Source organism: Mastacembelus armatus, chromosome 20, assembly GCF_900324485.2.
Source record: "Mastacembelus armatus chromosome 20, fMasArm1.2, whole genome shotgun sequence".
Classification (NCBI taxonomy): domain Eukaryota; kingdom Metazoa; phylum Chordata; class Actinopteri; order Synbranchiformes; family Mastacembelidae; genus Mastacembelus; species Mastacembelus armatus.
Window position 1 is genome coordinate 13,343,096 of NC_046652.1, and position 144,179 is coordinate 13,487,274.

The 144,179-nt window shown below is 38.3% G+C and overlaps 4 protein-coding genes across 6 annotated transcripts; all 4 read left to right on the forward strand.

The window, feature by feature from the left end:
• The first annotated feature begins 6,462 nt into the window (after positions 1-6,462).
• On the forward strand, positions 6,463-23,066 carry mbtps2 (membrane-bound transcription factor peptidase, site 2). The gene is made up of 11 exons (XM_026291921.1): positions 6,463-6,754; positions 9,008-9,156; positions 12,363-12,501; positions 13,349-13,452; positions 15,130-15,257; positions 17,592-17,710; positions 18,796-18,976; positions 20,147-20,253; positions 20,782-20,977; positions 21,437-21,512; positions 21,807-23,066. The coding sequence occupies exons 1-11, from the start codon at positions 6,680-6,682 to the stop codon at positions 22,027-22,029; spliced, it is 1,497 nt and encodes a 498-aa protein (XP_026147706.1). The 5' UTR covers positions 6,463-6,679; the 3' UTR covers positions 22,030-23,066.
• On the forward strand, positions 22,653-47,973 carry phex (phosphate regulating endopeptidase homolog, X-linked). 2 transcript variants are annotated; one of them, XM_026291920.1, is made up of 23 exons: positions 22,653-22,790; positions 26,238-26,372; positions 31,079-31,135; positions 31,276-31,437; positions 31,833-31,916; positions 32,672-32,898; positions 33,428-33,496; positions 34,609-34,725; positions 34,940-35,023; positions 35,458-35,600; positions 35,991-36,084; positions 38,575-38,703; positions 39,245-39,346; positions 40,530-40,607; positions 40,824-40,927; positions 41,283-41,341; positions 41,704-41,758; positions 42,665-42,732; positions 42,833-42,963; positions 43,329-43,394; positions 43,657-43,761; positions 45,231-45,307; positions 45,388-47,973. In XM_026291920.1, exons 2-23 carry the CDS (start codon positions 26,249-26,251, stop codon positions 45,488-45,490), a joined length of 2,238 nt encoding a protein of 745 aa, XP_026147705.1. In that variant the 5' UTR covers positions 22,653-22,790; positions 26,238-26,248; the 3' UTR covers positions 45,491-47,973. The 2 variants fall into 2 exon arrangements, with proteins under 2 accessions (XP_026147705.1, XP_026147704.1); XM_026291919.1 differs by lacking the exon at positions 22,653-22,790 and adding an exon at positions 24,255-24,361.
• A 10,318-nt stretch (positions 47,974-58,291) lies between these two features.
• On the forward strand, positions 58,292-69,383 carry ptchd1 (patched domain containing 1). Of its 2 annotated transcripts, XM_026291735.1 has the most exons (5): positions 58,292-58,664; positions 58,855-59,433; positions 62,244-62,958; positions 66,993-67,711; positions 67,845-69,383. In XM_026291735.1, exons 2-5 carry the CDS (start codon positions 59,020-59,022, stop codon positions 68,943-68,945), a joined length of 2,949 nt encoding a protein of 982 aa, XP_026147520.1. In that variant the 5' UTR covers positions 58,292-58,664; positions 58,855-59,019; the 3' UTR covers positions 68,946-69,383. The 2 variants fall into 2 exon arrangements, with proteins under 2 accessions (XP_026147520.1, XP_026147519.1); XM_026291734.1 differs by having other exon boundaries at positions 58,292-59,433.
• Positions 69,384-77,820: 8,437 nt separating this feature from the next.
• On the forward strand, positions 77,821-101,305 carry adgrg2a (adhesion G protein-coupled receptor G2a). Its single transcript, XM_026291742.1, has 36 exons — positions 77,821-78,112; positions 80,595-80,683; positions 82,230-82,555; positions 84,133-84,391; positions 85,285-85,326; positions 85,638-85,679; positions 85,768-85,848; positions 86,801-86,848; positions 86,929-87,002; positions 87,811-87,876; positions 87,990-88,027; positions 88,113-88,246; positions 88,682-88,793; positions 88,888-88,946; positions 89,034-89,081; positions 89,676-89,743; positions 89,871-89,914; positions 90,109-90,151; positions 90,268-90,302; positions 90,469-90,596; positions 90,687-90,804; positions 92,092-93,560; positions 93,892-93,995; positions 94,687-94,823; positions 94,914-95,070; positions 95,241-95,396; positions 95,650-95,772; positions 95,934-95,979; positions 96,069-96,172; positions 96,290-96,414; positions 96,654-96,922; positions 97,069-97,168; positions 98,813-99,099; positions 99,247-99,348; positions 100,020-100,136; positions 100,235-101,305. Exons 1-36 carry the CDS (start codon positions 78,093-78,095, stop codon positions 100,333-100,335), a joined length of 5,271 nt encoding a protein of 1,756 aa, XP_026147527.1. The 5' UTR covers positions 77,821-78,092; the 3' UTR covers positions 100,336-101,305.
• Positions 101,306-144,179: the final 42,874 nt, after the last annotated feature.

Genomic DNA, 144,179 nt, shown 5'->3' on the forward strand with positions numbered 1-144,179 from the left:
GCTTAGCACTTTTTAAGCAGCAGGTAAACTAACCCGCCAGTGAGCAGCAGCGAGCAATTTCTACATCCACAGTGCAATTCAATGCAATATGTTAACAGAAAGTAGGTCTAATTTAGGAAGAATAAAAATATTAAAATATCCAGGTTTTAAATCTCCCCAGTCTGTGAGGTTTCCATTTTGATATAACATGTTGTTTGTAATAAACATGTAATTAAGAACCACATGAATTAATATGAATCATTTCTTGCTAAATGAACCCTTCTACAATAAATAACTGGTGGCCCTAAGGTGTAATACAAAACATTTCACAGGACACATTTTACAAAAACACAAAAGGAAACAAATATTACAGATTATGGTAAGATATGTACAACCTCTGTGTTCTCACTACCTGGTCTCAGCCTCACGGTGGACAAGTTTAATCTCTTTCTTGCTCAGTATGCAGTAACTATGCCACACAGCTAATATTTAAGACTTATATTGATCATTGGGGCAGTAGTCATCCGATATAAAGTGCATCTAGCTCAAGTGAGTGAGAGAGTTTATACCTGAATTTCCCTGTAGGGTTAATACACTTTACCTCATGTTAATTCCATCCATCCATCATCTATACCCTCTTAGTCCTTAACCAGGGTCACGGGGATCAGCTGGAGCCTATCCCAGCTCTCTTTGGGTGAAAGGCAGGGGTCCACCCTGGACAGGTCCCCAGTCCATCACAGGGCCACATAGAGACCAACAACCTCACACACTCACACTCACTCCTATGGGCAATTTAGAGTCACCAATCAACCTGACATACATGTTTTTGGACTGTGGGAGGAAACCAGAGTACCTGGAGAAAACCCACACAAGCACAGGGAGAACATGAAGACTACACACAGAAAGGTCCCTGATGGGTTTTGAACCAGGAACCATCTTACTGTGAGGCAACAGTGCTAACCACCAAGGCACTGTGCTGCCCTCAGCTCATCATTATACCTAAACACCCCAAAATAATGTAAGGATGTGAATCAACATAAAAGCAAAGGTAGGACAAGATGATTTCAGCCCATGGAGAAGATTCAACTTTGGCATTTATTTTTATCATATAGGCTACATTTACTGATTCACATTTATATACCACATTTATTTAACAGCAATTATTCTGTCTGAGAGTCAGAATAAGTGTCTAAATGAAATGAAAAATACTGCATGCAAAAGTTTACCAGTCTGTGACACTGATTTTCAGGAGGCAGGTGATACTGAAAGAAAGAAAGAAAGAAAGAAAGAAAGAAAGAAAGAAAGAAAGAAAGAAAGAAAGAAAGAAAGAAAGAAAGAAAGAAAGAAAGAAAAAGAAAGAAAGAAAGAAAGAAGATTTTTCTCGAAACAGGTTCAAGAGGCTGAACTATACAGAGCCAAAAATAATATTATTGCTTTTAGGAACTAACTTGACATTTAGTAACTAACTAAATGAGAATTTCTTGAGGAAAATGTGTGTGTGATTGATGTAAGGATTGTTAGAGACTGTGCTATATCATTAATCAGTGTGTGAAAAAGAACATTCAGGCCCAAAAGAGTCTGTTTTCATCACCTGGCAGATTTTTAAGTGTGGATATAGCCGTTAGCTTTTGAATGACTGAATGTCTTTATTGTCATTACACAGCGTAACGATTAAAAAATGCCACACCTGACCAGAGTTAATCAACAGTCACACATATACTCTTATGTCCAATAAAAAAATTGCTCAGCACCAATAAATTGAAAATTTAAATAGCAACTTTTAACTTGTGCCTAACATGGCCATAGTGCTTTCATGCAGTATTGCTACATGTTTTCACATTGTCACATTGTTATTAAGCAAAATGTGCAGATGTTTGTACAGGGATATAAAGTGTTTTGACTTTATTGGATAAAGTTCATGTTTACATTTTGAGAGTTAATAAATAAGTCAGTTCATAGGGTGATAAATAGGTTAAAACATTAATGATAAGGTGAAGGTTATAAAAACATTATATTTCATGGAGCTATTTGATTTATTAAGAAGTAAATGCTTATTCAGGGCATTAGATGGTGTTTTAATGTTTTCTGTTGTGTTATTTTGAAGAACTTCATTTCCCAGAATGCCTAAAAATCTCATATGCAGAGACATGCTTTTTAATGGCATGCAGTTGTTAGAAAAAGAAGCTGCTAAGTAAATCTAAACCTTTTGTTCACTAAAGACAAAGCTTAAATATAAATTTGAGTCTCACCTATTCACTTTTGACGTGGTTACACAGAGCTACAAAATAAAGTCAATGTTTCAGACATCACAGTATTCCAGACACTTGACCTATTCATGTATATATCATTTCTTCTCGTTCATTTTCTCTTCTGATCGTCAGAGGGATTTACTACATTCGTTTGAAAGAAACTGGACGTGCGCTGCTGGAGATACGACCATGGAGGTTGGGGATGATTCAGTGACACGACAATCCATGGTGGAAAGGGACATATGGAAAATGTTATTTTAAGGATTCCTTTGATCACAATCTGCTTAAGTACATAACCCCTTGTCTATACCACAAGTCTTTCAGCTGCATTTTGGATACACATATTGGCTTCATAATAATAATAATAATTGTTCATTCAACTGTAATGTTAATGCACATAGAAACGTTCTTTCTTTCTTTCTTTATCTATTTTTAGGGAAGAATGTAGAAAACAAAAGAAAAAAAACAAGGAGACTCACAGAAAGTCAAGTCAAGGGGCAGCCTGATGTACATTATAAAATCAACCCCGTCAGATCAAGCCCAAATATGAATTCCATTTAAACAGGCCTCTCACCTATGAGGAAGAGCCATTAGTTGATGACATTGTCTGGATGGGACATCATAGATCATACAGCATGACAAGTCTAGACTCTGAGATTATAGAAAGTGGTAAAACTGGTCAATTTAACAAAGGGCCTCAGTGACAACTGGTGGGCCTGCTTCAGACATCGCTACTCTAAACTCACCAGATGGACATCCTGGGGCATTAGACTTTTTCTTTTCAGGTTGTATGAAAACATTAACAGACACAGTGTCCAAGACAAGTCTCACCTCATCTGGAAATGTGAAGAGACCAGATTTGGTGACAAACCCAAAAGTCCATCAGCAGACAGCTGTGAGATAGCACATCATCACCTCCCTGCTTTCTTAGTGTGTCATGTGGCCTGGATGATCCACCAGGTAGCCTCTGTGGATATTCAAAAGGGCTATGTGACCGAAGATCTTCTTCTGCACCATTTAATTAAACACGCCCCCACAGTATGACCTCTACTTTTAATTACAGATCAGCATGAAACTCACTGACACTTCCAGGTCATCAGTGCCCGCAGCACCAGCCAAATCGAGATCCTGCTGCTTTCTTCACACACAGCTAACATCCTCTAACACGACATTTACACGATCAGCCAACCGAAGTCTGTGTTGGAAACCTTTGGCTGTATAGAGACACTAGAAGAAAGAGGACCGTTGCCTCATCAGGGACAGGGGCAGAGGTATGTGAGTGGGTCTGGTATGAGTGTGCTTGAAACCACGTGTGCTTTCACCTTATCTGTGTCAACCCCACTGATGTTGGAATGGAGAATGGCTGTGCCACACACGTTGAGTGACTATGCAAGGAGAAGCAATGACACAGAAAACTGTAAACTGTACATAGTTTATAAAAATAGATCCTTCATGCCCACTGCCATCAGGCTCCACAACACCTTAGCCAGTGGCAGATGACCAACCAACACGAACTGGACTGTTGCTGACCACTTTTATTACTTAATATGTATTACTTTCATTATGAGAATTTCCCTTCACGGATGAGTAACGTTTATCTCATCTCATCTCATTTGGTCAGTTTTTATAGGATATAATCAGATTAGATAAGACAACAATTAAATGATTCCCTGCGTGGGTGTACCCCCCTCCTTCCAACTTTTCAGGTCCTAAAACTCTTTTTTTAAAATCACCATAATGTCTATAAGATCTTCAAACCACTGAAACATACAAGAAAGTGACAGAAGGTCAGTGATATTAATACACAATATCTCGGGTCCAAAAACATCACAGTAGCTCTGTGCCAAACAGGCACAGCAGCAGGCTGCTGCAGAGGAGAGGAGGACTGAGCTGCTGCAGTGTCTGAAGGTGAAGTCTGAGCTCTGTGGCAATTTTAACTATCACAGCAATTTAACTCACACCAGGTTGCTTTAGAAATGAATGTAATGTATGCAGCAATAGCAGCATGTTTGTTAAATTGCTTTCTAAATCCTCATCGTGCATTTTGCTGATATTCAATTTAAGTAAATAGCAAAAATCTGTTCTTGTGCATTTCTGGTTTACACTGTTTACACTTTTTATTTATATTCGAGTCCGTAACACTTAGAGAGTGGCTTGTGGGCACAGCAGTCTCATGAATATACTTTCAGACAATTTTATTTTTGCTTTGATAATTGAATAATATTTTCGGTAAAGCTAGATCAGACTGAGTCAGTCTATCAGTAAATCCTCCCTCATGAAGGTTCATCATGTTTAGTTTGTGTTCAGACTGTTTCAAAGCTGTTGGTTCACCTGTGTAATCATTTTGATGGCTGCAGTTACAGTCTGTTGGACTGTACTCTGTGAAACAGATCTTACATACAGATCTTTCTAAAATGTAGAACACATTGGAGGCTGGAGTTTGTGCTGTTGTGTGCTGTGTTACATGGATAGGGGTTAGACACATTAGCAGCTACAGTTCAAGACTGGATTTAGTTTTAGTTTTAGTACCAAGCTAACAACATAGAGTACTCTTTATTCTAAACATAGTACAGCACAGATCAGAGTCTGCACACAAACAAACTACATCATTGGCTGTCAGACTTTAAACATACTGTATTTCCATGATGACATGAAATATATAGATATCACTGTGTTAAATCTGTAAAAAATTGTAACTTATGAACCACATCCTCCTACAGTGTTCACATCATGACTACTGGACTAGTCTATAGGTGGACAGGATTTATTAATTTGACTCTGAGAAGTCAATTTCCACTTCCAAACCAAAAATCCAATTTTTATTGAAGGCACAGCAGATGAATTGTTCAACCGTATAAAGATTAGTGTGGTGCATCATCCGTGATAGCCATGGTTGGGTGTGTAAAACTGCACTCTGCCTTATGAAGGTGTGATAAACTCGCACACAGAGGAAAATGGGTGAGATGCATGCTATTCCCACATACCCCTTACATACTTACTCACAGACGACTTTGCCCAGCTGGCTGGCCTGTTGTTTCAGGAGGGCAGCAGCCGGACAATTTTCAAAATCCAGATAACTATATGCATCAGTGCTGCCTTAGTGTGATGAAAAATATTGGACAGAAACTCTAAGGGCAAGGAAGACATTTATTCCTGATTTCTCTCGCTTTTTTTTTTTTGAGAAAACCCATGGGGTCTAGAGGCCCTTGATTGATGGAATGCAACTGAATTTTGTCAGTTTTGCAGCTTTGTACGATTGGAAACCTGTGCATTTCGGTCTACCCAACACTGGTCAAGACACATTGAATATGCTCACTAATCCTCCATACATTTTTATTTATATCAAGCCTTCTCTGGCCTCATTCTGCTATTAACACCTCCATTAGTCCCAGCTCATCTTCTGCTTTCCAGTTTTTACCATGTCAACTTGTGGACCAAGAGGTGGCATTTGAACACACTTGTGCACAGACAACAGTCGACAAATATGTACCTTTAGTGCCTGCATGAAAGGACACAATGCTCTATGAACAGTAGCTCACCACCAGGTGGTGGTAGTCTGTATTCATCATTCAAAGAGGTAAAACAGAAAACATGTACTGTGGATTTAAACAGATGAAATAAAGCAGGTTACCATTTACGCACAGGTGGTTTAAAGCCACTTCAAATGCAGAATATGATTTATAAGAAGTTGCAAATAGCACTGGCATTCTCAGCCTTTGATCTTTTGGTTGTGGAAGAAGAAAGGAAGAGGTGGAGGCAGACTTTAACCTTCCCAAAGAAAGTAAAAATAACAGCTGGTTAAAGATGTGACTTGCAGATAGCTAAGAAGTGATTTGGTAGAAAGGCACAGAAAACAGCAGAAAATATCCCATGTTGAGGAAGAATCACGTTGCGTGATTATTACTATATATATTACGAGATTATTACTATATTTTAATTGTATTATAAATTGATGAGTTATTTTGTTCTTAAGCTGGATACCCCTGTCAATTGTTTACATTTATAACATTGCTTTTATAATGTTTTAATTGCTGTAGTTTTAAAATTATATATATATAAAAAAGTGAAATTGTTCCAATTTTAATAAACTCGATACTGAAAATATGTTTTGATTTTATTTTCTCTCCTCGTCTTTGCCAACATCCAGATGAAGTTCTTCATGTCGACGCTTGGTGGCGGTAGTGCTCCATGTGGCTGCAGCTGTTTGCCGCTTAAAGAGAAAAAGAAGAAGAAGCCCACCAGGAAGAGTCTGCAGCGCTGACGAGTCTGTCCGTACAGAGTACCCTGGACAATAAACATCCTTTCTGTCTTTACATCGAATATACGATATTGACGCTTTAACGTAGTATTAAGCATGTGTGTCCGCGGATAGTTGCTTGAGACCGAGTGGACAGAGTGATGGGACATCGCATTTGGGCTCATTTTGTCTGTGGAGAGTCCCGTGATGCACCATGATCCCTGTGTCTCTGCTGGTGTGTGTGATGGCAGGCTGGTGTGCTGTCTATCTGGCCGACACGCTGCTGAGGGTGAGTATTGGTTCTTGTTCATGTTGGTTATTTGTTTGTACGTGCAGGGGTGATAGTCGCAGCTGGCCCGTTGTGTTGACAGACTCTTTATCTTTCCTTTTGTTTGCTGCACAGTTCAGTGTCGCTGCTGTTTGTTGCTGTTCATTGCATTGTATTAGTTGTTTTTCGGGTTTTAACTCTGCACGTTTCTATCTGCTGAGTAGCCATCAGTGTCTGTGACAGCAGAATTAAACATTGGAAACGTTTATTTTCTGCGGATCATTCGAAAACAAATGACTGTTTGTACTGAACTCACTATGAATGTGGTCCTCGACCTGTTTCAAGCCTTTTAAACATCAGGTCAGCAGGATTCACGTTTAAGTCCATTGAAGATATCTGTAATTCAACATTTGACCAGTCAGAATGTAATTGTATATATCTTAAATTACAATTATGACTAGTCACAAATACATTACAGATATCTTAAACGTGAATCCTATTGACCTGATGTATTAAGAAAAGAAAACAAGTCTGGTGCTGCATAAACGTTTCCAATGTTTAATTCTGCTGTCACAGACACTGATGGCTACTCAGCAGATAGAAACGTGCAGAGTTAAAACCCGAAACACAACTAATACAATGCAATGAACAGCAACAAATAACAGCGACTGTCATACAAAAAGGAGAACAGATCAGTTAAAATGTCATATTAGATATCTTGAATTAAAATTGTGACTTTAGAAATCCAAAATGCAGTTATGTATATTTGAGTGAAATCTATTCATTGTTAAAATGGCTTGCCATATGGACCTGCTTTGGTCCTCTTCTGTGTTGTCTGCTGCACAATTATCTTTCTGACCAGATCTTTCTGATACACTGGCACAGTTCACATCAAACTCTTTTGGTGCTGAATACACACAGTAATTAATATGCATAGGGGCACAATTCAGTGCTAAAGCAGCCCACCACCAGCTATGAGACCAAATTGACCAGAGTTTTACTGGGCTTTAAACAGTCTACAGATCCAGTCATTTGAAATTTAGGCCTCAAAATGTCTTTGGGATGATCTTAATAGATCATTTTGTATGTTGAGCTGATTATATGATATGTTTTTGGGAAAATATCACTATAATAATAATATCACTTGGTAATAAATGACATTGTTCTGTATTAATATCGGGCATGCCAACAAGGCTCAGCCTCAGTTTGACCCACTATGAACCAACTCCTGCAGCACCAGCGAGAGACTTCAGGACAGTGTTTGGATCTACACCCACATTAAAAACTAAGGTGTTGCTGAGTCCAAGAATTACTTGCAAAGGAATTTAAACTGGCATCCCTCAGTGTTTTTGCCAATATGTGCAATGAGTAGGTCTTAAATTACATTTGAAGTGAGCTAACAAAGGTCTTAAAACATCTTAAATTTAACGTGATGACAAATTCAGAAATCTTTTCTAGTTAGTGAAGGGTGACAGAGGTGAGGACATAGACCCACAGTGGCATGTTCACCTTGCTTAGCATGCATTAAGATGACAGACTCTATTCACTGATTTACTTTTGCATAATTATTATAATGTTGTCACCACTGAATATTAAATGTATGCATTAAAATATGGGACAAATAAAATTCCCTATTAATAGTACAAGACAAAACATTTTATGGATCAAAATTGGACAATTCTATATTACTAGAGGTGGCAATTCTCATCTGCCTTTGTGGACTAATAACATTAGGTACAATTAGACCTTTGGTACAGGTGAAGGCAGGAAGATGTTGTGAAGCTCACTGAGTATTTCTGATTTGATTTAAAAACCTGTACGTTTACCTAAGTAATGAGATATTTTGTTAAAGGACTTCACAGTTTTATAGCTGTTCTGTTTTTAGACATTAATCATGTCCACGTGTACATTGGAAGAAGTTTTTCATGCTGTAGTCATTCCTACTTTTTCTGCTGGCCATTTAGAGCTCCTTTCCCTTTTCCCTCCTCCCACTTTATGTGCACAGAGACAAAAGAATTCACAGTCGTCTTTTCATGCAAAGATGTAATGAAATTGTTCATCTTCACTGTGATTTACATTGGGATTAATTTTAGTAGGTGTGTTTTAATTGCTAGTAGGAGGAATAATTAGAGTTTAATGTTTTAACCTAGTTTTAAAGCTTATGAGAGGATGGAGACAGCAAATTAGCTATAGCTTGATACCATACATCTGTTGTATTGCTTATCCTTATTTAACAATGTCCACTTTTCCATCGGCTCTGTTTTTGTTCCACAGTCAACGGTGACACACCGGATCAACTATGAGTCATGGCTAGCAAGTCGAGGGCTGATGTTGTCTCCTTTTCATGTGAGATGGCAGACCACGATGTTTAACCGGCTGTTTGCATACTGTGCTCGCATCAACCCGCGAGCCCTTTACCTGTGGTGAGGATTTCTTTTTCTTCCTGAGGTTTCTTTTTTTTCCCCAGTAAATTGTTTTTGCCCAGTTTCACTGTCTAAAGACAGAGAGTGTAATGGTGTACAAACTGTAAAGCCCCTTGAGACAAATTTTTGATTTGTGATGTTGGCCTATATATGTAAATAAAATTTGACTTGACACTCTGATCATAGATAAGCATCAACATCTTGAAACTGCAGTTTGATGTACTGGGATCAAAGACATTAGGGTGTACAACAGCTTGGTCAGAGTTTCTGCCTGTTGAAATATTATATCAACTATCACTATGTGGTAGTGGTGTTGAATGGCGAGTAGAAAGGCCGCCTATCTCTATGTGTGGAGGATATCTGGTCCCAGTTTCGGGTGAGGACGTGGTCTGAATTTGGACTGAATGATCTGTTATTTGGCAATGAGGAAAGGTAGATACACATTTCTGCAGTGATCCTCTGAGCCCAAATAGACTACAAACTTAAAGGTTAACTCTGTAGAATCACAAAACATACATACTTCTCCTACCATCCCAGGTTGGCAAACCCGAGAAGGTGTGTGTAGCATCTGGACAGTTTTATGTCTGAGAATTGCTAAGACCTCCTCACCCAGGTCATCCACTGCTGCAGTAGATCTAAAGGTAACATGGCATTCACTCCAACCTTAATGCTTGCCAAAGAGTCAGCACCTGCATTTACATGGACTCTAATATTCCACTTATAATCAAAATAATCAAGTCAGCATCAATGTAAACAGTTAAGATGGAATCTCTAATCAGAATGATTTCCATCACATTTAAGAAATATTGTCAGTGGATCCCAATTTATGCGTAAATTCTGATCTTGTTAAAGAAAGGGTGAAAATAAGTGGGTCATACTGACTAGCCATCGTTTAATGTATGTTTTTCGAAGCGGTCTCTTTGTAGTTGATGGATCTTCTAATGACAAACCGCGAAGAAGAGCTGTGAAAGATGACACTCCTCTAGTGGAGTGTGCACGGCTGCCAGCCGGCGGCCTCCTACTCAGCGCAGAGTAAGCCTGCGCAATAGTGTCTCATACCCAAGGAAACAGATATTCCACGGAGAGGGGGGAGCCCAGCGAACACTCTGCAGTGAACAAAAAGGTGATCTGAGCAGCTTAGCTCCATCATGCGATCCACATAATATGCCAGGGCGCATCTATGGACACATGAGGAGGAGGAGGAGGAAAGAAACCCCCCAGTGTGATCACTTTATGCGATCACACTTTATGTGATCTGAACAAACTAGTGACGCATTTAGGCATGTCTGCAGGGTTGAGCATCTAATCTGAAGACAAGCTGGAAATACTGAGAGAGCTGACAGATTGTTTAGCGTCTTTGCGGAGGATAACGCCAGCAGAAGCGCAGTCTTTCTCAACAGAAAATGGAGAGGGACCTGCAGTAACAGTTCGAACGGAGTGGCCATGAGCGCACGTAAGATCACAGAGAGGCCCGTGGGCACGTGCAATAGGGGCCTGCACACTCCCCACAGAAAACACTATGGTGAAATAGTGAATAGTAGTCACATACACTATGGTCTGAGTGGGCTGGAGGGAAATCTTTTTCTAGTTTATCGCAAAATATAAAATGCTCAAATTAGCCACTAGAATTTCCTGTGTTGAGACATAAGAAATAAGTGTCTTCTGAGCTATGGACCCCACTGGTCCCTTGAACCAGCTGACGAAAAAGACTGGTTTTTAGGGAAGAGCTCGTCCAACCTGCCGTTTATGTCTGAGAGTGATTGAGACGGTTTGGGTGAGGGACCCACACCAGGTGGGCAAAGACGAATTTCTCTTCGGTGCGCAGGCCCAAAAAAAGGATATGACCCATTAGCGATAGCACAGAGGGCTGCGACTCTGGGTTACAGTAAAAAAACAGTGTTCTGCTTCAGCATGTGTTAAGTTATGAACCAGCTCTCTTTGCTTTGGGAGGCAACGTCAGGTTGCAGTTTGGCTTCTGTACCAGAGGTTTCCAATTTATGTCTTTCCAGTGTAAGAACATTTTCTAGATCTTTGGTGAGCTGTTACTCCATGCTGATGCATCTAGCCTGTCCATGCAATAAGTGTCCCCAGAGACATCCCCCATACGCTTTAGAACAGTTTTTCCAGTGGTTTGCTGATAACAAACTTGTCCAGCAGTGGGTTTGGTATGAAAGCCTTTGCCTTCTGTTGTTTTCACTTGTTTCAACTCCTCCAGTACAGCCACCTGCAACACCCATATTCTTTTTTTCCTTCAATTGAATGAGACAAAGGAAGCATGGATCCAGGTAACTAGCTTTGTTCAGCTGCCCGTTTCATCCTTTCACAGATCAGTGGTTACAAATAGCTTTATTGGCTGTAATGGTATGTTGAACATATTAGGTATTTCATTCTGGTACATCTGCTCTTAATGTGTGTAGGCAGAAACAAAATCAATTTGACTGAGTATACAAAGCAAGTTTAGCATATGTTTATATAAATATACAGGTGCTCATCAGTTCACATGCCTCTGGCACTATATGAGAAATACTGGCCAAGATAAATGATCATGTTGTCATTGTGATTTTTAAGGTCTTGGTTGTGGTTTGTCTGGTGTTTGTTTGCTCGTTTGTTGTCAGTCGACAGTGGTTCTGTTCCCACTGCGAACTTGGAGTACAAAACTAAATATCTGTGGGAGGACGCTCGATGAAGGGGCAATGACAAGTCCTTCATTTAAATATTTATCTACTGTGCATCGTGTTACAGGTAGAATTTTTTTTTTTTGATAACCTGAATTTTCCTTCAGGGATGAATAAAGTTCATCTTATCAGCTTGAGAAAGACAAGTGTTCTGTCTTAGTGTACCACTAGTGTTATGCTTATTCTGTGACCTGTAGCAATGCAACAGTGAGTTTTTAATGCTAGGTGCACAGTTTATGCAGATCAGTGATTTATTTAAATGAGGGAGGACAGGGTTAATGAATATCACTGAGCAGTGGTGAAATATGTTGTGATTTTCAAAAATCTTCATATGTCTTTGATATAGTTTTTAGTCTTAGCTTTCATAATGTAATTGTGTGCAGTTTCTCTGTTTTTAGTTGTTGTTTTTTTTTTTACACTTCTATGACAGCTTTTATTTTGTTTTTAAGACAAATGTATCACATTTTGGATGAGAAAATTGCATTATTTGAAATTCATCCTCTGTTGTTTTATTTTTTTAATCTCTCCCAGGTTCAACAGTGGTCTGGTGTTTGGTATAGCAGCCATGCTGGGATCAGTGGTGCTGCTGATAAAAACGCTGCAGCAGACACTCGCTCAGATGACAACAAGCAACCCTCGGATAGGAGGTCAGCAGGCGCTACAGGTGGTGGTATGTATATATGCGACTGGACATTTAAAAACTTTCACAAATAATTAATACCAGATGAATGAAAATTTAAATAAACAAATTAGAGGATTCTTTATTTATATTTTGCAGTGTCATTCACGAAGTGCAATTTGAAAAATGTTTCAGACTTTACTGGTTGTAAAACATAAAGATGGACAAGAAAGTCAAAATATTATTTCAGTCGACTAGATTTTATATTTCTTAAGCAGCATAAATAGCATTACTGCATACAAGGTCAGAGACCAAGTAGTGTTCAGAGTGTAACCATCCTTCAAAGTTCATATAAAGCCTGTAAAATTCAAATGAGTGGGTGAAAAAAGCCTGCAATTATGACGAGGGCTCTTATTTAGCATTTTCCTACTGTTCACTTTTTATTCTTTGAGGTGTCAATAGCCGTATGGTAATGTGAGCACTATTCCCAATGGCCTGCTGTAGGTGATGCATGGGAAGCTATTAAAAGTCCATTTACAACCAGGTATTCAGCCTGTGGTGGCAAAAATTGCAACATACAGCCAGTGGTGAAGGAAAATGCAGACCATACAGAAAAATCAACAAAATGTTAAAACAATTATTTTGATGAAGAAATACTAAAAGGGACTGGGTAGGAAGAGCGAAACACATCTTAGTGATATAAATGTTGCATGTATTTGCCAAATGTGCAGTGCAGATTTCCACCTAAATTAAATGATTGAAATGCCCATAAAATTTATATCTAAGAGGCAGTAAAAATATCCCTATTACAGGATGAGGATGTCTGTTTATGTTGTGTTTCTGTATCAGTCACATTTGTCTCTCTCTCTCCTGTTTTTGGTTGTGGGTATGTCTTCAGGTCCCTGGTGTCAATCTGCCCACCAGTCAGCTGGCCTACTTCTTTATTGCCCTGCTGCTTAGTGGAGTTATACATGAGCTGGGCCATGCTGTGGCAGCACTGAGGTAATATACTCACACACACATTTACATAACAGTGTGTGTTGCCACGACAACCAGCAGAGTAAAGAGCATCCACTGGACATTATGAGGAAAAAATAGGATAGACCTGACCAAAACCAACAAACCCAAAATGGTGGTAAAAAGTGTTATTTTGTGAATTTGCTACAACATTTAAGCTCATCTCACCTCTCTTATGCATTTGGGCTTTATAGGCCTATAATAGGGACACATTAGTTTTTGTGTTTGTCAGTAACAACATGCGTCATTATGTGAACCACATGTGACTTGGATTAAAAAATTGTCCTCTTGGTCTTCCTCCTCCTGCATCTACGACTGTTCCACGATTGCAAATGTTATCTGGCCCTGAAAATACATTATGACTTGGCAAAATATATACAGTATACTGTAAGACACACAGAGGAAAGACAGGTCCTAACAAAATATATGCTTAGTGATCCCCAGCTGGCAGTCAAAAACGGAAGACCTAAAAAGATCATGGCAGTCAAAAGAAAAAAGGATATGTGGTCGCTGCTCCAAAGGTTAATTTAGGACAGCGATACACTTCCTCCTACAAGATAAAACTTTTAATTTAAAAAGGAGGAAAAAAAATTATTTTAAAAATTTCAGTGCTTTAATGACAGTTTTTATAGAGCCTAATGACCTTTCAAAATTAAAACTACTCCTAAAGAGAGGAGAGACGGGGTCTAATTACTGCCCGAGGTGTATCAGTATGTCACAGTGTGAGGCAGAGTAACTGACAGACACTCACACACAATATACTGTACATGTATAGCTAAAAACATATACACTACCAGTCAAAAGTTTGGACACACTTTACCATTGGATTGAATGAGAAAGTGTGTGTAGCCCTCCTGGCTACCTGCAGGTTCCTGTTGTGCAGCACCACTTAACCACACAGACACTGTTGGTGAAGATTTCAATCTTTAATGTATTTTGTCAAATACTCTGGTGCTCCAGCTCTCCTTGTGGCTGGCTCTCGCTCTCCTCCCGTCTTCTTCTCCTCCTCCTATGACAAGAGGAGTTGGTGATTGTTCATCCCCTACACCTGTCCCTAATTCAGCCGCTGATCCTCTGGCCTCTGCCCCACCACTCCCCCTGCAGCCGTAATCACGCCCCGCCACCACAGTGTGTCCAAACTTTTGACCGGTACTGCATCTTAATGTTGTTATTGTATATTGTCCATAAATTAAGTATTTCTAAACAATAAATTGCAACTGATGCTTTGGCAACATTACTTTGTTGAAGCTTTCACACCAGTTATGCCCCTTTGAAATGAATTAAGATCAACAAATTTGTGAAAATGACACAAAACAATAACAATTATTATACTAATTCAGTTACATTTAAACCATCAACATCGCCGAGAATTTTATTTTTCATTGATGAGTCTCAATTTTTAAACTTCTCGGGTCGATGGTCATACATGGCATACAGGCTGGACCAGAGCACTAGCAGTTAAATTATTTTAGTTATGGTCATCAAGAAATCAAATACCTGCTGATATATCATTATTAGTCTCAAAAATCAGTCATGGAGGGATTGAGGGATGAATTGACCTCTGTCTTTGAGCATGTGATCAATAATGTATGCACTTTGGTGTCTAGGTTAAAATGATTGGGCCTTTTTTTTGAGTGTATAACATCTTTTTGTCTCCCACAGGGAGCAAGTGCGGGTTAATGGCTTCGGCATGTTTGTGTTTGTGATGTATCCCGGTGCATTTGTGGACCTATTCACCACACACCTCAACCTCATATCACCCACTCAGCAGCTTCGCATCTTCTGCGCTGGTAAGACTTTTTATTTGTGGTCTAGTCATCAGAGATCTTACGGCTGAGCTGGTAATCCTGATTATTTTGCCGGCTAATGTAATCACAGCTATAAATCACAAATATTAGAGGCATTTTGTTAAATACTCTTCAGTTTTTCCAGAGAAGGTCACTCTGACTTTTTTTTTTTTTTTTCGGAGCACCAGACAGCTGTGTCACATCAAATTATTTTACGCTGCAATTAAGAAAATTAGATTTTAATGAACTGATTGGTGGAGCTGCTAGTTATACATGCATGAATGTGACTGATGTCTTATACGGGCCATCATAGGTGATTAGTGTGTGCCAGCAAATGGATGATTATTTCAGTGCAGTCTGGTGTAAAAAATAGGACCATTTTTGATTAAAAAAGCAGTGAAATAAAAATACTTATATGATGGTATTCACTTCATGTATAACAGGATATCTGCACATCTTGAAGTATTAAGTTTTAAATGTAGTTAAAACTGTATTGAAAACATGCTACAAAGACATTAGATTAGAACAAGATTGTACACACTGAACATTACATTTTAGTAGCGATTATATATATGGAAAAAAAAAATCACTTGCAACAGAGTATTTCTACTGCAGTAGATAAGTAAGATAAGTAAGTAAATACTACATGTCCTCTGTCTAAGTCTATATAAGCATCAGTGAATTTTCTTTGCTTTCATGGGCCGTAAGAGGGCAGTGAAGAGTTGTCTTAAAACTGTGGCTTTAATAATCCACTGTAGGCTTTTCTTCTACTTATTGTGGTGAGAAAATAAGTTGGGTGTTGCCCACAGGCATCAAAGATGTTTGTCAGATGACAAAAGAGAAAGAGAAATATGCTATTCTCATAAGGGGAGTGGTGACCTAAGGACATGCTGTGTTTATTTATGTGACTGTTTCTTTTTGTCTGCAGCAGACGTTGCTCTGTAGGCAGGGGGTTCTCTCGCATAACATGTTTATTATGTATTTCTGTAGAGATAGGTAAACAACGATGCATAAAACTAATTTTATGGTTTGTTTACTTTATCAAGTCAATGTCAGAAACATATCTAGCCTTTTTTGCTATAAGGCCTGAAGAAGAAGCCTTTTAGTCTGGTTCTGGGATTTTGTTTCACTTTTAGGATGTAGTAACCAGCATTGTCTACTTTTACAGACTTTAAAAACATTTTATTTTCCCAAGGTTTGCCTCAAAAATACTTTCTTACATGTTGTGTACTGTAAATTTTTCCCTGGCCTGTTGCTTGATTCAGCTGTCATCACATTTGAATGCTGGCTTTGCATCAGATACTGTGTATTTTTCTTTGTGCAAATGGCAGTGGCTTCTTGCATAATTTCTATAGTATAGACTGTATTTTTAGTGCACAGTGGTTACTGTCTTACCACGATATCTGACAGCAAAACATCTGTTAAAACAGTATACATAGAGCACTCTACTACTCATTCTGGCACTTATAGCCTTATTGCCTTTTGTTTGCTTCATTTTAAGAGGGTTGTGGAGGACAGAATCATAATAATATTTTCAATATTCGGGAATATAATTTAACTGTGGGGTCTTTGGAATAGAGCTGCAAAGATGAGTTGATCATGACCTGTTCAAAAAACTTTTGTGCCAAATATTTTGGTAGCTCTCAGTCGCTCAGTCATTGTCCAAGCAAAAATGCCAAAAATGCCAAATGTGAACATTTGCTGCTTGTCCTGGTCAAACAATATGATAAATTTAAGATTAAATTTACAGTTGCACTAGGTTAATAATGTCAACTGGTGCTAAGCATTTTTTGGGGGGGGTCTTATTTACTTACCAAGTTATTGATGAATCAATAATTGTTAGATTTTTTTTTTTTAATATATGGACTTGAAATTATGGTCAGAAACAGAAAAGTTAGTTAAATTTGTAAGCAAAAATGGAAAAAAAGAACTAGCCTAATGTTTTGAAATGTTACGTTTTCCTGAGTTTTTATTCTTCTGATGATGGTAAATTGAATATTAAAACTACAATGAGGGTTTAATGCTATTTGTTGTCTAGTATCATGTTTATATAAGCTTCTGGATATCTGTGGCTTTTGGACTATTGATTGATTTAAAGAAGACATGTTAATAGACCTCCTTTTTTTCTCTTTTTTTTCTGATGTCTAATGGGCCAAATAATTAACTGGAACACTTATCAATGTTACTTGTAGCTCTGTTATATTATTATTATATTATATTATTATTAAGTAAATTATTACTTCATTACTGACAACATCAATAAAAAGATTTAATAAATGCTCCACTGAAAATGTGAAAATTTAAAAATATGTTTTTGTTTGTTTTTCTTTTTTATAGGCGTGTGGCACAACTTTGTTCTGTGTGTCTGTGCATTAGCCTTCCTCTTCCTGTTGCCCGTCGTTCTGTTTCCCATGTACTCTACTGGAGCTGGGGCGCTGGTCACAGAGGTTGTGCAGGTCAGTGCAGCAGGTGTTTGTGTGGGAACCAGCTGTTCATGTACCACCGTTTAGGTAGCAGTTTTTAAGGTTTAATTGAATCATCGGACATTTTGATAAATACAATATCCTATCCCTGTGCAAAGTTTAACAATTATTGGTGCAGATTATGAGAGAAAAAAAAAAAAAAGATTGTTTTGCTTCTCATTCAAAAACTATTTCTTTCTCATATTTCTTTTAGTTAGTGAGTCACATAGTCACTGAGCATCTCATTATCAACTTGGGTGTCGTATAACACATCTCTTTGAAAAAATTAAAAATGCATCCCCTGAATTAGCATGATCATTTGTCATTTAAGCCATTGCTGCTATTTTCCTCCATTGCAGTAATTTATAAGCTTAGCTGACGAAGCATAAGTGATCTTTAACATGATTCTCCCTACATATCCATAAGCTCTTCACATTTTGAGCTGCAATAATGACAAAAATGATAAACATTTCTACAGCACTTTTCAAAACAGAGCAGCAAAATGGTTGAATGAGGATGAAGACATTTCATGGCTGCAGCGACGCAACTTAAGATCATTTAGTTAGGAATCATACATAAGATGGAATAAACAATATAAAATGAAACAATAACAAAACACATGAGGCAGGTTGGAATAAAATAGTGTTGCCACGTTCAGTTGCTGATGTTAAGGCTGTTGCTCAATCACACATTAATTACACACCCCTAACTAACCAGCTCAGTCCACATTCTCCAGTAAGCCAATTTCTTAACTATGTTAATGAGGAACATTGTTCCTGTAGTGACACTAGGAGATTTGTTTTGCACCATGAGGAGGAGCATAGAGCTCTGCTGACCTGTCTTTCTCTCACTCTGCCTAGTGCAAAAATGGCAAAAAAATGGGAGGAAACGCATGTAACCAGATTTTTTTTCTAAGGAATCTGTTTTTTTTTATGTGAATGGAAACACAATGGGCAGCAGTTGGCAAAGCAGCATTTATTAGTTAAGCTGTTTGTAATCTATTGAAACCATCTTGCTTTTGCCATCTTATGACCAGTTTTAAACCGATTTTAACATCCCACTGCATGCCTTCCAACCAGGGCTCTGCAGCAGACGGGCCCAGGGGCCTGTCAGTCGGGGACATTGTCACTGGGCTTGAGGACTGTCCGGTCAGGGCAGTAGAGGATTGGAGCAGCTGCCTGTCTCACCTCTCTCACACCCCACAGACTGGATACTGTGTCCCTGTCACCAGCCTGCAGCCCAGCTGGGCTCATGGACGAGGTGTGTGTGCTGCTTGTGTAGTAAAAGCAACACTGACCCTGTCAAAAATATTGCCAAAAGATATTTTTAGATATTTACTATTATTAATTCCTATTGAAATTCAACAGAATACATCTGCTGTGGCTGAGTTTTTCAACCAGTCCCTTTAACTTCACTATTTTTAACAACTTAGAACTCATGATTGATATGCATTAATTCATGTATTCAGGCACACACGAGACACTGTTCACTTTTGTGTAAGCCCAGTAATTCATCAGGCATTATGTGCCTGAATTCATATTTTTTCATGCATGAATATAGGGTAATTCATGTACCCTTACCATAAAGTTTATTTTATATATATATATATATATATATATATATATATATATATATATATATATATTTTTTTTTTTTTTTTTTTTTTCAAAAAGCTATTCATTAAAAACTCCCTGGTAAAAGGTGTCCAATTAAAGCTCCTGAGACTTCTTAGTTCTCTGTAATTATCTGGGTGGCAGACTGCATCCTTTGTAATTTAGTGAGTGCAAAAGTGTTTCTTTATTGAATGACTATAATTTCATAAAAAGCCACAAGCATCAACAGAAAATTAATTGGTAGCTGTTTTCGTAACTTTTGTTCTCTCCATCGTGGTTTCCAACTGTGTCTTTGTCTTATGTGGAGCAGAAGTTTGAACATCTGTATGTTGTGTTACAACATTTTCATGTAGTTTTCATCTTTAACAGTTTTATTTATTAAAAAAAAAAAAAAAAACTGACAAGAATGAAGATGAATCACATAATAATGAGAATAAATTTCAGCTCAGGCAGCCCCAATTTCAGTTGACCTTAAAGGTTAATTAATTAATGAATTAAACACAGCACTTCCCATCTTTTCTCCACTAACCTGTTATGTAAAACATCTTCAAAGGAAATAATGATCCTTTTCAACAAAAGTGTGAAATGTATATACTTCTGTGGTTATCTTCAACATCTAGGTGTTCAAATGGGATGTGTTGCTGTTTTTTTTTATTATAAGAAACTGAATATTTTGGGATTTTGATGTGTCGGTCAGATAAAACAAGACAATGTCACTTTGGGCTTTAGGCAAGTTTAACAGCCATTTTCAGTATTTTTGTCTGATCTATGAATTTAATCAGTCTTCTCTGTCTACTTTTTTTTCCTTCTCTTGTAGCGTTCAAGCGTTTGGATGGAACAATGGACTGCTGCAGCAACAACAGCCTAACAGACCTTTGTTTCTCTTACGTTAAACCTCAAGGCAGGAATAGCAGAGAGAAGGAGGTGACACTCACATGCAGGCTGGGGATTTTTGTGATTCAGCAACACTTTTAGAAAACCAAACATATTTTTAATACTTCCTCTATGGAGTTCTTTTTGTTCCCACTGTGGGTTAAATGGTTTGCAACTCCATTATTTAGTTTAATGGCCACAAATAATAATAATAATAAAAAACCTTTTATGTTGATTTCTAAATGTCAGACATTTTGTGTGACAGCGTACTTTAAAAGCAGGTCATGGTCATGGAGAAAGATAGCCAGCAGCTATCAGGATAAGCACAGGGATTGACAGAAAAGTAATTGGTGAGATCAAGTGCAACTGCTAAAAAAAAAAAAAAACACACTATCTTAAGGCTACTCTGATAAAAAAGGAAACACGACAAAGGGACAAAGACACAAGTACAAGACAAAAAAGAAAAAGCAAGAGATGCAACACCAGGACAAATAAAAAAATAAAAAATGAACTATCCTCACTGACTTATGTTTCTTTTTTTTTTTTTTTTTGCTTTTTCCTGCAATCCGGTGGCTGCAGTACGCCTGCATGCCCGTGCGTAAGATGGTGACAGGGTCACAAGTGTGTCGTACTGATGACGACTGCGCAGCCTTCCACTCTGCCAGCATATGTGTCACTCCCTCACTGGAAAACCAGACTCGCTTCATCCGTGTCACACACCCACCCAACACACACATGCTGTTTGTGGGGTATCCACCGCACCTTCAGTATGCCGGTATGTATGTGTTTATGGTGATTGATGTTACCTCGTTTCCTTTTTTTTTTTTTAAATGATTATTTCATCATTTAAATTGTAAGTTTGAAATCTTAGGAAATCATTTACAATAGTAAAGGTAGCCTGCAATAAACATTTTGTGGTTGGTTGGAGTCATAACATCACAAATGTATGATAAAAGTTTCCATTTATTATTTACAAGTGAAGTAAAAATATTGTTTGCAGTTTCACAGGTGCAATTTCATTGCTTTTATTATGGTTAGAGTCTTGAGCACTTGTACTGCTGACATTGACATAATTGCTGGTTTCAGTATAGCTGTTGAGTTGACTGTCTTTCTTTTTTTTTTGTTTTGTTTTTGAGGACAGTGAGAGATTTTCTATTATGTTTAATGTATCTAAGGTTATATGTCAACTCCAGCAGGGTGACACTAAAAGCTCCATTTGTTTGCTTTGTCTTAGTGAGTCTGACCAACTTTGTTCCCCGCTTTGGATTCCTTTACTTGGATCTGCCAGTCTTTTTGGAGACCTTTTGCAAGTATCCTTTGATGTCACTACTGTTCACATATTTGAAATTTAAACAAATTATCTTACATTTTTAGGTAGGGTGATTCTTGATTGACAAAATGTGCTCTATACTGTCTCAGTAATGTTCCTCTGTTTACTTGTGTTTTGAAAATCAGCACAGTTCAACACAAATGAGCCAGTGACTGTAGCATCAGGTAGAATGTGTGTTTCCTGCTCGCTGGCTAAACTCATCAAAGTGCCACTTTCCAGAAATGAGTGTATATGAATTTGTGTGTGTATATTCCTTAGCACCCCTGTCTCTCAGATATGTGGTATCCCTCTCTGGTGCGTTAGCAGTAGTCAACTCGGTGCCGTGCTTTGCTCTCGACGGTCAGTGGATGCTGAACGCTTTGCTCGAGGCCACACTGGTTACTGTGGTAACGGACCGTCAAAAACGTGAGCTGATTGGTTTCTTCCTGCTGCTGGCGGGCAGTGCCCTGCTGGCAGCCAATGTGGCACTAGGCCTGTGGATGGTCACAGCACGGTAGCCACAGCAGTTGACCTTCCTGAAAAGACAGAAATGAAATGAATAAAGCCTCATGTGGACTGAAAATGTGCTCTCAGGATGTGCCCGAGACATGCGGACCATTAAACTGTGAACATGCAGGGGGCAGATTGCATTACCCAGTATTTCTGCCCCTAGAGACTGCTGAGCAGGACATTATTCTGCCTTTTAAGCCCTTACAGGACTATGAGGGAAAACAAACGCCTGACATCCTTCACCTTGTTGCCGCCATATACACAAAAGCACATAAACAAATAAATAATGCACTTGCTCTAAAGCACTGTCATATGAGACTCCTTACAAAGACTTGCACTATCTTTCCAAATTTTACTATCTGTAATGTGCTTCTGTTTACAGTTTGGGGGGAAAAAAGTTGGTTTTTCTAGTCTTTGCTTCCAAAGGCCATAGTGTGTATATATATGTTTGTACAGACATCCATAATCTACCGTTTATCCATCCAGGGTCACAGGGTGGGTGGAGCCAATCCCAGCTGACATTGGGGGAGAGGCACAGTACACCCTTGACAGATCATCAGTTTATCACAGGCCTGACAGATAGAGACAGACAAACACTCACATTCACACTTATGGGAAATTTAGAGTCATCAATCACCCTAACTGCAAACTGCATGTCGTTGGACTGTGGGGAGAAGCTGGAGCATCCAGACAAAACCAGTCAGGCACAGTGAGAACATCCAACTCCATACAAGAAAAGCCTCAGGGTTGAACCCAGAACCTTCGTGTTGTGAGTAACCCTTATGCTGCCCATGTTTCTACATTTATTAATGAACTGATGAAAGCGATAACCTAGCACCCTAATGTGTCATAACACCCAAAAATGTGGTTATTTCGATGAAATAGATTTACTCCCTGAAGTTTATTTTGCCTTGTTGCATACGGCAGTGGCAAAATAGTTTTCACTGTGAAGGTTTTTCCTTCTTTTGTATGTTTCAGTTTTTAGTCTCTATCCATTGTAAAAGTTAATCTGTGAAACTGAAATAAAATGATTTCATTTGTGTTATCTTGCAGTTCCAGCTCTCTTAACCTGCATTTTCATGAACCGTAGAAAGACGTTTCTTATAGATTTCTAATATTTCATTGTAACTTGATGTCACATACCATAGATGGAAGCTTAGACACCACTGAATACATTACACCCTAAGATGAATGTCCCTGTTTAATAAGGAAGCCTTATTGATATATTGATGAGAGAAGCTCTGATCCTAGGAGGTGCTGCTTTCCCCGGATATAAAACAGACTAAATCAGATTTGTTTAATAACATGTTAGTGTAGTTTATTACATAACCAAAGTGAAAGCCTTAGAGCTGGAGCACGTATAAAATTACCTGTCTCAATATAACAACACCTTAATCAGTAACTCTTTGTAATGTAGATTTAAGTTCATAGAAATCTTTATGTATTTGCCAACAAATTTTAAATATATGTTTTTATCTGAGACCTTCTAAATGCTGAGAAATGTTTCATTTATAACTACTTAAAAATGTCATATCTTCCTATATATACACAACACTGTGTGGAAGAGCATTTTTTGGAGCTGTTCACACTACAAATATTCCTTTTGTCTTGTCATATTTCAAATATTGCTCACTAATAGTTTATATTGTGTTTAACAAGTAACATGAACCACAAAATAGGATGATTTTCTCTTTTGACAAATGCAGATTATCAGACGTTCCTCTTTCTATTTTCTACCCTCCATATTCCCCACTGGCACACATTATTCTTACTCAGACACTAACAAAAGTATACGGTCTGCACTTTTAGTAACAGCTCCAGACCACAGTGTGGTGTTTTCAGAGAGTCTTGCAATGGTTACCTTTCCTGAGTGTGTGAGAGAGACAGATGACACTTGTAATTTGGAAGGGTGTTTCCCACAGATATAATTACTCAATAGCCTTAAGCTTACCCACAGGGGTGTGTTTATCAAAGACGTCAGCAGGTTCAGAATTGTGGCCTTTTTAGAGGTTTTATTATTGAAGAATTAGGGTAAGAATGTGAGAGGATCAGTTCATGTTGCATGAGGAAATTCTAGCAGTTATCTTTTCGTGCGTTTGTGTTCAGATAAGGCATTTAGAAAGTCAAAAAAATTACTTTGACCTTGCGTGTGCGTTTCTGCTGCTTATCTTGTGCTAATGACAGCCTGAAGGGATGTTTATGTAAACAGACATGGGTGGAGTGGAGGGGAGGGGCAAGAGGAGGCTCTAAATGTCTGGTTCATGTTAAGAGATGGCTTCTTGATTTTCGCTCTGAAATCTCCTACATGCGAGCAGGACTAAGGTGCAGTGGTGCTTTCAGGTAAATGCCCTCAGCATCCTAATGTTACCTTGTTTATGTTTAGCTGGTTTGAACTATAGCTAAGGCTCATGGAAATGTATTTGTGGAAGTATTTGATCATAAAGCAAAGTATTTTCACCTGATGTAAAACTGGGTTAATACAATTCATCCATGTTGGACAATATACAAAATTATATGGTGATTATGTAACACTAGTTAGTTTTCTATTTTCACTAAAACATACACACACTAAACAGAAATGTGAGGGGAAAGCAAGTAGGATTTTTTCCTCTGGGGATATTGATTATCTGCACACACTTTCATGGCAATTTATCTTAAAGTTGTGCAGACTGCTGGTAGCCCAAGAGGAAAGATGTGTGATCGGACGTTTGAATCGCACTTTAATAATACAAATCGAAAATACTTTAATAAAAAATAACCTCAGATTACAAAATGTTATGCCAGTAATGGTTTTATAAATCAATAAGTAACACCAGATAGCTTAACAGAATTGAAGATGATCTACTCATTGGACCAAAAGACAAGAGGACCTCTGTTGTTATGGTTACAGTAACAAATGTACTTCAGGTTATGTTGTGGTCATAATTAAACAACATTGTCCAAGTGTTTAAGTTCAACTCATCCATCCACCCTGACCTCCTCAATCCAATCCAATCCAAGTGGCAATTGCTGCTGCCACTGTTTTTTCACCTGAACGTACATGTTCTTTTTGGGGCATTTCCAAAAGGTTTTCCAGGAATCGAGGAATCCAGGAAAAACTACGACTCCTGGATGTCACTTAACAATAAAACTTACATATAGCGACCCATGGGGACATTTTGTATCAGAAGACAGATTCAAGCTGGTTAGTACTAGAATCTAAGGAGGGATTATAGATTCAAATGTTTGAATGGACTGACTAGCAGGCACAACACAATTCATCTCTCAGCTGCTGACGTTGCTGAAATTTTGAGGCTAAATAAGGTTCAGAGGATCCCAGTTAAGATTTCTAACATTAAGAATAAAAACAGGAAAGAAGTGATAAGGAGTCACATTGGAGAACAATAGCATTGTGGTTGATGTGTCTGCTTGATGAATGGGTGTTTTTAGGAGGACAGGAAGTCAAGTCTATATAAGAACTTTGTGGTCAATGCCCCAAACCCTAATGAGCACGTGCAGAAAGAGTTCCCACCACAGTGAGGGGGGAGGTGGACGACCAATCAGTAGCTGCGGTGTCATTATCCTCAGCATCTCTGTGTATTCAAAGAAATTCGATGCACTGTGATGAAAACACGTCACCATCATCATCATCAGATCAATCAGTTACAATCAGTGTCCTGTGTGTGATTGTAATTTTGTTCTAGTGTGTACTGTCTGACCTGATTAATGTTTTGAGCAGAACAAACTGTTGTTTTGTAAATGAGATTAGATACATACACACCAGACACACATTTTACATGTATGCTTGAGGCACTAACAAGGTCTGCAGGTGATAATGCGCGCACGCACACGAGCACGCACACACACACATAAAGTGTTCTGGTTTTAGTCAATTATTTTAATACATCATATCTGTTCATGGCACTGGAAACTCTGTTCACTTGTTTCCTAGAGGGAGGGAAGGGAGGAGAAGAGTGCTAGGGGAGGAGTGATAATGAAGGGAGGGAGGAACAGTTGGAAGAGATATAGTGAATTTAGAGTAGCAGCAGATAGACAGATAGCAGGAGCAGAGAGAAACACTGGGAAAGTTACAGAAGTTTTTATTTTTTTTTTTTTTTTAATTTCAGGAAGATGACGTTATAACTTTGTGTTATTTTTTATTACTTTTGATTTGCTCAGTGCTTTTCTGCCAGAGAGTTATAACAGTGTGTGTGTGTGTGTGTGTGTGTGTGTGTAGTATAGTGAGTCATGGAGCTGGAGCATTTAGGCGGTGGTGGGGTTAAACCTGAGAGGCACAGCAGCCGTCTCTACAGGATAGCTCTGGTCATGTGTGTGTGTCTCTCTGCTGCTCTGCTGCTGGCCCTCATACTGGGTAAGTCAACACGCAAACATACTCACACGCACATCCATGCAGGTTTTTCACGCTGTATAATTTGTAAGGAGTTCTGTGGAAATGCATAGTACATTACACACGCTGCCCTTGGAATACAGCACATGTAGACTGGAAATAACACACAAACATGCTGGGTGGACGTTTAACTTGTGTCAGACTATTTTTGGTTCATATAAAGTTTCACCAGGCCCCTTCACATTCAGATATTGACGCTTTGTCCGGTACCTTTTGGGTCGGGTATACAGGAAGGATTTTGGATTGTTCCTCTGTGCGTAAATGTAACCACATAGCGTTAATATATTGAGCGTGGGGTGTTTGCTTTTTCCTTATTTGTTTATGTGGAAAGCAGGCCAGAATTTCATAAATGTAAAGATAGATGTACCAGGGTGAGATACATTGCACCTGTTGTGCAGATGAAAGTAATAAGAACACTGCCCCAGTAAAAAGAAAATAATAAGTAATAAAAATGAAACATAACTTGATGAATGGAAGACAAGCTGACACAGTTGAACATTGCAAGAGAAAAAGGGCAGACGTTCACAATAAAAGAAAATAAGAAATGGAATTAAACAATGTAGAAATGATAAAATTGTACTGATTTAACTATACTTTCAGCTAGGTTTTAAACGTGCTGTATGCAGCACTGTTTCTTATTCCCATATAAGTTTAATTTTACAGTATCTGAATAAAACAATGCAGTGAATTGGATCAGGTTCTCAAAAGCTAAGAAAGAGCAAAATAATCCACCAAACGATTTCAAATTCTCCATATTCTGTGTAAACAGAGATTTTATGCAAATAATTGTACTGGACACTTTCAAGCTTTGACAGAGCAAATAATTTTAATAGGTTTTTGAACTTTTTAAATGTTTCAGTGAAGTTTTAATCCTAAATAAAATCGTGGTTCTTGAAATTATTAGATTTCTCCATTTGATAAAATGTTAGATGATAAATAAATGTCGCTCAACATTTTGGGAATTGCACTACTTATCTTTCCTGTGGAGAACTTGGGGAGAAGATTGATCATCTAAATGCTAAATATGATGCTGGGGACAGGAGATGGGTAGCTTGGCTTCAGCCTACTTGCAGCTGGAAAAACAAGTCTGACAAAATCACTTTGTGTAGCCAAGAACATGATCAGAACAACATAGGAAAGACACAAAGCTTCTTCTTTCAACAGACAGAGGTGAGTCGTATCAATCTTCTAATTTTTAGTAGCCTAGGTAAGAAGAGTATTTCTTAAATAGTCAGACTACTCCTTTAAGAGTCAGTCCTCATGTAGGCAGCTTCAGTGCTGCATGGTTGAGAGGATGGTCATGGTTGGGATGTATGTGTTTTTTTTGTCATGGACGGAGCCAACATTTTTGTGGTGGCATTGAAATTAAATTGTTGTGTGCCTCTCTATGCAATACCACATACACCCACTCTAATGGAAACCCTCCCTTAGTCTCCAGCTATGCGAATGACCGGACACCAGAATGCCAAGTGGTTGCTTTGATTTCTTCACTTGTACATTTTTAATGAGTTTAGGGCCCACGTGTGTTAAATGGGTGTATGTGGACATGGGTTTTGTGTCAGTGGTCTGTTTTTTATCTTTGTAATGAACATGAGGTTGGTATTAGCAGTGACACAAGAACCTCTGACGAAGTGTGTGTCTGTTTAAACGTGTGCGTGTGTTTTTAAAGGAGCGGTCAGAGGGAGTTGTTGATGTTGTTCCAGGCCCTGCAGGTTGTGCATGGTTGACGTTTTGATTGTGTGCAAATGTACTATAAGTGAGCACATCATCAAGTCACAAAGCAACTCTAACTAGACAACCAGTCAACCTCAGAAGTCAGACTTTACGATTTAGCTCCACAACACTCCACTCATCCGTTCACAATGGGGATTTGGCTTCTAAATCTGTCACTTCACTTCATGGGCCTGTGCTGCCTTTGTTTGCCCTCAGATTCACATTCCATATTGTGGTTTCTGCCAAAAGGTTAGAGGGTTTTTGTTCACCTTCTAAAGAAGGAAGTGAACGTATGATAACACTTTTTGCAGTATCCTGATCATGCTTATTTTGTCTGTGTATGTGTGTGTGAAACAATTTTAACTGCCTGTCAGCTCAACAATGTAGAAAGAAGTCAATATCTGTGCCTTGATAAATCAAAACTATTCACACAGCTAAAGGTTATGTGGCAAGTGTAGGTTGTGACCATCCTTTGTAAAGACGAGCATGAGGTTAAAAACATGAATCCACTGTTTACTTTATCTTAGGGGGCTCCAGCTGTATCAACTGCACTTTGCTCTGTATCTGTCACATTGTGATAAATATTGGATTGTGGGAATGTCCCTTATTACAACTAGCAGGCACTTTCAGTTCTATGTGCTTCCTTTATTTATGTGCGTAGTTAGTTATGTTAGTGGCCACTAGAGCACAGGTGGCAAGCTCTGGTCCTCAAGGGCTGCCGCTGCACTTGTTTTCCAACTATTAGATGCTGGAATAGCTCTAAAGGGTCTAATGAGGCTCAAAACAAAAATCACACCAAAAACCAGTTCTTTGCCCCTGCCATCACATCATGGTCCTGGTTCATAAACTGTGGAGGCAGATGCCTGGTTGGAACAAAGTGCTCAATAGGCACTTTCAAAGCAGGTGTTAGCAGATTAATATGCATCCCAGTTCTACAGCATCGTTACAGCAGCATAATGTCAATTGATGCGGTTGATAGTTTATTGATATATGATATACACAATTGAATCCTTTGGCTGGTTCTAATACTCTCATCTCAAAAAGTCAATCAATGTTTTTGCTCCTTCTTGGCTCCACTCTGTGAACAAAGAATGCAGCCTCTTCGGTCTGGCAGGCCAGGCTTCAGCCACAGTCTGACTTCTGGTCACCTAGAGCTCATTCTTTGCTGGCTGTTTGAAATGACTACTTGCAGTTAAAAAAAAAAACCCTTTGCTAGGTGCAACTAATTTAAGGACCATATTTTGGGGAGAGAAGGGAAGCTGGAATAACAACAGAAGGGGTGTGAGCAACAGATTGTAATGGAGTGGGGTAGCACAGCTGAGAGACACCAGATCCTGTCCTAGTTTCACTTGATTTATCATGTGAGGTGAAGTAAGTTGCTTGGCGTTGCTGAAGGGTGGGAGGCTGGCTGGAGCAGTGAGGATCATGGCTGAGGCAGTGTTAGGGTCTGATTCAGCATCCCTATCTGCAGACTGGGCAGATTGGTTAGAGACAGTGCATGTGCTCAGAACTAGCAACCATTAGGAGTCAGGCAAACTAAATGTTACCAAGAGGGAGCGGGCTGAGGACTTGGCTAAGGCAGGTTAGCTGAATAAGCAATGTCATCATTGCAGGCAGGTTCAGGTTTAGGCATGCATAGATCAGGGTGAGCTACTGGTGAGGAGAAGTCAGGAGAGAATAAAGGGGACATCAGAGTCTTTGTCAGGGACAAGTGGGTTCAGGTTCAAGCAGGCATGAATGAATTTGTGCAAGTACTGGTGGCTGGAGACCTCAAGGCGATGGCGAAGGATGAGCTGGCACTGATAAGACAGTAACTGGGGTTTTTGTAGCAGAAGTGAGCAAGCTAACAAGACACAGGCGGAACTAACCATAGGGGATAATGACTGCTTAAAGACAGACACAATAAGCAAGAGACTAAGGGGCATGAAGTACTACACAGTAAAAGCATAAGGCAGGAAGAGAACAGCAATCATGACTGTCTGTGTGTATCAGCTGTTTGATAGACTGGTAACTTGGTCAGGGTGAATCCCACCTCTTCCCCAGCACCAGCTGGGACTGGCTTTAGCACAGGAACAATCCTCTGTAAGATAAGCACCATAGCTGATGGATGAATGTGGAGATTTTACATAGTAATGGAACACAGTGCATTACACTAAATATGTGTTTGCTTGCTACGTCATCTTTTATGAATTGTTTTGTTATACTTGGGCTTATTTTTAAAAAAAATCTCATGAATATTATGACATCCATCCATCTATCCATCCATCCATCCATCCATCCATCCATCCATCCATGCATCCATCCATCCATCCATCCATCCATCCATCCATCCATCCATCCATCCATCCATCCATCCATCCATTATCTATACCTGTGTATTCCTAACCAGGGTCCCAGGGATCTGCTGGAGCCTATCCCAGCTCTCTTTGGGTGAAAGGCAGGGGTACACCCTGGACAGGTCCCCAGTCCATCACAGGAATATCATATTGATTTCAAATATCATGCACCCTAATTGATGCAATACAATGTAAGCAGCATTTTAATATTTAGTAGTGAAACTCAGCTATACCTGCTAGGATATTTTGAAGATCTTCTGGATTTTGGTAGCTACACCTTTAGTAACATCAGACTATCCAACCAGCTTGAAATGAAGAAGTGCTGTGTCTCTAAATTAAGCTAATGCTTCACAGCTAAGGCTGTGTGGTAGCACAGATGTGTAACATCTCCATACTAAGTCCATCTGTTAAATAACATAGAGGTGCCAAAAATACAATAGTAAAAGTATACGATACTATAAATAGAAATGCTCATGTAAATCACAGAAAGTTCCTTCACCTTGTGCAGAAGTACAGCGCTTGAGTGAATGTACTGTGTTACTTGTGTTACTGTCTCAGTCACAGTATAATTTCATATTTTTGTTGTCATTCTTCATCCTTAACTCTTATCATCTCCCTCAGTCTCTCAAAAATCCAGTCAGGAGGAGTTCTGTTTGAGCCCAGAATGCATTGAAGCAGGTGAGGAGTGATGCAAACAGTTGTTTTGTTTATAATAGAGCTTCCACTTTTGTTTGTATGGTTTTCGACTAAGCATGAGATAGTTCAGTTGTGTGGGTTATTATTGTGTGAGCGTATTGTTTTGTCTTTCTCTCCTATAGCTGGATCTATTATAACTAAACTGGATCGGTCCATTAATCCCTGCGAGGACTTCTATAGATACGCCTGTGGAGGTTGGCTGAAGGAGAACCCAATCCCTGAAGATTCCTCTTCGTATGGCATCTACCCCTGGCTGCGGCAGCATGTTGACATCCGACTCAAAGGTGTTTTTACCCACAGATTTCAATGTGGGTCATAGATCAATGTCTGTCTTCATCTACATTGATGAAAACTGATGTAAACTTAAAAGACTGAAAATATATCAAACGACATAAAAGATCTCTAAGATGCAAAAGAGATTTTCAGTTGAAGACAAAAACAAATGAGGCAATTTGTCATATCTCTTACAACCTTTGGAGGGAGATCTCTTTTGTGTAGGAACCACTGGAAGTGAGAACTATAATCATTCTTAGGCTTTTTTGGTTAACTTTTTTTAACCCCTACTTTATTAGTACAATAGGAGCTATAAGTAAATACATTTTATGTAGTTATGTCTTAAGATTTATTCAGGCAGAATTAATTATTATAGCTGTTATGACGCACACTTTTTTCTTGTCAGAGTTACTGGAGGCTCCATCGGACCCTAATGAGCTGGAGGCAGTGTCCAAGGCTAAAATCCTCTACCGCTCCTGTATGGATGAGAGTAAGTCTAACGTAAAAATGTAGTTTTGCATTGGTCTACATTCAAAATGAAAGTTCACCACAGTGACCCTAACTATACCCTTAACCTAACCCCAACCCCTAATAGGAATTGGCAATTAAGTGCCAAAATGGCAGTTTAATCTGCATAATCTGACTGTTTGAATGTGACTATGGATCAAGCCATGTATTTCTGCCTGAACCCAACCTGAGCCCAAGAATGTAGTGGCCAAACTCAACATGAACTTGACACAGATGAGTTTGTGGGATGTTTTAAATGGCACTTTGACTTTGACTAAAGAAGCTGCTCAGATTTATAATCCATTTTGTAGTTAAAAACATTTACAAGGGGAATTATTTCTATTCAGCCTAAAATTTGATTTATCCAATTCAAATCAATTCAATTTATTTGTATAGCACCAAATCACAATACAAATCATCGCAAGGCAGTTTACAAAAACAAAAAAACCCAACAAATCCCTTATGAGCAAGCACTTGGCGACCTAACCTAACATAAGTCTAAACCTGTAAGTCTACCCTTAAGCCTGAAATCCTTCATAATATCTTTAAAAGGCTCTTACTGAGGACCAGCCTAAGAAAAAGCAGTAAGATACATCAGGTGAATAAAAGCAAATAGCGCTCTGATCACAACAGGATAATAAAACAACATTAAACTTAATAGTAGAAACCAATAAAATACTGTAGATTTTCAAAACAATGATTAAGTCCTAATCATTCTTCGTCTCTCTCTCTACATAGCGATGCTGGAGCAGGTGGATGCTAAACCGATGCTGAAAACACTTACACAGCCAGAGTTTCGATGGCCTGTTGTGGGGGATGAGCTCGGTGGCAGCTATCAGTGGTCGGCTGGCCAATGGAGCCTCTTGCGTACTCTTGCAGAGATGAGGAACCAGCACAGTAAGAGTGTCCTTATTCGCCTCTATGTCTCCCCTGATGACAAAAACTCTTCATACTACATCATCAAGGTCAGATATCTGCAGTTTGCTTTTATTTAGGCTTATGTATGGATGCATGTTTTTTGTTTCACAATAAATATTAGGTTTGACATTTTAGGTTTTTTTAAGTTAGTCAGGCTACAACTAACATTTAATCATTTAATCACTCATAATTAGAATATGACTATTTTGTCAATCAATTTGTTGTTGTGTCTGTAAAACAAATCATAATGTACTAGAGCTCCAAGTTATAACTTTGTCAAAAAGGCAAAGGCTGACACATAACCTCCCCAGTAAACCACAAACTGTTATTTTTAAACTTCGTACAATTAGTTATGATGTAACTAATGTAAAATGTAAACTGTGTCATTAGGAACTGAATCAGATTTACAGTGTGATCAGAAAAATAAACGCACTTGTAGAATTTGCATGACTACCTGAATTAGCAGTGAGGCTTTTTCATCACAATAGCACTCAAATAGTTTGTTGTATGTGCTGTGTGAGGTTCAGTGCTGCAAAAAGCAGCTGACTTTAACTTGTGCTCTTTGTCTTTATGTAGCTTGATCAAGCGTCCTTGTCTCTGCCCTCCAGGGAAGACTACATCACCAACACTTCCTCTGCTCTGGCGGTGAGTTTGTCTTTCAGCTCCTTTGCCTGTCATCTAAAAACGCCTCTTTTTGCAGGAGCTATTTCCTTTCTGCTTAGGTGACAAATTATTACAGGAAAGGATTTCAACTATGTAAAGAATCAGTAGTTAATATTGTTTTTTTTATATCTGACTATTCACTTCTTTCCAGACATAACATTTTCATAAACGCCAGACAGCCATAATTCAAAGAAACAAATTGTAACCCAGGATACCACGTTCTTCACTAACAGACACTTCATTAGGCCTGAATTAAAAAAGACAATGTGGAAAAACTCTCACAATCAGTATTGTTCTCTGCATCTACCCGCATACTGCACTGACATGATTTAGAAAACCCTCTACTTTCTATTGAGAAGCTAACAATATATACTGTAATCTGTGTTCAAACCTGTGTTGTCTAAATATTAGTTCATCTTTTCTTAACCATTTGTAAACTTCCTAATGATCTCTTTTTTTTTTTCATTTTACTCGTGGTACTTTTATAACAATAACTATTTTAGAAAAATTACTAACACAACTAAGTAAAAATTAAAGAGAAATCATTTTTGATAAGTGAACATGTGAGATTTTATCCATGATGACCTTTTTCCTGTAAATTCTTCGTGTTGTGTAATTTTATATGTATTTTGATATCAGATTTACCTGCAGAGAATACTTCCTTTGGGTATAAACATTTGAGCCTAGCTTATTTTTTTCTGCTACATATCTGTCCCTTGAACATATATTAATAAATTAATAAATATTTACTATATATTTATTGCTGCATAATAGATTTTGCATTTCATTTGACATATTTTCTCATTATCATTGGATACAAAATTCTCCTTGATCATTGGATCCTACAAGAAACTTTCTATGTTGAACAAAAAATGTATGTATTAAAATAGTGTCGTTACAGCGGCAGTCATATAGTGGTTATTGTAATGTAATATATTGATATTGGAACGAAATAGTATCTGAGGATGGATGTATTTAAGGCATGAATTTAAGTCAGATAACCACTGATGTTCAGTAGTTCTGTAGCTTACAGCAGTAAAAGTATAAATGACATTTGCCTTCTTGCCTTTTTCTGCCCATCTTGCTCTCTTTAGTATCGTGCAGCCTTGCTGAGTTTGATGGTCGATACAGCCGTCATGCTGGGCGCTCCACATAAAGCAGCACTGGCTCAGATGGAAAAGGCTCTCGCCTTCGAGACCAAACTGGCTCAGGTAAAGACATCACATCTGATAAATTTAATCCCACTTAATATATTGAAATGATTCGATCTGGTTTCCATGGCTCTGGACCTAATTACAACCTCACAAACTGTATTAGCCATGAAATATTACATTGATTTATGTGTCATGAATATTAAGGGAGATTTTTTTATGTATACATTTAAGATCAGTCTTGACAGTGTAACATTGCTCATTGTGTCTGCAGATCCTGATTCCCTATGAAAACCGTACAAGTGAGAACATGTACAACAAATACACACTCTCTCGCCTACAGCGCACAATACCACAGGTATTTTAAATATATACAGACACACAAACAACAATCTAAATACCACAAAAACTTGTTTAGAACAAAATGGTCACATATAAGTCTCACTGCTTTATTTCAAAGATAAGACTGGTGATTTTGTAGTGTTTCTGTTATTTCTCACAATTGTCATACAGATACATAAAAAATGATTGGCCTTATTTTTTAAATAAATGATCTGAGTACTTCTACAGTACAGAATTTTAAGCTTATTTGTTCCTCCTGTTGTAATTATCAACACTGTTTCAACTTTCTTCTCGACTGATGAGAATAATGCGATTTATTTGAGAATTTCAGTGTTTCAGCACAAATAATAACTGTTTTCCATCATCAGTCAACAAAAATAGATTTCTGTCTTACTTGTTTTTTGTTTTTGTTTTTATATGTTATTTATGTAACCCACATGTCTCCATAAGTTTGACTGGTTGGGTTTTGTAAGAGCTGTGGTGGAGTCTAAGACCGACCCAGCTAGGTCCATCTCCTCTGCTGAGCCTGTCATCGTCCGAGCACCGCAATACTTTAAGGACCTTTTCAAGCTCATTGATGCCACAGATCCCAGGTACACACACTGATACATTTGTACAGCTATCTTTGTGAGGACACTCACTGACTGATAAAACCTTCCCTAGGCCTTTAATTTAACCATAACGATCACAACTTAATACCTAACCCAAACAAAATTAATTCTAACTTTAAACCTGAAGCCGACTTTTAATATTAAAACAGCCCTTTAGATTGTGAGAATCAGTTCAAAGGTCCTCTCTTTTATAAAATGTCCACATTCGCTTTGTATTTACTGTACCGCAAACTTGTCCTCACAGTGTATAGCCATATAAGTACACACACACACATACTGTAGATGAGGCCCAGCGGGGCTTCTGTCTGTCATTGTAATTATATTTATTATTTAACATGTAGACATTTCATTAATGTCCGTCTCTCTCTCTAGGACTGTGGCTAACTATGTACAATGGAGAACAGTTTTTTCCAGGATTACCACTCTGAGCCGCCGTTTTCTTTACAGATACCTCGACTATGCTCAGGTTGGTACAGAAAGCATGCTACAAAACTCATGCCTATGTTTGTTTAAGTTTTCATAGAGTCAGGAGTTTAGTTTGTATTAGACTATGTATCTCTAATATAAACAGAAAGAATTGGCTTTAGTTCATTTGACTACATTCCATGCTTACTCTAATTCTCAGTGCAATGGTATATTCTTCTTGCACTCTAGATGAAAAACTTTCAAGTTTTACAATCCAGGGACCTGTCCAGAGTGTACCTCTACCTTTCACCCAAAGAGAGCTGGGATAGACTCTAGTAAGAGGGTATAGATGATGGGTGGGTGGATGGATGACAATCCAGGGTTAGTTTGGTACATATTTTAGAATTCTAATATTTCTAATAATTATATATTTCGTTTAAATTTTAAATAATGAAGAGTTAGTTATTTTTCTTCCTGATTTCTCTTCCTGGCATTGTAAATGGAGCTGAAACAGCATTTAGAGGTTTCTGATGGGAAATGCAAATATACTTTTTATACAACTGAATAATTAAATTAAATAAAAAAAATGAAAAGAGGAAAATTTCGTGATGGGAAAAATGTTTTTAGGTTGGAGAGAAGTGGAATTTTGGCATTAAACTGTGTTCATATACAGCAGCTCTTTTCAAAACTAGTGTTACAGATTGCTTGAAAAAAAGCTCCTCCTGCCACATCCTGCTTCCTAGTGATATCCTATGGATGCCTGGTTGGGACAATCTGTCCAAAAGGCAGTCTTGGCTCAAAGCTAGTCTTAGCTGAAATCTTAACAGTTTTGTGTCATTGGTGTGCAACCTGCTGGCCTATCACTATGGGTCCTAACATGTCCTCACACTAGCCCACTGAAGGGAAAATTTGGAGTCACTTACCACTCTGGCACAAGAAACCAAGTAGGTGCTCAAGCTATTGGATGATCCCACCTTCAGCTGTCTCCTCCTCACTCTCTTCCCGCTGGGGAGCTGGAGCAGTGGCTGGCTGCTGTTAGCATGTTGTGTGATTTACTGAAGGAATTACCTGAGTTTGACCGCTACAGCTCGAAGCACTGTGTGCCAGTCTGGCCCTGTTTACCCAACACCACCTATCTTTTGGCTGCAAGAGGAGAGGCTACCAGGCTGAAGGCTCCAGTCTCCACCTCCTCCTCGGTCAACCAGGTGCCAAACTTGATGGTTGGGGAATTCACCACTGTCCCCCCACTGAAACAGAACCTGCCTTTGCTATTAGGAGCAGAGGGCATCCTACAGATGGGGCAGACCCCTGACTGCGCAGAAGAGGGAGAGCAAGATGGCTGGGTCGATTCTTGTTCTCTGCACTCTTATTGCGGTGGGTGTGTCCTGCATCCCCACTTGACAGTCCATGGCTCATCTGGACACCTGGCTGCACCTCTTCCCATTCTGATTCAGTGAGGAGGGATCTGCTAAAAAAAACAAAAAAAAAACATACATGCCTAAAAAAGACTGTATGTTCAGGCCAATATTAATGCTAGGGCACCTGAACATATATTTGAAGGCCACCCCATGTCAGGTGACGTGGAGCGACGTTGTTCTGCAGGCAGCCAGTCAGACAGACTGGTTCACCTCAATAGATCTTAGAGATGAGTACTGTTTCATGTTTCTATTCTCCCGGAATACAGGAAGTCTCTGTGCTTTTTCTTTCATATGCAGACATATCGGTTTGCTGTCCCCCTGTTCAGGCTCTCTGGCCCCATGCGTTTTCACCAGATGTGTATCTTTGTGGCTGGACAACTGGCTTATTTGTGCCCCTTCATTCCAGGAAGAAGATCTTTGGGTGTTCAAAGTCATTACTCACACTTCTTGCTGTATAACCATAATGAGCTACCCTCATAGCTGTGCTTTTTGGTGGTACGCCATAAACTTGAGCACAATTGTTCTTAATACATTCATGGCACAGTGCCTGCGTGACTGTTGACAGTTTGAGTCCAGCTGCTGACATGTGTTACAGGGCTGCCCCCTCTGTCTGTCTCTCTGTAAACCATAAGAAAAAATGAAAACATCCAGAAAGAATAAATAAAGAATGTGTAGCTAATGGATCTTTAAACAATAAGAAAGGAAGGAATAATAGAACTTCTATAAAAATAGATATAAATGAGGTTTATAAATGAGCTTCACCTAGCATTATACATACAGATTTCAATAATACATCTTCCATAAGTATAGCTTAAAATCTCTCAAAATGAAAACTCAAATAAAAACTTTTTCCAAACTCCATTTTTAGGTCAAAACGTTTTATGACAGTAATTAGAGTGCTAGGAAACTTATGATTTTGACTACTATGGTTTTCTATTTTTAAGACTGTGCAGAGAGCTTCAAATGAATCACACCATATATTAGAGACCATTATAATTTAAAGTCTTGAAACCTCCCACCTTCATGTGAACTAATATGGGGTTCTGACTTCAACATTGAAGCTGTGTTTGAATTTTAGAAGTTAGTGGGTTTTTTTTGTCATCTTACATGTCTGTGTTTTGCACCCACATCAGGTAACCACAGGAGCCACCTCTCTGACTCCGCGCTGGGACAAGTGTGTCAACTATGTTGAGAACTCTCTTGTTTATGCCACTGGGCGCCTCTTTGTCAACACATACTTCCAGGAGGACAAGAAACACATGGTGTGTGTATGTTTTATGTCTGTGTTTCTAACATGACATCACGGTCCTATCTCTTCGGTCAAGTGTTTTATTTTTGCATTTGTTCAGATGTATAATGTGTGTATGTAGGACATGTGTGTTTTGTCTGGACATGATGTGAGATATTTAATGTTTTAATGTGTGTCATGTACAGGTGTGCGTGTTTATGCACTAAGCACTTTGGTTTTTCTTGTACTGTGGACACATACTTGTTTCTCTATCTTTGTGAGGACACTGATTAACGTAATATACAAAACATTTCCAATAAAATAAATGTTTAACTGCAACCTAACCACTAATTTTAACTAAACATAACATCACGTCGCAACCTTGGTGTTATGTAACAGCCCTCTCAGGGTATTCTGAGAACACATTAGATAGCCTCACTCCCTACAAAGAGAGACATTCAAGTACATCTATGAGTGCATGCATGTTTATCTGTTTAATGAACATCATCATTGCATTAATCCTCGGTCACTTCCTGTATTGTGCATTCATTTCTGTGCTTACTTTTGTGTGTCAGATGGAGGAGCTCATCGAGGGTGTTCGTTGGGCATTCATCGACATGCTGGAAAAAGAGAACGACTGGATGGATCAACAAACAAAAACGAGAGCCATAGACAAGGCATGAAAAGCCAGTCATGATTGCACTGGGCTTTTGTTTTCTTTGGTTGGAGACAGGCTTGAGTTGGTTGGGCAGGTTTCGCTTTCATATACAATAAATAACGTAATAAAAACTTCTGTTACACAGACACACATTCAGAGGCTAAATTGCTGTGTGAAATGGGTTTTCTTACCTTTTCAGTTCACCTCAGAGACTGTCCACTCAGTCTTCATAGGGTATATGTAAATGTAAATATCAAGAAAACATGCAGTACTTTTCATGAGCAATTAGGATAGACGATATACAACAGTATGCGTGGATATGAAAGAGAGATGGAAAAAAGAGAGAGAGTTTTTCATGCTTGTAAACATTACAACAGACAAACAACAGACCTTATTTCATTCCTGCTCTTGTTGGAAAGAGAACTGATGAAGAGCAGTGAATTTAAACAGCACTGCAAAAAGCCAAAAAGCTGCTTAGTAATTGTCTTTGGAGTTGTTATTATAAATGACCCATTTCACCATATGTAATTTGGTATATCATTTATTCGGTTTATTTCCCCACTTGTAAGCTGGCTGCAACTGTGGACTCTACTCCCTCCCGTTTTCTCATGTGTATTCATTAGAGATACAGTGATTAGTCGACTCATTTGTTGGCTGATCAGCAACGTTTTATCAATTGGTTAATAATCAGTTTTTAAGCAAAAACGCCAAAATTCTTTCAGACTCTCAAATATGAGAATTTTCTGCCTTTACTTGACTCATATTACAGAAAAATTAGTACCTTTGGCTTTTGTTTGGAGAAAACAAGTCACTTATCTTTCAAATTCTTCCACTGTCTTTAGCTATAAACCGAGGGCTCACATTTCTTATTTAACAGGACTGTGCTGTTTTTCATGTTACTGTTTCTGTAAGTCAACCACCATTGATAAAACTGTATTTGTACCTTTCATGGAGCACTTTTCTCCTTGAACCAAACTGCTCATTACCCACTAAATTTCATACAATGACTGTTTTCGATACAGTCAAACAACCAGATCCACCTTGAGCTTTGTTTGAGGGCCTCAGGCTCTCACAGTCCTTGTTGCTCATAATAGATTTTAATTGTATTGCACTCACTATCAGTGACTCTAAATAAAAGTCTGCTAAATCAGTTTATGATTATTTAATAGTCTGTTTAACCTCTGATGTTGCTGTCTGTCAAGGCTCACGCAGTACTGGCTAAGGTTGGCTACCCTGAGTTCATTCTGAATGACACCTACCTCAATGAAGATTTAAAGCAGGTTTGTGTAACACTGATGTACGTTTGCTCTAAGATAGACAATACAGAAAGTAACAAAATATGTTACTAACATGTTAGTATGTTCAAACTGTATTTATAAAATCTTCACAGTTAAAACAAATATTGCATACGGTATATTTGCACACCTCAGATTAAGTTTGAAATTTGTTTCTGAAATATGCTTAACACTTTGTATTTGCATTTGTGTGCATTTCAGCTAGAGTTCAATGAGACGGACTACTATGGAAATGTAATGCAGACTCTCAGGTTCATTGCCCAATCTGATCTTGCCTGGCTTCGAAAGAGTGTGCCACGCACGGAGTGAGTACAGAAGCCTTATCTATACATGAGTTTCCATCCAGCAGGTTTCATGACCTGATCTTTCATTAATGTGGAATTCTGGAAAATTTCAAAAATGTTTTTACGTTTGAAGTGGGGAAGTTGCTGTGTTGTTAAACAGATGATCTGACTTACACAAAAAGATATGTGTGGTGCAATGAGGAGCTTGTATCTTCCCTAGATTTGTACATTAAGCAAACAGAAATGAAAACATTCTCATTATCTTTTCTACATTTCTACACTATTTGAGGTTTGACTGGTGCTCTTGCTATGCTCTTTGATTACTGGAAACCCACTTTTAACTTAACACCATAATGTGTGTATGTGCTTTTTCTAGGTGGTTTACAAACCCGACAACTGTGAATGCCTTCTACAGTTCTTCTACAAATCAAATCAGTAAGTTAGTCGACTATTACTGAGATGCCCACTTAACATAATTTTAATTACATTTTTAGGCAGTATTCTCCAGACACTACACCTCAGTCATTTCAGTGAAGCATCTGCCAAGGATATTCTTTTTAATGATCATTTTCCTAAAATGGCTGAGTAGGGATTACAGTGCAGCATTTACCTCAAGAACAAACTGATTGCATATGCAGGTGGTCATTGTAGAATAAGTAATAAAAAAAACTTTTTTCCCCCTAAAAACTCACACTAAGATGGAAGGAAATGCAATTGAAAATGACCCAAGGAATAAGTTTTGCCTGGGCAGGAACAGAGACACACAAAATAAAACTTTTTTTTGTTTTCTCATTTAGGATTTCCTGCTGGAGAGCTTCAAAAACCGTTCTTCTGGGGAAAAGAGTATCCCAGGTGAGATAAAGTGAAAATAGGAAAAAATGTGACACATTGACCAAAAGAAATACTAATATCTCATGGTTTTTTGTCATTAGCCTCCTAAGAGAAAACCAAAAATAAAAACTGCAGGATGCAGAATAATAAAATATAATTTTCTTTTCTTCTAAAGTCAGAAATAATTTATTCCTTTAAGAATCTTGTCCTTTTCAAATGGAAGTTCAAGTAAATTTCTTAATGAAACTACTGTGCATGTAAACAGGCAGTTTATACTATATTCTTAAACTAAAGTATGGACTTGTAAATAGTTTGATACATAGAAATGCAATACGTTTACAGTACTGACTACAGCATTGACTCAGTCGCACCAAAATGTGAAAGTTATTTGTGCCTCTAATGTGACTATACTAGTGCTAATAAATTATAGTAGCTCCTTAAGCTTATTTCTGCATTTCTGTATGTTCTGCTGTATTTTTACTTCTTCCTGGTAGTTTTTGCTGTTTGAAATGCGGGTGTGGCTGAGACTTGGGCGTACAATAAATTGTATTTGTACCATATTTTATATTATTGTAAATAATTGCCTACAATAGCCTTGGCACACCAAGTCTATATGATAGTCTTGGCATATCATAGTTTCACACTTTTTTTTTTTTTTTTTCTAAAAGGGGTTGAAATTGTATGCACCTGACCTGGAGCCAATGTCATTACACATCATACACTAACAATCTATTATAGTAAACTGATCCTGAATCTGCCATAAATGATCCAGTCACATTTTGTGAGAAATCTGGTGTTGCCACTCAGAACATCTGAAAATGTCTTTATTAGTATATTTTACAAAGTTTTCAAACCATCATTTGTGATATTTATCCTCAGGTTTTGTTCCATGTGACTAACCCTCCTCCCCTCTGTGTCTGTTTCCAGATCTTTAAGTTATGGAGCCATTGGAGTGATAGTTGGACACGAGTTAACCCATGGCTTTGACAATAATGGTAAACACTGATTTCCAATACTGAGCTGAGCAAGCGCCAAAATAACTCACTCTAATCACCACTGGACTGGACCAATTTATGTAATGCTTTTTCTACACAGGTCGCAAGTATGACAAGAACGGCAACCTAGACCAATGGTGGAGCAATTCATCTGTAACAGCCTTCAATGAAAAGACTCAGTGTATGATTGATCAGTATAACAGATACCACTGGAAGGAGGCAGGTCTAAATGTAAGAAACCAAATTTTGAATCTACTCACTTCACAGTGGCTGAACAAGTAAAGTTTAAAAGGATCCCCAAATCACATTTGAAGTTACTCCCCTAAAAGGTTCCCAAGGTAACCTATACATTTTAAATGGAAGTAGAGTGACCTTCATCATTCTTACTCTCTCTTTTGTGTTGGGCACTCATTGTCATTTTCTGACTGTACTCTCCCTTTATGTTTCATTTATTGTTGAATTCATCTGACAAGAATTTATCTAAAAAGAAAATTTATCAAACAGATGTCTGATGCTTCCAAAACATAACTGTCTCTATTTTGTGTGCACATTTAGTATGCCTGCATTATCACATTATTTTACATCTTGTTTTATAGGTGCGAGGCAAAAGGACTCTGGCAGAAAATATAGCAGACAATGGAGGATTAAGAGAAGCATACAGGGTATTCTCTACCCCCCCACCCCAAAAAAAGAAAATTACGAACATTAATTATGATTTTATTGCATTTAATTGTCATTGATCCAGCATGAATAAACAGCAGTGACGTACTTGTTACTAGTTTGGCATGTGTTTATTATTAGTTACATAGATACACGCGTTTTTTTTTTTTAATTGCACTTGTATGCAACCACTAAAAATGTCCCCTGTGAGAAAAAAAAAGAGTGTCGAGGTGTGAAAATGTTCTTTTTTCCATTTGTGTGTAGGCATACAGGCGGTGGGTAGATGAGAGCAGAGGTGGTGTGGAGGAGCCTCTGCTGCCTGGATTAGGACTGAACAACAACCAACTTTTCTTCCTGAGCTATGCACATGTAAGGACATAGACCAACTATTGCTGCCGAGCTGACAATGCAATTGCTTTCGCCAGTAAGAGCTTTTCTGTGCGGCTCTTGTGACATTTCTGAAAACACTGGATTTTGTGAACCTATGTTCATTTGGTACATTTCTAAATTAAAAGGTTGGACGCACTTTCATATTCGGTTTAATCAGAAAGTGTCGAGGTCTGCCTCATCTACAGTATTTTGATGGTATTACTGACATAGTTGTACAGATTTGTTTGGTTCTTCATACAAATTGTAATAGTTTAAGCTGCATCTTTAACAGTCTTTTGTTTTTCTTATGTTAGTTTAGAGCTGCAGTGATGAGTTGATTAGTTGATCAACGCAAAATTAATTGGTAATAAAATTTCATGTTCGCTAATACTTGTCATACATAATAGTAAAGTGAAAGTTTTTTGTGCTGTTGGTTGGGCAGCACAAGACGTCCCATGACTAAAGAAAATGATTGAGTTATAAGAAAATGCAAATTAATAATTTATGAAAATAATCATTGGCTATTGCTCTACCTTCTTGTTTGTAGTTCAAAACTAGTGTGCTGGTATTTCCATATAAGATGTACTTTAGGAATCTGTTATGGTAGCCCATGCAGTAAAAACCACACATGTTGGTCATCATCACTGCTGCAGTCTATTACTGAGCTAATAATGGTCCACCTGGGTCCTGAACTATTAATGAAGGGAGGTCTGCGAGATAAATCCAACAGTGAATGGTGCTACAGTTTTTCATTACTAGGCAGTGCAAACTCTTAGTTCTAATTTGGATAGGCTTACGTCAATATAGAAATCACTGTGGCAAAAGCACTTAAGCACATAGTTTCACACTTTTGTGATTTCAAGGAATTGGACAAATAAGATTGTTGACTTGCTGAACGGTGACATGTTCAACTAATTTTGATGCATTAGATTTTGAGGCTTTTGTCTGAATCGGAGAAATGCTCCTGTAGACTCATGCATTCTTTTTTTTTGCTTTTGTCAGCAGTGAAATCGTCGATAAATACCAGTGTGCCAGTCCCATTGACAGGCATACATTGATTAGTCACAACATTTAGACATTGATTATCTTGTTACAGTGGCACTTGTTGGGATATATTGGGCAACAAATGCAGTCATTTACTGAAGTCTGACAATGGGCAAATTGTGGTGATAGAGTATGCAGTGATCAGTATTTACCAAAACTGGTCCTAGGAAGGAAAACAAGGCTGTTCCACAGAAGAGCCACTGTAGTGCAAATAGCTGAAAGACTTCGATGTCTGTGATAATCAAGCAGCAGTACATACAGTGTGTCGCTGCTTGCCCTGTATGGAGGTCTTGTGGAGGGTCTGAGCTGTTTTGGCAGCATGAGTGGCACCTGTACAATATTATGAAGCTGTCAGTGTCACCTGTGGCTTCTAAACAAACCCTTAATACACACAGATAATCAATCATCCAATGTACTTTCTACAGGTAAGATGTAACTCATACAGACCAGAAGCAGCCAGAGACCAGATCCAAAGTGGGGCCCACAGTCCACCAGAATACAGGTCAGCACACATGCATACACACTGATGAATACACATATACCCCAAACAATCTGACTTTCACCATTACTGTTGCTCTGCAGAGTTATAGGAGCCATGAGTAACTATGAAGAGTTTTGGAAAGTGTTCAACTGTCCTGAGTCAGCAGTTATGAATCGAGCAGCACAGTCTTGCCGGGTGTGGTGACCTTTGACCTAAGCTTGATCCTGAATGAGACCATAGGCTGTCAGCAGGACATCTGTTGAAAAGACTGATGTGGCTGGACTTTGCCAACATAGTTTACATAATATGGGAGCAATGGAAAATGAAGCAAAGTTGTTAATGCAAAAACATAAATCCTAACACACAGACATGTTTGGAAAAGACTGAAGAATTGCAGAGAGTGAATTCATTTTTTATTTGTCATCGTTTATTGTTACAGAAGAAATATGTGTAACTTTTTACACAGCTACTGTATTTTTCGGACTGTACGTCACACTTTTTGTACTCCTCTAACTTGTAGTGTGACTTATATAGCGAAGGGACTTATATATGTATATTTACGGTCATTTTGTCGAGTAGTCACTAGCATTATATGGCAGTCTTGGCTCGGTTGAAGATAATAATGTACCGCTGAAAAAGTAAAAACATTTATGATCATGCTGAACTCTAACTACTAGTGTAATACAAGTATAAATGCCACCCAAAAGAAAGAGCCATACTACATACTGCAGATGTTTTTGCTAAAAGCAACTAATATTCCAGTGCAACATATAGTCCGGAAAATATGGTACATTTGCACATTATTTTCTAGTAACTAGACATTTGTGTAGTTACTGCACAAATTATGGCTGAAACCATTTGATATGGGCCATAGATTATGGATTATGAAAATGTTACTCCTTTATAAAGGAACGTATTTACTGTATATGTACGTGTGACTAGATAAAAGTTGAGCCTTTGTTCTGAGAATAATGAATGTATGTATATTAAAGGACTAGGTGGTCTAAATGTTAAAGGACTACAACTATTTTTCTGTGGGAAGCAGAAATATATTAAATCAGTTTTTCCCAAAAGCATCTTAAGGCTAAAATGTTCTTATGAACTTTATTAAGCTTAAGAATTGTTTCCCCAAAGCAATGTAGCTGAAATTATTATAGATTAACAGGAGAGTCCTGCCTGTTGTAAGAGTCTAAGATTATCTTAACACAGGCATGAGACCTGAACCTGCTAAGGCAAGTACCTGCAATGTAGCAAAAAAAAATAACAACATTAATTTATTCAATCAAGAGAGATAAAAAAAAAAGAGGGGTTGGGGGGTCATAAGCTCATAAAGGTGCCTGAGCTGACATTTGAGTCACTCAGTGTATGGTAAAAGACAGGTAGGTAAAACAGGACATCACATTGTGTGTTTTTATCTAAAAACGAGTGGTGTTACACCTAAAACAAATACTCTCCCTGCTCTCTGAAACACTGTTTAAAGATTAACCATTCATTTATTAATGTCAGAGAGTCTATTAATACATTTTAAAAAGACCTGTGGCTCATAATTTGGCATAGACACTTATTATGAGGGTGTTCTTGGCCCGGGTCAATTTTCAGCCAGACCATACTGGGAAGGCATGGGATATGAACAGTATGTAAGGGTTAAGAAACCCCAGTAGGAAACAAACTACATGATTTGTTTAGGTTTTTATTGTTTTTGTTAGTTTTTAAGTCTATATTTTACCATGAACTCTGATGTTCTTTGTGAAGTGACATCATTTAATCAAAAATTAGCTTTTATTGAGATTTATTGTCATTGTGGTTCTCCCTGTCCATCTGCTTGCCTAAATATATATATATATAGTCAGTCTGAAAATTATTATTATTATTATAGAAAGTTTGACTGAATAACATGAATTATGGAGGACAGCAAGCTGAAACATTTCTTTGTGTTGTTTACACTTATACTTTATTACATATGTACTGTATTTTAATGTATTATATACCAGAAGGGTAAATAAGCAAACTTGCAAATGTTTTTATTAACATTTCCAGCACTGTGTGTTGAAATGCTATTTAAAAACCCTATTAAGATTGATTATCAGGAAACTGCCCAGGTCACCATCTGCATATACACTCATCTGTCAGTTTATTAGGTTGTTGTTCCATTGAGGTTAGTTATCAGTAAGTATTTATGGTTCACCGCATTAACATCCTGGTATAGCTGTTACATAACTAATTAAGCTGCCTAGTGTAACTAACAAAAGCAACATTAGCTTGTCCATGACCTGTTTATATGGAAGAGTAAAAGATGTAATGTGGTGACATAAGACTTGATAAAAGGCTGTTAATGGTATAAACTGGGATATTTTTTTTAATTGTGTTTCACAAAAATAACTATATACCTGAAATTACAAGTAACTGCCCTCCTACATCAACATATATCTACATGGATGCACATATAGATTGAACAAAGTCAACATTTACAAGAGATATGATATTGTTCCTTTACTAATTAATTTATCTGTATACTAATTTTTTTATTTACATTTTATCAGCATTTTTTTTTTCAATAATCATTTTTAATGCACAACTTACATTGTTCTAGTACATATTTGTGTTTGTATGTTGTGATCATGGTTCACCATGTTTATATATCTGCTTGTGCTTCCTTCTGTCTTGTAATAAAACCCAGACTTTATGTGGCTCCTTCACCTTTTAACTTTGTTGTGATTGATAAGATGAGCTGGGAAATTAGTGTGACAGGGAATAATGAAGAAAGCTGTCAGACAGTCAATAGAAGGTGGTGATGAACGGACAACAAAAGACATAAAGAGGTTGCGATTGCATGTGAAAGCATGTCCATTTATTGATTTTCCTCCAGGCCAGCTGTTAACACACACACACACGTCATATCGCATTCATTAATGTATGGCGTTCCCATGGCAACTTATACTGTGTTCATACAGGCCACTCTTAGACTTGATGCTGTGTTTGTGTGTGTGTGGTTGTGTCTTTCAGTTTGTCCGACAGTGCCAGGCAGGGGGTAACATTAATGACTTGTATCTGTGGCAACACCAGTGGCATTCTCACCAATGAACACTAGCTAGAAAAAGAGCTCATTGCCATGGTCTGTTATAATTGCGAGCATGTGGGCTAAATGCAGGAATATCAATCTGTTTACACTATGGAGACTGGATTTCCTTCTTCAAAAAATAAGCAAGTTTCCAAAATCATTAAATTGTGAATCAATAAATTTTAGAGTGGCAGCTTGGTTTAAGGTTAGGTCTAGGTTGAAGTAATGGGAAGGGATAGGGAAAAGGACGAAAGTCAATATGATGGTCTGAAGTGATGTAAACAAGAATATGTGTGTTTTTTTTTTTAAGAGGAGCTGGGATGATTACAACATGAAAGAAGGGACTGTGAGATGGATGACAATGACCAAAGGTCTTCCTCTACTAGATGTATAAGCACTGTCATGCATTAGGCCACTGGCAGCTATTCTTACACTCTAGCATTCATTATCATTGGCAGGTTCGACCACTGATGTAACTAGGAAATAGATTAAACAACATTTTTTGTTTTTTTTTCATGCTTTTTTTTTTTTTTACTGTTACTCTTCTACAACACCCTCCAATCACCTCCTCCAACAGTCTGTTTTTAGCTCTAGTCAGAGTTACAAAAAAACAGCTTAGGTTACCAAAAACTGAAAAATAATGTATATTTTTTTGTTATAAAAATTTCTGCAGCATTGGAAATAAATGAAGCCTTAAAAGTTGATGCTAACTATTCCTACAGCCAGTGTATAAAAGCAGTTTTGAAGCAGACTGTGTTCCTACACCCTCTAAGAAATATTTGGACAGTACTGTTCTGCAGCAAGTAGTATATTGCTCTCATAATGGCAAGAAAAAAGCAATTAACAAAGGAAGACAGACAGACCATCATCATCCTTCAAAGTGTAGGTCTTTCCTTTAGAGAATTTGCAAAGAAAGCCAAGTTGGCAGTGATTACAGTTTCTTACACCATCAAAAAGCATTTGGAAACTGGAGGAAACTGACAGGAAGAGGTCTGGCAGACCCAAAGTCACAACAGCTCAGTCTCCAGACTTAAACCCCATCGAGCAGGTTTGGGATGAACTGGACAGGAGGGTGAAAGCAAGGCAACCTACAAGTGCAACACATTTGTGGGAACTCCTGCAATAGTGTTGGGAAGAGCTTTCTAAATATTTGTCATCCGATGTAGAGAGAATGCCATGAGTGTGTCCAGCTGTTATGCAGTTGTGTTCATTAATTTTTATGCCCCTGTGTTGGTGCTATAGTTTGATTAACCCTGACTTAGAAACAAGAATTTGACAGGATTCATGTAAAAATTGTGTTTATTTGGAAAGCTGCAGGCATTCTCAAATTTATTGGAATTAGGGAAGTTTGAAATAAATTAGAATTTTCTACAAAGCCATTTAAAAAAAGTTGTAAACCATACTGCAGTCAGCAATGCTAATCCGGCACTAATGCAAGAAGCACTCCCTACAGCTACGCCTCAATGCTCTATCATGTTGGAACATTTAATAATAAACTACGTCCTGACTTTGTTCCATTACTTCATCAGTTTGTGATTAATCTACTTTATTATCCAGGTTGAAAGCTAAGGTGATTAAACCACTGATTTGTTCCTTGGGTCCAGCATCATTCTGCATGCAATTAATAAATCAGTCTACATTGGTGTAAACACGGACCACAAGAATTACTTGGTACAAAAGGTACAGGGAGCAATTTTGTGGAGACTGATTCATAAAATATACTTCAAGCGCATGATTTATATCTTTCCTGCTTCTAAAGGTTCAACCAAGAAAAAAAATCTAATCTGCAATGAAGGTTTACGTATGAATAGAAGCTTTTGTCCATACTTGAGAATTTAAAAAAAAAATCAAAATCCCAATGTTTTCCAAATGAGTACTCCAACAAAATGCAGGCCGATAGGAGCCTTCTAGGACAAGGTACTATGTTGAAATACTGCACTGTATAAGATCATTAAGATTCATTAAGCTTTTGCTTCCCTGCACTCATATCTTGGTTGTATTTGGTTATTGTAAACAATGTTGCAGATAAATAATTTGTTTTGTTATAACTCTATTGACATGATTGTTGCAGCAGTGTGGTTACTGTTTCACTGGATTTACCAAAAACATTGACATCTGGTTATTTTAACTCTAAAGTGCTGTATATATGGAGATGTACCATTACTGTGGTATAGAAAATGCTTACTTATAATTTGAAAAACTTTTTTTTCAGATCACCCTCACACATCCCCCATTATACAGGCTAAACTCTGTCAAACCAAGCAGTAATTGGCCAGTGCAGTTGCAAGTGCCAGCAGCATCAGCTCAAAAGGCAACAGCTTTTTTTGGTCAGTTTCCCAAACATGGTCTTATGCCCAGCTCAGAAAAAAACAAAACCTTATCTTCCAAATTCTGCTGAAGATGTAGCAAAAGTGAATGATCCCCCAACACAACTGTCCAGAAACACATCAAATCACTAAAACCTTCAGGTGTCAAAGAAATCATGCACACACAAGAACTACAGCCTGCATGGTATCTGCACAGATACTGTGCAGTCATACAGTTACATTTCTGTTCAACCAAAGGCAGGAGAATATGCCTTCAAGCCTTTTTGAGGTGGTTTACAGATTACAGATAGACCCTGTAATCACACAGATTAAATTTAGCTTTCTGTGAGTGAAAGTGGCTCTTCTCAGATATCACAGTCTGACCTGTTACCAAACTGTGTTTTCTTCAGGCATTACTGAAGTCATCAGGCCTCTCCCAGTTTTCTCTATGAAGCTTGCCTCACTCTTAACATCATTTCTTTTCTGGCGTCTTCTCCTGTGATTATGCACGTGAAAGAGAAGCATGCTTTTTTACGTAGATCTATCTTGTCTGTTCCTGGCCTGTAACTGTAATCAAATCTTGGAGTCTCTAAGAGGCCATGAAGGCCACTTTACTGTATTTCTCTACCCATGACCTCTCTCTTCCATCAACCCCCACTCACAGCATCCTGTCTGGCCTCATGAGCTAATGTCATTTAGAAATTATGAATGCTGCTGACCACCAGGAAGAGGCAGATAACAGAGAGACAGTAAGAGAAGAGAGGAAAATTAAGATAGATTGGGGGATTGCTAACATAGAACAAGATGGATACTCTGTTTATAGAAATAGTGACACTGAGGACACTTGAAATGAGGAATGACGGTCAAGGAAGAGCTGGGTGTCTTTAAGTTGTTAGTGTCTTGCATGTAGAGAAAGTTTACAACAAATAAAGATGGCAAATGGAGATTGAAGTGAACAGCTGTGTTTAATCTCCTTTAAATCCATCCATTTTTTCTATTCAAGAACATTTGCTGTGTAACTGAAAGATATTTTTACTAGATTTTAATATTAATGAGCTGCGTAAAATGATAGATGCTGGTCCTAGTAATAATTTTTTATTACTCTTCTCTGCAGTTTCTTTGAGCTCTACACTGCCCTTTATTGTCTTTTAGCCCATTGTTTTAATTCAGTCCTGGCTCTTATTAATCCAGTTTCCAACAGTAGGCAGCAATTGTTATCACTTAATAGATAGATAATTAAATAAATGCACAAAATCTCTGATAGAAATCTGCAGGATATCTAGCAAATTTAGCAACTAGCTTGTGAACATAGCGGAGCATATGACGTCCCAATATTTATGAATTCTAGAAAGAAAAACTGTCTGAAAACACAATGGAGGCAACCCTGTAATTCAGACTGAAACTGATCACGTATTTGAAGCTGTACAAAATGCACAGAAACTACCATTTTGGTTCCATTTGGACCATTTTTGAAACTGCATTGGTTAAAAGCATCTGTTAGAAAACTGAGCATAAGTAACTTAAATAGGGTCTATTATTGTGGCATCTATGATTTATGATGTTTTTTGAAGGATTTAATGTGAGTAGTAAGTCACAGTGATTATAATTAAAATAATCTTATTGACTGTGAATAACTCCAGTCATCACATTTTAATGCTTAGCTGGAGTATAAAAATAAACAGGCAGATTTGAAGAGGAGCTTCCTGTTCTACATATTATTATGTTAGTTTAAAATAATTTCAAACTTTGGTAGATTTTTTTTTCCCTTGAATATAACTTTTAGGTGAAGTGTTGGGATGAAATCAAGTTTGGTGATTCTAAGTGAGTAAAGATTTTCTTAGCTTTTATCCAAGAGGGAGGTGGATCTACCACATCCCAATCTGACAACCATAACTGGGAATAGATGGGTAAATAAATAATACAGAAGGAAGAGAAATAGAAAGGAAAGGACAGACTCTTTATTAATGGATGGCCTCCACCAAAACAGATGGACTGGGGGATGGGAGGGATGGAAGAAAAGGAGGGTGGGTGAGTTTGCAGGAGTATGAATGTAGAGGGAGAAGCCTTATTCATGAATATCCACCATACACCCACATAGTGTGGCTCTCTTTAATAATGGAGGGAAGATGGACAAACAAGGGGGCAAATGAAATGTGCAGTCTAAATACAGAGAGAGAGTGACAGCCTGTCAATAGTAAAATTGGAAGAGCTGCTCTTTCTGATGCCTATACCATCTTACTCAGTTGTCCATCTATTTCTTGGCCAGTGTTTTTAAACCTTGGAGAATTTTCATTCTTTTGTTTCTGTAGGTGCAGAAATAGCCTGGCATAAAGGGGCATACTGTCAAGAGACATTCATTTTCTCCACCATCCACTTTCTGTTCTACACACACACACACATTATTCTGATTTCTATAAATCATTTAGCAACACTAATTAGTACTTTTGTTATCAGAAACTGCCTCGAGCCCCATATGTCTCTGCAGTCTTTCATTTTCTATTCTGCTCTTTCTTTCTCCCTGAGGAGATGCTTACTCATTCATTCCTTCACCACTCATGTCTCACTGGACTGGTAATGGGGATTAACTGCTAATTGATGCTTAATTGAATAATGGCTTAACATAGCATGAACATGCATACAGATGGTGGTTTACTTGTTTTTTTTCACCTTCTATCTTTTCTTGTAAAAGTTGATTATAGGCATATGGTTTTTCTCAGTGGGCTAATTTACCAACAGTTTCATGTGAATGTTTACGCTGTGGTAACGCTGTGGTGGGTTGAATGATTTATTTAAGACTTAGAAAAAAATCTCAATTATGAGAAACAATCCACCCATTATACATTTGTGAAAATAGTTTACAACCCACGTTCTTCTTCAAGTTCACTTATTGTATTATGAGAATACCTTTCCATTCAATGAGATGTTTAATCCTTCAATTTTATGTCAGTGTGGGTTTTTATAGAATAAGTGAGATAGATGAACTATTTCCTGCCATGACTTCTGTGCATGCTGTTTAAGCAAAAGCTTTCAGTAGTCTTTCACTATCCTTTCAACTTTTTCACCAGTGTCAATTAACAGATTTACCAAGTAGTTGCCTGTAATCACAAGGATCCCCACAATGTTCCTTATAACATTCAATCCCAAAGTGATCGGCTGCATTGTTGCTGCCGCTGCACCGATCAATCTGTCAATCTCATGCGCCATGTTTCCCTCACTCTTGAACAAGACCCCAAGATACTTAAACTCCACCACTTGAGGCAGGATCTTTACTCCAACCCAGAGCGGGCAAGCTATCTTTTTCCAGTTGAGAATTATGGCCTTGGATTTGAAGGCTCTCATCCCAACCGCTTCACACTCACCTGCAAACCACCCCAGTGCATGCTGAACGTCGTGGCTTGATGAAGCCAACAGGACAACATCATCTGCAAAAAGCAGAGATGGAATCCTGTGGTCCCCGACCTGGACTCCCTTCAGACTCCCTTCAAACTAGGTGCAGTCTCCCTTGGCTGCACCTAGAAATTCTGTCCGGCTTCATAAGACTCCTTTTTCAGCTTGACGGCATCCCTTACTTCCAGTGTCCACCACCGGCTCAGGGGTTGCCACCACGACAGACACCAGAGACCTTATGACCACAGCTCTGAGTGGCTGCATCGACAATGGATGTGGAGAACATGGTCCATTTGTACTCAGTGTCCTCACCCTCCCTCAGGATCTGGTCGAAGCTCTCCCAGCAGTGGAGAGCGTCTGACAGAGGGTTCGGCCAACCGTTCCAAAAAGGTCCTCACAGTACGTTTAGATCTGCCTAAAATATGCAAAAATTAGACATATAAAACTACAAACCACAAGTAAAAAACAATCATTGTGGATCAGATGGGTTTGAGCTTTACATTTTAACTAAAACCTAGTGTTTTCCCTCATTTTGACTAAAGTGCTTCTGTTGCCTAAACATGATCACATACATGAATCTAAATGTCACTACAATATAAATGGGAAAACAATTTTGGCAAAATAAAAATGACGCTAAATTTTCAGCAATTAAGTTGACCAAGATGGTAGCCACTATTTCATGTATCACTCAAGTACTAGTGGTATTTCAACAAAGATCATGAATGATAGTTCCAGTGTCCCTGTAATCTAAAATGGATCTAATTTTGGCAATGTTTTTGAGATGATAGTGGCAAAACTTGACAAGCTTAGTGACGTGATTCTTAAGGACTCAAAAATGACACCCAAGTTTCTGGTGGAGGGCTTAATAAAATGTGATAGAGTTCCCATAGCCAGTGCTATTTGTTCAGTAAGACTATGAGGGCCAATAATGAAAATTTCAGTCTTACTAAAGAAAGAAAATTAGATGACATCTACTTTTGAATATCATTCAGACACATCAGTAGCGAACTCAGTGAGCTATGGTCAGTGGGCTTAACAGGGAGGTACAGTTGTGTGTCATCAGCATAGCAATGGAAAGAGACACCATATCTGTGGATGACAACACCCACAGGAAGCATGTAAACAGAAAATAGTATCGGACCAAAAATTGACCGTTGAAGGTCACCATACTTTGTTGCAATTAAATTTCCCTCAATCCATCAATTAATAAAAACAAGACAGACATTGTTTTTGGTAAGAAGAAAGACAGAATAAAATATATTGTTGAACTTCATTACAGACCTATAAAGTCAAAAAACCCCAAAACTCAAGTTAGAAGTCTTAATTGAGGGATCACTACTGTAAAAGGCTTTTGTCTGGTCTTCCCAAAAAGACTGTTACACAACTTCACCTTATTCAGATTGAGTTATAACAAGAACCAGGAGAACAAAGCACATCACTCCTGTTCTCAAATCTTTACACTGGCTACCAGTTACCTACAGAACAGACTTTAAAGTGCTACTGCTAGTTTATAAATTTGTCAGTGATAATGAGCCAAATCACATTTCCGTAAAAAACCCTGCAGCACTGCCAATTGGTAGAACCCTTAGTCAGAACCAAACTGCGTGAAGCTGCTTTTAGAGACTGTGCTGCACACAGATCGAACCAGTTTCCTGATGAAGTTAGATGCGATGATTCAACTCAAAAACACTTTAAAATCTAAAATCTTCTTTTCCTGTAGCTTTGACTTATTAGTTTCTCTGCTGCACTGCTTGGAGAATTTCAGCTTAACTTAATTTTTATTGCTCTGCAGCTGTTTCTCTGATCTTCTTCTTTACCTTTTTCATTTGATGTATTTTGTTTCATTTCAACAATATTATTTATTTTGTGTTTATTTTGCCCTAATTAATTTTATGCTTTTTTTACCTTTATTTTTTTAGTGTTAAAGTTGTTCTTGGCCTCTGTTAAGCACTTTGTCTTACTTCTGTGTATAAAATGTGCTATTTAAATAAACTGTCTTGCTTTGACTTTAAGTTTATTATTACATCATAACTCTAAAAGACAAAAAGTGTAGGAAAATGGATTAAGCACAATTTTTCAGTGTAAGTGGGAGGAATTATGGTTATTACATTGTAGACGACCAGAAGATTTGCAAAGAGGCAGCAGCATTTACTCAGCATCTTTCCACACTACATGTACAATATAGGAACAACATAATCCAGGGTGTAGATTCCACAGAGAAACCAGCAACACTACAGAAAAGGGAGATTGACTGACGGATCATTGCTGAAGTGTAAAGAACATAACCCAATACGAGGTAGGGGTGGAAATTATCAAGGAAGTTTCAAAATAGAGCAGTTTGACAGTAGAAAATTCATCAGCTACAACCAAACATGCAATGCAAAGAGACAACTATATTCCAAAATGTAAATAAGAGAAATTATATGCAGTGCATAATACTCAGTTTTGTAACCCTCATTATAAAGATAAAGATAAATTACACACAAAAGTGGTGCATTACAACTACTACAGGAACAGTATACATAATGCCATGTATGGGTAGGCGGAAGTGAAAACAGATATCAGAAATGTCACATCACCCAACTAGTCTTATTATTGTGAAAGTCTTAACTATCCTTTGATTAATAACAACATATTATATACAATGTCTTATCATTTTGTGGTATGATAAAGCCCCTACTATAAATGTTGAGCCAGATATAGCAACAACCCTTATATATAATTTTAAGTACTTGTCTTTCATTTTGTAAAATACACATAACCCAAAGTCCTTTAGTTTGTAAAAAACATTATTTTTTGTGAATCCCTGCATTTTGTAATTCAGCTGTAGAACAACTCCAATGTTATTGTGTGTGGATGTTTTTCATCCAAAGTGTCTTGGATTTATGTTATCTAGGGACAGGAAGGTGATCCTTTGCAGACAGATGGTTTTATTTCATTCGTCTAAAAGCAGAGACAGACAGTTGGACAGACTGTTCGGTTCCTGTGAAAGAATATGATCTTGGTCTGTCTGAACTAATCATAATCACCACTTACTGTGCTCTCAGTGTGTCTCTTTTGCTTTTAATGTCCCTATATCAGAGACCTCCACACCAGAAGCAGATTGGGAGTCAGCAGGTGTGTGTTTTTGTATGTGTGAGAGAGAGAGAGAGAGAGAGAGAGAGAGAGAGAGAGAGAGAGAGAGAGAGAGAGAGAGAGAGAGAGAGAGAGAGAGAGAGAGAGAGAGAGAGAGGATGTGAATGTGGATGTGGATGGGATGGGTGGCATCACCATTGCCATGACAACCATGACTTGTGGAAAACAAAGTAATTTGTCTGGTTTCTGTGGCAACAGGTTGTACAATAGCTTCACAATAGCACCTAATACTGCTCGTATGTTATTGTATATGAAAAATTAAATGACAGATATGACGGAATGAAATTATAAAAGAAAAACATGAAGTGTTTTATCAAATCCTGCTTCATTTGGCCAATTGCTAACAATAACTACAATGCTTTATAATAACTATACAATGACATTTAATCTAAGCATCCCATGAAGTCCACATATGAATATCACAGTAAGCAGAACTATACCATAATATCATCATACCCCTGCATTTATTATTTATAATCAATTTATGTAACAAAATGCTTAAAGACAGTATCTATCAACAATGACACCATTTATAATGAAGACATTTTAGGTTGTTATGCGTTTTTCTTATTACAGCTGTATCTGATTATATTATAAACGTAATGCTTTATTTTAGGTTTAGTTAGTAGTTAATTATACTAACTAAACCTAAAATAAAGCAAATGAGTTTATTGTTGACGTTTTCATTTCCATGAAAACCCCAGAGAATATTTATTGATAACAAATATATTAAATACTTAGATTTTATTATAGTCTGTATAGCAATTTATGACACTAACTATAAGCCTAAATGATAAAGTGTTGTGGATCATTAGGGTATTTGCGGGCGACATATATAGAGATGGATAATAGTCTAACAGCCTATCAAACATTATTATGACTATCAAACGTTTCATTTTGTAATAAATGCCTAGATATAATAATTCACACGTCCTTTGCCACACACATACACAGGATGCAACTCACTCACTATGAAAGTACAGTTTTTTTCTCTGCATTGTAGCGGCTAGAGGCGCGACAGAAAACGGGATCAGAGCTGGTGGTGAAGGCGGTGCGAGAGAGAAAAGAAAGGACAGGGAGAGAGAGAGAGGGAGAGAGAGAGAGAGAGAGTCTCTGGTTTGTTAAGCCGGTAATTACTAACGTGCCGTCCCAACGAGTAGCTACAGCAGTCGCTGCTGAGAGAGCAGCCCGGTGGTGGACGATCAGGGGCTCCACCAAACCACAGGGGAGATGAGGAGATGAGAGTGCGGACGACAGATAAAGCCTTTGTGCCGCAGAGAAACCCCAGATTTTGCTGATTTCACAAACAGCTCCACCGGCATCTCGGGTGCGTGCACCCCGCGTGACTTATCTTGCGACTCCCATCTCGACAGGTTGTGGGGTGACTTGTTGATGTAGGGTGGAGCTGGACGCACGGACAGTCCGTAGAATTGCGTCTTTGTCTACATGATCTCCGTCGTCACCGGGTCGGGCCCCCAGTTACCCTCTTTAGGTATGTACAACCCGCAGTTCAAGTGGAACTCTGCAGTTTTTGTGTTGCGCACAGAGCCATGCAGCTTGCAGAAGGTACTGAGCATAGCAGGGCAGCGGCTGTTAGATGTAAAGGGTATAAATATGCTTTCTAACTGCAGGGCAGAGGGTTTCTGGCTCATAGCAGCTTTCTGTCCTTTGCACTATTCTAGTGGATGAGAAAAGCCAAGTAGTGCCCCTGTAACCGCATAAAGGTGGATTTTTTTCCTGGCTGGTGACCTCCTGCTCCGGTGGACAAATCCTCCTATCACCCGGTGTCACCTGTCCTCACCCAGACAGACAGCGACGGAGACCACCGATGCGTCCGGCAGCCCCTGATGCCCAGCAGTGCTCCGGGACTTTCCGGTCGGTGGGAGAGGCTCGAGCCACGGCCGCGCGCTAAGATGCTGCGCCAGGTGTTGCACGGGGGCCTGAGGACCTCTTTCCATTCGCTGGGCCGGTTCGTGGCGAGCCACCCGGTGTTCTTCGCCTCGGCTCCTGTGCTCATCTCCATCCTGCTAGGGGCCAGTTTCAGCCGGTACCGCGTGGAGGAGGACGTGGAGAGCCTGCTTGCCCCCAAACACAGCCTGGCCAAGATAGAGGGCAACCTGGTGGACAGCCTGTTCCCCGTGAACCGCTCCAAACATGCGCTCTACTCCGACCTGCAGACGCCGAACCGATACGGTCGCGTGATCGTCACCACTCGAAAAGGGAGCGTGCTGGACCCGGTTCACCTGGACTCCATACTTAAGGTATACACGCTCACGCTCACTTTAAAACTAAAAACATCTCATGTGAAGTCAATTAACTTAAATGGGCACAGATAAAAACAAACCACCAAATGAAGTGGAAGAAACCAAAACGCGTTTATACAATGAAAACTACAAGAACACAGATTATTAAGACACAATAATAAAAGTAACAACATGGCACCATTTCAGACAATACACTGACCGCAGGTGTAGTTGTGCAGCACAGCATTTTATCTACAAAAGTTGAGTCAGCTGCAGTGAGGAGACCTCTGTCTTCCTCAACAGATTTATGAGCCTTGGCCTCACACCTTTGGAGCAATTAATCAAATCATTTAATAAAGTTATGTGGTTGCAATTTCTACATGCTGACTAATGTACCTGAGGCAATGTGCTTCACTGTGTACCATGTCTATACATGTTTCTATGTGTACCTGTCAAATATGCTTGCTGCCATTCACTTTACATAGAGATTTATACAAAAAAAGACTGCCAGAGTTATGTTAGTGTAGACTACTGCCAGAGACAGAGACAGATTGGTGCCAAAAAGAGAGTGCTGTGAAAATCGCTGTTATATAATCTTACACTGTTACATGTCATCTGCAAGGTTCAAGATTGTTTCCTTAGTTTCCTTTTTTCTCTCCCTCCACTCGCCTGCCTTGTCTGCTCGAGACTGTGAGTTTTTACATCCAAAAAAAGCATTTCAAGATCCTTATTTAAATGGGTCTGAACTTGTTGCATGGAGGCACGTGTGGCTTTTGTGGGGAAAAAAAAGTACATACAGAAAATGAGTGTGAACTAGGGTTTACTTTTGCACTAAGAGTAATAATTGTGAGTAAAAACTGACTGCACTGTATTCTAGTCTATTAAAGCATCAATGAAAAAAAGGTAATCCCTTCTGTTCTATGATGGGCATTTACTCTATATCACTCTGTACTATTATAAATCAAAATATGCTCTTTATTCTGAAAAAGACCAAATACATACCAGGCTTTGTCAGTTTCAGAAAGCTGGTTTTTGATCTCATGTTTCTCCCTTGCACTAGCTGTGCTTTGAAATACTGTACTTTAGTCTGATATGATATTGCCACTTATTGCATTATACTTACTCACAGGAAAAGGAAAATTTATCACAAACTCCTAGACTAAGATGATGGTGAATGTTACAAACATCATTCCTGCTAAATACCAGTCTTTCAGAATTAACAATTTGAGCAATGGCTGACAATGGTATTTAGCTCCAGAGAGCTGTAAGCATATAAGCACAGGTATGTTTTCATTTATAACATGCAAAATGTTTCAATCTGGAGAAATCACAAATTTGAATATTGCTATAGATAAAAATACAAATTAAAGATGGTGTCCACATTAGCCAAATCTTAGCAGCAATACTGCTTCACTAACATTTAAAACACATTATCAAAATCTATTTACAATTCATATCTTTTAGCAGAGGAATTAATACTTTAGATAACTAATAACTGCAGACATTTATAATTCAAAAGTTTGGGGTAACCTCCTTATTGACACCTAACTTTTTTTCAGTTAACAACATTTAAGCAGTTCAAGTCCAGTAATTAACATTAAATGGTACGTTGCAGAAGTTTTGAACTGCCTCGTCTTTTCTGTAGCATTGGAAGGAAGTTAAGCCTTACAAAGTATTGCAAATACGTCCTTCAAGTATCCCAACATTTACTGAGTACTGAAAAAAAAACTATGTCTGTATGAAGGTAATGCTAGACAAGACTGTTGGATCCTCTGAAGCATTATTTGGACAATACGGCACAGCACGAAGTAGTACTGTATTTTACAATTATAATGACGAGGAAGAGACGATGAGCACAGGGAGTCAGGATAATGAGGACAAAAGTATTTGCAGACTGTGTAAGAAAAGAACAGGGCAGTTACTTCAAATGATGAACGGCAGCACAGACTCTCCAGGTGAAGATTGAAAGCAAAGAAACCTACAAGTGCAACACATTTGTGGCTACTTATACAGCTGTGCTATCTATCCCAGCAATATTTGGATTCAGCTATAGTAACAATGACGTGGTTTTTGAATGAGTCAAGTATTTGGATTAAATTTAGTTAAATGAAAAGATCCCACATTGAAACATTATAGTAAACTACATTCATTTCAGTAACAACTGGAAAATTTGGTTTGCCCCAAACATTTGATTGGTATTGTATGTCTGTAACCACAGATATAAAACAGGCTTATATTTTTCAAATATGATCAGCTGAAACACAAAACTAAAAAAGGTGAATGACACTGAAATGTCTCCACTTTGATCAGAATTTTGTTGCTGTATCAGAAAACTGGCAACCCAGAAGAATAATTTGGCACTAAATGTGGCATAAATTAAATGTTGAATTTTGTACTTACATCTCAGGATTGGATGGTGTAACGTTTAAAGCAAATCAATTTTTGATAGACATAACTACAGACAGACACACACACAGACACACACACACATACCCTCCCTTTCTGAAGTCATTGCAGTACACTGGGGGGGAGACAGCTCTGCCGAGGTTCACTGTGGCAGTGACTGGCATCAGGCCTGTTGCTTGGTAACCAGCACAGTGGATGCTGGCGCTGTTGTCCTGCCACCATAGAAACGGACACACGCTCATAGACACACGCACACTCCCACATACATTTCTAAATTTTATTCACACAAATATCTAGAGAAACAAAGTAGGTGAATGAGCAACTGACACACTGTATAGTTTATCCAGTTTTTCAAATTTGGCCACTGAAAAGCCAACTTAACAAACTTCTTTGTTGTGTGAGTGTGTTTTCTCTGCACACAGCTTCACAGGCGGATCTACCAGATGCAGGTGACGGTCCCGGCAACAGGCTCCAACAGCTTCAACTACTCCTTTTCCTACCTCTGCCTGCCTGATGACAAGAACGTCTGCATCATTGATGATATTATTCGTGCCATGGAAGAGATACAATCAGCTCGCACCTTGAACCGCTCCGTCCCAATCCTGCGGTACCCAATTACACAGCTGGCAGATGGGCGGCAGGCGTACATTGGCCACCAGCTGGGTGGCGTGCAGGGCTGGGGTCCCAGTGGTGCGGTGCGAGGGTCGGGTACAGGAGCCAGGGGCGAAGGCGTACGTTCTGCACGAGCGTTGCAGCTCACCTACTACCTCCAAGCTCGAGGCAGTCTGATGGACCGGGTGGCTAGTCAATGGGAAAAGGCCTTCTGTGCAGAGTTGCAGCATTTTGCAGCATTGCACCCTAAACTGGGACTCTATCCTACCACTTCCGCTTCTCTGAGGACAGATTTCCAGTTTTCTTCAGTGCTGGCACGCCGTCCCCTGTTGGCGAGCTTGGGTGTGTGTGGCATGCTGGCTGTCCTCTGCTGCTCTATGAGGGACTGTGTGAGGTCCAAACCCTGGTTGGGACTACTAGCTTTGCTGTCAGTCACATTGTCAGGCCTCACTGCAGCTGGGATACTTAACCTGACAGGAGCCACCTACAACTCAACATACCTGGGCATCCCTTTCGTCATGCTTGGTAGGTTTAAAACCAATATCTTGGATAGTAAAATAAAAAATACAAGATATGTTTTACCTTTTGAGTCTAAGTCTGTATGTCCATGTCTTCATCCTCCATTTGTCTGGAACTGGCCTTTCAGTAAATTTCAAGAAATTTTACCTGAACCTAGGGTTGCTGATTGCACCAAGGTCGGATAATACATAAATCACACAAAAATTAAAGACTAGCAAAGCTAACACATGACAGGTGGAAAAAACTGTGAACACTCCATCATATAGCAAGCTGCATGTGTTCACTGTCTGTTTGTTCAGTACCTGTGATGGGTTTTACAGATGCCACCCTCAGGCTTGATGCCATTTCAAAGTAGACAAATCATCATGATGACTGACAAGTTGTGGGACATTAACTTGATTTAATGAGGGGGAGGATAGCTTAACACATTCATAACACATTTTCTGACTGGTGGCAAAAACTGAAAGTTCTGAAAAATGAGTTATTCATTTAGGATTGCATAACAGTTATACATCTTAACAAGTCTTTGGCCTTTCTTTTCACAGTCACTTGACTCCCAGAGCCACCTGCTCACCCGTTCCCATTTCCCTAATTAGCTGCTCTGCATATATATGGGCCTTTTGTCCACAATGCGTCATCAGATGTGACTTTTGTTGCTGAAGACCTTGTTTTTACCAACCTGTACATAAGTTGCTCAAGTAAAATCTGGTCAGACAGGCACCTGGCAGAACATGATTTACCACCGACTGTCATGTCTGACATTTGGAGCACAGGAAGAAATACCAAGTGTGAGCTCCACTATGAGAAAGAACAGGATGGTCTAATCACTTGAGTGGCCATGGTTAGAACTTCAGACATATCACAACATGCATGACTGTTATATGTCTGCGATGAGGTGTATAACACCACCAGTTACACTGGATATTAACTGCAGATTTGATGAGAAATGTTTAAATGACAAATTTAAACATTTATAATCTGCATTGGCCTAACATTAATTCCCCATTCGCCCTGTGGGAGGGCTTTTTCTCCTTGAAAATCTGGTCTATTACCAGAGGCCTGGGAGCATGACAGCCCTGTGCAGTGTCTTAGCTTTACCTAGTATCTGCACTTGAGAATAACATTTTGTCCCCAGACTTATTCATACAGGACTGGAAATTAACTTTATCAAGCAATATTGTAAAAAAAAAAATATTCCTACTAACATTGCATTATGTTTCATTTTCAGATTTGTATGTGCCAGGGTGAAGGAATTTGACTAATCACCCCTGATGTTGAAGGCGGAGCAGTTTAAAGTGTATCAGTTTATCTCCAATACTAATTAGCAGCTTGCATGTAGAATATAAACTTTTATCAGCATTTGAGTATTCAGATAAAGAGAGAGAGATAAAATAAAAAAGAAGAGCAGGGAGAAAAAGTTCAGACACTAAATTAAAAATGAACAAATGAGGAATTGAAATACATGCCATATGTGTGAAGGCGTATGGCAGTTATCTTGAATGCTTGCATATTAATGTGCTGTATGTAAGCCCTCACACACAGTCTATACCCTAATTACTATATAATGTGGAAAGGCTGCACTTAGGCTTAAAATAACTGCAGAGAGAACAAATCAGACAGGGGAAATAGAGTCCAAGAGGGGGGTTGATGAAATGTATCAATGTGTGATAGGACCTCAGATTACAACTACAACTATGAAGCTAAACTGTTACTGAGACAGACAAGCAGGCAGGGGGGAGGCAAACAAAAAATGTAGGAGGAACAGTGAGGAGAAGAAGAAAAAAACAGAAATATGGACAAACGCTGTATGTTCAAGATGTAAGAAATGTGTGTCTGATCTAAAACATGTGACTTTTTAACTTGCAAATCTGGTACAAGGTGCAAATGGATGTTGATGGTGGAAATGGGGTAAAAATGGGTTATTCTATAACTCATTTAGACTACCTATTACAGAAGGCGTAGTTGTGGTCTTCGTAAACAATACCAAACACAATTCTTGTACAATCTTGCACAGAAAAACAGGTAAGTGCTTCTGACTTGGCAGAAGGATTATCTGTGCAAATGTGGGTTTCAGTGACTGATCAGATGTTATGAAGAAGATTGTATGACATGATCCTCAATGGGCACTGTGATTTGATGTCAGTGACAAAATGAATATGCAAAAAATATTTGGCAGATTAATTGATAATACAAATAATCATCAGTTCCTTGTCTAATGTTTACCAGTCTTCATGTTTGTGTGGGTGAATATGAAAAATAGTCATTCAAGTCTTAAGCAACAGCATAAACCAGCTGAAATCTTTTTAATGAAAGAGACATCATTAATGGTATCTTTCTGTGTTTTAGAGCCTGAATGTCTCTGTCTGTGTTCATCCATGGTTGCCCATTAGTCTGTCTCAAGCTGGTTAATGTCAAAATCCTTGAGCAAGTGATGTCCCTAGGCTCTCTTTCCTTTCATATCTGCATTCTCTGCAACATTAACCTCACCACCTCTTTTCCTGTCATTCACTAATTCCCACTCTCTCAAGCATACACAGACAAAAGATCTCAAAACTCTCAGTTGCACCCACTCCTTAAGTGTCCCTACAATATGCTTCTTCTAAGGTGTTAAGTGTTTCACCATGTAAAGTCAGTTGAGAGAGGGGACATGGGTCACTGCTGACTCAGGAATGACATGGCAATCATGAAAGAGGAAACCATTGCAAACCATTAACTGCATTCAAATTAACACATATCATGAGACTGGCCATGCACAAATACATGGATACAGCATATACAATCACATTCATGGCAAGGCATTTCTGTTTGGAAGTGTTTTGGTGATGTGAAGCGGTTAATGGAGTTTGTTTTGAGTTTCACTGGACCATCTAGTGGTTTTTTTTTTTTCTTCAATTTCTCCACAGGGGTTGTGAAAGTCACAAGAAAATTGCATTTCCTTGTCATCTGTCATTCTCATTATTTTCAGTTCAAACAGGTTTAAAGTGTGATGTTACTATTGAACCTAAACAGCAATTCCTTGTCATAGCCTTAGAATGTGACAAACATCTGTACTCCTCCAGTGTCACACTGACCTGGGAACAACCATACGCTCTATACAACCTATGATTGTACCACCAGTAAATGTACCTGTTTCACACAGTAATTGAACCCCAGGCCCTGGAGTTAAAGACATATGTTTTCTGGTCCCTCCATCCACCCCAAGAGCATCATAACACGGACTATGTCGTTCTGTATACTATGTCATCTGTCTTCCTCTTTTGTCTGTGTCATAATTAATATTAATACTGTTTGTCGTAAAAAAGCTGTTGGTACAATCAGCATATAAATTAGATTTTTACTGGAAGACAGTCTCAATAGAGTGAACAAATTCAAAATCAAGTCGGCTGAGTTATTGGGATATTGTGATTCCTCAATGAATATACTAAGGACAACACAGAGAACAATGAAAGCATTCATGGCAAAGAGCGTGCACAGCTTATTGGAGTTTATTTTAATTTTCTTTTTTTTCTTTTGGTTTGCCTGCTGCAGTGAGACGTAAACCAGTGAGTTGGGTCTGTGTGTCTGACCATTTCTATAACTTTTCATTGATCATCCCTTAATATAAAACGTAATAGTGCTGCTTTAAAGGAAGGAAACATTCACTGCTACATAAATGACCATTTAATACTACTGCAAAAATTATTAATGCCCTCTGACTGGAGAAAATGGTGAAAAGGACGTTTGATTCCCAAACACTTCCAAGGTGAAAAATCACCCAGCATGCATTGCGCCCTATACATCCCACTGCCGTGTTCATTGTAGTTCCGTTTATCGCCAGTCTCCCTTTATCGACAGACAAACTGTAATCAAGAGCATGGGATTTTCTTTTTTACAGACTCTCGCCGATCAATGTTTTAGTCATCATGGTGTCCAGTTTGTACTTCTCCTTGAGTAAAGTTTATTGGTAATATAGAACAGTCACCTTAAAGCCAAACTGTAAATTTAATGTTTCATCCACAATGTAATGTAAATCCTGCATTTCTGTTTCTGCTTCCCATCAGGACATGGGCTCTTCGGCTCTTTTGAGATGCTGTCGTCATGGAGGAGAACCCGGGAGGACCAGCATGTGAAGGAACGTGTGGCGAGTGTCTTTGAGGATGTCATGCTGCGTTTCTCTGGTTCCACCACTCTGCACCTGATGACCCTCGGCCTGGCTGCCTCACCGCTCACCAACATGGAGGCTGTCCGGCTCTTCTGCCGCACCGCCACACTAGCCATCGCCATCAGCTATTTTTACATGTTGTCCTTCTACAGTTCCTGTCTGGTGTTCACAGGATACTTAGAAACTGGGTACAGACATGGCTGCTTTTGCCGGAGAGTCCCCAAACCGGACTGCCTGGACTCTAAACCAGCCTGGTACAGATGTCTAATGTATGCCCGTTACCAGGATGAGACTCAAATAACTAACCCGCAGCATGGGGTCAGTCACAGCCATGCTCACCCACCAAATCCTAGCCTTACTCACACACATGCGCACACACACCCACACACTGCAAACAACCCAGTTGGACACAGTCATGTGGCTAACTCCACCCACACACCTTCATACCCTCATACACACTCCACAGCTAGCATGGACCCTCATCCTCAGGACTCTCACCTTTTGCTGGGGTGTGTGAGGCGTTGCTATGGAGACTGGATCACTAATACTTACGTCAAACCCTTTGTTGTTCTGCTGTACTTGATTTACATCTCCTTTGGATTGATGGGCTTCCTACAGGTGAGAAACACACACACACATCACAATGAACTGTTTTTTTCACTAGACTGTAGACACACAGTCACTGTCAAATATATAATGAGCACACAAATGCACCGTTTAATCATAACACGTATGTTTCTGTTGACAACAGGTGACCCAGGGTTCAGACCCCAGTGCATTAGTTGCCACTGACACGGCAACAGTGTTGTACACCCGTGCCCAGCAGCGTTACTTCAGTTCGTATTCTCCTGTCATTGGATTTTATATCTACGAAAGTGCCCCATACTGGAATGCCTCAGTGCAGCGGGACCTGCTGGAGTACGCCAAAGGCTTCCAGCGAATCAGTTGGTTAGAGGCTTACCTGAACTACCTGTCAGACCGCAACGAGTCTACCAGCCAACCACGAGAAAACTTCACCCGCACACTTCGCCAGTCCTTCCTTCGTGAGCAGCAATTTGCCCACTTCGCTGATGACATCATATTTGCAGAGCGTGGTCAGGGTGAGGAGCCTGATGTTGCAGCTTCCCGAATCTTCTTAATCGCCAAGACGACAGAGAACAAGCGTGAGGAGATGTCAGTTCTGCTGGATACACTGCGACGCTTGTCACTGACCTCACGAGTTCGTTTTTTGATCTTCAACCCCTCTTTTGTCTACTTGGACCGCTATGCTACCGCAGTCAGCTCCCCTCTCAGACACTCACTGCTGGCAGTGCTTTTCCTATTGGGTTTGTCCTCTCTAGCCGTGGTGGAGCCTCTGGTCTCTGTGTGGCTGGGCCTCACCCTGCTCTCTGTCCAGTTTGGAGTACTGGGCTTTATGACCTTATGGGGTGTGGAGCTAGACTGCATGTCCGTGTTGTGTCTGATCTCAGCTTTGGGACACTCAGCAGACTGCAGTGGTCCTCTCCTCTGTGGTTTTGCCTCAGGTCGAGGTGAAAGCAGGACTCGCTGGGTGAGAGTGGCGCTAGAGAGACATGGGGTTCCCTCTCTACAGACGCTCATCTGCTACAGTGTCGCCCTGGTGCCTGTTGGCTCTGTACGCTCCAACCTCACATGCACACTGTTTCGGTGCCTCACACTCACAGCAGCCTGCTCGGCCCTGCACACATTGGCATTCCTCCCCACGCTCCTGACCTTCCTGCCACCCTCCAAGAGCCGGGGCCACCGGCCTGGAGGAGGTGGGCAGAGACAGGAAGTAGAATGTGTTGAAATGAATGACAGCACCCGAGTGGTGGACCAAATCACCACTGTCTGAGCATGGGATGGTGCTTATTTTACGGCCCGTTGGTTGCCATGGTTACTGCTGTCTGGGAATTGGTTCATTGTAGCATGCACAGCTGCTTTACATGCTGCAGACAAGAATGCTGATATGTGTAAAGACAGGAAGAAAAGGAGAGTGTCATTGAAAAAACAATAAGGAAAACAGAGTCAGGTCATGACAGATTCATACAAGTGAAGGAGAATGGGAGGCTAGTAAATAGGAGGAGAGCAAAAGATGGGTTTCCATGGTTACCTGATTGTTGCTAGTGCTGTGTAGCATGTAAATCTGGATCAGCTGTGGTCAGGCCTAGATGTGACATTACCACTAAGGATGTGCCACACTTTTCACATCACCAAACTTACATGCTTATTAATCCAATCAAATTGTTTGGCTCTGGCTTTCTGTCCAACACAAATACAGCTACAATAACACGAGGCAATCATCTGTATGACATCTGTATTTCTTTTATTTCTTTTATTGTTGGACAAATAAAGTCAAATTTTAAAAATGGTTCTGAAGTAGTTTTATCTTTTTAAAATACTAACAGGTTCTTAACATGTGCCCACACATATTTGTGTATTTCACAGACAAATATGTGAAGATAAGAAAGTGTCCAAATATATACAATTAAAAACAAGACATACAATTACAAATCAAAGTCATCATATGGACATAAAGTCATCATATGGACATAGAAATTATATATTATACAGTAATTTTCATTGCACATACCCCATTTTAAAAATTGCTAGCATATTATGTACCCTAACATAGTGGTCACATCCAAAACCTTTCTCGGACCCTCAGTCCCAAGACAAATATCCCCAGAGTGTAAATCGGCCCCATGTCAGGGCTTGAATTATGTATCTACCACACATTTTGATCCCTTTGAAACTTTGATACAACTTTGATTGTAAAATATTTTTTAGGTGTCTAAAAACACCCAACAACAAATTAGTCATATCTATTCTTTCTTTAGCTTCAGTTCAAACAATAAATAAAACAGAATTATCATTATTATTATTTTTGACAGTTACTCATAGGCCACAATTCTTGTAGTAGAAATTAAAGAGTTCAGTATGTTGAATATTCAAAAACCAATGTTGGTTTTGTTTGAGATATCTGCTTCTGACATTTCTAAAAGTCCAGTTTGTTTACTGCTCCCTATACCAAACATTTTTCACTGGAACTACTTTCTATAGAAGAAATAGTCCCTGTGAAAATGCTTAACGGTGCATTCTTGAAGTGTTTTCACTCTTCACTCACGATGGTTCAACAATAACATTTCTAAACACAAGGTCAGTCTTCAGTCTTTGCCTTCTCAAGTGTGTTTACAGTATCATATATAAGCTAAATTAACTGGCATGACTCAAGACAAAGGTCAATTATGAATTTTTCACTAATGATTTGGGTGTGATGACTGATCAGATCAAATGGGATCCAGTCTTTTCCAGTGTGGATGAGTTGGTGATGAGACCTATCAGATAAAATCGTTTAGCATGTGTCTGCAGATGCTGCCAGTTGTTTGGTGTTTTTTTTTTAACCCTGTTGTGATATCACGTTTTAAACCATAGTCTCACTCATCTTTTCTCAGTATTAACAGTTAAGTGTTCTTGTAGGATTTTCAGGCTTCACTGTGTTATTAAATGCATTTTTTTAGTTGTTAGCTTATACTTCTTCCTGACTGTCAGTAACTAAAAGACATGTGCAAGTTGATGAAAAAAAAAAAACCTTATATGTGCTTCAGTTTTTCTCTAGTCTTGAGGTTTGTTTATAGATTACTGTACCTCTTGGATGAGTATTGTATTTATAAAGGAAGTTATTCCAAGACTAACTAGATTCATTTCAGCCATAAAGCTAACAGTCTTTTTGGTCTTTGCCAATCATATTTTAAATTTATTGCACAGGTTTTGGAACAAAGACATAGTATAGTGCTATATAGGCCTATTAAATACCAAATATTAAGATATATATATAGTATATAAACAAGTATTACAATTACAGAAACACAGACAAGATACTCAAACATGTCCTTCAAATAAAAAACAGCTTAAAACAATTATTACATTACACTGACCTATTGTTTTATCCAAAGAGACACAATATGTGCCTTCACTAATAGGGATAAGATCTAGAGAGGAGGCATCGTAGCTAATCAATTCAAAAATCAGTCACTTCTTGATCTGACCAGAACATAATATTTATAGTTTTAAACATGCCTATATTCATTCACTCAGAGTTTGAGGTGATGCTGAATTCACTGTGTGCTTAAAATATTCCTCCATTATAACAGAGCAATTTATTCATAAAGAAATGGCAGGATAAGCTCATGGTTCTGCTCCGGTGTTTCCGATGTTTATGTGCTTGAAGGAACTTGCTGCCTTTTATTCCTGAATTCATCTCTGGGGTTGAAAGTCTTTGCATGTGAGTGCTTGCTATTGTTAACCCGTGCTTTGCTCTGACACTTGCCTGAATGAAAGCATTGTTCAGGCAAGACAGCACATGCACGACCTCCAACCACCAAACTGTGAGCTGCTTTTGTAAAGCATCGTACTTATACAGTTACATTGCAGAACAGAGCTCTTTTCTCAATATAGTCTACACATGAAGCGTGTTATTATTGCTCTGTAGAAAAGGTAAATTCACTTTTTAGAAAGTTGCTTCTACCTAACTGTATAATTTCAGTGTTGAGTTTACGCTACGTTAGAGAAAAATTCCGAACAATGAATAAAAGAAAGTGGTTTCAACAATACTATCCTGCAACATAGAACTACTTCATACACAATAACTAAAAGCTCATTTGGTCAAACTTCAGACTGAACTTTATGGCAGAAACACATAGTATCCTAGCAAGGCCAGTAGGAACCACCACACCTCCCACAGTTCAACATGTTGAAATTGAGATGCAGATTATTACTAATTCCACTTCTTTGCTATTACAGACACTGGGCCCATTGACACAAACATGTAAAAAACAGATTTTTTCCCTGCACAGTAGCAAAACTGGAAGTGATTTATTTTTTCTTTTTTTGTCTTTTTGTCATCAATTTATCATTTCATGTCTCCTTTGATTCAGCTATTGTCTCTTTCTAGTTTGCATCACTTTGGCAGCTCTGTAGTGTTTTCTGTAGTGTTTTGTATTATTTAGTCTCTTTATGATCATGTCGTTTTATCACACAGGGGCAGTGTCAACAGAGGAGCTGTGCCTAAGTTTATTCAATGATCTACAACATTATCGGCACAACACGTCAGGATTCTGTCATATATATACACCATCAGCCAGAACATGGTGATCTAGTAGTATAGTTGCAGAACAAAGAGACCAATCTACAGTATTTCTTATTTTGAAACATTTGAACAAAGATCTAAAACAAAATAAAATCTTTTATAACAGGATTAATAAAATTTTAAGTTCAGTCTAGATTAGGTCAATCTAATCATCAGTGAGCCTTAGGTCTTCATCAGTCTGTCGCTTGTTTACTGTTTGTCCTTCCTTAGACAACTTTTGGTCGGTACTAATCCACTGCAGACTAGGAACACTCATCAAGACCTGCAGTTAGGAAGATGCTCTGACCCAGTCATCCAGCCTTCACAGCTCGGCCCTTGTCAAAGCCACTCAGATCTTTACGCTTGCCTGTTTTTCCTGCTTCCAACACATCAACTTTGAGGCCTGGATGTTCACCTAGTGCCACTGTGTCATTGTAACAAGAAAATCAGGGGTCATGATGTTATGGCTGATCAGTGAATACTCTCTGATGTTCTCTGTTAAATTAGTTAGTTGCAGCAGTCAATGCATGCAAAATGGTTGAACCAATCATAATCTGTCAATCACATATTTATGCATTTCTATTAAACCATTTTTTTCTTTTTGCAGAAGTCGAAATCTAAAGTCTGAAGTCTAAATAATGAAGAATGATGTGTGAAATGTAAGATCATCTGACTAACCGCTTCTCTAAAATAACTGATGCATCTCACGAACCTTGCAATGGCAAGCATACATAGACAAAGCACAACACAATGATTTCAGTAGCTGAAGTTGGTCAACAGAGCAGCCAAAACAGATAGGTAATCCAACAAAGTGCATACTGTATGTGCATACCTATAGTATACATATATACAGTGTCCATACATGCAAAAATTAAAGATTTATTGGTGAAATTGATATATGCCATAGAGAAAAACTACAGCCTTGTGCATTTTCAATTACTGTCACCAAAATCTGAGTTCACATCAAAAAGTCCTTTACAGACTGTCATATTGACAGACTGTCATATTGACGTCAACAACAGCAACAAACAAATACACAAAGACTTGTCATTCTGATGGCAGTGATATGTTTATTGACATACATATTGCAATATGATACATATGCATATGCAATATATACATATATTATACATATTTTTAAGAGATAAACTATTGATTTATAACTAGTTACAGGCGTTTGCAGGTAATACCTTGTGCATTGCTGTTCATACAATTTAATTAGTCCATTCATTCATTCATTTTTTCCACTAAAGTGGCTGAAAGGACTGCAATTTGCGCTACAAATCTGTGTATCACATTTTATGACAAACCGTCCATCTGTGGTTGTGATATGTCACCAAAAACCAAAAACGTGAGCATCAGTCAGACATTATGGGAAAAGTCTGCAGTATTCATCCTCTTGTAGACTATATATGTATCATGGCACATCCAAACCTTGATATTTAGGACTGAGGCAGTCTGAGGTTCCTCATATTCTGGGTAAGTTTCTGCGGTGTAAACTGTCTATGGGTTTAATAAGTAACACTGGCATTTACTGTATCGTGACCCTTTTATTCTGGGTAACTTACAATAGTTTATATAGATGCATACACGTAGAGAAATAGGATGTTACTCTGGGATATTTGCCATAAAACTGAATCTGTTGTACCTGAATGTTTTGTCTGACTGCTAGACCCTCAGTTTTCTTCTAGAGAGAGTGCCAGAAGCATTCGACATTGTCTTAATATGACAGTAACGCCTGATTTGAATGAGATTAACCTTACAGGGGGAGCTGGGCAATGACATATTCATTGCTCCTGACATTAATTTGACTCATTTATATGGATGGCATGTTTACCACAAGGAAATTACTGGTTATGTTCTGTAATGTACGTAATTATTCGGAAGATGTGTGGTACTAGTGGTGGTGGTGTGTGTGTGTGTGTGTGTGTGTGTGTGTGTGTGTGTGCGCGCGTGTGTGTGTGTGTGTGTGTGTGTGTGTGTGTGCGTGTGTGTGTTCGTGTGTGTGTGTGTGTTCGTGTGTTCTTGTTTTTCTATACTTGTTGAGACTTTGACCAGCAAAAGCACCTTCCATATGAGGACATTTAGACTAGTTAGGACCAGAATCATGGTCCTAATAAGGAAAACCACTGCAGCAGATAGAGAATGGCATTTTAACATGCCTGGTGCTGAAATTAGTATGAACCTAAAAAGGGTATTTTCATTGGCGGCTGTGTATGGGTAATGTCAACTCTGGTCAAAGTATGCAGTTGCAGCTGTGTGAAGAATTTCATCATGCATCACATTTTGCTAGCTAATGTAATTGCAGGCATGACTCAAACCTCAAAATGAAAAATGTGCTTAGTGACTACCTTACATGTAAAAAATGCTTAAAATAAATTACTTAAATATATGTTTTTATAACAAATTAAATTTCATACTAATTAAAACGTAAAAAGTATGTAATGTTATGTTGTATTATACAGTATATACCACTATGCATCTGCATAGTAATATATATGATGTCATAGTAATATATACTAATATGAACTAGTATGCCATTGTAATATATACTATGAGTGCTCTGTGCCCTAGGAAGAGGGTATTGTTTTTTACTGATATCAATACTATAATATTATAGTAATATAATAATAATAATATTACTTATTGCTTCATATTAATAATAGTACCTATTTACATTACTTATCGCATCAAAACTAGCCATAATTTGGTGCAAAAAATAAAGGCATTTTGACATTTGTCTTAAATTTGTTGTCAAAAAAAAGTTTGCTTGTCACAAAATAAATCTTACTCCTTTGACTTGTCAAATGGTACCTATCACAATCGCTAATCACTAACCTGTCGCTCTTTAAATTGTTTTGGCAAGTCAGGATGTCTGTCTTGCAAAGTTGGACATGTTGCCTCCCTTGGTTTGGATAGGTCTCAAACAACTTCTAGGTACAGGTTTACAGTGTCTGTGGGCTCCCCTGACTGCCAGCTACATATGCATAATAATGGCATATTTTGCTTTGTGCATCATTTTTAATCACAAGCTATTGGCAGTCAGAAAAGGCACTTGTGCTTGCAACATGCCTGTTTTTTTTCTTTCACAAAGCAGTTGACACACCCACTCTGCCTGAAGCGTGGAGCAGAGTGCTGTGTGCTGTGGCACAGCGACGTAAGTTTGTATAGTTCGTAATTTAAGCAGTTCATGTCCAGTGAGGCTTTCCTTTAGAGAATTTGCAAAGAAAGCCAAGGTGGCAGTGCGTACAGTTTCTTACACCATAAAAAGGCATTTGGAAACTGGAGGAAACTGACAGGAAGAGGTCTGGCAGACCTAAAGCCACAACAGCTCAGTCTCCAGACTTAAACCCCATCGAGCAGTTTTGGAATGAACTAGACAGAAGGGTGAAAGCAAGGCAACCTACAAGTGCAAAACATTTGTGGGAACCCCTGCAACTTTGAGAAGAACTTTCTGAATAATATTGGATATCCGCTGTAGACAGAAGTGTGTTCAGCTGTTACTATATAGTGCTTAAATGCTTAAATGCACTATGCTTATAAATTTAATGACGCCTGACTGGTATCAAAGCCAGAGCTGGTATCCAGAATAAATAATACCACCCTATATATAATAGGGGTGTAACTACACACTCAGCTCATGAGACAAGATGATACACAATATACAGGTGCATTTTGAGGTGTTTTTAACTAGTCATCTTGTAATGAATGTCACTTCTGTTTTATTTTCTGAGGATAAATTACCACATGCTGTAAAAGAGCAGCAGGAAAGCACTGTAAACGGTTTTGCCACATACTCAACTGACTGGCTTCTCTCCTGTGTGATTTCACGAGTCTCTTTATACTTTGCACAGGGTATTTACAGGTATAAATAACAGCTATAACTTAAGACCCTTTTAATACCAATTTAGATGAAAGACCAAAATTGGGACGTAAATACAGCCTACCAAAACCGAAAATGTACTCAAAATTAACAGTAAGTTAGGAGTTTATGAACCTTTCTTTTTTTCATTTGAAAGATAAACACAAAAATATTACTGCCATCCTTAATGATAATATTACTATGTCTGAACTTTACCAACAGATAATATCACAGCCTGTTACTGTGTACTATATATATATATATATATATATATATATTGCCTTAACAGGCAAAGGTCAGATGTAACATGAAACGGTTGTGACAATTGCAGTTATGGTTTAAAAAATCGTAAGACTTTTGAAATATGAGCCAAAACAACTGAGAGCAGGTAGTTGTCTCTACAACCGGCGATGCATTGCCAACAGCAAAGGCTAATACCTAATTTACCTTGCAAATAAGTGTATAAGCAGTACAGTATAACCAGTACATGCAGGACTATATCATAGAAAAGCATATCCTTTTCAAATGTGACTTAAGACACAAACACACACAAACACACACAAAACTCTGCAATACTCAGGCCAGGCACCCCTGTTTTGGACATGAGATGAGATATGAAATTCATTAATCCCTGAAAGGAAGCTCAGTTCATGCTTTCCACTGTCGGTGTGTGTTTGAGTGAAAAGACATAGGATGGGTAGCAGAGGAGAAAAAAAGAAGAGAGACACTTACACACTGACAGCTAGATCACCTAAAAGTGCTGTGTCACTGAAGAGCAGTAATGTGCCACAGCCCTGTTCTGCTCCGCTGATCGGATACTGTTTTGTTATGTTCTTTTGAGCAAAGGCTGACATTTGATCCACAGTGGAAAAAAAATCAGTTTGTTCTTTATTGCCCCCTTGTGTTCAGTGGTCAGCTATTTAATTATCACAATGCATCCTCACAACACACAGACAGTAGGCAAATAAAACACACTGAGATTCAAAGAGATGGGTTGCCCTCAGGCTGTTCTTGTCTTGTTTGGATTTATTTAACGTCTGACTTCAGACGTCATCGCTCAAATTCATACACCTATCATCAGGGGTGTGTGTGTGTGTGTGTGTGTTTGTGTGTTTGTGTGAAAAGTATGACTAAACGAGAGGGAGGAAAAAGATGTTTGACCGGTTTGTCAACCTGAATCCAGCATTTCATACCTGGGCCTACCATATAATTTTTGCATTTTTTGTAATGTTTTGCTCATTTCTGATATTCTGGGTGCAACTGCACACACACACACACACACACACACACACACACACACACACACACACACACACAAACACAAAAGATAAAGGCTAATACTTTGTCCAGGAATTGTCTGGCCCCACATCCTGTAATACCAGCTGCTGCCTTTCAGTCATACTGAGCTAAAAACACAGTACTTAAATAGATAGACAGGTAGACAGGCATATAGATAGATAGATAGACATATAGATAGATAGATAGACAGATAGATAGATAGATAGATAGATAGATAGATAGATAGATAGATAGATAGATAGATAGATAGATAGATAGATAGATAGATAGATAGATAGATAGATAGATAGATAAACATTGTTAAACTTTGCTGTCTCAGTCTGTCTCTTCCCTCCTACACTGTGGGGGTGTGTCATTATTTGGTCTACTGCCTCCCGCAGGCAGACCTGACATTTGAGAATTTTTTATTTCCTGAGCGTACCTTCACATGCTACAGGATGCTCTTCGATAAGAGACAGGTGGATAAAAGAGCAACGGTGGAAAGCAAGAGAGGATAGAGACAAGAAAGGAAGAAACAGAAGGAAAGACAGGACAAAAACACAGAGAGAGGCTGCGAAACATATTTTAACAATCGTACCTCTAGGCTTTTTAAAAACAAGCAAACAAGAATACAGAAATGTTGGCAGACACATGAGCTGTGTGACCAGCATGAAGTGGACTAGTTCTCCTCCATAGGACCTCATATATTCACATAAAGACCACAGAGTGTGTACATGCATTTGAAAATCATAAGGTAAGCAATTTCTTTACTGACCAAATATCCTTATGAGTTACTATTTAATTGAAATGATGAGTTAAATTTGGTCAGTTTCTCTGGAGGGGACTTAGGAGTAACTTGAATTAAAAGGGTGTGGGAGGTACAAATAAAAAGCTTTGGTACTTGTAAACACAATAAAAAATGGTGCTAAGACGAAGACTCATGAGCTATTCTAGAAATGTCTCTGCTCTGTTCAAAGAAAATCAGAATGTGGGAACACAAGCTTAACTTACACAGTTTCTCTGTAGCCCCAAGCCTTCTACAGGTGCTGTTTCTTTTCCACTGGTGTAACACAGAAAACATGATAACCACATCCTAGCAGATAAATACAAATAGAATTTTAAACAGTTTTTTATGACCTTTGAGCTTTAATCTCCATCTCTCCTATGTTCACATTTAAGCATCAAAACTTTCAGTTCAGTGTAAAATCAGTTCAGTGTAAGTGTGGGAACAAGAAGTAAGCAGTGGCTGGGCGATGGTAAGGAAAATCAATAACGCACAAAGCATCAAAACATTTACAAAAGTTCTTTTAAGATTGTTACTGTTCTGTGTCTATATACATCATTTAGATTATTTGACACTTGCATAACATACTTAAGCCGGTAAACCCTGTATATCAACATTTTTTAATCAGGTTCTATGTCATTGCGGACACTCCCTGTATTACAGTAAAGGCAAGGCACAGTAATGTATTTGCATCTACGGCACATACAGGCACATTGCTTTAATTGTGAGCCAATAACTATTTATGTTAATGCATAAGGAGGTTAAAAGGGAAGTTAAAAAAGGAAGTTAAAAATAGGACATCAGGGTTCTGAAGTAACAGTATGTTTCAGATATGTTACGACTGATCAAGTTACATTTTTTTCTTCGGTGTCAATGGAAATTAAACTTCTTCTTCTCCTTTCGGCTGCTCCCTTCAGGAGTCACCACAGCGAATCATCTGCCTCCATTTTACCCAATAAACTATTACTGTGAAAATAAAAGAGGCTTTATTCAGTAGTTTAAAAAAAATTTTTTTAAAAATTACAAATAGATCATGGATAAGGGAACATTGTCTCAGTATATGGCAATTTGAAAAATGTGATCACAATCAATTAGGAAATAGCTTGTTAACCTACATGCAAAGACAACATACAAAGCCATTTTACTTATATACCACCTTTTACAGCAGGTAAATTTGGTGTGTTATATATGGCGACACTTTATTTTAGCCCTGTTACTCAACATTTATAAATACTACCAGTATAGGGACATTTAATAAATATATTATAAAGCAATGTAATGTAGTGATAATATGATTATAGTTTTTTAAAATGTTTTTTCTGTGAGAATTTATGAATGTGTGCCCATACATAGCAGAAAGCGATTGTAATTATATGATGTATATGCACACAGCTATGTTATAATGTATAAGACATTTATTTGTTTCTCACAAAAGCAAATGAGTAAAGAGTAAAGAAAATTGTCTCTATATTAAAATACATAGAGCAAGTAGCATGTACAGAAAAATGTCTATACACAATATTCACAGACATACACTAACTAGTCATCAGCCTGTGAAAATATAAATGCATGAGAAAAATTGAACTGTATGTTAGAAAAGCAATTTAGCAGACATTAAGTCTCAGTAAGTAAATCAAAATATAGATTTTGTAATAAAACATTTTTAACATTTAGTACCTTAGACTTGAAATTTTGACTTTGTATTGTATATAATTTAACTTTACCATTACTTTTGCCTCTTGAAGTTGATATCCACCAGGTAGCCATAAATACAACTCTAAATGAATGCTAATATTCCTCTATGTCTGCTGCATCCGTAAATAGTCCACTGTTTGCTAATGCATTAGCCATAATAACTCTAGTACACTATAGATTCGTGATTTAAAGAGAACAGATTACACAATTTCACCTTGTAACAAAAATGAAAAAAACAGAGTTTAAAAAGTGTGTTACATTATTTTCTTTCTCCAACTGCCCTTTTTGAACCATCATGGAAGAAAGTATTGTATGTAATATGTGATACTGTACTGAGGCGTATCAACAATATAAAGACACATGCAACAAAAACCTCTAACTTATAAAGGTGTGAATGCAGTGAGATGTAATCCAATCCGCCGTGCTCGTCCCCACTCTGCAGTCAAATCTACTCTGTAGCCACACCCACAGATATTAGAACCTCTTATTTTACAAATTGTGAAGGAGAAACCCACAACTGCAAAAAATGACATGGCTGTGATCATATCCATGTCTAAAAGCAAACGCTGCACCAAAGAGGAAGATAATTCTGAGAAGAGGAAGCTGAAAAAACAGATTCAGCTATTCTCAGGAAAGACTTGAAAAGAAATTTGAATACTTGGCACAGACAGGAGAGGTAGCTGGCACAAACAAAACTCACCTAAAGGAGATGTGGATGTTTTAATTCAAATCCCTGTATCTCACCTTGCATTTCCAGGAGAATGTGTCACTCTGAAGGACAGTGGCGATGGACCCATCATTTCCTTCAAGTCTGGCTTTTGCTGCTGATAGTCCCACTTCCCACAGGTAAGTACTGTAATATTAACATATGATGAAAAACAAACAGGAGAGACAGAGTTTTAAGTGTTCATGCTAATTATGAAGAATGTAATATACTGTAAAAGAGCACAGTGAGTGCTCTATCCACAATAGATTAATTTTTCTAGGAGCTGATATTGTTACCTGTCCTATATAAGTATATATTATGGGTCATATTGTGTATTGTGAAGAGTAGTGTTAGCATTTGGTTCAGGTTTGCTTTTTATTTATATTTGTTATGTAAGTTTATGAACATTGTTATTTACTTTACTTTTAACATTATATTATTTTTCAAATATTTTCATGGTTTATTGTTATGCCCAATGAAAATAAAGTGAAAAGAAAGCTCAAAAAGATTGCTTGTCCTGGATCCTTGTCAGGAAATTCCTGTCTGGAACTTTTATTTTGATGTCATTTCCTATATTGCCTCAGTGTTTTGTAGCTTTATGTTTCCCATTTGTCCTTGATTATCTCCCCCTGTGTTGAATAAATATCCCTGTGTATATGTACATGCCTTGGTTCTTTGGTTTCTTTGCCAGATCCTCAGTGTCACTTGCTTATCTGTCAAATTATTGTGTTGTACTCCCCTCTTGTTTCTTCACGTTGTAAGTAATCATCTATGTGATCTCTGTTAGCTTCTCACTACTGCTGGTTTGCTTTTGTTCTGCATAAGCTTCCTTTGTTAGTGATTCGCTTTGAGGTTCATGTTTCTGTTCTGCACTTTTTCCTACATTCCCCTGGACATGCTTGGTTATTATATAAAACTGTGCACCTCTTTGCTTTGCCTAGCCTTGTGTGTTTGTCTGAACTTCTGAGCCCAGCTCTTGTCTAATACATGACAGAAGGATTTGACCATTATTGGCTCATTAGACTTTATTTTTTTTATATAAAAGGACAGTATGAGAATTTAAATGTGGAAGAGAATGTCAGACCTGGTGGTTTACTGACTCAACTCATCCCTCCATGTCCCTGCCACAGTCATGGTGTTAACCCCATGCAACCCTCTCCTACATGGTGGGAGGGCTGTACTGGGAATCTTTATCTGGCTTTGCTTCTCAGTTCCTGAGACCCACAGTCAGCAGACAGATGAAGCCTCCACGGCCTCCAGAATGGCTGTGTCCACCTGTGGGGCTACAGGACTGGCCCTGTTCTCAGCTTGCGTTAGGACTTGCCCTCCAGAACAGCCCCTGTTTCCTTCTTGCCTTTAAGGCCAACCCCTGGAAACACCTGCTTTCTCAAGGCCTTCTTGGGGGCAGAATTCCTGAAATTGTTTACTCCCTGGTTAACAGTTTGGTGGGTTCTCCAGGTTTTGTTTCCCTGTTCCCCTGCCCACTCCCAACAAAGGGCCAGAGCGCTGGTCTTCATGTCCATTAAAGTCCTCCCTACTATCCGGTGTTCAACTCTAAGTGTGCCACTCTTAGATTTAAATGAGGTGTAAGATTAAAACCATATAGACTATTTCTTTATTAAGACTTTTTGAAGCTTTATAAAATCTGCTGTATTTGTAAATCTGCATTTCTTTATCCCATTCCAGCACTTGGATATTTCCTCGGGGACACAAAGGCAGTATTAAATGGCTGTGAGGACCACTGGACCCTGCAGGACAGTGCCACCATGCCATTGCTCAATCAGACGACTGTGTGTGTCAACATCCGTGTGGTTGTCCCAGGAGCTTGGGTGGCCTTCTCCTACAGTTCTGTGTATGCATCCAGGCCTGAGCTTGGTCTGGAGGGAGATGATGAGGCATTGTATGGGTGGCTGCAAAGGGTCAAACACCGATTTCCTTTTCAATTGTCCCCAACACGATGGCACACAGTGTGTCTCAGGAGAGATGTACCAGGCAACTCCTTCAGCTTGGAGGTAAGTCTGTAAGAGTGGCATATGATTATGATTAGCAAAATTTAGAATACTTTGTGTAGGAAAAGTGTTTAATGTCCTGGAGGTCTGAAGAATTTAGTCAGGTGACCACTGGACTAGAAAAAATGCAGTGGTCACTCTAGAAGGTGATGGCACTGACTCAGGACCAAGTGGGAAGTAGATGCCATGTGGGAGTGTGGTCCCTGGACAGAAAACAATATGTAGGCTGAATCCCTCAGTAGGATAAGCAAAAGGTCAATGGCAAAGACTGAACTCTTCTGAGCACAGGCAGGAGACTAGTGTCAAAGGTGGAACCCCAATCAAAGGGCAGCTTCTGGAAAATTGGCAAAGGATTAGCATTATAGACAGAACCGCCCTGCAGTTGGGGCTATTGACACGGGCTTGGTGCCTTGATGGTCTGACTGGATATTGACTAGGGAGGTGAACCCTGGAGCAATCTCCAAAGTGTGAGGGGCATTGATTTAGGAACTGAAACAGAGACAAGAACTGATGGGGCATTAACTGCTATGGATAACCTAAGAACAGGAAGAGAGTCAGGTCAGAGAGTCAGAGGTCTTGCTTTAACCATGATGGCTGACCCAGGAACAGTAATGAACTCAGAAACAGTTATGGCATAGGCAGATTTAGCCAGCCCTGGAACTGGCTCCTGCCAGTCAACCCCCCAGCAGGAGCAGGAATAGACTTGGTGTCATTGACTCCAGCCAAACCACTGACTGAAAGATGTGGTGTCAGTGCCTTTGGCACCTCAAGAACTCAGGGGCAAAACTGGACAAACAGGACTAGTCAGGGTTATGAGCAGCAGAGACATTGGCTCACTGGGTAGCAGAAGTTGACCCTTTGACTGCCTAAGCAGCTGAAGCTGAGGTTCTGGGCACCTAGGGTTTGTGGCTCTGGGATTGAAGAGGCCTGTGACTCAGATCCAGGCAACAAGAGGATTAGGACACAGGAGAGGAGCTGCTGCTGCTCAGCAGGGGTGCTGCAAAGCTGTTGCTGTGGCTACTCAATGGGATGCTGGGAAGCTACTGTTGCTCTGAAAAATACTTGGTTGTTGCTGCTCCACTGGAGGTTGCCTTTGCTTTAACACTTCTTTGAACAGGAGTGTGACTGCAGTTATCGAAATTGCTACTGCAATGATATGTCATCTGTAGGATAAGGCTAACCTGTCTCACTAACCTGGTGTGGTGCTAGTTACATGGGGAACAGACAGAGAAACTGCAGCAGACTGAGATTTAACAGGTCTTTTCTTGGTGGCAGGGTTAGGGTTTTCACACTTAGCCCTAACATGTTGGAGACTTGGCTCAGAGGCAGGGTGGAGGCAAACAGCTGGACTGGGCTGGGACCTAGCACAATCTGTGCTATCAGCAGTCTGGATAGACTGAATGTTTTGAAGACGTTCCCAGATCAAGGCTTCTACAGACCAGAATGTGCAATGAATGTAAACAGGGATTAAATGAAAATGAACGAACAAATGCTGGAAAGTAATGAGAATCAACACAAACTGTTGGGGAGTGAATGTGAAGAGCAGGCTTGTGTAAAAATGATTATGCAAAATATTCCAGGTTGATGGGAAAATGATGACTGAGAGGACAGTCTCTGCTGAGGCCATCCGCCCGTCTGGTTCCCTGTGGCTGGGCTGTCGTACCAGAGACCAATCTCGAGGAACTAATCTTGGACAAGTGGAGCTGTATTTGTTCCGCATGTGGGCAGACGTGCGGGATCACAGGCCCTGTGAAGATGGCACTGTGATTGGCTGGGATTCTCAGTATTGGGGTGTGACCAGCCCCAATGCCAGACAAAGGGACTCCAACCTTATGTGTGGTGAGACAGACATGCAACAAGTCACCTATAACTAGCAATAATACTAAAAGTCTGAGATTCTAATTTATTGTTGAAAGTCGATTGAGCAAACAGGTTAGTGTGATACAGCTATTGTAGTTTATGAACATAACATTACAGCGAAGAATACCTAACTGAACAACATACCGACTTCTGCACTTCTGTTTGTTGTTTTGCCTAGCCTACGTTTTTTACACGCTAATTAATATGATTAGTACAGTTAGAAATGCAACATAGACACTGATGCGACTACTTATAGTCAGAGAAAATGTAGGTAGACTGATTGTCCTTCTGATTGTTAAAAATGATTAAGATTTTTCCATGACGATGGTTTATAGGCATACCTGATTAATGAGTAGTTACAAGTAAACATCATTGATAGTGCTGTCGTGTACAAATAGTTACAGCTGTGGTTGTTATGTGGGTGTTATGACAGCTGCTCAGATGCTGTTGGAGGACTACACTGATGCCGGTGACAGCTGGTTGAAAAGATTTTTAAATTCAGGAAGAGAAAAACATACAAATTCTTCCAACAAGCTAACAAGCACAAATGACAGAAATTAAAGCTATTCTAATTCATTTACTTATAAGACTGACATTGTCCCAAGTTTTATACATTTTTTACATGATCTCATGTAAAAACATGACATGACATGAAACATGAAACATTTTCATCCCGAGAGCTGTGGAGAAAACTAATATAGTACATGCGTAATTCTACATGTAATTCCTCTTGGGTTTAACAATAATACATGCAGTACATTATGCTTATTAATACCTCTGTTGTGTCACTAACACTGTTTGCATTTTGTAGTTGTGCATGCATGTAGAGCATGTTGGATGTTAAATGTTGCTTGTTTTTATGTGTCTTGTAGACAACAGACGTTTCCGACGTGATGCTGTTGATTTGTCTGCAGGTGACTTATACACTTACAATATGTGTATTTGTTTAAATGTAGTCGTAGTTGTATTTACCTGTACTTGTGTGATTTATTGATCTATACACTTTTTCAACCATATATATATATATATATACATATAGTATATATGGCCTTTATTTAACCAAGGTAGCTTTTTGATATATAAATTATCAGTACAATTAACACAATTTTACCATAGAGTTGCTAAAGATAATTTTTTGAATATATATGGATAGACAGATACATAGATTGAGAGTACAAGTACACTCCTAAAGAGCAAAAACTGTACTGACCACATTTTTTTTCAGCCATCACATCTACAGTTGAACCGACACCGTCACCTTTATCAGGTGATTGTCACTTTAAAAGAATATCTCTAATTATCATACCTCCTGACTATCATTTGAATTCCTTCTTCCTTCTTTGTTTTGTGTGAAGTGCCTTCAACTACATCTGCATCGAGTCCTGACACAGCAGCCGCTGACATGTCCATGAACAATCAGACATCTATAGCCACAGGTCAGTGTCAGCACAGTGACACATTAGCACAAATATAATATCATTTTAAATATTTAATACAGTTTCATTTGTTATAGAGTCCATTAAGAAGGAATGTTTACTTTCAGATAACTGAGTAAATAAGCAGTAATTCTAAGTTATCTAAATAGTGTGGATGTATTTAGTGCTGTTATAAAAAATGTAATGAATGCTTATTTGTTCATTTATCGGTATCTAAATTGCAACGTCCTGCTGCCACTGAATTATAGACACTTCCTATGAATGAGATCAGGTTTCTATTGGAAGCTTGTAGGACAGTGAGCTTTTAGAGCATTAAATGTCATCAAATAGTTCAGGTTTATCAGTTACTGACAAAAAAAAATTATCTTTGTAGTTTTTGTCCATCATTTAAGTTATAGTAACATTATAATGCCAGTAAATAATGAAACATTAGTCCTAATGTAAAGAATTTTTAATTTGCTACTAATTTATGTAGTTTTGGCCACCATTTCTCCTGGTTTTGATAATATTACAATGTCAGTAAATTTTACAGGTTACTGGTAATGCTGCTGTCAACAGGAGTCAGACAGAGCATCCATCAGTCACATCGTCAGTCATCACAAAAAAGCCTCCACCCATTGACTCCAACCATTCTTCTGTCACACCCTTGAAAAAACATGTCCCCACCAATCACAATAAAGACAGTCAACTCCACCCTCTAAAAGCAGCTTGGCTAATCAGACCTCGACAAACACCCAAATGTTTACAAATCAGAACTCTGCCTACCTGCCAATCCACATCGGCAACTTCACTCACACAGTGTTAGCGTGACATATGCATTTAGTACATTTTTGTGTGTGTATAATTAGAGACTTAATATTGCATTGTTACTGATTTAGCACATAATCAGAATCAAAACCTTTTTTTAGTTTTACATTTGTTTTCTTTATTATTCCCTTCTCTATTCTTATAGGTTTTACACCAGTAAATTGTGACATCAGCCCACTCTGCTCCAATGGCAGTAAGAAATATTCACCTTTCGTACCATCAGTGTTTTATTTATGCATATTTGAGGGTTTACAACTTAACCCCGTTTTGTAGGTGCTTACTTTTGGATGACTATAAGCGTGCAGGTCAAAGAAGACAATAAGACGGAAAAAGATGTGAAAGATTTGGTGAGTAAAACATCCCTTCATCCACTTTATTAGGTTCTCAAATAGGTTCACAGCTCCACCCTTTCTTTGTGGCATGCTTTTTATAGCTTTGAACGTCACCTTGTCACAAAGAAGTCTTGAGCACACAATGGATTAGTTCATAGGAACAGCAGCAAATTCCTGTAATGCATTCTATCATTGTGACGCAACTAAAAACTGACCTGCAGATAATTCATTGATATAATAATGTGAATTTAGGAAACGCACATAATGTGCTATCAGAGAATTACTACTTTAGTCTGCAGTTCCCTTTATTTTTTAGTCTTTATGATGAGCAGTGGCTCACTAACTGTGCAGTGTACTACTTTGAATCAGTCTTAACCCTCTTATTGTGTTTTTAACCATAACAGTTCTTATCATAAGCATTCTTTAAAAAAAACATCAATACCTATATATATATTTATTTTACTTTATTTGTTTTAACAAATTGGTGCTGTTGTAGGTGAGCCAAAATATTCAGTTTACCTTTAAGACCTGGTTTAAGGTTTGTGACTGATTTACAAGCAATTTACAGCAATAACTCCACTATTTTTTAGAGTTCTCTGCTGTGATATTGTGATCATACATATTTACATACTTGCTGCACATCAAACTGCTCTTGCACACAGATTCACAGTTATAGTCCCTTGAAACAAATTGACTCTGTTCAGGATGAGTCCAGCACAATTTTACAATTAATTAAACTTATACTGTACGTTACTGCTGTTAGTGTAGGTGCCTCAGTGCAAAGATTTGATCCTCTGCCACTAACTCTTCTTCTTTTACTCAGGTGTCAAATGCATTTGGTTGTAACTCTGAAGGAAAAACATTCTGCCAGGGTGATACACAGCTTCAGGTCAGAATGTCCTACAAATAGGCAATACCCTCTAACTGTCTAGAATAAAATTTATCCTTATATTTTCATCTATAGATGGTAAATGGCTAAATATCTTTTCTCTCTCTTTGTAGGCAGCTGAGGTCTCCTGCACTGCAAAAGAAGAAATAAGGTATGTCTTTCAGTTTTGTAGACAGTAACTGCTACATATACTTAACATTGTGCCTTCTCACAGGGGAGTACATATATTTTTCTAGAAATACAACCTGCAGTGTGCTGTTGCAGTTCAGCCATGCTGTCTTACCATGTGAACTCCAGCTCACCGGAGCCACTGCACTGCAGAAATCTAACCAAATGCAAGCATCAATCATAGGAGAAGTGGAGAGAGTCGGTGAGCTCTTGTCAGCTATTCAATTCATATTGATTCCTAGCTAGTTACTTTCATACTACATCAAGAAGCAAACACACATATGTGTTTAAAAACCTAATTACGTTTTAATTAATTCAGATGGTTTAGTTCACATTTGGCTCATGGATTGTGTGTTTAAAGTCACTCACAGTTATATAAGCACACATGTAATGTTGAAAAAAAAGTACGAACATGCATATTGTGTGCTCATACAAATACAAATATGATACCTCTTAACTTTAAACACAGTTATAACTAAAACCCAAATGTCCCATGTTTTAAATAAGAGGAGAGCATGACTTTCTAGAACTATCCTCAGTCTCAAGAGTTAAAACCTCATCACAGCAGTAGTGGTACAAGAGTACATTCACACAACCAGCATTTTCGGCACACCCCTATTCATTTTGTTCCCATCAGGTCGAAATCTGTGTCAGAACTTGAAGCCCTCTGGTGGTGAGTTTGTGAGGTGCACATCTACATCTTCCCTGGATGATATCTGCCTGTCCAGCCAACAGTCTAAGCTTACATGGTAAGTGGTACCTCTGCTTTCCTGTATGCATTGTATGTCTAAGTTTATATGTGTGCACTATGTATCTTCATCTGTTATCCTCTATATCTGCTAGCTCAGTCATAGAGCCCAACTCTAACCTAGCTATACAGCCAAAGACAGTCTCCTGCAGGAGTGAGTAACAAAACCACAGACATTGATTGCATTCACCAGAATCTAGTGTTGTTTCTGCTGCTGTATCCATGTTTGTCTGTGTTTCAGGGGAACCTCAACGCTTCTGTGACTGCAGCTCTTTCTGTAATACCACAAGTAAGAAAAAAGCATGTATATATTTTCCCTGTAAACTCAAGCAAATATTATGGGTGCATATACAGTGCATGTGTTTATAGCACCCCCTGCACCAACACACAGACAGCTGGGAAATGTGATTGCTTTGACTGTATGTGACAAAGGAATACTTCTACATTTTCAGAAATGTGCTTATAGACCTTCTTGCTAAGCATTAGCTGAGAAAATTGATCCCAAACTCAGGTACCATAACATGAAGCTGTATCTAATGCCCTGTTACCTTACGTAAAGGCTGCAAGAAATACTCAGCTGCAACTTCTTGGACTGATGATAGATGATGGACTTTTTTTTTTTTTTACCAAACTTTATAAATGGGGGTTGCTTTTTTTTTTTTTTTTAACATTTTTACATATCCAGGTTAGCTGTTTCACTTTTTATCCTAGCAGAAATGTTATGCTAAAATTAACCTGGCCGTAGTTTCATTTTTAACAGCCAGATGTGAGAGCGTCTATTGGCAAAAAGCAAATATGTGTTGTAATATGTCTCAGAAGGTGGGTGGGTGGTGTGTAATTATGCTCTATACTGCTTCTGATATTTTTTCTTTTAATTTTTCAGGCCAGTTCTATGCCATAAGACTTAATATCAACAATGCTTCTGTTAATACTGAATCCCTACGTATTTTGGTATGTACACACATACCAGCAAATACATACTGATCAATCAAAACTCAAATATTGCAGTTACAGTACCATAAAAATCACATCTTTTTGTATTCACGCTATGTACTGACTTACTGAATGTCTTTAACAGATGTCAAGTCTTAGTAAAGATAACATCTGTGGCTCAGGATCAGGGTAAGTCACGATCCTCTATGAATAACTCACAATAGATACATGCTGACTGGTGAAATTCATAAGGAGGTTGCAAGCTCCATTGTACTGTTTTGTTAAAAGGCTGATGAACAGATAAGCTAAGAGAGAATAGCATGGGGATCTATGATAATGAAATGTTTGTTGGTAATAACGGTGGGACAAATCTTTGCCTACAGGTCAACGTGTGGAGATTATGTAGAGATTTTAAGCCGCTACAAGGTAAATCCTGTCTTTAACAGTCTCCAAGGTGGTCACTCCAACCACCTTCAATTTGTTGACTTTTCATGCGACAGCTGTGACTCAGTATAAATGTGTAAATAATTTTATTTATGCAGAGAGCTCACCTGGAATGTCATGGGGAACAACAAAGGTAGACATGTTTATTTTTTCCTGCCTATTATTTGGGCATACAGGAAAGAGGCTGAAAACATATAGACATAGAAAAATTAAAATTGAGGAAAACTGATGAAATGCATTACTGATAATGTTCTATTTAATAATGAATAACAGTATCTGAATTATGTATTGTTGTCTAGGTTGTACAGCTGTATGGTGATACTGGAGATGTCTGGGCCTGTCAGTGGTTGTTCCCTGAGTAAACTCGTGCAACAACTCATTAACAGCAACACTGGCATAACAAACGAAACACCAATTACACGCATTGGTTAGTTGGCATGTTTGAGTTTAAAGCTAATATTGCTGCACACTTTTTACTGCTTGAAGCCTCTATTATATGTCAGATCTCTATCCTCAGTCATGTGTGGTTCTCCTGGTTTGACTGTCCCCACTCTGTTGGCATCCAACCTGACCTGGGTTTCTAGTAACCTGCTGATCTCCGATGTCTGCCAACCTGACCCCACTCTGCTTAATTGGTAAATGTATAAAAAAGTTCTATGGCAAAATATTTAGAAGAACAAATTTATAATGTATTTTGGGGGTTTATAATAGTAACATTATAGTTATATTTAGAGTCTATACCAGAACCACTTCATGTTTATTGGATTTGAAGGTATAGACTTTTACTTAGAAGTGCTTTGACAGAGATGTTACATGTTTTCAGGAAAAGGACACGATGCGGTGTCTCTCAGCAATACTTAACCCCTCCATGTAACTCACAGCCCTTCTGTTGTTATTTCAGCTTCTCTCCTCTGTGATTTCAAAGTACAGTAAATGATCCCTGCCTGCCAAAAAGCAAAAGGCTATAAGAACCATTTTTGAACCACAAGTAATCATTTCCAACAGCCAGGCCTGGAGAGCCTCTGAGCAAAAACACTGCTGGATAGATTGAAGAGGCCACAGAGAGAGTGGGACGAGGGTTAACATCAGTTTGGTTTCTTGAGATAAAGAGTGTTAAAAGCAGTCAAGGGACTCCAATTTGATTTGTGGTCCTTCCTACTGGATATCTTAATGGGTAAAGACAGCATGATTGTTTTGGCAACATTAGCAACCTAGTGGTAATTTTTTAGTGAATTAATATGATTTCAATTCAGGTGTAATTCCAGCTCTTTGTAACATTAGTAGTTGTGGTGTTCTACTGAACTGAAAAAAGTTTTAGTCAGGTAATGCGGCCACATGCTGGCTTAGTGGTTAGTACTGTTACCTCACATCAAGAAGGTTCCTGGTTTGAAACCCATCAGGGGCGTTTCTGTGTGTAGTCTTCATGTTCTCCCTGTCCTTGTATGGGTTTTCTCCAGGTACTCTGGTTTCCTCCCACAGTCCAAAAACATGTATGTCAGGTTGATTGGTGACTCTAAATTGCCCATAGGAGTGAGTGTGAGTGTGTGAGGTTGTTTGTCTCTATGTGGCCCAGTGATGGACTGGGGACCTGTCTAGGGTGGACCCCTGCCTTTCACCTAAAGAGAGCTGGGATAGGCTCCAGCTGATCCCTGTGACCCTGGTTAGGAATAAGTGGGTATAGATAATGGATGGATGAACATTCAGGTAATGCTAGCTTTGGACTGGAGGCCACTTTTGTACAGTTTGTCGCATTCAAAACTAACTCATGTAGGACAGATCATCAAGTGACAAAAAGCAGTATAGTGTGAGTTTATTTTCAGTTTTACTAGATCTTTAAGGAGCTGAAGCTGGGACTGAGTAGAATAATTTCATTATGCATATCCAAATATTCTGAATTTTGCTTTTTGTTTGTTCTTTCATAGTAAGGCAAATGAGACACTTGCTGTTCTTTTGGCTGAAAGCTGCCCTCTGGATCCGCCCACAACCAAGCAAAGCACAACCAGCAGCAACTTTACTACAACTCCTGAAGCCATGCCACCATCTATGACCAATACTACTGCCACAACACTCTACAATACAACCACAGCCGGACCTTCTTCAAATGGTACAACGCGAGACAATGAAACTACAACTGAACCACAGCCAGGTTCTCCAAATGCCACAACACTCAACAATACAACCACAACCGGACCTTCTTCAAATGGTACAACGCAAGACAATGAAACTACAACTGAACCACAGCCAGGTTCTCCAAATGCCACAACACTCAACAATACAACCACAGTCGGACCTTCTTCAAATGGTACAACGCGACACAATGAAACTACAACTGAACCACAGCCAGGTTCTCCAAATGCCACAACACTCAACAATACAACCACAACCGGACCTTCTTCAAATGGTACAACGCGAGACAATGAAACTACAACTGAACCACAGCCAGGTTCTCCAAATGCCACAACACTCAACAATACAACCACAACCGGACCTTCTTCAAATGGTACAACGCGAGACAATGAAACTACAGCTGAACCACAGCCAGGTTCTCCAAATGCCACAACACTCAACAATACAACCACAACCGGACCTTCTTCAAATGGTACAACGCGAGACAATGAAACTACAACTGAACCACAGCCAGGTTCTCCAAATGCCACAACACTCAACAATACAACCACAACCGGACCTTCTTCAAATGGTACAACGCGACACAATGAAACTACAACTGAACCACAGCCAGGTTCTCCAAATGCCACAACACTCAACAATACAACCACAGTCGGACCTTCTTCAAATGGTACAACGCGAGACAATGAAACTACAACTGAACCACAGCCAGGTTCTCCAAATGCCACAACACTCAACAATACAACCACAGTCGGACCTTCTTCAAATGGTACAACGCGACACAATGAAACTACAACTGAACCACAGCCAGGTTCTCCAAATGCCACAACACTCAACAATACAACCACAACCGGACCTTCTTCAAATGGTACAACGCGAGACAATGAAACTACAACTGAACCACAGCCAGGTTCTCCAAATTCCACAGCGTGGTTCAACATAACTACAGCTCAACCATCGACAGGTTCTCCAAATGATATGTCAACAACAACACCACTGAACAACCAGACTACCAAAAACTCCACACCAAGTGTGACAACCAACAGAAATGACACAAACACCACTACAACAGCTGCCACCACCTTTAATCACAATGTAACATCAACTGATTCTTCCCTTGAGCATACAACTACAACTTCAAACGAAACCACTACGATACAGAGTACACATCCAACCCAGAATAACAGCACTACAACAATGATGCCTTCAACATCAACTCCAACTCTCCTAAACAGCACACTCAGCACGATGACCACAACGACTGGTATGTGAAGCGTAGAATCAATTTTTAACATTATTCTAATTCAATTAGAAGAAAGCTTAGGTGGACTAAAATGGCTGGAATATCAATCACTTGGATTTTTTTTAAGGTTTAAAGGGAAGCAGTACCCAATGTACAGTACAGACCAAAATGTTACATGTTTAATGTTTGTAAAAGCCATTTTTTTAACACAGCACTGTTTAGGAAAAGATTTGGTATTTTGCTTTTGAGTTTTAGTCATAACTTTTTATTATTCAAGCAGTACAAATAACTTTTGTTTTATCAGTAATGTGACCATCACATACCAAATGACTTTCCTGTATTCCTTGCCAAGGTACTGGAACTAACTCAACAACTACAGTATTGACAACTACAAGCCAAGATTTACTGGATGAACTAGGTCAAGTACAAAATGTATCCCAGCTCAACTCCTCTCAGGTGAAGCTACTGAATTATTATTTAACCATTTAGCGACCTCTTGAACCCTAGGGTCGGATGCATTGTTATACTTATAGAGACCATTCACATCAGTATAGAAGTGTTTCATTGTAGGATAAAGATGATCACTCAGAATAATTTTGTATTTATTTGCTTTTGCTGTAAGGGCCCCCAACTATGCCAGCAAAATGTCTCCCACAGCACAACAGCTCCCCTCGTTGCTGGGGGTCAAGGATTTGTGTTTTTCCTTTGTTACCCATCTGTATGTCTAAGAGAGACTTACTAATGGATTTTTTAGATATGTTACTTGGACATGTTGGTGCCTGGAACCAATATGATAATTTCACTGACAAAGTGTATGCATTATCTATGCGACTTATCCCTTAAGGGTTTGTAGGGGAGCTCGAGCCAATCTGGCATTAGGGTGAGATGCAGGCTATACCCTGCACAGATTGCTAGTCTATCACAGTACTCAGACAGATATTAATAAGAACACACACTGTTAAGCACCAAAGATTGAACTGAAAAAACTGAGTACATTTACACCAAGTGTCATTTTACCAAAACAAAATTTTCAAAACTACCATCAAAAGGGTGATTTGTGATTCGTTTGCCTTTAAATCAGTTTGAGCTGTTTTGAATTATAGATCTACAGTTCTGAAGGTAAACTCTAGTTTGATGGATGTTGCAGGTGGCACAGTTAGTGGGGAGAATGGAACAACTTTTGGATGAATCCTCTGTCTCTCTGGCAATGGGACAAAAAATCATCAACACTGTCAGCAAACTGATGACAGTAAATGCAGTGGGCCTCTCTGCATCTGCTAACAGGTATAAGTCACACGACCCTGACCAATACGCTGGACACACACACACATATTCACATAGATTTGACTTTTCTGAAATGTTTCCTGTCGACAGGCTAATTCATGTGGTGGATAATCTGGGTCTTAACCTGGTTGTCAGTGGTGGCAGTGCGATCCTCCCTTCAAATTCATTGGTTCTCGCAGTCAGGACAGTGGATGGGACCAGATTCCCAACTACATCTTTTGACATCTTTAACCCTGATAATGTCCAGGTAACCCAGTTTTGGAATTAGTTATCTGGTTTTGAGAAATCATGAAATGAACGTGAATTTTCAAATCAATTAAAGAACAGCATCTTTAATGATGATATAATGATACAAAACTAAACGTATTAAAATGTTATGCTATTTAAGTTATTTATTTATTTTTGTGATGTTTACAGCTCCGTGCCCTCAGTAGCTCCCGTTCTAAGAGGTCAGGGTCTGCCTTGGGATCTGTATTGTTGCCATCCTCCCTAACTGCAGGTCTTAGTCCTCAGCAGCAACAGAAGGCTAACAGAGTCCAATTCACTTTTTACACTAAACCTACCCTCTTTCAGGTACTTTCTTGTCATCACTTCTGGATAGTTTAAGATTTTTTTCACAAAACATGACTTTTAATGGTTTTTATTCAATGACTTATATATCTGCATTTGAAATTTTTCCAAATTTGATCCAACATTTTAGTGCAGGTATGGACCCTTAGAACAAGACAAATTTGCAATATGTTGACACTGTGAAGCATTGTTTCTAATTATTGAACTAAACTGTCACCATTCCCCAAATTAAATGTCTTTCTCTCCTGTTTTGTAGGATACAACATTGAAAAACAGCACCATTGTCAGTTCAGTCCTGGGCTCAAGTGTCTCCAATTTGTCAATAAGCAACTTAACAGAGAACATTCAGTTTACAATCCAAAATGTCAACCCTATATATGTGAGTGCACAAACACGCAAAAATAATGTTTTAATTGAACTATTCACCCAGAACAAACTCACAAAAAGTGGAATATCACATGTAATTTGCCAATATTTTGATGGTCAGACAATAAAATAGCTCTGGCCATGCTGAGAACTAATGTTGTTCGTGGTTCATAGGGAAACTTTGTGGCCTCGTGTGCATTTTGGGACTTTACTCTGAATAGTAAGTATATTGTTGCCAAAGAAACTTGGTTCAGTGATAAATTTGCCACAATTCTCAATATTACTGTTTATGGTGTTTATATTCTTTAGGTGGTAAAGGAGGCTGGAGCACTTTTGGCTGCTCTCTTGTCAATGCCACATCAGAAAAAACAACCTGCAGCTGCAACCATCTCACTTCATTTGCAATATTGCTGGTAAGCAGGTCATTTACTCAGCATTCTCTCTCTCTCTTTATATATATATATATATATATATATGTATTGATTTACATTTGCTAATCAAGTGTGTTTCTGTTTGTGTTTTCCAAACAGGATTTGTCCAGAGAAGCAATAACTGATCGTCAGCAAGCACAAATTCTGACTTTCATTACGTACATCGGCTGTGGAATGTCTGCTATTTTTCTTGCGTTCACCATACTGACATACCTGTCATTTCCGTAAGAAATCTATTACAAAGCCAATTTAACTTCAGTGTGAGCATTATTAAACAGCATGCTAACTAACATATTCTTTTTACCAGTTTAGTAGTTTTAAGGTGCAATATGTATAGGAAAGCTAAAATTAATTGAACAGTACCACACGTTAACAAATTTAAATTAAAAAAAACACACTATGAAAATTACAGTATTAACCCCAATTTCTATTCAGTGCAGTTTAACAGACCATTTCTTTGCAGAAAACTTCTTCGGGATATACCAGCCAAGATCCTGGTCCAACTCTGCATGTCCCTCCTCCTCCTCGACTTGGTATTTTTACTGGATGGCTGGCTGGCACTGTACCCAGCAACTGGGCTGTGTATTAGCACTGCCTTCTTCTTGCACTACTTCCTGCTGACATCATTTACCTGGGCAGGGATGGAAGCCCTGCACATGTATTTGAGCATCGTCCGGGTCTTCACTCCCTACCTTAGCAGATATATGCTCAAGTTCACTCTGATGGGCTGGGGTTAGTATCTCAACAAAGCAATGTTATTGTTTGTTTGTATATGTTTGTTCAAAAAAAAAAAACACTTAAGTTACCTATAAAAACCTACTTTTAAACCATTCTTATTTGTTAGGTGGTTCTGCTAATTGAAATGTTGATCTTTTCAGGTATTCCTCTTATTGTGGTAATCATTGTAATATCAGTGGACAAAAACCATTATGGTCTGGTTACATATGGAAAGTACACGGACGGCACTTCAGATGACTTGTAAGTGACATTTCAATTACCTTATACAAGAAATACACTTGCCTTTTTTAATAGAATTGTTTTCACTTAAATGTTCTCCTAACCAAAGTACAATAGATCATCCAAATTAAGTTGTTGCCTTTAGCATAGCTAAATATTTCCTAATGAGTGTGATTTAAAATGATCTGTTAATGCATATATAAAATCTGAAAACAGATCTTATTTTGTATTTATAGCCCAAAGGGTGGAACACTGGTATCACTATTAGAGACATGGTGCACTAAATGAAATAACATACATTTTCAAAACTGCTTTTTCATCATGAAGAAATGGAAAAAACAAAAACAAGAACCGTATCAATATGAACTGCAGTTTTGCATGTAGTTTTGAAGTATTTTGAATCAAGAATTGTTCTATGCTTACTTGCTTGTGGCCATCAGCTTTGTCTTTGCTGGTGCATCACTGCATATCTTAAGGCATTATATCCTACAAATATCAATGCAACAGCATGAAGCCATAAATGTGTGTGGTGTCTTTTGCAATTTAAACAGGGACCCAAAACTAAAGGTAAAAAATTACACAGGGAATCTTCAAGGATGAATTTGAATATTTGTCGATTTCCTTTTATTTCTGTATTACACCAATGGGGGGCAAAGGAAACAGTGTGCTTTGTCGGTGGTGCTGAAACATCCAAGCCACATCTGTATTTGTCAGTCAGAAGTTTTTTCACTCAACTTTCTCATAGGGGAAATATGGATTTTTTAAAATGCTATCTAATTAGTTGGGAATGATGGCTATAATCTATTTTAGTTTAAAAATGCCCTGACTTTTGGATTGTGCAGGAGACCTTTTTGACATTTCATGACAGACTTAAGCCAAGAAGACAAATTAGACAAATTCTGGGGTGGTTTGCAGCCGAGTGTGAAGCGGCTGGGATGAGACTCAGCACCTCCAAGATCGAGGTCATGGGTCTCTACCAGATAAAGGTGAGACCCAGCTTGCCCTCTCCAGGTTGGAGAAATCTTGCCTCAGGTGGAGGACTCTAAGCATCTTGGGATCTGTGAGTGTGATCATGAGTGAGGGAAGGACAGAGTGTGAATTTGACAGACGGATTGGTGCAGCAGGATGCGGTCAGTGTACTGGTCTGTTGGTGCAAAAGGAGCTGAGCCGAAAGGTGAAGCTCTCGATATACTGGTCAATCTACTGGCGAACAGGCACTCCCTAAGAGAGGGGAGGAGCTCAGTCACCCAGGAGGAGCTTGGAGTAGAGCTGCTGCTCTTCTGTGTTGAGAGGAGCCAGCTGAGGTTGCTCAGGCATCTGTTTCGCCTCCTGGGGAGGTGTTCCAGGCGTGTCCCACTGGGAGGACATGCCTCTCGGCCGGCCTGGGAACACCGGCATTTAAAACATACATATTACAAGCAAATCAAGCTACGTCAGATAGCACAAAATTTCCTAACAACCGAACCAAATAGCCAACTATGCCAATACCAAACCATGTCACACCCAAAACACACAAGATAAAGATACCAGTGATTAGGACCATTTACTGAAATGTACTAGTAAAAAAACAAACAAACAAACAAAAAATAACAAGCACTTTTTATTTTTATTGTTCATTTGAAATTTTTTCTTATAGACTTGCATTGTTATATTTTTGCCCTGCAGCTGTTGGGTGCGAAATAATACTGTCTTCTACGTGGGTGTGGTGGCCTACTTCGTCCTCATCTTTATATTGTGCTTGGTGGTCTTCATCGTTGTGATGATCCAACTATCTCGAATCAAGAAGCAAAACCCCCAGAACCAGTCTCCTAACAGGGGAAGGATTTCCGACCTTCGTAGTGTTGCTGGCCTCATCGTCCTGCTTGGCCTCACCTGGGGGTTTGCATTTTTCGCCTGGGGACCCCTCTATTTACCCTTTGTTTATCTCTTCTCCATATTTAACTCTCTTACAGGTAAGACCATTATAAATAATCTTGGTTCTACTTCAAAATGAGACACCCACATTGTTTGTCTGATAAAACTGAGTTTACTCATATAACAGAAATATGCATAATATACAATAAAACCAATATTTTGCTACTCAATTTGCTCTGTTATAGGTTTCTTCATCTTCATTTTCCACTGTGCTGTGAAAGAAAATGTCCGGAGGCAGTGGAGAACTTATCTCTGCTGTGGAAAACTGCGATTGGCTGAAAACTCAGGTGGGCACCAAAATCTATTTGAGCCTCTCATACCTCTTTTGTCAGTGATTTCCCAAGCTGTGTAAACAATGTACTCTTTTTTTCAAAGTTCAAATCTGAACACACAAACATGGTAGAGTACATACATACAGTACATATTTTGGATTCTATCAGAGGAAGTCATGTTGGATTTCCCAAGGGATAAATGTCTAAATCAGCACAAAATTCATAGAAACTTCCTGTACAGTACTATACTGTACAATTTGCTTTAGATATAGTTTTCTTTAGTACCAGTGACCCAGTCACAGTTATTTTCATGAATACACCTTAAAGTAGAACTGATAATAGGTACATCAATACTAGTAATTCTGTGTATTTTTAATTATGCCAATTTGCCAAAATATAGGACCTAAATTGTAGCCCACAGTAACTCAACGGTAAATCAGTGTTTCCCCAGCATCATACCAGAAAGCTTGATGGGAAATGAAGTTCGCTGACTTGCATTATCAAATACAAATGAGACACAGAAACATAACCATTAACATTATTTTTTTTATTGTTAATATTCATGGAAGTTAATATGAATTTCAACCTGTCAACATTTGTCAGAAAACTCTTTTAAATTACGAAACAAGTTATTATTTTTATATTGACATACTCGTGTAACCATGGCAATATACACTCTTCTGTAGAATGGAGTCGGACGGCCACCCAGAACAACAGGACATCCATCGCCACAGCAACCACTTCAGCGCCCCACTTTACCTCTAGAAGCGGCTCTGTCATCAGCAATGCCACTAATTGCAGTGGTATGTTTAGTGTCTGACCTGCATTGCCATAGACGTCATAGGCCACATGCTCATACACAACCTTATGATTAATGTGTTATTGTGTTTATACTCCACAGGCTCTGTGTTTGGAGACAGTGGAATATCTGATGGCTCCAGTAGTGATGTTGTTCTCAATAACCTCCACAGACGAAATCTGTCAATGCAAGGCGAGGACTGACAGCTACATCAAGCATTTATTTGTGATCACTGTAATCCATCTGTCTCTACTTATCTACTCTAAGTAAGCTGAGAGTACGGCCAAAGATTAGGCATCTCTTGCAGTTCCCATCCACAAAAAATTAGAATAGATGTACACAGGGTTCAAAGAAATCTTTAGTGGTGCACAAGATGAAAGATGAAAATGTGTAATGACTGAATTAAAAGTGTTGTACCGCACACAATACTTTTCTCTGTAGTAACAATGAAGGAGACTTGTTAGCTGTAGTAAGTGCACAGTAAGTATTTTTATGACTGAAGATTTTAATTATTTTACTGTTACAGCTATTGCTCTATTTATGGAGGCTAGATCTTAGAACTAATGTAAAAAAGAATTAGTTTTAGTCTGTGACAAGCACTGTAGCATGTTAAATATGCTAAATTTATTTTAATGAGTAGCCGAAAACAAAAGCTGTCCACATTGTGTAGATTATCGTGAGGCTATTTTGCTGTCTTTTTGGTATACTATATTTAATATATTTTGGTTAATTATGCATGAACATAAATGGAAAAGAAGAAGATATTTCCAATATGTTTACAATAGTCCAGGGACAACTGTATTATTTAAATAGTCTATATCTTGTGTTTACACACCTAATTCACAAAGTGTCAAAAGGCACTTTATGAATAAAACTCTACATTTAAAACAGGAAAGACGAATTGAAGGAAAATGTGCACGTGCCAAAACTTAAACGCCTGAGCACATGTAACAAAAAACATGAAATTCATTGGCTATAATTTGATCATGTTTATCCTTTAATATGAGATGTTTTATTTTTCTACAGCACAGTGCTCATGGTTGTTACATTGTTCATAAACAGTGTGGTATATTAGATTCTTTTAAGCAAAAGAGAGATGAAGTTTTGTCCTATATTATACTGGAACATGACCACAATTTATTTCTTGCCATTTTAATTAGGACAGATACTGTTTGATTGCCTTGTGCAAGAGCATGTGCATGCCATGAAAGAGAAGATAATAAAACTTTAAATCGTTGTCTGTCCAGTTATTTTTTTTTTTAGTTGTGTCAACATGACACCTTTACATCTTTAATCAAATGTTTTTAAAAAAAAAAAACACCAATTACGATCCCAGCAGATTCCGCCCTCATTCCCTCGTCACTTTGTTGTTATACACTCGAGTGGCAGTTCAATCAGAGCCTGTAAAAGTTGGTGACAGGGATCGTGACCACTTGATTATTAAAAGTTTTACCTGACTTACAATCTTAATTTGACCTCTAATGTGAAGCAAATGAGTTAAAATATAAAAAGGTAGAGATACACATGTAACAGTGATGAAACTTCACACATTTTTGGTTCTTTTTTTGAAGCTGGCATAATAATCATTGTGATTTCAATTTCTAAGGTGCTGTTAGGTTTCTTAAGACCCCAGGATCATACAGTATAACAACTTTAAAAACAAGCTACATACTGTTTTATCACCTTTACTCACATGACTTGCTTTAAAACCTCATTTTCAATTAATGTAGTTTTTTGGAAGTTGTGAAAAGACTGATGTAAGTCTAAAACAATGCGATGGATTTCCACCTGCCTCAACTAGTTGGGGTGAGTAGATAGATGACAGAGAAAAGACCAGCAGTAAACAACAAATAAACACTGTGCAGTTTAATGGGGCCAGTAATTGCCACTCAGCCATGTACAGCTCCAGGAGCAGGGATACCTGCAGAAGGTACAGAAGAGAGAAGGATAGAGCACAGTCTAAGGGAGATTGAAGGCACAAAGTTAGTGACATTCAGTGGTGGCACATAAATGTATGAGGAGAGATGTTTCACGGTCACCTGAGTCATAAATTAGTGGTGTAAAACCATAAAACAATAATCTCCCTGCTCTCTGAAACATTGTTTAAGGATTAATCATATCCATTTATTAATGTCAAATAAGCTATTAATACATTTTAAAAATATCTGTGGCTCATAATTTGGTATAGACACTTATTATGAGGGTATTCTTGGCCTGTGTCAATTTTGACCCGGACCATACTGTGAAGGCGTGGAATATGAACAGTATGTAAGAGTTAATTGGGTTTGTCCCATCACAATCAGGAGCTGCTGTCCTTTGGTTTTCTGTCATTTTTAAATGTCGTGTTTTGTCAAATCTCATATTTTTTCTTTTGCTGTGTTCTTTGTGAATGATGCCAAGTTCCTTTTTGTTTTGTGTTGTGTTTTATGAAATGTGTTGTTGTTTCTCATTTGAAGTTGTATTTTGAGAAATGTTGTGTTTTGCACCTTAGGTGGTCCTACCACTGTGTAAAACTGTAAATTCAATGAAAAATGTTCTGCTGATACTGGGTGAGTACAGTACAAGCTGAACAGTTCACCAGACTATCACAGGACTGGCACATATACAGTAGAGACAGACAAACACACTAACCTGCATGTATTTGGACTTTAGGAGGACACACAGTATAAACTCCACACAGAAAGATCCCATACAGCCATAGGCTTGAACACAGAACCCTCCAATTATGAGGCAATAGCATTAACCACTGAACTGCCATGTTTTGTGCTCAGAAATCTTCCCTTATTGAATCAAAATTCATACAATGTCTATATTATGTCTATATGTCTAAACATTTTACAAAGTGTAGCCAATTATTTTAGATATATTTTTGTGTTTAGTAGCTCAGAATTATCAAATGTTATTTTTTGTTTTTGAAGCCTTCTTATTGAAAACCAGTGCAGTTTGTCTTAGTCTACAGTCGGCAATGTCACTCATCGTCCACCAGATGTCAGTATAAGCACACAAAAATGTATTCCATTTTCAGGAACCTATATGTATAGGAAAAGAAACCTCAGCACATCTATTTTCACTACCATCAGTTACCATTCACACTCCTAACACTCACATCTTGGTTATTGCCGAGGGAAATCACAGTAGTAGATACTGAAGGGCTCTACTGGAATAAAACCCCACTGCACTCTTATTTATATAAATTCATTGTTACTGCTATCTAATATAAAAACAACACTATCACTAAAACATAAACAGTAGCTCGGACAAGAAATAAAATATTTACCAAACTGCATCCTTAACTTATCCTAATTTTTCATTTATCTCTCTGCTGTGATCCATGCAGCACTGATTAGTTTTAAGAGAAGAGTTTTAATTAAATGTGGAGGTTAACATTTTTTGCAGCTTTACAAGTAAGGCCAACATACTTTAACAATGTCACTTATGGTGAAAGTGTGGGAAGGGTCAAAGAGAAAAAAGTACACATATGCATCAAAATGAATTAATATTTGCTTTCTTAATGGACATTTTACAACTCATTTTGGGGCCTGTGACAAAATACATAAATACAGCCCTTTCCTAAACGTCATTAAGAAAGGCAATATTAAATGTGCTCAGTCATTTAATATCAGAGGTCATTAATATTTAATTCATGTCACATGAAAGGTCCATCTCTTCCTGGGGTTTTTTGCCTCATCTTAACAACTAGGTAACATTTTCATGCAAGTCATAGCAGCAATCTTTCATTTTATTTGAAGAAAAGTGTGTAAAAGCCTGTAAGAGTTTATGGTTGTGAAGAATCTGATACGAGGTTTCACCCATGTACTTGATTTATTTATGTAGTTTTAAAGTTCTTAAAGCACAGGCAGCCTGCTTGTAGGTAGAGCTGAGGTTTATTGATCACTGGCACCTCAGCAGCTGTTTGTTGTTGAGTGCTGGGTTTTTTCACTACCCCCACTCTGATTTCACAGCTGGTCTGAAAAAAATCACTTCACAAAAATTCGATATTATAACCTGCTATTTATGTCATGTTGGATATCTGTCCCAAAGCAAAGAGGCTAAACCAAGCCACTGTGATGCAGACACTCTTGCATGTCCTCCTTAACTAAACGATGCACTTAAAAAGTTGCAGCATCGGACAGTTTGCAATTTCAGAAGTTGCAAAGTGTGCTATCAGTTCAGTTTTCAGTGCTTTAACTGTAACATTTTTATCTTTTGCCTCACGTTACTGATCATGAAGTATTGCCATCTGCAGCCGTCAGATTGCAAAATACCACAATTTACATCACTCAGCTCACTTCAAGCACTGAGATATGGAGATATTTGATGTAATTATTTTCAAGTAAAATAAAAACCTTCCTGCTATTCTGCCTCATGAAAAAGAATATCTGATAGAAACTCTATTAGCCACACTGGATAGTAGTTTCTTATAGTTACAATACACAATATTTGTGACTTTAAATACAAAACCTTTCATAATTTAATCAATTTTGATCTTTTTGACAATTACATTTAGGTATGGTAATGGAACACAGTGGAGATGAAAATAGATAAGGACTGTGAATTGGTATAAAAAAAAAAGCCCCAGACATGCAGGAACAAAGATTACAGAGACTAGTGCAAAGTAAAGTAAACAAGATGCTGGAAATCACAAAAGGGAAAACCTGTCTGAGTCAGGCAAGGTGGTAGACCAGGTAGTAATGCATCAAAATAAGACTTGCCTGCTAGTGCAAATACATTAAGAATGATGGCAGTGGAAAAGAGTTCAGACAGCTATTAAGCTAAATCCAAGCTTGAAGAACATCAAGTGCATGTAAGGGGAGTGACTGATGACTTTGTGAAATGTAATGGCCAAACAGAAAAGCTTCCAGTTTGTTACCAGTTGTAGTTTTTCTGTAATAATGGGATGCCTCCAGCTGTAGAAAATCAGAATGGATTCGTAAGGTTTATTGTTTCTCCTGTCTTCAGCCTAGAGAAACCTGAAGAGGTTTTAGGCAGCATGAAAGACATTGGGGTGGAAATGCACGTCAAACCATGTAGTGAGTCAGTGTTAATGAAAGCTGCCCCATCCTATATATTCTATAAAACCCAAGGTGGAGGCAGACTTGGGCGTCTTGGTTACAAAGACAGTTTTCAAACCTTTGACCATCACTATGTGGGCCATGCCCACTGTCCCATAAGGATGGGAAACTCCAAGTTGTGTAGACAACACTAAACCTGATGTTAGTGGCTGAGCAATCTAACCACTGCTACAACCACTGCATAAGCTGTTACACAAAAAAGTGGACAACCACCTGTCAAGAAGCTTCAAAAGAGTTAAAAAGATACTGACAACACCAGAGTTCTGATTTACTCCAATCCATCACATCCATTTCAGAGTCTTTGTGTGCATATCCTGAGCATGGCCTATTACCATAGCTATTTAAGCAATATAGTGATGTGAGTGGTTGTCTGTTTCTGTGTGCCAGCCATGCGATAGACTGGTGATCTCTCCAGGGTGTATCCTGCTTCCCGCCCACTGTCAGCTGGAATTGGCTCCAGCTCCTGTGATCTTGGAGGCACCAGGATAAACAGTAGATGATGGATGGATGCCAGTGATGGTACATTTGCAGCAACTACACCAGTTTTTTGACAAGTAGGGATACACCAATCTTTAGAGTGGACTACTTATATTTGAGTAATTGTTGATACATAGTAAAAATGCAAGTTTTTCATAATAATTTACTATTTCTATTATCAAAATAAAATTACTACACATATAACTGTGTAAACAGTCACTGTACCATTGCAGTTAAATGTAATGATCACTGACTGAATTCCACAAGGAATGCCAATGTTTAGGAGTCATAAGGTCAGCAATTTATAATTTTAATTAAAAAAAGCAGCATGTTCTTCCTGTTAAACTAAATATCTATGGCATCATCATCTTCTGCTGCTTCACCAGCTGCTTGGTCTCAGTGCAATAAGCATAGCAAGCACGATTTGGATTTAGTGATTGAACAAGGGACCAGGCAAGGTGAGTTGGCTGAGTCATGGGAACCCCAGAATGACCAGGATCTCAGAAGAAAGAAATATGGTAACATCTTCATGATGGTTACTTGTTAATACGCATTTGACAAAACCATACGGTGTGTCACTTGTGCCAACAGTACCATCCAGAGTGTGGACCTCAGAGGAGCAAGGTTGATGTTCATCATGCAACAACGTCCCCAACCAACCTAGAATCCATGAGGACCAACATGCCATGTACACATGTGGACAAAATTGTTGGTATCATTGCATTAAAGAAAGAAATACTCACTATGGTCACTGAAATAACTTGAAACTGACAAAACTCCCTTGGGCCAGGACTTTCAGCGTGCACTGGGACAGTTTTCAACCAAGTGGGAAGCAGCTGGGATGAGAATCAGCACCTCCAAATTTGAGGTCATGGTTCTCAACCAGAAAAAGGTGGCTTGCCATCTCCATGTCAGGAGAGAGACCCTGCCTCGGGTGGAGGAGTCTAAGTATCTTGGGGTCCTGTTCATGAGTGAGGGAAGAATGGAGCGTGAGACTGACAGATGGATTGGTGCATCAGCAGCAGCAGCAATGCGGTCGATATATTGGAGAAGGACCTAAGCTGAAAGGCGAAGCTTTCAATTCACTGGTCAATCTACGTTCCTATTCTCATGAGCTTTGGGTCATGATGAAAGGACAAGAGCTTAGATACAAATGGCCGAAATGAGTTTCCTCTGCAGGGTGGCTGGGCCCTCCCTTGGAGATAGGTTGAGGAGCTCGGTCACCCAGGAGGAGCTCGGAGTAGCGCCGCTGCTCCTACACATTGAGAGGAGCCAGTTGAGGTTGCTCTGGCATCTGCTCCGGATGCCTCCTGGATGCCTCCCTGGGAGGTGTTCCGGGCAGTCCCACCAGGAGGAGGCCTCAGGGAAGACCCAGGACACGCTGGAGGGACTACGTCTCTTGGCTGACCTGGGAATGCCTTGGTATCCCCCCAGAAGAGCTGGAGGAAGTGCCCAGGGAAAAGGAAGTCTGAGCATCCCTGACTAGGCTACAGCCCCTGCGACCCGGCCCTGGATATTTGGAAGAAGATGTATGGATGGATGTATGACAAAACTAATAAATAAAAATTTACTGAAAATTAACTAATGAAAATCAGACATTGCTTTGAAATGTTGGTTCAACAGAAGAATAAAAAAAAAACCCCAATGAAACTGGTCTGGACAAAAATTATGGTACCCTTAACTTAATATTTTGTTGCACAATCCTTTGAGGCAATCACTGCAATAAAGCAATTTCTGTAACGCTCAATGAGACTTCTGCACCTGTGAACAGGTATTTTGGCCCACTCCTCGCGAGCAAACTGCTCCAGCTGTCTCAGGTTCGTAGGGTGCCTTCTCCAGACCTCATGCTTGGTTTTAGCTGTGTGTTTTGGGTCATTATCCTGTTGGAGCACCCATGATTTGCGACCGAGACCAAGCCTTCTGACACTAGGACTATGCCTCCATAGTTTTGATTTTTCATTGTACCCTGCACAGATTCAAGACAACCTGTGCCAGCCCCAGAACATAACTGAGCCTCCTGCAGGTTTCACAGTAGGTACAGTGTTTTTTTCTTCCAGTCTGCTGTTTTAAGTCCAAACAGGGACAGATGGTGGGATTTGACTCGGATGTACCTTGACCTTGGAGTTCACCTTTAATCTCTCTGGAAGTTGTTCTGGGCTCTTTGGTGTCCATTTGAGACAAGCTGAGCACGGAAGCTGCTCGGGTGTTGACTGTAACAACAGGAGTCTGTTCTCACTACCATCAGCACAAGACCAGAAGGCTCAGTGGATATTTTCATCGACAGCGGTGAGTTTCTGTATGTTTCATTTCTGTTTTCTTACAACATGGACGCGTTGACGTTAGCCACGTTAGCTGCAGAGTTAGCTAGTTAGCGCTAATGCTGCGCGGCTAACGTGGCTAACGTCCTCTGTCTACTCATAGCCTCGTTTTTACTCTGAAACAGGACATGTTGGCTGTTTGCTTTAGAGGATAATGGGAAGGATTAGAGATATTTTGTGTAGTAATTCTGTCCAGTTTGCTGATATAACTGATGCAACGCTACAACATAGCGGGATGCACAGTAAAGATATCACTGGGTTGTGTTTTTCCGTGTGATTATTGTGGGAGACTGTGAAGCTTTTAGCTTTTTTCTGGGCACACAGAAATGATTTCTGTTTATTTCTAAGACAGATACTGTATGTTTTGTTCAGCTGATAAACCAGGAGTCTGTCACTGTAAACAGCAAAGCAGAATCCTGTTTGGATGTGAGACAAACCATCGGCACAGGTGTTTTTCATGGTGTGCGCATGTGCACACAGGTGAAGCACAAAAACGATGATGATGATGCAGACTTCACGACTTCATCTAAAAATGTGTTGTCCTCAGCTATATGTTGGTGTCATACTCACCAGTTAATTATATTTTTTAAGGTATTTGATTAAAATAGCTGTCATGGGAGGTAACCTATTATGTTTTGTGAAACCAACAATAAAGTAAATACCACACACATATTTTTCCACATTATAATTGACTGTCCTCATATTTCACACACAGTAATCAGGTTGGCGGCAGCTACCACATGGAGACCGATGAGCTGTAGAGGAGCCTGAATAAACCGGAGGCAGCAGACTGACTGGATTTCATACTGACTGAACTTCATCCCCAAATTCAGAAACTTCTGCAGGAGTGACAGATCACGTATGTTTGACAGCTGGAGAAAGGTACGTTTCACAACAGTTATGGAAGAATAATTATGAAATATAACAGGGTGTCAGAATGTAATTGCAATAATAAATAATTATTATAATAATTATAAAAATAAATAACTTTATGCATATGAATCATGCTAGGTAATTGCTCTTTTGGGTGTGAATGTTTTATACACAATTTCATAGGTTTAATATAAAAATAACTCAGTCAGTTGTTATTCATTAATTCATGAAGTAATCTCAGAGATGAACTGTGGTGTACTGGACAGCAGACCACACTTCCCAAGGCAAGGAAGGGGTAGTGCATTGTCAAACCAGTGACAACCGAGTGTAAACATTTATTACTTTGGAGGTATTGCACATCAATATTGTCATATTCAGAGCAAGAAAATGAATGTGCAAAAACAACCAATTACTTCAGCACATGTGCATGTTGACAGGTGTATACTTTCTTGTTATACACATAGTTTGAGTAAATTAATTTCAAATATGCAGAACTGGAAAGTTTTAATGTTTCTTCACAATAAATGTCACTGACCTCATAATTAACCCTTCAGATCATGAAGATTTAATAATTGTTTATTGACTGATGGTTGGTCTGTCATACAAGGACCTGGTACTGGTTTTGTTTCTGATGTATTCAAATTCATAAAGCGACTATGTTTGCTACAATCTTTTATGATCTTGTGAAGCACTTAGGACAACTCCTAAAGGCGATTGATTGATTGACCACAAACTAAAACTTCACAACTTCAGTTTACTTGGGGTACCTAGAGAAAACCCATTACAGCTGTCAGATGAATCTAGTGGATTAAAAATAAAAAAATGAAAATAAATTAATTAAAAAAAATCCCTCTGAAATATGTCAGTTAGCAAAATATTAAATGGAAATACTCAAGAACAAGCACCTCAAAATTGTTACTATGCCAGTATGTTCAACCACTTGTATTAAACTACACCAAGGAATGAAGCTGATTTAAACTTCATGTAACTATTTCTTGTAATTGATTACTATGTTATAAATATCTTCTTAATATGACACTACAGTTGAAACAAACAGAACTCAAGTATATTTCAAAGTAATTTTACAAGTGTATGAAACAAATATGTTATCAAAGCCTTTACCAGTAGCACCAAAGAGAATATTCATACTGTAAACCTGTAATGTGATGCATAGTACTATACTTCATGTTGTAAATAAAGCTGGTTTAGTGTGTTGCACCGTACATTCTGAGCTACAGTGTTTGCTCACCTTCAAGACAAGCTTTTGAATTTTTTATCACACACAGGAGCACCACAGTGCATTACACAGGTAATGGATCAAACTGTTTTATTCAAAGCTTCTCAAAGTTACTCAAACTAAGATTTTCAAAGTTATTCAAACTAAACCACTACAAAAATCCTTCCAGTAAGTAAGGACAAGAGAGAACCAGAAGTCTCTCCCTGTGAGAACAGAAGACTTAAAATCAAAAGATGACATTCAAATCAAACAACACAGACGGCAGGAGATATGACAAACCTGGGAGAAACTTGGAGCATTGGTGACTTTTTTGTTATTTCTAAATGGGACCTTTAATGAGTTGTAACTGAATGGAGAATCACTAGATGTTAAGGAGAACTATGGTCACAAGCTGTTTCTGGAAGTAAATCACATAAAGTGCTGCAAATTGTCAAGTCATTATTTATCTGCAAATATAATCCACTACCAACCACCATCTCTTCAATTACATTAGAAGTCAGTCCAGCTAATCCAGTGATAGAAAAATTGTGTTTTTAGAAATAAAAAACCTGCCATAAATACCCTGTATATCAGTGTAGGTATGTATTATTATTGAAGAACCAAACATAAGTAAAACAACATACACTTTGTCTCTCCTTCAGTCTGGGCCTTCTATTTAAGGTTTATATCAAAGTTTGTTGTTCAGGTTTAGTAAATACAATATTTACAAAACATTTCCCAGAAGTGTCAGTTTGAATAGTAAATATCTGACCAGCTCCTTCGCACATCCAATGCACTTATTTACGAAACCAGTGGATCATATAAGGGATAGAAAAAAATTTGACACATTGCTGAGACTGACTCTAAAACATGTGGAAAAGTGACTTGAAATGTATTTCTGGTCTCAAAAGAGATGTCCCATGAATAAATGTTACAATGTGATTCCGGCGTTCTGTGATAAGCACTACAATTTCATACAAGCAGAAAATGTAGGAGAATGTGGGTAATTAATTTCAATATTTCATTGAGCCAAGGAAATGTATTATAGTGAACCTGCAGGCACATGAAAAGCAACCTATTTATATAACCAAAAAATTTGTCCATTTTGAAATAGATTAAAAAGAAAATAAATTTTACATTTCTGAATAATTTCCATCTTCCAATAATTTGAAGTGAGCGTGCTGCACAGTATGTGAAACTAAAAATAAAGGTAAAATCTTAAAGTGGAGACAGATTTATTCATTTATTTGTTTATGTGTATCAAAGAAGTGCATGTTTGAAACACAAAATCAATAAAAAAGCTAGAAACCATAAACACTAATGAACCAGTGTCCTGGAAGACCAGCTATATTGACTTAAAGAACTTCAGATTTCTCTGTGGACTTCCTAGCCAACCTAGAGAACAGATTCAACTCACACACAACAAAGCTCCAAAGTTAAAAAAAATGAAAAGGCACTTAAATCTCTCCTATAGGAAACAGTCGCATTATCTGTCCCTGGAAAGCCTTACCTTCAGGCAAGTCTTTTATAAATGGACTCCGTCCCCTCCCTTGCACTTTGCTTTTGGGATATAAATAACCCATCAATTTGACATGCTTACCATGACAGTTAGCAGCAGACATCATATTTAATGAAGAGAAGAGCAAGAGATGGAGAGAGAGAGAGATCTAGAAGAGGAGAGGGGGATTTAATGTGAAAGTCTTCATTGAAACAGGTTCTTTTGAATAGAACTGAGGCTGCATATTCTTATGTAAGCTTGACTTATTCTGACATTGGTTTCAAAAGATGTCTGTTGCCATAATACTTCTGAACTAGCTGCACCTTTATTAAGATATTCTCACATTTTCATGTTACAAAGATTTTTAAGATCTATATGCACATTTTCTTCCGAGGAAGACTGCATAATGTGACAGACAATGCTCTCATTTCAGGATGATGCAAGAGTTTCATTCCCTCTCCACTTTTTGCTGTCATGAAATTCACTCAGACACTTATTTATTCTGTAAAATCTGGAAAATCTGTGCCAAAGAATAATGGGGAGCTGTGTGTTTATAACAATTTTAATTAAGAGGACAATAAATATGTTGACAGTTGGTTTCATAATTATAACAAATTACATTTTTACAACAGAAGAAACGGTACTTTTGCAGACAAGTGTCAACCACATAACCACACCTGACAATCTGTAAGGAACTTTTAATCAATGTTGAATAAAGTAATGAATATATAATTAGCTTGTGCTCCAACTTCAGTTGCTTTTAAACATATTAATGGCTAAAGTCTGATAACACTGTAATCAGCACAAACTGGGCAGTGGGCAGCAAGTTTATACATGATTGTGTTTTTGAGAAAACAGCGTTTATGCATGGTTAGTGGAAAAATAATTTTTTTAAGTCACTGAAATAAGACCATACAGAACATTGGTTCACAAGACTTATAAGAAATGCATCTTGTAGTGTAAAGTGTTTGCTTCACAGTGATGTGAAAGTCATCTTGTTCACTCATTCACAGAAAAGAATACACTGATTTAAATTTTCTAAGACACTCTTTGTTTAGAAAGGGCATATTCAGGAAGGTGTGTCTGATCATGAATAGTCATGTGATTTACCTGAGAAGACAAAGACCCACACAAAGACCAGCATAATGAGCCTTTCAGTCAATGTGGCTGAGAGGGAATTTGTGCAATACAATACAATGCAGATCCAAATATTTGTCATTTGAGTCGCGTTTTTACTCTGAGGACAAAGTAAACTCTTCGTCGCTGTCTGGAACATACGAAGCGCTTTTTCCGTGCCATCATCCAAATGTGCAGAAAAAGTGAGTAAATTCTATGATGAAGTTTGACGTTTTATGTAATTTCTCGGGGGCGTGAACATAATTACATGGTTCACCTCAGATTATTTACATGTGAACAGTGCACTCAGTGTGAGGTGGGATCATATTAGCTGTTCATACGGATTAAATAAAAAGTGATGATTTGTTTTTGACTTGAATTGTTTCATTTAAAAGAAAACATTTCAAGCTTTCTAGCCATATATTTCTTATTTTTATGAGGCAAGTATTCGCTGAGATTCTGGTTGTTTTATTTACATGTCTGTGGAGAGAGATGACAGAGAGTGCACCTAGTCTGCTTTTCTTTATTTTATTTATGATATACAACTATATACAACTATAACTGGACCCTTTACATGTTCGAATGATATATTGCTTTTATCTGTACGATCAAAACTGATGCAGTAATTTAAGTTTGTTTCGGTAGGAATCAGGAGAAGATGCCAAAAAACGCGTTCAAGCATGTTCATCGACCCCTAAGGGTTAAATCTGGTACATGACTGCTTTTGGCGTGTTAAAGTGAATCTGTCATGTGACATATACAGCTATAAGCAGTCATGATCTTTTGTTTCTTGCAGCAATTCTTACAACATTAGAAGGATGTTTTGAAAGCAGTGAGCCAGAGTTGTGCAGACAGCTATGCTTTTAGAAAACAGATTTTAAAGATTTTAAAGAAAACTGACATATAGGCAGATGGCCTCCCTCCCCCCAAATACAAAAGTCCTAGAAGAGGAAACTGAGACCACTGAGGAAATGTAAACCTAAGTTAAGAAATCCCAGAAAAAAACAGGTTGAGGTCCAAGTGGTGGACTGTGGCTGTACTGTGCCTCTGTTAGGCAAAAAGCCAGTGAAACAATGAAGATCATAAAGGTGCACTATGAAAAAATTATGGCCATAGAGAGCATTGTGACAATGGAGAGGCCCACAAAGGGACAGTGGACAATGGAACAAATACAAGCAGAGTATGCTATGTGTTCACTGGAGAATACAATATTAAAGTCTATGACACTGTGAAATCAGAGCAGCTGCCAAAGAGATATGTTCCAGTTGCTATGATGAAAACCCTTAAGGAGGAAGTGCAGGATCTACAATAGGGCTGCACCAAATACTCAACTAAATCGATTAATTTGATTACAACAAATCATTGAGGCAAATTCTTTGCCTCAACAAAGAACAACAAAGAACAGGTGGTAATACCCAGGAGTTTATGTAGAGCCCTGAACACAACCGCACTGTAATAAAAATCTTTATGAATTCTACAAACCAGATGTAACATTGAGGTCTTTATGCTAAGTTAAAAAAGTAGTAGTTCCTTAATTATTGAGACTCTTCTCATTACAAAAAATAGCATCAGCAAATTCCAAAATGAAATGCATTTTACAGTAACAACTATTATTGTGACAATAATAAAATAGGTCTGGCCCTACAGGAGCAAAAAGTGTGTTAACCACAAAGTGAATAAGTCCACACAAAAAAAAGTCAAGGTGAATAGGTAATTGAAGACATCAGCGTTGTGGCAGAACAGTGGCAGATACAGGGGGATGCCGTGTGCTTTTCAGAGTGATGTTTTATCTAAAGGTTTGCTTTGCAGGGCATGGACCGATCACACATTGTGGTGTTTTATCTGAAGATCTTGTATTTAACAGATGGATGACAATGCTGACATTTAATTCTTCATAAGTAACAAGATAGTATTTTCCCCAGAAAGGTTAGTATTATTCCCTTAAATTGATAAAGATGTAAATAAATTAGCTATCTACAAAAAAAAAATCTGCTGCTCCACTTTACCTGTCTGATTCTCTGTTGTTCACATTTTGCCCATTTATGACTGATCTGATAGAAATGTACACACTGTGTGTGCCCGTTGTGCTCCATTTACAGAAGGCTTTAGTGCTCCAGAGGTTGAGTGGGCCCTTGAGACCTTTGACTCAAAGCCCTTGGAGGCATCATTAAAGCCAAGACGTGGACTTGTTCTGTTAGGAGTGGAAATGTCTTTTTCCAGCCATGGCTGGAAAAAGAGGAGAGTGACTTATATAGACAGCAAAAGTGTTGCTACAGTGAGAAAATCCATTAATGTCTGTTTGTGTTTCTGCTTGTCAAGAAAACCAAGGTCAGCAAATTGCCAAGTTCAACAGTGGCCCTTACTTTAGTTCTCCCTCAGATTTTGTCTTGCAAGCTTTTAGTTTTGGGCTGTCATGCTTGCTATGCAATCAAATCAGTTTTGATTTCCCAAGGCAAGAAATACTGCAGATAAGAGGATGCTAAGCTAGTGACATGTGCTTTGCGATAAGGGACTCCTCGGTTACACAACATGAAACACAGCACATCGCCTGATCTCATACAAAAACAGTGATGAAAAGGTGCTCTCGGCCTGTGTGATGGTGTTCCCAGGAGTGTAAAGTAGGTCAAAGAACACATCATTAAGAGGAAGTAATTATCTCATCACTGTTTGATTATGGCACATCATGTCATTTCACCTTCATCAGCTACATCTCATTATTCGTGTTTCACTCCTCAAAAACAACCATACATATTTTAGTGGGGCATCTGCTCAAACAGATAGTGTTGAATAAGGAAAAATGCTGAAAAAAATAAATAAATGAAAAGTAAAAAAAATATTGATACTGACCAGATTCTCTGGATTGATTAAGAGATCAAACATCAGTTAAAGCCATATCAAAGTAAATTTCCACTGCTACTTATTGTAATGCTGTTTCTATGAGAATAGACAGAACACCCTAACTTTTCCAGCTATTTCGTCATTTTTATATTAATCCAAAACTGTTAAAGCAACTCGTGCATATTTGCTCTATCAATGGTAAACTATTTTTAAATACTGTTAGAAACTTTTTTTAAACAATTCAATAAATACAAAACAAATGTGTACAACATAGTTAAATAGTATTGGATTTGATTTTTTTAAATTGCACTAGTAACGGTATTTTTCATGGAGGCAAATAGATTACATGAGCTTATGAAAATTTATATGATGTTGTTTTGAGAAGACACAGAAGTGACAATGCCTGGTTAATGTTGTTCATGGAATATCTCTACAAACAGAAACATCATGTAGGGCATTTTTACAGTGAGGCAGGTGTGATTAATGACTTAATTCAAATTGATCCCTGCTTAGTTCTCAGCTCCACAGAGTACACACTCATTTTCTTCACATCACACATCTTTTATTTGTAGCCTCACATCTCATTTGAGACTTGCCAAACATCACGGTGTGCTCTACTTTCTTAATATGCACTAAAGAAACAGCATGCCCTATGGCAAAGAAAGGAGAAATGGAGAACTGCCATTGGACTACAAGCGCTCATTGGCTGTGCAATCCCTGTTGCATGTTCAGTAACAAAGAAGCATTTCAAATGTGATGTCAAGGTCATCCAGGTGGCTCTATGTGAAGTTCAGAGTCTCTGTCATGCTACTTTGATTTTGTGAGTCTACAACCTGGGGTCTGTGTGACAGATTGGCTCTCAATCGGAATCTGATCAATCCTTTGTGAAATATTTAAAAACATATTCAAAGGGTCTGACAAACTTTGTTGTCTAATTCCTCCACAAGTGTCCTTTCATTAAAGGGGACATGCACATATGGTAGTCATGTCCTCTGTCTGTCTGTCTGTCTGTCTGTCTGTCTGTCTGTCTGTCTGTCTGTCTGTCTGTCTGTCTGTCATGTTAAAAAATAAATCTGTTTTATGATGTGATTTCTCATTTCTCATCAATCATGTTATCCTAAGCATTTTTAAAGGTTAATTACAGTTAATGAATCCAATGTGTACTAATTATACAAACCTTGCCATTGGCTGTAATTTAATTTTTGCACATATAAGCAGCCACACTGTTTATTGTTTCTTTGATATTTTCATTCAGTATGTCCTACTGGTTAGATATCGAGACACTGTGTTTGCCAGTGTGTCGGATTACTTCTTGCATAGTGCATTGCTATGAATGGATTCAGTTCCTGGAGGAACATGTGACGTGACATGACTTTCTTTTAAGAGAAAATTTTTATGAACTCTAGTGGGTTCTTTATGTGCCTGTTGTCCTGCACGGTGGGCTGCACAATTAACCTGGGGTTAATCAGACATCTGATGCTGTTCTGTGATAAGACTCTAAAGCATATAAAGTGTCTTCTTCTAACTTTGTGTGTTTTTATATCTAGGGTTGTTAGGTCTTGCAGTGTGTTGAGACAGAAACAAAGAAAGGATGAAGTTATTATTTGACTGAAGCACCACAATGATGTGGTATAGCTTTAGTCCTCTTTGGCCCCTTTCAGCTCACTTTCTATAACCACATGTTTATTTTAGGTAGAGTCTATTTATTTAAAGCTAAAAGTTGATGAAGCTGTAGATTTAAAAGTTTGGCTGTAGCGTTCCACCATTATGTCAGGCTGAGATGATCAAGGGTGTATAACTTCAGCTCACCCAGAGAGGTGAGTTCATATTCATAACCACACACCTGCTTTCATCTGTATTACAACTTTAATCATCTGCCTTCAACTCTTTGAAAAGGCAGCGTTTATATGTGTCTAGGTACTGACTTAACATAAACTTGATCTCTTTTTCTCCTTTCCATCCATTCCTGACTGTTTTTACCCCTGAGTCTCTGCCCATATGTCCATATTTTCTCCCTCTGTGGTCTATAAACTGTTGATGACTGGGGGAAGATAACATGTAGTATTGGCAATGCAGATAGCAGACTTGGTCGTTTGAATAGTTAGTTTTCTTCTTTTTTTTTTTGGTCATCTCAGGTCACATTCACTCTCATGCTCTTGAGCACCAGGCAGCAATCTTTCTCCTGTTATCATTGATGCAGAAGTTGTTTGGAGATCTTAGCTGGATGTGCAGCTGGAGGACATGACATAGTCAAAGACTCACTTGAGCACTTCTTAAGCCTTGACAGCGAGGAACACAAACACCCCTCTCTGCTTTGCATTAACCAGAGTAACTGTGATTTCTCATGTTCTGCTGCCTCTGTGGACAGTATATTACAGCTGTCAGGCCTCAGCTCTACTTAGTGGACCAGAGTTTTTGGGAGAAACGAAAGGAGATGGAATCTGCTTCTAAATAAATAAAAGCTGATGTAGCGATGTCACAGTGTTGGGAAAAATCTGTAGCACAAACTTGGAAGCTCTCTTCCTAAACTGTAAACCATTTCATTTACAGACGCTTTACTGATTTATTTTGGTTGGTGTTAACATCTCGCCTCAGGCCTGAGTTGTGTGACCAGATTACCCACATGGAACAAAAACACCTTGATTCCCTGTTCATTGTTTCACAGGATGAACTGACTAAATCCAGACAGTGGGACAAAAACACACTGGACAAGATTCAAGGAATCAATGCATCAACACATACCATGAAATCACAAATCATCATATTTAGACTTTCTGTGTCAAGTTTTTATTCTAAACTAAGAAGACCTGCTGCAAGTTGTAGTTTCGTATTCAGTGGTTCAATCTTCTCATTTAACTCTCACCAAGAAATAAATTTACTTACATATTTCCCAAAAGAATAAAGTTACCCAAATCACCAAAAAAGCTAATTTAGGTTTGCTAAGTAAAGGACATAACACCACCTACTCCACCTCTTTTAAAGACTTTGTAACAAAAGGGGAAAGTATCTTCCTTTTTAAAGCCTCAGTCTTGTGAGCCTTTATATTTGAAAGAGAAAAAGAAACACTTTCCTGAAAATGGTTTCACCACCACTACAATAATGATCAACACACAAATTTCATGTTTTCGCCATTATGATTGACTTCCCTCATTTTGATGACTCAGCAAGCCAAAAATCCAATCATTGACAACAAGATTCCCTGAGAAAACTCATCTGCACAACATGTATTATCTTATTCATAAAGATGGGTGGGTATCCTCTTTGACTGACTTTCCTCTCTCCCCTTTCCCCAATGCTGCTTGACATGCAAATGACAAAAAAAAAAAGTAATCTAGGGGAATCGTAGCATGAATGGTGAAGGCATACGTGACTGCAGTCAGCTATTACCATTCATTTTCATCTAGATATGACACTAGAGCAAATGATGCACAATGGTTTGATTTTTTTAAAAATTATGACTATCAAAGATTTTCAGACCATGTATCACGATTCTTGTCCTTCACCCTCCAGCCACTAGAGGTCCCCACACTTCCCCCCTTTTCTTGATTACCTGATTCACATTTCTAATCAGCTGTATATGAGCTGGATCTGTTCACTTGTCGTCACATTGTGTTGTGTCCTTTCCCAGCCTTTCCCTTCCACATATTTCTCTTTTCCCTATGTTTTTCCTGTGTTTGGATAACTACCTGTTTTGGATTTTCTGTCTGGATTTGGATCTTGTTTTTAGAGTATTTGACTTTGCTTTTAGCTATTTCCGCTTGACTCTACACTGATTATCTGGACTAACTTCCTGAATATGTTTGATCTCTGATTTTTTTTTTTTTTTCACTTCACCTGTGGTTATTTCTGCCCGTTTTTAGTTGCCTGTGATTCGGTTGATTCGATTTGATTTTCTTTTTTATAAGAAACAAATCAATCAATTAAATTTCTAGCAAGACTTACTTGACATTTCATGTGTTTTATTCTTTGTTTTTATTTTTATATTTTATTATTTTTATATACATTTGTAGGACAGTGTTTTTTTCTTTATTTATAATAACACTGGTATGATAGCCTGTTGTTCTTATTAGAACATCTGTGTTTGAATAATAGTGTGTTTGGGTTCCTCCACTCTCTAAGGATCAACTTCATCATTACTACAAGACCCATATATAATGTACTGTATTTAATTAACCCCAGGCACTTAAAAATAGTCTGCTGATTTTATTATTAAAAGAAAATGCTTTACTGCACATAATGTCTCTTAATTAAATGTCTTGAAACAGTAGAAGAGCCCAGATGCAGGAGCCAGGCACGATCCACCAGTTAATGTGCTTGATGGGTTATTAACAAAGCAAAGACTTAACAACATGATTGACCTGAAAACAGAGAATCATGAAGGGCCAGTAAGTACAACAACAGATCTGAGAATTGCTGAATGTGGTAGTTGATCTGAATACAAACTGGATGATTACACTGATGGAGAACAGGTGAATCATAGCAAAAGCAGGGAAACAAACAGAAAACCAAATAATTGAACACAGGTGAAATTAATTAATGCCAGAACATGGTGAAGCTAGAAATGAAATAAGGGCAAGACAGGATGTGTGACAAAAAAAAGGAAATCATATTAACACATATTAACACAAATGTGACATTATACTTGTTCAAAGTCATGGAATCATTTAATGATCCTGTTTATTATAGCAAGAATAAATGTTGGTTTATTTTGTAAAGAGTAGATTTGATCTTAGTTCACACTATTGAATTGAAAGAGAGGGTTCTTTAAAATAATGGCTCCATAAATAAATAAATCTATAGGAGCCATAGCCCATCTATTATTCATGGCCTTTCCAAAGGTCTCAGATCAAAGGCTAAAACCATACATATTTTAGGATCCTCTTCTTGATCCGTCACTCTACATACATCGGCATGGATACAATCCTTCCTCATCAGTATTGTAAAAACATTACCGCATATACATGATGGAGATCCCAGTGTTTTCTAAGAAGTCCTTCAATCTGTGTATTTCTCAAAACATTCTTCTATCTCTACATCAATTTTTTATGGTAAAAGTGCTTGCTGAAATCTAAATTGAGATATAAGGTTGGTTTTATGGTTAGTGTTTTGTTGTTAGGTTGCAAACCCTGACATTTTAGACCGTCCCTGGTGCATATAAGCCAACAGAGAAAACAACATAAATCCAGTCATCCAAAAAGGATGACTGAACTTCTAAATTCCAAGAGAACAATAATTCTTGTGTATAGCAACAATGGACATGCATCAGAGTTTATCTTTCATTCCTCAAATAATTCAATCTGCACAGAAATGGCAACGGGAAAAAAAAATCCAAATTGGGATGAATACTTGGTAGATAGAAATATAGAAAATAAAAAATACAGAGTGAGTTTAAGGTGAAGAAAAGAGAAAGGTCAGCTTCAATCAAACTGGATGTACTGGATTATAAAACAAAGGTCAAGGCACATATCTCAGTGTTTCTACTATACTATTGTTATTCCATAACCATTTGTGTATACCTGCCATCATACTTTTGTCATCCCAAAAATGCAAGGTCTTTTTAAATAGAATGTTCATCGAAGAAGTGGAGTAAGTGCATACAAATTTCATGGAAAGACACAAAGGTGGTGTACATTTACTTTAATTAGCCTTGTGTAATATCAATTGAGACTCACTGAGTAAATAAACAGATAAATAAGCTTATGCCAGAACTTAATAAACCTGATTCATTAATACACAGATGATTGAGGGAAAAGGACAGAAAATCAAGGAAAATATCAGAAATAACTGATGTTTTTAATAAGGCTTAGCTGAATACAAACACACAGCAGTCTGATTTTTAGCTACCTTTATGCTAATGCTTGAACACCTAGTACATTGGCCATTTGCAGTTAATAAACATGGAAAGCACAAAGAGTTTACCAGTCAAATTTCTATAATTTAAGCTAAAAAATGTTTTTCTTTAAAACACCACAATAAGTGACTTGTTTCAATTTCAAAGACAGAGGTTGGTAGTGACTTCATAAGAAAGTAAAAATAGCATATTTACTGCCCAACCAAACTTAATGTGAGAGACAACACCAGAGGGAAGTGAATAAACAAAAACAGACAAAAAATGACAAAAGACTGAAACAAATGACAAAAAAGAATCATGGAACAGAGTCAATAAACAAAAGATTCATAATAAATAGAATAAGGTAACACATTGAAACAAAATATATGACAAATTTAATGATTCTTTATATACAGTATATATTCTTAGCAAGACAGAAAAGACAAAATACAACTAAATGCTGGAATGACTCCAAGATGAAAATATAACTTAATAAAATCTGCTTTGTGTATGACTACAGCCCTATGTGATATTAAACATACATACATTAATTAAACCACAATTCAAATAACTTGCCAAAGCATGTGGTTTCCAGTGTTCCTTCATTTACAACTCTGCTAGCTGAGGGCAGCCGCGGTCCTTCACTCTCTCGTACTGTGTGTGTTTTTGTGTGTTTTTTCTGTTTTCTGCTGCCCCTCTGATCACCTACGCCAAGGAGGGAGCTTTTGAGCATTAGACAGCCTTCTCTGAGTACTTTTTCCCCAGTTTTCATCGACCCAGGGAGCTTTTTTACAGAGATTTTGTTAGGAGGTGCAGCAGTTCTTCATGGAGTTTGCCAGAGGTGCCAATGTGGGAAGCATGCAGGAGCGCTCATCAAACTGAGACAGTGGGGGTTGCACACTCCATTCCTGTCTATACATCTGGCAAATAAGATGGATGAGCTGATGCTTCGTCAGTCAGCGTGACATAGGCCGACAGACCTGTGTCATTAATCGGTCTACGCTCTATAACATTTAAAAGAAATGAATTTAAAATCCTGTAAGCCTGTGGTAAGGACTGTGAAGAAATGGACAGTGGTGTCAAAGCTGAAGGTACAGGCCTGCTTTGACTGTACTGAATGAAGTGTTTCTGAAGCTGCAGCTACAGACCTCAACAAACTCACTGATACTGTGACATCTTGCACCAGTTTTGACAAACAACAAACCAAGAGTCACACCCAAATTAAGGAAACTATGCCAAGCCAAAGAGGAGGCCTATAAAAATGGGGACTGAACACTGTTCAAGCAGACCAGGAAAAACTGACAAGGGAAATCACGGTAGCTAAGAAGAGCAACAGTGATTATTTAAAATCTTGTTCCTCAGCCAGAGACTCTATGTCAGTGTGGAGAGGCCTGCAGCACGTAACCAACTACACCATCACTCACTCCAGAGACTTACAGATGACCTGAACAGGTTCTGTTGGAGGTTTGAGAAGCGTTCTATTATACCTCTCACCCAATGTGAATGGACTGTATGTAACCTCCACCCAGACCCTCTGCCTGCACTAAGGGTCTGTGAAGAGCATGTATGACAGAGACAAAAAAACAGGAAGGCCCCAGGTCCTGATGGTTTGCACTCCTCCTGCCTGTGACAATCTGTGCTGACAAGCTGGTGCTAGTCCCCAAGAAGCCCTCCATCACAGGATTAAATAACTACAGGCCTGTCGTCCTGACATCTGTGGTCATGAAATTCTTTGACAGACTGGTGCTGCTCCACTGGTGAAGTCAGAACCATCTGGAGCTGAACCCACTTAAGACTGATAGTGGATTTCAGGAAAAGCCCTCCGACTTCCTCCCTTCTCACCATCCTCAGAACAACAGTGTCTACTGTGGAAAGGTAGACACTGTTTCTGGGATACACAATTTCCCAGGACCTGAAATGGACCTCCTACATAGACTACATCTGGAAGAAGGTCCAGCAGAGACTGTACTTCCTGCAACAGCTCTGAAAGTTTAACCTGCCACAGGAGCTACTTGTCACCTTCTACACTGCCAAATACAGTCTGTCCTCTGCACTTTAATCACTGTCTGGTTTGGATCGGCCAAACAAACTAGACAAGAGCAGACTGCAATGGACAATCAAGTCTGCAGCAAGGATCATTGGAGCCAATCTTTCCTCCATCCAAGAGTCAGACAAATGGGGAAGAAGCATCTCTGTAGACCCCTTACACCCTTGACAATTAACTGTTCAGACTGGCCTGCTACAGAGCACTCTATGCCAAAACCACCCGGCACAGAGACAGTTTTTCCCACCAGGCTGTTGCTCTTATGAACTCTTAAGGTGATAGAGTGGCAGAAAACAACCACTATGATGCTCCACCATCAGTTATACTTAGGTTACAGCTAAATCCTTTGACTCCTATCACACTAGTTCACAGATTGTATATCTTGTATATATAAAAAATAATTTTCTAGTCTTTATTTATTTATTTTCTTTATTTTTTACATTCATCTTCCTTTTTTTTAAATTTAACTTTTCTTTACATTTATGTACATAGAGCTTAGTCAACCCGAGTCAAAGTTACCATATTGATCAAAATATAGGAAATATGAGCATGGCAACTACTACAATCTGATTCCAAGGTATGGATTTGTTTTCCATCCTACCTTGTTAATGTTATGCATAATCCATTTCTAAAGTGGGCTAATTGAATTTTCATGAGATTATGACTCCTTTCCCAAGTGTGCTTAGTTCCATTCTCTGTATACTGTTTGCAAATGCATCTTGTGCCATCACTCATTTCTTATTAATGCATTTAATGCCTATTAAGACGATAATCTCAGGCCTCATTATCTGTGGATAATAAATAAATAAAAACAGTGTTAGGCTCCAAAGTGGCTCTCTGAAGGGTGATGGTAAACACCAGAACAGTTTGAGCTAATATTTGACCAATCAAAGCAGTTTCACTTTCACTGAATGATAAAATGGATCAGAAATGTTAGAAATAAATTTACATAATAGCGGCATAAAAAGACAAGGTCTTTGAATGGCAGTTACAGTGTTTAATGTGTTATTCATTAAATAAGTTTCTGGTCAATAGTAACTTAAAACACAACAGTTATTATCGTTAGTTGGCAAGAATGCACTTGTACTTCCATCTCTAGTATTATATAATAAAGCAGAAGGAGCTGAAGTCCAACAGTGAAAAACTCCCTTTTAAAGAAGAGAAAATGATACACAAACTGAACTCTGAAACTTAGGTCTACCCCCCTGCTGAACTCTCTTTCTACATCCTTTTTCCGCACATGGTCAGTTTACAGTAATGTGAGTAATGTAATTCCTAGTCTCCTGGCTCATGTTTCCAATACAATGTTCACTTCTCCATTGCAGCAGTGAGATAGGAATCAAATTTGTATTTCCTGTGGTATAAATTAGTAAATGAGCAAGGGCTGGTGGTATAAAAGCTCAGCACTTTCCAATCAATCAAGTTGAAGTCATTTAATTACTGAAACCACAATTATCTTTTGTTTCTGTCGGTTTCCTTTTTAATTTTTAACATATGATGTGTCTGGCTCAGTGTTTCGATACAACAGCAACAATAATAGCCAGTTAGTTTGTTTTAGCACAGGTGTTATCTGCAGGGCACTTCTTCTCTGACGCACCTCCACTGGTGGCAGTGGGCCAACCACAGGGTCATCAGCTGAGAGCCACCTTTCATAGATGTTTCATCCCTTTAGGCTCAGAACATCTCTAGTTGGTAGGGCCAGCATTAGGGACATCTCCCTATTGCTCTCTTTGGCTGACCCTAAGATCCTTGATTTCCCCACTTCAGCTCTCTTCTTCTGAGCCACAACCAGAAGCTCCCCTTCTCGGCTTTTTCTGCCATAACCTTCTGCGCTCTGCGTCTTTTTTTTCTTTGGACCTGTCACTCCCAGGGCTTTTAGCAGGTAATGGGTGGATTTACCCACAAAGCCTCTGCAGCCCACTTCAGCAGGATAGATATAGGCCTTGTCTGTCTCAGTTCCTGGCTTGATGAATCATATCTTTGGACTGGAGCAGAGAGGGTCCATTTTATTAATCTCAACCCTTCTTTCTTCCAAGATTTGGGCCAGTTTCCTGAGCTGTTTGTACCTGCCCTGCATCAGTGCTGATTTGCAGGCAGTGAGTATGTGCTGTAGGTTTGGCTTTGGTGCGTTGAATAGGCTGCAGCAAGATTCTGTGCTATACCACAGGTGTACATTGTGGGGTGTTGGAAGGGTGTCATACGTTGCTCTGATGAGGAAGCTCAGTCTTGCCTGTGGAATCTTCCACAGATCAGCCCATGTTAGAGTTCTGTTGGTGACTACTTCCCAATTTGTCCACTTCCCTTGTTGTTGTTGGCTCAGAGCTCTGATCTGCAGGTTGTTGTCCTCCATCCTGGCAATTTCTGAGGCCACCAGCTTTTTCCATTCTTTTTTTGTGGCTTTGGACCACATTTTCCATGATGGTCTCCACACCAGGCCTTCTGCGCCTTGCTGCACCAAGCCAACAACCTCCTGGTGTTACACCTTGCCTGTGTCACTGCCTTTTTCGGCACTACATTTGCTCCCTGTTTGGATTTGTACATTAACTCAGTGCACAACTGGATCTGTGTCTCTTTGCTGGAACACAAGTATCACTTTTTCCAGTAATTCAATTAATGGCAAGTGGAACATCGACGATAATGTCTGGTTATTATGTTTATTGGTTCCACCTAACCCCAAATAGCTAGAAGAAGTCTAAAATGCAAACCAAACCAAAGCTCAGGTCTCATAGGAGGTTATGTTACATATTGTTCTTTGCAAAGTCAGTCTGAGTAAGCTTCCCTTATATCTCTGTGAACCTATTCTTAAAATTACACATTCCTATTATTGCCTTAAATCGCAAGATATTTACCTACTCTCTGTTCCTGGTACAGATATGCAAGAAGGCTTTTATGTTTTCTACTTATTCCACCTTATATCCTTGCAAAAGAAAATCAAATTAGTTATCTGTCTGTCTATCTATCTATCTATCTATCTATCTATCTATCTATCTATCTATCTATCTATCTATCTATCTATCTATCTATCTATCTATCTATCTATCTATCTATCTATCTATCTATCTATCTATCTATCTATCTATCTATCTATCTATCTAATTCCTTAGGGACAATTTAAAACCATTTTAAAAACTGCAAAATTCATTTTCCAGATGCTAATGGTTATAACTTGTATGTTTACATGTTTACTTGCTGTATAATTGTTTATGTTCTCTTGTTGGAACTATGTGTTGTCTCAATCTTTGTTGATCTCAATAGGATTTGCCCTGGTATAATGTCAGCAAAATAAGATAAAATAAAACAAAGTTCACCACCAGCCACTGCTGTCTGAAGCCAGAAAAATAAATTTCTTAAATAGACAGTCACCGGTATTCCTGTTTTTTAACATCTGTTGGCATGGCTCTGTAGATCACTCAGTTGCCACAATGGTTCAGACTGAAATATTACAGCAAATATTGCAATGGAGCTTTCTATGGACACTAATTGTGCTGAGAGGATGAATCCTAATCACTGTATCCCAAGCTCCAGCATTTGTTCATTTCAAAGCAAGACAACAAGTCAGCAAGTCAAAAATGTACTTTGTTCAATACAATACAATACACTAGTGTCCCAGTTTGGGGACTCTGGAATTTAATGTTATTCCAGAAATTATGTTGACATTGAACATTAAACCTGATTATTCACCTGTACATTTGAATAAGGCAGAACTACATTTACTGAGCTTTTCAGGAGATCAGTTATTCTACAGATAATAGTCGCTTTTTCTACGTGTTTTATTTAGTGAATTAATTAAAGTCTTAAGAAAGACATTTTCATACACCATGTCTGTTTACCAAGTAGAGATTTCATAGTGGTTGTGAGGAAATATTGAATTTGTCTGAATAAAATAAACCTCAAAAGAAACTTTTTTAATACCAACTCTCTTAAATTACATTGAAAAAGACTGCTTCAGTGAAAACACCGAACGGGATGAGAGCACAACATAATGGGAGACCTGCCTTCACAGCCCCAATCATTGAAAGTATTGATCTGAGGAATCTGGATGGTAATAAAATACAGGGTGAAAAAAGTTGATTTTTAACCAAAAATAGACTTCGGAGATGATGTCTGTTCCATAAATTGTCAGATTTGATTTCTTGCATCTAGGAAATGGTAGTTATTTGATAAAAGATTAAGATATGTTGATCTTTTAAAAAAGAATTTCGGTGAGAGCTATGAAATGATTTTGACTATCCAGAAAATGTAGTAAATCATGTCATATCAGTTTGTGTCTTTGGATACATAAAAGAGGAGCATAAACCAGAGGCTACATTTTATTTATATACCACAATACCATATACCATAATATTTTCTCTTAAATGTAAATCAAATCAAATCAAGTGTTGAAGCCACCACAAACTGTGGTTCTGTAAAGTAGGATTTCAACCATCTATCCATTATCAGATGGAGCCAGACTCATCTGCCAGTGGGTGAGAGAGGAGGAACACCCTGGACAAACAGATCAATATGAGTTCTGTGTTATGAGTTGCTGGTATCCTGATAATATGGGCCACATTCAAGTACGTCAGATTTTTTGAAACATTGGGCAACACACATTTCTTATGATAGATATTTAACTTGCTTTAACCATGGACAATGGGCCTTTGGGTGTAAGTATGTCAAATACACCTCAATTCTCTTACACAGAAGCAAGGCTAAGCTTGAAAAAAGTTGTTCAGACATTTCACTGAAATAAATGCAGGATTTCAATTTCCACGCTAGGTATTAGTAGTGAAGGGCAGGATTGTGGTGGGAACTTTTCTGTGCAGAGTTTGCATGTTCTCCCTGTGCTTGTGTGGGTTTTCAAAAAAAAAAAAAAAAAGTCAGGTTAATTGGGTTAATTGGTAACTCCCCAATTGCCCATAGCAGTGAGTGTGAGTGTGAGTGTGTGTGATTGTTTGTCTATATGTGGCCGTGTGATGGACTTGTGACCTCTACAGGATGTACCCCTGTCTTTCACCCAAAGAGCCACTCAGTGGATGTAAATTGAGTTGCAGAATTGGACATTATGAATGTTGTCCCTCAGGATATTGGACTGGGCTGCAGCAATCGAACCACCATCCCTACAGTTTTTGGCCAGTCTTTTCCAGCACCTGTACTACAACTGCACAACTAGTGGCAACACCAAAACACCTTCTCCGGAACACTAAATCTTCTGCTCTACTGAAGTCCCTTCACTTACACCACCAGTAGAATTTTTACCAGAAAACCTTTAAGGTTATTCCACTAGCAGCCACTTGCTATAAAGTTCATCTAAAGCTGTAAGATTTTATCAGTTGCGGTAATGTTCACTGAAGTAATTGCCCACTCTTGGTAAAGTGTGAAATGAACTTTGCTTGCATCACTGCTTGCACACCTTTTTACATCAGTTTGGGCCTAAAACCTATGGTTTGCTGTCCTATAATGCAGAAACATACCAACAGAAAGGGTAAAGGTGAAAAGCAAGCGTGTCGATTTTTCATGCACCCACACAGATGCAAAGAGTCAGTGCATTGAAATATGAGGCGAGTTCAGACCAAATCCATGATTATTTGATAAATTATGCTCCTTGGAGGTCTGAGGGTGCATACATCTTGAGTGTTGTTCACTGTTAATGTATGAAAGAGATTGTCAGATGCATAGTATATCGCAGCAGGAAAGGGCAAACCATGACCAGCACATACATCCCAGGAGCACTGGTAATCCACTCACGATTTTCCTAATGTAGGTCACTTTTATTTTATTTGTGAGGTTGGCTCCATTATGGTGTTTACCTGAGAGGCTAAGAAACAAAAACAAAAATACTGCTACAAAGGCATGTATGTAGCAGTTTCCACATCTACATGGGCTTTCCACAAGCTACCCACTTCCAACCTAAATTTCATTCATAGACTTATCATTCACAGTATCCTGTTACAGACAGGTCCAGAATTAGACAATATGAAGGATATTAACTAAGGTTTTGTGGGTCATTTTTGGCAGTAACCAGTGAAAATGGTTTATTTACTAAGGAGTCACAATTATATTTTGTGCTTAAAACAAGATAAGTGGCACCAATGAAAGTTTTGTGTTTTGTCTCCTGCATATCTATTTTAAGGCTTTCCCATTCAAGGATGCAAAATATACATATTGTTGGAACTGGAATTTCCTCCCTCAGTTCCGCATGTTCGTTTGATCGATGAAGCGGAGGCGATGAATATGGTCTCAAATAGTCCGTTTATTAAACACACTGAATAAAGCAGTTACAGAGCTCTAGGTCAAACTCTCCCTAGCCAATAACACACTCTCTGTCAGGGCGTGAAGTCTGACTGCCTATTCTTCCCTCGACCCAGTGATAATATTACAGAGTGAAATGTGCAATTTTGAGGAAGTTGGAGTGTTTCTCTCCCATAGGTTGAGAACGTTGGGATGACCTGATGTATCACTGTTGTTATGCCTCCAGGCAGAGGTCAACCTGTTCCTGTGAGACAGAGTACAACAACAAAAGCAACAGACACATCCTATCTGATGTTATGTCTAGTTCACTCTTGCACTGTGAGAAACCTTGCAATTACTGAAAAACATGTTCATATCTAAATTTTCTGCTGTTTTGCACATACCAAATGCTTCATGACTATAACTGTAATAATGCCTTATGCCTTAAGCAATAATGTCATTAAGGTAATATTTCCCACAATATACAAATCTCCTCAGCAACTGAACACCACTGTGGCAGAAGGAACTGCAGCTGATTTTAAAGATCAGTGCAAAACAGGCTTTGTGGCTTTGTTGTCAGCACAGCAGCTTGTATTTATTTGCAGCTCACTGTAAATAAAGATATGCTTTTCTGTACAAGTTAACTGGAAAGCTTTAATTCACAGATTTCAAGTTTAGTGAAATAATTTGCAAAAATGAATGAGCTCCATCAAATCTATCAGGGCAATTTTTTTTAAAGTGTCATGTTTATAAATATTTGCAGGAGGGCAATGTCAGGATAGGAGAACACACTGTGACACAAAACAAGACAAGCTCAACATGAATTGATCTGTTACCAGCAATCTATAAATCAATCCTGGACAGGGGTAGGCCTGCTAAAATGCTGCTAAAAATAGCTTAAGAGCTGCTTCTAGTCAATAAAGGCAAGGCTCAGGTCACAGGATACTGTCAGGGCACCCAATAGGAAGAGGCAATAAATGATAAGAACAAGTGAAATGCAATAACATCTGCAACCTTTGTAATTTTATTAAATTATATATTTCCATCTGTCCAAAACTAATTCCGTGGCACAGGCACACATGTACACCTCTCCTAATAGCTCCTTTATTAACAGTAACTAGCTCCAAATGTATTGGATTTTGTTGCTTAAGGAAATGAGGACTGCATCCATCATTGTATTTCTATGTGTTATGCAAATACAATTATATGTATTTATTGTGCTTTAAAGACACAATACAGTTTTCCAATATGGCAAATGGAGCATCATTCCCAATAGTCATAACTGAGACACCAAACATAGAAACCTAATTCAAGCAATTTGTGTTCACTTTGATCCTGAAACAGTGATATTTTTATTTTTAAGATAGCATCTGTAACTTCCATGCCACCCTACTGACTTTTGTTTACCAAGCAAACTCAGCACTGACTGCTCTTAATATAGCTTCAAACTGACATTATTAAAAAGAAAATACTCACATCCACTCCTGGCACTTCCCCAACATGTTCTGCTGTCTAGAAAGAATAAAGTGTGCGGAATAAATCAAAGTTGTTTTGCATGGATAAAAATATGGTGTTATCTGACATTTCAGTTGCAGTCTTTGACCTGTGGGATATTTGCACTTCAAACGTGTCTACGTTCCCACAGAGGTTATTCCTGGTGTGGATGGGTCCTCTGTGCACAGGTTAGAGCCTTGATGAAAATAAGGCAGAACAGATCATCCATCCTTTTTCTGGATTACTGCGCTGCCACATACAAGGTGGGAAAAGAGATACAGAGTACACATGGTAGGTGGGAAGAATAATGAATTATTATCTTTATTCCCGTTCTGTACCCTGTGGATTGCTCTGACAGCAGATGTCTTTGCAGAGCCTAAAATGTCCCTCCAGCTTCCATAAGTAACAAAGAGATGACTGCTTGCCTCTAATGCCATTATGGCTCTCAGAGGAGCCATTACAGGATGGAGAGAGAAATAGTAACAAAGAACTTTGCTGTTACTCAACTTCAAGAGCAGTAAGTGAGAACCATCAGTTACACTGGCAGGTTCAGTCATCTAGATGTAATATACTGCATGTATGAGTGGCTAAATTATAGTGAAGCGTATTTCAATATTCTCCTGAGCTCCTTGTTTTCACTGCACTCCAGGTCCATGTGGAAAGCCATTTACTGTGAAGTTTTTTTTTTCTTAATCATAAAAGAGTTCTCAGTTTTATAGCAAACACTAAGTGAGAAATACAAAATGAAGTATAGAAGTACTTGTAATGAGAAGTTTGGCAGTTTGAATCTCAAAGCATGTTTTTAATTTGATTAAGAAGCACTCTAACTTCTCTCTAAATGCACCGTAAAACTCTAGATCACTCACTCACTAGATCAATGAGTGTAGATACGTGGCACATTACATATCTGTAAAAAAAAAAAACTGTCAAAGTTGCAGTTTTGTTAAAGTTTGATCCTTTAGCTTCCATATGAGATGACAAGGGTATCTGAAAAAGTATCAGTATTTGGCACCCTGGAATGTCTTGTGTAAATTGTTTCAGCATAAGCGGCTGTGTTTTTCATTTGCAATGCCTTTGTATTTGTTTTAACACCATCAAGGTGTATGTGAATAAAGCTCCTAAGTAGGCCCATTTTATTGAAGCTCTTATTGCTCAACAACTGAAGGCTAAGGGTTTCCTGGCAGTTCTTGGGAGTTTGCCTATACAAAAATCTGATATATGGCCATATATGAACATATATATAAAATAAAGCACTATACATGTTTACATATAAAGATATATATTTTAATAAAATATTTTATTCTCACATACATAAAAATATGTGACAGGAGTATTTGTTATCACAATATATAATAATATTTATGTGGTATATATATATTTTTCATATATATTAATATTAATATCCTGCTCATATATATATATATATATATATACTGTATATTTGTAAGTGATATAAATATGTTCATAGCATATATGTATTCATATGCATATGTACATAAAACCACAACATGCTAAGTCACATTCAGTTTAATTTTTCTATTTAGTCATAAGTTAGTATTAGACAACATTCAAATAAAAACAAAAGCAATGTGATTTTTTTATAAGCACAAAATTATTTACATACAGTTATTATTTACATCCAAATGTATAATTAAAATGTGTGCATTTCCATATACTGTTTTCAGCTTTGGCTTTGTAAAGGCAGTCTGTGTGACTGACATGAATAAAGACTTCACTGGTATAGAGTTTCCTGTGCAACATGGGCTTGAATGTATATGTATATCTTCAATCAGTACTGGACAAATAGTGGGCAAATGGCCTAGTTATGAAAATAAAATCAACCTGACATTGTGTAGGCATCCATTTACCAAAATATTAACAGTAAAAGTTATATTCACATGTGAACTGTGTAACCTGTCTCTTTGTAAAAGTTTCACAGAGGTTAATGAGGCTTTAAGAACTTGCCTTAAAGGTGAAACAATCTCAAAATAGTTTGGCTTCTTGACAGAAATTGTATTTCTTTCCAAGCAGCTTTTGTTCTTTCTTTATGTAAAACCACGGAACTACTAACTTTAATGAATGTAGCACAAAAAAAATTATGGCAGGTTGACAGTGGTTACAGTCAGTGAGGTACAGAAATTCCTTCGAGAACACACCCAAAGGGCATGGTGGATTCATATTTTTATTTTAAAATCTGCACTCTCTGTACTCTAGTGGTTAGTAGAAAATGTGGCTGTGGATAGTGGTTTGCTGGGGTCAGTCCTTTGGGAATTTGAGCAAAAATTTTCATTTGTGCACCAAGCAGGCACCCACTCAGTATCGAGAAAGGTAAAAGTTATCAGGGAAAATAAGAAATGAAGGAAGCAGATTCCTAAGTCAGCACTGTGTGATAACGTACAGGCCAAATCCAGAGGGTTACAGAGAGATTTACCTGTTAGCTGTGTGCATGGGTTCAAGTCTCTGTATCTCTGTGTTTTTAATGTATGCATGTGGGAGGCAAATCTTTTTTGATAGCTATTGAATGGATTTAAAAGTTGAAACCTTGAATAGCACTCCTTCATCATCCACAAGAGCAGAAGACCCTTGACATTATCACATCATTCACATTAAAGTCATCATCATCGAATGAAATGTCACATTGAGAGAAGCAACAATCCCTGTAAAACATGTAACCTTTTTGCTGTGCGTGCTCAGTGTTCTTTCTGAATTCCCGCTGAGCCTTTTCTCCGTAGTCATTCGATCACAGAGGCCCTCTCTTGCAAAATTTCCTGACATTTATGAAACACGATTAGGTAGGATTTTCACCATCTATGCCAAATATGCCTCTAAATCTCATAATGCATGGCTGTAAACAAGCTTCCATGTTAGACCTGTAGATCAGCACTGGAAACAAACAGTGATGCCTTTTGATGTCTATGTCCTGTTTGATTTTCTCACAGGTGGAGTCACAATAAAAGATTTAGAGCTGAAGCCCCTGTTTCTGATACTACAGTCGCCCATGGTAAGCAAATCTGATCTCTCTCTGCAGTGCACACCTTCCACTCCTGCTGATCTAAGAGTCAAAGATACAATATCAAAGACCCACAAGAACTGGAGTGCACCACAGCTTCTACAAAAAAAAAAAAAAAACCCATCACAGGATTAAGGCATAAAGTTCAAAGACAGTGATATAATTTTTTTTTCTAAAAACTGCTCTATACCTTTCCATAGATGGAATTTCTATATTAAGATGGCACCTGCTTTTACTAATCACAGAAAGTCTATATTAGTGCCAATTTAAACCAATACAAAACAAATCAGATAGAGTTGTCAAATAAGCATCAAATTTAAAGCAGTGCATTTAGAGCTCACAACAAATAGAACGACTAACCACAGATATACAGATAAATTGATAAATAAGAAAAGAATGTTATTAATCCATGTGATGATTAGTTTCCCTTTTCATTGTAAACAATCTTTAGACAATCTTTGCTGGCATATAGATGTGTATTGGCATTGTTTCCTCTGTGATCCATGTTTTTGATAGAGGCTTTCATTTTAATAGGCTCCCAGATGGACTAATTAGGAGTGGCTTTTTAGTCACATATAAACTTGTATAGATAACAAATAAATTCTACAGCTCCAGAATAGGAAAAAGACGAATAAAGTGTGTTCACTGACCTTTTATCTCAGTACAAGGTCACAGCTTTTAGCTTCATTTCTTCCTGTCTTTGGTGTGACGTGCATATTATATATTGAGTGATATTTTGCATAGAAAGTATTGATTTAACTGCCATTTGTTTTCTAAAATACAGAAATGTCACAGCTTGAAATATCTAAAACAACCTGTTTATGTTCTAAATGATAAAAGTGCTTTTGTTTTACTGGCTGTTCTCCAGCAAAAAGCTCATCCTCTTCCATCCATCCATTATCTATACCTGCTTATTCCTATTTAGGGTCCCGGGGATCTGCTGGAGCCTATCCCAGCTCTCTTTGGGTGAAAGGCAGGGGTCCACCCTGGACAGGTCACCAGTCCATCACAGGGCCACATAGAGACAAACAACCTCACACACTCACACTCACTCCTATGGGCAATTTAGAGTCACCAATCAACCTGACATACATGTTTTTGGACTGTGGGAGGAAACCAGAGTACCTGGAGAAAACCCACACAAGCACAGGGAGAACATGCAAACTCCACACAGAAAGGCCCCTGATGGGTTTCAAACCAGGAACCTTCTTGCTGTGAGGCAACAGTGCTAACCACTAAGCCACGTGCTGCCCATATAATAACTATCAATAAAGATAATTATGATTGTAGTCAACAAAGCAAAAGATTGCCATCATTGTTATTTTAACTGTCATTTTTACTCTTATTCAAATGCTTTGAAATCATCATGCTTTATGTTACAGAACATGAAGTAATGAGTCAATATTTAAGTATTAAACCATATAAAAAAAACAGACTTTGGGGCATGTAATCTTCTTAAGAACATTGCTATCACTCAACACAGTAGGCAACTTTATTGACTTTTAGAACATAACAGCAATAGCCTCAAACCAGCGTTAGTGTGTATCCTATATATAAAATATGCTTGATTTCTTTGTGTGTGCCACAGAGAAAACCCACACAGCCCCATGAATATATTCCATTTGATATTCACTAGGCTGCTTGATCTTGATCCGCTGCCTGTTTTCCTGTGCTATGAATATATTAGAAGGACACAAAAGAAAAATAATTTTATTTTGGGGAAAAACACAGAGCTGGATGGCAAGGGAGGGGAGGATAAGAATGATGAGGAAGACCATTGAATTATCAAACAGCACTTTTCACAAGTAGTTTTTCGAAAAAAAGTAAAACTAGGGCACAGTTTTGTCATTTGTCCCAAAGCTGGCAGCAGTGACAGTGTTTATCAGTAGTTACTGTATCAAACCACAGCATATTGTACAGAACATATTCTCACTGCTGTTTTTATAACACCACCACCCACAGGAAGAAGGTATCATCTTTGATCACATGTCCTTGGGGAAGGGTGTGAAGTATTCTTGCAAACATTTTCTTTAAACTGGCACATGTCAATTCAAGTAACATACAGAGAAATACATTATGTGAAATAGAGTTATCTGTCCTTCCAACAGCTGTGCAATAATCCTATCAATGTGAGTGTGACAGAGGATGCTCTGAGAGTGATTGAGACCATATGAACACAAACTGTGTGCACAATAGGTCAGGGGGACAGTGACATATGATGATACAGTAGTGGCATATAACAAGTAATGTTAGAAAAACACCATTTAATCTAGTAGTCAGTCTTAAAATAATATTTCTCTTGAAATCGTGGAAAAATTATATGTTTAATTGTACACCATTGCTATTTCTAAGTAATCAAGCTGTGATTTTTTTTAAATAAGCTATTTGTCTTACACATCTGTGTAGTCAACATTTTTGCCTCTTTTTAAAAAGTGCCCTGTATAAAAATTAGTAGGATCTATTTGATGAAATACAATGGTATTTACAGTTGTTTCGTGAGAGTGTAATGTAATGTAATGTCGTGAGCAGCAGCTGACAAGCAAGAATTTCACAATTAGATGCACACTGTACCTTTTGACTGTACATTTTCTGTCTGTATTGCTGCTAAATTATCTGCTCCAGTCATCCATTTCACCATGTTCTGCTGCCAAACAGTTAATGCAATTTCCTTCGAATGCCACTAATTCTGCTGTTGGTTGATGGGCTTGAGTTTGCCATGTTGTGCTCTCAGCATATTTTTCGAAGCATGCAGTACCCTTGGCATTATTCAGGAGAATATTCTGGACAGTATTTATCATTATTTTGGATTGTTGCAATAATAAACATACATAGAAGCTTGAAAAATACCCATTTAGGTTTTATTTCGAATAGATTAAAAAAAATGTCCAATTTGCAATTAATTGCAAGTTACCTATGACCATTTTGATATTTAACAATATTTAATAATATAAATATTTTAATCGACTGACAACAAACCCTGAAATTATTCATTGTAGTGCGCCTATCTATCTATCTATCTATCTATCTATCTATCTATCTATCTATCTATCTATCTATCTATCTATCTATCTATCTATCTATCTATCTATCTATCTATCTATCTATCTATCACAAATGTATTACGTTGGAAATCACAGATGACAAAATAAACTTATGACAAGGTCCATTAGTAGATCTAGAGATAGTTTTTTAAGATCTTTCAACTACTTGATCAGTATGTCTAAATGTATTTTTAACAGACAAGATAAGAGGATAGTGATGCCCAACAAAGGAAGTACGGGTTGTAACTAGTCTTGTCAATCGATTGAGAAATTTAATTGCAATGAATTTCATAATGTCCATAGTTAACTTGCAATCAATCACAAATTAAGCACATGTATTATGCTTTCTTTATGCATTTATGTATGTTTGTTACTACAACAATCCAAAACAATAGCACTGTCCAGAATATGCTCCAGAATCACCACCCTGAGGTAGTGCATGCTTCAATATAGCAAACTCAAGGCCAACAAACAGTAACAGAATTAGTGGATTTTGCCCTAATTTATTATTGCGTTAAGTCTGTGTTGGGTAAATTCTTTTAACAAATAGACTCAGAGGGTGAACTTCAGTAAGATTATATAGAAGTTTTACTTGCAAGGAGTAACAGTCACACAGCACCTTAGTACGGCTGCTCGCAGCCCAACACATCAGTTTTAATGGTACCACAAAAGGGAGGTAATTTCTCACAGAAAAAACATCTGGGCCCTTATCAAATAGTCAAGGTTAAAGCAAACTGTTCTCACTGAGAGCAAAATTCATGTTTCCACAATACACAATAGGCCCTATATTTGGAAGTGTTTCAGTTATACTAAAGTAAACTGGATTAGGTCACTTGAGGGTAAACATTTTTAATTTCTCTAACAGTCTGACAGCCCTAGTTGTAACAACTGACTACATGTAGTGGTTGATAGAATAACACTTTTCAGAGACAATGACAAGAATTTACATCCACTTGGGATGATCAATACATCAACCAGTGTTGTGAGATTCTTTTAGTCAATTTACAGAAGTATCCTGATGTAGAAACCAAGAAGAGCCAAATGAGTTAAACTGTCAAGTGGGTAATGAGAAGTTCCCATGTGGGTGGATAGAAAACAATGAAGTACAATCTGTACTCTGAGGCATAATTTGTTGAGAGAATAAACTTGATGGTATCACTTGGCATAACTGTATAGGCAGACAACAACTTGAAAAATATTCATGTCGTCTTGAAATATCTTTTATCTATTGCAGTACTACAGACTAGATGCATATCTCGTTCTTTAACAGGAAACAGGAAATCTTTTGGGGAAACATTACACAGACAAATGTGTCTGATTGCCGAGCTTTGACATTTCATTTTCTGTTTTTCTGCACATTTTAAATGTGTCTCTCTGGGCCATTTCCTGTCCTCTTTTCACTGTTATTATGTGAGACCGTAGATGCATATTCATGTTAGTTTATTATAATTTGCCAATAAATTGGTCACCGTGGTAACGACTCTGCAGCAGCCAGTGGCTATTCAGCTAGCAGTGCTGTTTAATTTAACTCCTCATTTAGTATAGAACTTTCATTCTTACAGTGCCGTGACATGATTTGTCATCAATAACATACATGAAACACCATGATAAGAGATGCCACAGCTGAAGGGGTAGGGGATGGAAGAGGCAAGGCATAGAGGAAGAGCTGATAAAATGATATATTCATTTCAATACTGGTTATCATCAACTCCAGCTATTCTTGTTTAAAAACCACAATAATGATGATTTATTTTTTCCAACTCTTGACAGTCTAATAATGCACATGAGCCAATTTTTACCAAAATAAAGTGATTTGGGCTTTTTTCTAACATGCCTCTAAAGTGAGATTTTTTTTTATCCTTCAGGCAATGTGTAATTTTATCTCTTCTCACATTCTCGACTCTCTTTATATCTGTCATCAAGTCCTTCTGTCACACCTCGGGTAATGCAAACTACCACTCTAGCGCTCTTACCACTTCACAGCGGCACATAAACCCCATTTTGGTGTCAGTATGTGTTATCACTTAAAGGAGTGAACTATAAGGCCACATACTTTTAACCTACTGACAATCCTGAGTAAATCTTACTTTGTATACATTTAGTCTTTTTAGTCTGTCTCTTCAATGAGCACTTTTCCCTGGGCATCACATGACTGCCACATCACAATGACATGCACACTGAGCTCCAGTAATTAGTGCGCAAATAAACGAAGCAAGAGACGTGGACGCTGTGAACACTTTCCATTTACTTCCTAATGTAGTGCATGAAAGCCTATGTAAATATTATTCACCAGACCCACTCCTTTCTTAGCGAAAGAATCTGGGTCTGGACCCCCTTCCATAGAGAGGCTATTAGGCCTCAAATGAGCCCGGCCAATCACAGCTGTTTATCTGCAATGAGGCGGGGTTTACATGCCAGTCGCCCAACCAGATTTAAACAATCCTTGCAGATACGCACTGACTTGTTTGTATCGTTGCTCATTGCCGGTCCTGAGCCCGCAAATCTTTCTACAACTGGCTTTTTCTGTTTACTCCATTCAAAAATATCCACAGGACTGGTGATAATAGTTTATTCTCATGCTTTACAGCAAAAACGACAAAACTAGCCTCTCTACCACATGCATCATATCCTTCATTTCTCTGATTGGTTTATTCTGCATCCATTGGCCCTCCCCCTGGAATTCAATCTCAGCCAAAGAAATTCCAGACTAATTCTTTGTATAAAATAGAAAAAGAGTTAATCTGGCTGGCTGGACTAGTGTACCCCGGCATCATATATTCACATATATGATCTACAGGTGGTCCCCCGAGCAGGAGCCACACGAGCTAGATAATTTCATGATGGGCAGCCACCACTGAGTCCTCAGACATCTGGAAGATTTTGAACTCAGCTACCCATTACCATGTCTTCATCAATCCACAGTAAGGCCAGTATCACCACCATCACCCACATATGTAGTGCAACACAGTACTGGGAGATTGTCTACCTGATCATTCCTATAGAATGGAGCATTTAGAGTCATGCTGGCACACAATAAGCCAACAGACGAAGGATGAAAGAGCTGAAAGTGGAAATGAATAATGTTAGGCTAACTCCATATCCACATAGCGCCTTTGCTTGCCATTACCAGGATTATCATCCATACCAATATGCTGTGGGGGTGAGAGTCTTTAGGCATTCCATGATTTGATTCGATTTTGGTTTGGAGGCCCAGGATTCGATCAAATGTTTCAATACATATCTTATCCATGTGAAATACTTTGTACTTTTAAAACATCTGCAGGAATCAGTGATGAGCATCGATTATTTTTTACTAGTACTTTATTAAAGTGGCAATCTGCTTCACAATTACATTGCAACTTTGCTTTTCAGAAAGTGTCAGCAACAGCATCCTTGTATCAAACTTGTCAAACTTTGACATGACTCTCTTTGCAACAATAACAGCTGCTCTTATTCAATAAATAAATAAATAAATACAAACAAATCTCTAAACAAAAACTTCTGTTATGGGCAAAAAACCCTGAGACAAAACTTGCTGTCAAAACAAAACAACAAAACAACTACACCAAACAGCTACATATAATTTAGTAGCAGCTCTACTGTAAACAATCTTGTGTAACAATAAAGCAAGAAAGAACAAATAACAGATAATACACCAAGCCAAATTGCTTAGCTGGTAAACTGTAAAATGCAAAATGAAGTAGGTGCCTCTCATATGAGTTTTATCTGTTCTGCCATTTTCTCACGTAGCTTATACACTTATACACTTATACATGCCTAAATGTGCTTGTAGGACATGTGCTACAAACACATGCATGTAGACCGTTTGTAGTCCAGTGGTGGTAAAATGTGTCTGACTGACTTTATTCAATTAAATATTAAAAACAATTATTAACTTTTCTGCATCGATTCAGAATCGTTTTAAAGTGAACGATGATGCATCGAAAAAATTATTTGTATATAACTGTGCTTATTGTTCTGCAGTTTATTCCATGTTCATTATTGTATAATGTTTACTATTTATAATATTCACTCTTTTCATATTTCTAACTATGTATATTGTTGATTGTTTTGTAGAAAATCAACACCACACACAGTATCCACAACCACACCAAGATAACACGTCTGAATTCTACTGTCTTATGTGTGGATTTAACTAAAGACAAGAAATTCAAACTTCTGGATCCTCTGCAGTCTTTCTTGCCAGTCATCACATGTGTGTGATGTGCAGTTGTGGCCTAATGGATAGGGACTCAGACTTGTAACCTGAAAAGCGCCCTGTCCACCTTCAATACCACGATTGAGGTGAGACCCTTGAGCAAAGCACCGGACCCCCAACTGCTCCCTGGGTGCCGCAGCACTGGCTGCCCACTGCTCTGTGTGTGCGTTCACTGCTGTGTGTGTGCACTTTGGGTGGTAATGGAATTTCCCCATTGTGGGACTAATAAGGGTAATAACTCTTAAGACTTACTGTACCCCAGCTTCATATAATCTACATAACCTTTTTCTGATTATGATCGAACTCTCATGTTTGCTCGATGTCAATATTTTCAAAGCTAAAAATCGAAGGATTTTCAGTGATGCTTGCCAGCATTCATCTCATTGCTTTATTTGAATATACTGTCAATACTGTTCATCCCTGGGGGATGGGTCCCAAACCGAGGGTCTCAGTTATGTCTGCATTACCAACATATGCCATGGTTCAGATGAGATTTTCCTCAAAAAAGAACCAGCCTCTTCTTCAGCTACTTCAGGGACCAGTGGGCCCCCCACAGCCTACAGGGCTCTGCCCAGTTCATAGCACCTTGGGTTACAATATGTAACCAAGTTTCTGCATCATTGGAGCGCAGCCCTCTGGGCTATTACTATAAGTATATAGTCTTGCTGGCTCGCACAGCATATTGACATCAGTTGACATCAGTTGCCAACTACTCCAGCTTCCTAGCAGTAAGTGGGTGTAGTGTAGAGGTGTGGTCCTTTGAAGGACGGAGGATGGAAGCGAAACCATTACCACCTAATTTTAGAATTTCAATTCTAAAATCAGATGATAATATGCTGTGCGAGCCAATGAGACAACATACTTATACCCCTGAGAGCTGCGCTCCACTGGCAATGCAGCAATGCATGGAATTTCTTTTACCATTTGGTAGTTTTGATCAGAACTGAAGTTGATTAACAGATTTATGCAAAAAAAGTTTAAAAAAATAGTTATATGATATATTTTTACAGCAATTTATTTTAGTGGATGTTTTCATCCTGACCATAGTGAAATGGTAGTGAATTTGAGCATTGCACAAGGGTTAAATAGAACCACCATGGCTCACTTTACAGCCCCTTATGTGTTCTCAGTCTCTGCCATTATTGAAAAGACGCACCAATATTTTTTGTTTTTTTTTGCTCTTGCAGCCTCCAACTTCTTTTGTCAGTGCATTTAATTTATCCATTCTCATTAGGATGAGTAGAGAACATCAAGAAAGGTAAAAAAAATGTTTCCGAAAGGTATTGCCTCACCTTCTATTGGAGGGGTATATTCACAGTACAACAATGCTGCTTTTACGAAAGTAAAGGATTTCATTTCTTCTATCACTGATTTGTATGTAGTTAAATTAAGAGGTAAATAGAACAGTTCAATTCACATTTAAAATTATAAACGTGTTTTTTTCTCTCTCACACCCCCCTAAGCATCATTTCCTGTCTAATACCCAGAGAAATGTACATGTTCCAATGTTCCTAACTGCTGATCCCCATTGTTTATTTAGGAAAACCATCTTTTGTTTTTGCTTATTTATTGATTTGTTTGTTTTAATGAAAGATACTCTTTAATAGAGCTATTTTATTTTAACTTTCAATGTTTATGTTTTCAAAGTTTGCACAGAAGCCTGCATAAAAACCTTTTGGATTTAGTGGTAGATTTAACTGGATATGAATGTGTTGACAACAGCTTGAGAAATAATAATAATAGTGATAATACCTAATACCTATAATGCCTAGTATTAAAGGTAATTAAAATTGTATGCGTCATAATTACGGCAGTTACTAGAGGTCGGGTGACTATAACGTCATTGCCAGTGATATTAACTAATGATTTTTTTACAGGAGATCAAGCTCCATGGTGGGCATTTTAAATTCAGTGTGGTATATATAGACACAGGGCCGTGTGACACAACTTTAGATACTTGCAAGATTTTTTGTTTGTTTATTTGTTTGTTTTTTGTGTGTGGCTTTGAAACTAATGTCTGGTTGTGATAGTTGCCTACACATAGGTAGCTCTTTTAGGACAAAGAGAAAAAAGATAACAGCAGCAACTCAGTTTGCCAATATATATTTTTTTCTCTCTCTCTTTCTTTCTTTCTTTCTTTTTATTCATGATCTTTGATACCATTGTTTCTCACAAGAGAGGTGTTAAAGAGAATATCTGGAAGCCTAAAGCTTTCTCTCCTTTTAAAAGATTTCCCACCTACAGTACACACAACACTTGCATGCTCCACAGCAAAAAAAAAAATCACACACACCAGTTACGCCCCCACAAAAGAGAGATCAGGGCTTCCTCCACACTGATATTACTATCAGCATTAGATTTTAAATGTTCAGCTTTTGCTGCCAACAAATACATCATTGGATCCCAGCACTAAGCTACATTGTGGAAACCTGTAAAACCATGTGAGAAGTTGTAAAAATGTTTGTTTCACTTCATTTGTTCCATGTAAACTATTTTCCAGAAGAGGCAGACAAATCAAATCAACATTTAAAATCAACATATTTCTGTGCATCACAATATATATTTGGCATATATTTTATACTGAAATGTTGATTTACTCAAGAACTGTACAATTTTTAGTTATGTGTACTTGCCTTACATCCACAATCCCCACATGCTTTCACATATGAAACATTACATATGTACATTAGTATTGTTGTTATTATGCTTTTAAATGATGTACTACGATAGCACAATGAACAGGATACTGCCTGTAGTGTGGTACTGAGAGAAATATTTTGAATGCAAAGAT

What these genes read in the sequence shown, in the direction of transcription:
- phex (XM_026291920.1), top strand. Translation starts at nt 26,249, where the DNA reads ATGGAGCTGGAGCATTTAGGCGGTGGTGGGGTTAAACCTGAGAGGCAC. An exon ending in GATACCTCGACTATGCTCAG is followed by an intron (nt 36,085 to 38,574) that starts GTTGGTACAGAA and finishes CACCCACATCAG; the next exon opens with GTAACCACAGGAGCCACCTC. An exon ending in TCAATGAAGATTTAAAGCAG is followed by an intron (nt 40,608 to 40,823) that starts GTTTGTGTAACA and finishes TGTGCATTTCAG; the next exon opens with CTAGAGTTCAATGAGACGGA.
- ptchd1 (XM_026291734.1), top strand. Translation starts at nt 59,020, where the DNA reads ATGCCCAGCAGTGCTCCGGGACTTTCCGGTCGGTGGGAGAGGCTCGAG. An exon ending in ACCTGGACTCCATACTTAAG is followed by an intron (nt 59,434 to 62,243) that starts GTATACACGCTC and finishes CTCTGCACACAG; the next exon opens with CTTCACAGGCGGATCTACCA. An exon ending in CATCCCTTTCGTCATGCTTG is followed by an intron (nt 62,959 to 66,992) that starts GTAGGTTTAAAA and finishes GCTTCCCATCAG; the next exon opens with GACATGGGCTCTTCGGCTCT.
- adgrg2a (XM_026291742.1), top strand. Translation starts at nt 78,093, where the DNA reads ATGCATTTGAAAATCATAAG. An exon ending in CTAAACCTACCCTCTTTCAG is followed by an intron (nt 95,397 to 95,649) that starts GTACTTTCTTGT and finishes CCTGTTTTGTAG; the next exon opens with GATACAACATTGAAAAACAG. An exon ending in TTGGGACTTTACTCTGAATA is followed by an intron (nt 95,980 to 96,068) that starts GTAAGTATATTG and finishes TATATTCTTTAG; the next exon opens with GTGGTAAAGGAGGCTGGAGC.
- mbtps2 (XM_026291921.1), top strand. Translation starts at nt 6,680, where the DNA reads ATGATCCCTGTGTCTCTGCTGGTGTGTGTGATGGCAGGCTGGTGTGCT. An exon ending in AGCAGGCGCTACAGGTGGTG is followed by an intron (nt 12,502 to 13,348) that starts GTATGTATATAT and finishes GTATGTCTTCAG; the next exon opens with GTCCCTGGTGTCAATCTGCC. An exon ending in TGGTCACAGAGGTTGTGCAG is followed by an intron (nt 17,711 to 18,795) that starts GTCAGTGCAGCA and finishes CCTTCCAACCAG; the next exon opens with GGCTCTGCAGCAGACGGGCC.